The sequence below is a fragment of the Nycticebus coucang genome, chromosome 2 (genome assembly GCF_027406575.1).
Source record: "Nycticebus coucang isolate mNycCou1 chromosome 2, mNycCou1.pri, whole genome shotgun sequence".
Classification (NCBI taxonomy): Eukaryota; Metazoa; Chordata; class Mammalia; order Primates; family Lorisidae; genus Nycticebus; species Nycticebus coucang.
In genome coordinates, this window is record NC_069781.1 from 47,645,418 (window position 1) to 47,789,596 (window position 144,179).

A 144,179-nucleotide genomic window follows, 5' to 3' on the forward strand; every position below is an offset into this window, starting at 1 on the left:
GTAGAATAAACATGTAATTGAAATCATTGTGGAAATTTACTCTGCAATTATACTAAGGAAATTTAACCAGCCCGTGTTCATTTTCATTCTAAACATATAATTTAATAATTTTATAAAGTATAGCATGTCACCATAAAATAACTGAAATGCATTATTTGAATGTTATGAGTGAATAAAATTTGAAATAGGGTAACAATTAGGGAGCTAACATAGATTCCTTCTTACACACACTCAGGTGATGAATTTTTTTTTGTTGTTCATCTTTACTTACTGTATCTATGTTTTCTGGTCAATTTTTTTTAATTATGAAAATTATGTCAGATATTACTGTAGAATATATGAAGAAAAGAAGGTTTAACTAAATTTCATTTTAATCAAAGGAACAATTTTTGTTTAATAGAATTAAACTGGCATACTGTTCCATGTAGAGTTTTTTGCTTAAAATAAGGGGATTAATGTAAATTATGGAACCAGGGAATTTTAAAATAAATTTTTATTAAACTGTAAATGGTAACTTTGTATTAAATGCATTTTCATTATTCATTTTAATTATTTATCTTTATATTTTGTCTGAATGTAGGAAAAGCAAGAATAATACTCTCCATTAAGAAAAGTCAACATTAACCAACATTCATTCAAAGAAGGCGTAAACCCCAAAAAAGGAAGTCAAAGCAGTGGATTTCAGTTCTGTTTCTTTCTTTTTTTTTTTTTTCTATTCCTAATTGTACTTCTTATAATTTTGTTCTTGTTTATTTGCTTGCTTTTAAGTTTGCTAGTTATATTACGAATGATCTTTTTAAAAGTGGGCATCTATGGGGATTACACCTCTTCCATTCAAATTCTTTATTGACTATTTTAAGTTATCGGGATAACAACCTGTCTCCTTTATGATTCTCTCTGTCTTTACCAATCACTCATTGTTTCTGAGTTTATAGCCTTCTGCTATGACACCGCTGCTTCATTTCTCCATTTGCCAATGCCACCTCATCCTTCTGCCACACTTGCAAGCGCCTGCACCCTATTCACAGCCCTGTCGTACGCCGTGGCACTGTACTATGCAGTTAAAATATCTGGTTGCCTTTCAATCAGTAAGTGAGCAGCTCCAGTGCAAGAATGTGGCCAAATAGATCTATCTCTGCATTTATATCTTATCTATTACCATCTATCTGCATCTCTTTTAATTTCTCTATTTTGAAATTTATAAACATTATTTCTCTAAATATTCTTTCTGCTGATTTCTCTCTTTCTTCTTCTTTTTTCAATTCACATTATGTATATGATACTACACTTCAATCACGGTGTTCCATGAGGCTCCAAGTTTCTGTTTATCTTTATTAAACATTTTTTCTTTTTGTCATTTGGCTTTATTATCTCCATTATTTTATTTTCTAATATATATTTACGATTTGATATTATCTATTTGTTATGGCATTGTTGTCCTAGATTTCATTAATTCTTTATATACAGATTTTTTTTTTTGTTTTTTGGACGTATTTATAAATAGCTAGTTTAAATTAATTGTTTAGTAAGTGCAATATCTCACTTCTCAAGGACAGGTTCTCCCATGCAGGGAGTGCATGCATCCCTTTTGGACCGCACATACCTATTTCTTTGTAGGTACTCAATTCATTTTATTAGAGATGTAAATAATATAATGTGATATCTCTAGAATTCAGGTTTTCTTTGGTTGTTAGTGCTGCATTTTATTTTCATTGTTGTTGCTATTTGATTTTTGCTTATTAAATTTCTCTAACAAGTTCTTAAATTCTTGTAATGGAAAAGTCTTATACCCTTCGTGAGGTTTGTGTATAAGTTGGGGCACCAGAAATCCACAACTCTCACTCAGTCTTTACGCCCTGCTACACAATCTTAATGCTCTCTATAGGTGAGACAGGAGGATGTTCTTGTATTTTTTTGTGGACATACAACACTCTCTGCACGTGTGTGTTCCAACTATATCTGAACTTTTAAAAGTCCCAGTTGGACATCTCATTCCCTGGATATTTGTTTTCTTTTAATTTTTTAGCAGTCTCTTTTTTGGTTTTTATTTTCATGGCCTCCCCAGGCAACTGCAATGTTGAATAATTATTGCATATTATTTTCAATAAGCATCCCGGAGAAAGAGCCTCACTGGGGGGGTCACACTTTCAGTCAGGTCAAATAAAGACAAGCCTTGCAAATGGGGTTTTGGTAAGGGCTGCAGTAGACAGCCTAAATTGTGGTAATTATAGGAATAGGGTTTTAGAGTACTCCAAGTTCATCTTCACCTTCCATTTGCTGGCAGCCTTCAGATACTCACAGACACCATGGTTGTGAAGCTGCTGGCTGTTAAAGCGACTACAGAGTTGATGAGTGGAATGTGAGTTATGGCAAATTTAATTGCCATCAACCTCATTGTTCTTGCTGAAATTCTGTTATTTTTTCTTGAATAAATATTACTCAAATTGCTGCCAGATTTTGGTTAATTGTTCAAAAAAAAAATCCTTCGGACAATTCTTTTCCTGTGTGTGCATTGCTGATACTATCCTATCATGATAGTGATATCCTATCCTACCACTATCCTACCATGACAGTGACTTCCAGTATTTTTCATTTTACATAAAATAAATGGGTTGATCAGTCTTGAGCTGATGTTAAAATATCCCTCTCAATATTGCTGCATTAATAGCCTATCATACTAATAAAACGGTTTAATGTCTGGCCCCTAAATGTAATTCAAAGAATTCATTTCAAGAATATATAAGGCTGCATAGTATTCCATGGTATACATATACCACAATTTATTAATCCATTCGTGGATCGATGGGCACTTGGGCTTTTTCCATGACTTAGCTATTATGAATTGGGCTGCAATAAACATTCTGGTACAAATATCTTTGTTATGTTGTGATTTTTGGTCTTCTGGGTATATGCCCAGCAGAGGAATTACAGGATTGAATGGAAGAAAAAATACCCAATGTACACAGCCCTACTATGAAACTAATTTGGGACTCTCACATGAAAGCTATAACCCAGCTACAACTTAACAATAGGGGGAAGTGGGAAAGGGGTGGGTGGGTAAAGGGAGGGGAATCAGTGGGATCACACCTGTGGTGCATATTACAGGGGTATTTGCGAAACTTGGTAAATGTAGAATGTAAATGTTTTGGCACAGTAACTGAGATAACGCCGGAAAGGCTATGTTAACCACTGTGATAAAAATGTGTCAAATGGTTTATGAAGTGAGTGTATGATGCCCCATAATCATATCATTGTATACAGTTATGATTTAATAAAAAAATTAAAAAAATATATATAAAACAAAAAAAGTAAGAAATTGTGCCTTTTCCTTATAAAGCTTCTTAGAGCACGTGGGTAAGCTAGCTGGCTGTAAAAGCTCTGCTTCATGAGGAATGTGCAGAGGAAATAATGGGCATACTTTTAATCTTGCTAGCGTTTCTAAAACTTCAGGAGTCCTCAATATACCCTTCATCTCTACACTATAAGAGTAATTTTGAGCACTTACTGACCCATGTAGAACTTTTAGGTAAACATTATTCCTTCTATAATTATCTTCACTTATAATTCAATCATATGACAGAGGAAACAGATATAGTGTTTAGGAAAGGTTCTCCTAAATTATTTCTTCCATCATGTATTTAAGAAAATACATTCTCTTAAACAGAAGTTTCTTTGAAGGTTCTTTGAAGAAATTCATGCATTTACTAATTCAACAAACATTTATTTAGTTCTTCACATGACAGCCTTTAGACATTAGATGCTTAGAGCCATTTGAGATAAGATATTTGAAATCCCTCTCCTCATGAGTAGTCTATAGGGCCAAAATGCATTCAGAAATATTTTTTCAGCACAAATTATTATTTTTATTATAACTATACAATAAGATATAAAAAGAAGTACGAAGTGCTATGAGAGAACATACCAGTGGTAACTCACCCAGCTTGGAGAGTCAAGGACAGCTTCTTTGATGCTTGAAATTCAAATATGAAATACAAAATGTTGGTTAATTAGGCCAGTGAGGGAGGCAGGGGAGGGGACAGACTTCCAGAGGGAGAGCATGTGGCGAGAAGGCACTTGGGAAGGAGATGGCATCATGCATGAGTAACGCAGAGAGGGTGAGTGTGGATGGCTCCTCGACACTGCAGACCAGTGGCAGGGGCACGCAGGGCGGGGATGCAGGTAAGGGGCACATCTTGCAGCATCTGGACTTTATTAACAAAAAAACCCAATTCTGCTCTAATAAGCATAGATCAGAGAAAAAATGCTCACTAACCCATGGGCATGTTGAAGCCCCACCGGTTATAACACCACGTTCAAAACCTTCAATTATAAGGGAAGTGACAGATTTTGTGGTCAGATTGTCTTCTGTATGTTGCTGGCCAGAGGGAATGCCAGGAGAAAGTATTTAAAGGTGGCAGGAAGAGCCATTCCAGGCTTCTGTGCTGCTAACATGAAACAGCGAAGCTTTAGACATGATCCTGGGACCCAACTGGGGACTTGTGGATGCTAAATCAATGACAAAATTTTATTATAGGTATTGGAGGCCAAGAAAAGTGCAGAGGTGACCCTCCAGGTGCAGATGGTCTCATAAATTACAATACTGGAAAAGCATAGTGCCTCTTGTCTGTTTTGACTTTAACTAAAGGACTTTTTAAAGTAGTTGTAGAAGCTTTAAGAGCCATATGAAAATCAGATTGGTTTTGTATTTATTAGGGAGAAGATATATTATTACAGAATGACACATAGTATTGGCAGTCTGATCAATGAAGTTTGACTGTCAAAAGAATCCTTTGGCTGGACAAGACATATTGAACATACGGTGAGGGAGGTCAGTAACATTATGAACAGGGAGGTAAACAAGTACAGGTGGACAGCAGTGTGTTCAGAAAATTTTCATGTTTAGAAAATTTTGCAACAAGTAGCCTGGCATGATTGATCATGCCTGTAGACCTAGCACTGTTGGAGGCAGAGGAGGATGGATTGCTTGGGCTTAGGAGTTCAAGACCAGCCTGAGCAAGATCAAGTCCCCATCTCTACTAAAAATGGAAAAACTAGCTGGGCATCATAGCAGAAGCCTATAATCCCAGCTACTTGGGAGGCTAAAGCAGGAGGATCACCTGAGCTCTGAAGTTTGAGGTCACTGTGAGCTATGATGCTTCGGCACTCTACCCAGGGCACCAGGGTGACACCGTGAGACCCAGACTCAAAAAACAAACAAACCCCCCAAATTTTGTAATAAATAAACATATTTTGCAAATAACATGTTTGGAAAAAAATCAATCTGAATAAAGGGTCAATACTTATAGGATTAAGCTAGCAAATCGGACAACAGTATATATGGCATCACTTTGAATAAGAGAAATGCTTTGTTTTAGTTTTAAAGATGTCCATCTGCAGTTAGGCATAAAATAACCAAGTACCTACTGAGGAAGCTCCAGGCCTAGTTGGGAAAAGTTGACCAAAAAAATAGCTAAGTCATTGGATTAGTTACCTATTGCTGCATGACAGATTATCCCTGAAACTTAGACTTGCATTTCTGGCATTTTATGTAAAGCAGGAGTTCAAGGGCAGCTTGCCTGTCTGTGTATGTGGCTTACTCCCATCTTTCTATAAGTGGAAGTCCTCAGTTTGTTGTTGGGTGTTGACAGGAAGCTTTTGTTCCTTGCCATTTTGGTGGATCTATAGGGCTTCTTGAGACTCCCTGTAACACAGCAGCTGGCATTCCACTGAGTACGTGATCTAAAAGACAGTGATGAAGGCTACAACGTCTTCTTATGACCCTGTCTCTTAAACCAGAGTTTGTAATTTTTGCAATTATAATTATAATTTTGCAATTATATTTATTAGAAGTAAATCACTGAGTCTGACCACATGGAAGTGTTGCAAAATTAGGCTCCACTGAGTTGCCAAAGGACCATCAAATAATCTGAGTACAAATCTTTAATCCACCACGTATGTGTATTCATTAAAAACCTATTGTGAGGCGGTCACAATTCTGACCATCTAAGCACCTGTAGCTGTAATGACTCATTCAGTGTTCACAAAATCCTATTATTAGATGAAAAAACTATTTTAATTTTACATTGGGGAAATTAGCCTTTGAGGATATATCTGAATTGTCCACTGTCCAACAGCAAAACCAACATTCTGCAAACAATCTGGCACAGTAACTTATGAGGCCCGACAGTTAAGTTTGTGAACTTCTTCTAGAAAAAGTGCTACATAGATCATTGCTGAATATTGTTGTGGTCACCTTTGAAGTATTCCTCTTGGAAAGCTATGCACTCACAACAGTGCCTAGTCTGCTTTTCAAAGCAATTTTGGAAGTCTTTTTCTAGAATGGCCATTAGAGCTGTCATTGTATTACACTCGATGTCCTGAATGTCATCAAAATGTCTTCCTTTCAATATTCCCTTTATCTTCAGGTAAAGAAAAAAGTCATGGAGGCCAGATCAGGTGAGTAGGAAGGGTGTCCCAATTCAGTTATTTGTTAACTGGCAAAAATTCCCTCACAAAGGGCTGTGTGAGCTGATGCATTGTCACAATGCAAGAAGCATGAATTGTTGGCCAAAAGTTCAGGTTGTTTTCATCTAACTTTGGCACTCCAAGGAGTAAACTTGGTTAACTGTTTATCCAGTTGGTACAATGCACAATAAATAATTCCTCTGACAGCAAAAAATGTGAGCATTTTGATGCGTGATTTGGACTAATGGGAAATTTTTGCTCACGGAGAATTGACTGAATTCCACTGTGCCCTTTTGCACTTTGTTTCAGGGTTGCATTGGTGCACCTGTGTTTCATTACAAGTGATACCAGGGCCCAAAATTGTCCTGGGTCTGCAAAAAGTCTTGGCAAACTTTATCTCTTCTTTGCTTTTGTTCGTCTATGAGCTCCTTTGGGACCATATTTGCATACAGTTTTCTCATACCAAGATTTTCAGTTAAGATTTTCCTGTTTTCCTCTTGATGTTTATTTGGTCTGCTGTACTTACCACAGTCAGCCGATGATTTTAACATACAATTTGATGAATTTTCACAGTGTTTTTATTAGTTCTGCTTGTTACCAGCTGCCTTGACCTCTCTTGATCAGGGATGCTTTCTCTTCTCTCAGAAAAACATTCAATCCATTTGTACGCTGCCATTTCCTTCATGGCATTATCTCCATCAACTTAGACTAACATGTCCCTAATTTCATTTTCATTCTTGCCAAGTTTAAAAAGAAATCAAAGTTTGTTCATTGCACTAATTCAAGCTGCATTATTCTTGAGACTGCACACAAAAACATGCAACAACAATGATGAACGCCGCTCAGCCAGACACACAACACGAGCTCAGCTGTGAAACACTAATATACCAAGGTCATGATGCTTTACTGAGCTATGTGTACAGTGCTGCCAATGTAAGTGCACAGTGTCAAGTTCACAAACTTATTAGTCAGAACTCATAAGTCTTAACACAACACTATTCAAACTTCCAAAACAACATGACTAAGTCTGCCTTTCAAGGAAAGAAAACCATTAAGAATGTCTATACACAGGGCTTTTCTATGTACGGTGAGGTCTGGGATGTCAGAGAAAGCAAGGCAGCTGTATGTATATGCAGTTTCAGATGATCACCCAATATACTGGCTTCAAAGCCCAGAAAATTCAGTGTTTCATATTGGAATTAACAAGGATAGATCTCCTTATATTCAGAAAATTTTGATTTTTATTAGTCCATAATGACCCAGATCTGAATGCGACTGATTTTATGATTTTAGGACCTACATCTGAGTGAAACTGGAATTTGCATGGATTATCAATCATTCTCAATTTGCCATACATAACCAGAAACATTCCCAGTCATTTAAGCAGCAATGCAAGACAACAGTCATCTTCTCATTTGTAAATCAAAAAGTGTACAAGCCAAGGTCTTCGGAACAGTAAGAAATTTAAAGACATTATTTCTACAAAATAGATAATTGAATTTCAAAGCATACAAATCTGTGGTCAGAATACGAGCCTCTTAGAAATCTCTTTGTTTGTGGTTTGACTGTCAGCTCCAATTTGTTAAGCATTCTTTGATGACATGCTTTTCACTGAGAATTTTGCTGTTAATTTAAACTTTCTAGTTAAAGAATTGAAATGAGCCTCTATGATGAAAATGAAGTATTATAATTTTTAATCAGTATGAATCACCTCTGGGGCTGAGCTAATGAAAGACTATGAAAAGGACAGGAAGAATAGCAAAAAGCCATCATAAAAATCCAGATTATATTTTATGGGCTGCAGTTTAAACTTTGAATAGACACAAGTAACCTTTCTGACACTTGTCATTCCATATTCCAAAAGCATTTGGAAGAGAAGTCAAATTTGTGGCCTTGGCAGTTGTGATAATGACACATCAGTAACAAATTATTTTTACTTACAACTTTTGATTAGGCTTTCCAAAATTTACTATTGTGATAATAATAATAGTATCTTATTAATAATAAAACATTCCCATCTTCATTGCAAAGAAACATAAAGAACAATAAATTGTATACTAATTAGGAACATCTTTCATTCATCCTAAATAAAGAAAAATATTTCATTTTTACCAAAAAAGATAAAAGTAAGAAAATTAAAAAAAAAAAACAAAGAGTAGTATTAGTAACGTAAAGCGAGGACTTTGGAATCACATGGATGCATGATAAAGTCTCAGTTCCATAGCTAAGGACATTGTCTTTATTGTGGTCCCTTTTAGCAGATAACATAGTTAAGAAGTTCAGAGGGGTAATGAAAAAATATTTAGAGAAAAATAGCTCTATCTAAGAGAGAAATATATTATATTGACCTAATATATAATTACAAATTATGTGGATTCATGGTAGAATGGAAAAACCAGTGAAAGCAAATACAAAGCCTAGTTGGGCAACCATATTTAATTTTAATATGTAATTAATCTGACATTTTGAGTTAGAGAGGGAAATATGTACTATTCAACAAATGATACATGGATAAAAAAATTTCAACTAGATTAGATGTTTATTGATATAAAAAAATATTTCTAGACTTGGTATGATGGCTCACACCTATAATTCTAGCTCTCTGGGAGGCCGAGGTGGGAGGATCACTTGACCTTTGGAGCTGGTGGCCAGTCTGAGCAAGAGCGTGGCAGGTGCTTGTAGTCCTAGCTACTCAGGAGACTGAGGCAGGAGGATGGTTTGAGCCCAAGAGTTTGAGGTTGCTGTCAGCTATGATGATACCAGGGCACTCTAGCCTGAGCAGCAGAGTGTGACTGTGTTTCAAAAACATCAAATATATACATATATATATATATATATCCATGTGTATAGACAGATAGATATTTTCCAAATAAATCAATGATTTATATTAATCGAAGTCTATGTAGAGGTCAACTGTATAAGGTATTTATTATTACTATTAGAATGATTAACGACTTTCTAAGAAAGAGCACTGGAAACAAGAAACTACATTAATACACCTGACTACATAAAAATAAAAACAAATCTGAGGATTCTGCTTCTGGGAAGCTGAGATACTTTTCCAAATTCATCACATTGAATCCAAAAATCAGGCAAACATAAACACGCAGAATCTACTGCTAGCACAAAAACATGAAGAGCTCTGCAGATCTACTACTACAACCAATAAAAATGGTGATAACTGTCCTGGAACACCCTCCCTACTCACTGGATCTGGACCCAGTGACTTCTTTCTTTACCTGATGTTAAACTAAATATTGAAGGAAGACATTTTGATAACATTCAGGATATGGAGGGTAAGACAATGACAGCTCTGATGGCCATTTTAGAAAAAGAGTTGAAAATTTTCTTAAGAGCACATACCATTTTAATAAATATCTATTCAAGAAAATGTGTGAAAAGTAGTAGCAAAAATTGCCAAGCATAAATATAGGTCAATAGAACTTATGCAATTTAAACAACACAGAGAAAAATGAATAGAACTTTAGAGAAAAGTGGGACACTATTAAACACACCCACATAAACGTAATGAAAGTACCAGGAAAGGAGAAGGGAGAAAGAGAGCAGAAAAGTCATTCAAAGAAATAATGGCTGAAAACTTCACCAACTCAATGAAAAATGCATCCAGTAAGCTCAACAAAATCTCAGGTGAACAAATGTAAAAAAAGATTTACAATTAGATAGATCAAAGAAAAACGTGGAAAATCAAAGACGAGAAAAAATTTCGTTTTCACCAAGAAGAAAGCAATTCATCCCCTAAGGGATGCCAATAAGAGTAGGAGCTGGTTTTCAGTGGAAACACTGGAGATGAGAAGGCGACATACAGTACACAGGAGAAAAAACAGCCGCCTCAGAATTGAACCCAGAATTCACCTCGGCTACCATTTTTTTTTTTTTTTTTTTTTTTGGCCGGGGCTGGGTTTGAACCCACCACCTCCGGCATATGGGACCGGCGCCCTACTCCTTGAGCCACAGGCGCCGCCTCGGCTACCATTTAACATAAATGTGTTATTAAAGAATTTGTCAGAAAACAACAAAATGAGAGCATTTATTACAAAAAAAAATGAGTTGTTTTCTTAGCTATGCAGCCACATTTCAGCTTGATGTAACCAAGTTAGTTTATCCTTCTTTATTTTAGTTGCCTATACCTTTGAAGTTTTACTTTTTATCCAGACCAATGTCCTAGAGTGTTTCTCCAATGCTTTTTTCTTGTGGTTTCATAGTTTCTCATCTTTCATTTCATCTTCAATCCATTTTGATTTTATTTTTGTGTATGGTAAGAGATAGGGGCATAGTTTCATTCTTCCACATATGGTTATCCATATGGTGATAAAGATTCCAAATATATGATTGATCTTGAAAAATTATATAAATATCTGGGCACATGTACCCAGACACTATGTGCATCTGTTTCAGAGCCATTAGAAAAAGGGAGGATATAGCTTGATGTCAGGAGTTCAAGACAAGGTTCAAGTACCTGTCTCTACCAAAAACAGAAAAATTTACCTAGTTGCAGTAGCATGTGTCTATAGAGTCCCAGCTGTTTGGCAGGCTGAGGCAGGAGGATTTCTTGAACACAGTTCGAGGTTGCAGTGAGCTATGATGATGCCACTATACTCCATTCTGGGTGACAGAGTTAGTTTTTCTATTTTCAGTAGAGGTGGCATCTTGCTCTTGCTCAGACTGGATGCATCTCCTGAACTCAGGAGATGCACCTGCCTGGGGCTTCCCGAGTGCTAGGATTATAGGCCTGAGCCTCTGCACCCAGCTAAGAAATTTCATATTTGTATTTAAAATTAGCTCAAGAAAAAATTAAATCAGACAGATTTACTTTCTGTACCTATAAAAATTTTCTACATGAGGTTTAAGAACCTTAATTTGAAAAGTATGTCCATCTATTGATGCCTCTGTGGTAGAGTTTAAGATAAAAGCCAAGCCTGAGAAGTTGGGAAATAATAACTGATTCAGAAGAATAGGAGAAAAAAGTAAGTAACAGCTAGCTCATTTGAATTTTCTTTCATTTATTAGCATATCTTGTGGATTAGAAACAGAGTTTTGTTATAAATGAGAATTTGTGACAGAGGGTAAATATGATCTCATGAAAGCTGCACTGAAAGTCACTTTGAGGAAAAGAAAAGCCTTTATCTAATAATAAGGCATTTGACACAAAATATATAAGTAGAGCTGAAATCTCTAGTGTTGAATTTTACAGCTACCATACTACATTACTTTCTGGGCTTAACTGTTCCAGAAATAAATTATTTTAAATGCAGACTAGCTTATATCTAGATGGCTGGAATAGAAATAAAAATCAATAAATCTTTTCTAATAGTTTAAAATAAGTAATGATTCCAAAAATATTCTTTGAATACCCGGACACGTGAAAACAGTATGCAGTAAGTAACCTCGCTATTATTCCACGTGATGCACTCTGATGCAATGGTATGAGGCTCCTCCGTAAAATAGGAACACTAACAAAACAGCATATTTCAAAATCAGGTAACTCTCTCCCAAATATAAGACCTCAAAACAGGAAGAATTATTACAATTTCTTATCTGAGTAATACAAAATTCATCATATGAGAGGAATTTCCCAGTTTTAATTTCCACTATTTGTATCTTTTCCTTTTTCTGTCAGTGACAGAACTAAAGTGCCTTGTCCTATGCATTCTCTGTGATTCTTCTTAATGCCATGTGTATAATCTAATTTGACATATTAATAGCTGAGAGCCAATCATTCTTAAAATTTTAGCAGTTTTTCCCTCAATGAAGTCATAATCCATTGTTTTCTATTCAGTTACCTGCAAAAGATTTGAAGCATCAACTGTATATGCTAACTTTATTTTCTCATTTTTATATCCAGCTCAATAAATATCGGTTGATGAAAAATCTATTATCCAACTGCATGGAATATATAAAAATATTTTTAAATACTAATATATAACTTTATAATTATTCCTTTGAAGTGTATTTATTGTCCTTAAACATAAAGTAATCTGAAGACTAAAATGTGAGTAAATCAGAAAAAAACTGAAGTGATTAAGAATATGAGAAAAGAGACAAAGAAACCATCCTTAGGATAATTCTTAGACTGGCTTAAAATTACTTGTGTGCTAGGAACGGTCATTTGTGCTTAAAATTACTTGTTATTTGTCTTTTGTATGAATTACTATATATATTATATTATAGAGATACAAGAATGAGATGTAGTAGAAGTTAAATCAATTAAGAAATTATAATTTATCTTATTGATAGATAGTCAAATAGGCACAGGCATAAAAATATATTGATATTGGATATGTGAAAATAATTATTTACAGGTAGTAAAAAAATAAAAAGGTGGAAACATTTAAAAATATTTTTAGTTTTTGAGCAAAGCAAAAGTGACTGTGAAAATTTTAGCAAAGTTTTCTATTTACATGATTTAAAAAACAAATGTGTTGAGTACTATATTCCCAGAAAACCAAAAGGTGTTTATTCAGAGAGCCTTTTAAGAATATAGGGATGAGAAAACACTGTTCTTTGAATATCTTAAGCTTTCTTCTGGAAGGTCGTCTCCAAGATTTTGGAGCCTTCTCCCATCCACCCAAAGTCATGTTTGACCTGGCTGCCTACCCCATGATTGCCTCTCAGTCCTTAGACTTCCCAGACTGCAGGATCATAAGTCAAATAAATCTCCTTTCTTCCTAAATTACTCAGGCTCAGACATTGTTATAGAAATGCAAACAGACTACGACAATAATGATTTATAATTTTTTATACATTTTGGGGTTCTATTTGCTATTTTTACCTTGAGGATTTTTGCATCTGTACTCATGAAGGATATTGATATGTACTTTTTCTTTCTTGATCTCTCTCTCTCTGGTTTGAAATTAGGATCATTCTGGCTCATAGAATAAGTTAGGAAGTGTTTTCTCTGCCTCTATTGAGAGACCTTGTAGAGAATCGGAATAAATTCTTCCTTAACTGCTCGTTGGAATTCACCAGTGAGTTTTTCTTGGCCTAATGTTTTCTGGTTTTGAAGGTTATTATTAATAATTATTGATTGAATTTATTTAATACATATACGAATTTTGTTTTATATATCTTATGATTTATAAATTATAATAGTTATGTTGCATAAGGAATTGTCCATTTCACCTTGGTTTTCAAATTTGTAGGCCTGGAGTTGTTCATAACATTCCTTTATTATCCTTGTTATGCCCATGAAATCTGCTGAGGACTCCTCTTTCATTTATAAAACTAGCAATTTGTGTCTTTTCTATTTTTCATATAAAGATTAAGGGATTTATTTTTTCTCCTCGTTCTTGGTTCTCATTCGGTGCTGCTTTGAATTTCTTGTTATGTTGTGGTTTTATTTATTTTAAATGGCAGCAGTTGTGAAGTTTCATTATTGGATTTTTATTCCTATAAATATTCTTGAGGTATATTCTGTGATGAGATTAAGTTACTTGACAACAGTTTGATCTTTTGAAGTCTTGATTTTTAAACTTGATTAAGTGGGATCAGAACAGTGTTTAGTCTAGATATTAATTTTTCTCACTACTGAGAAATCTTTCAGATGCCTTATGAATTATGAGAGTTTTTTATTTTTTCTTCTCGTTCTGGCTTCTGGGAACAGGCCCTAATCCCTTCCCTGTGTGAGCACTGGTGATGTTATTTCTAATTGTTTCAGGTGCTTATTTCTTAGACTGCTTATGGTTTCCTTACACTGTTCATGCATCTACGCATACTCAGCTGAAGGGAAAAGGAGACATTTCTGTAGATTTCCGTAGCTGCCTCTACTGTACTGCTCTGCCCCTTCCAGGCACTGTAGCGCTTGTAGCCCCTGATCTGCCTGCGCATGACTCTGTCCTGATTTCTCCTCCTTATGTCTTGGCCTGGAAACTCTCTTTAGGCACTACTCTGGACAATCATAATGATCAACCTGATGTCTTAATTTAAAAACCTTTATTTCATAAATTTGTTCATAGGTGTATCTAGAGGGTGCCAAAAATATATATACACATTTTAAGAAAGGAAAATCTGTGTTAAAATAGTAATACTCAGTATATTTCAATAACAAAATATGAATACAAGTTACATTTGAGCACCTCTGTGATTGCGAAAGTCAAATGTGACTTGAGTATTATGATTTTAATGCAGTTTTCCCCTTCCTTAAAGTGCGTATGTGTTTTTTCTTTACCCTCTGCATTTAGTTATTTCATACTGGTGGATAAATCTGGTCTCATTTTCTCCTTGGCAGAGAACATATGTAAGTGATAATAATCTATTTCTATAGTTAACGTTGCATACAAGTGACAAAAAAATCACTAAAACACATTTACTGGATGAGAAGAATTAATTGATTCATGAAATACAAAAAAAGGATTTGAATATATAGCATCTACAGCATCAACTAAGAGTGAAAATTCTTCTGATACCTTGGGACACTTGAACTGTAAAAAGTCTCTCTCTATTTTCTCTAATTTCTGCTTAATTCTCTGTTTTAGTCTTATTCTCTCTCACTGTTTCAGAGACTCAAGTTATACAATTTTCAGACATAGACCATCTTAACCTTCAGAAAAGATTACCATGGACATCACAGCGTTTATGGTGTTGGTTTTTTCTTTATGATTCTTTACAGCAGCTTGCAAACTATCATTTCATTGCCTCTTCCAATATTTATCATCCACATGTATACAGTTTATTTCGACTTTGTTATTTCCTGAAGCACAGAAGTCCAAATAACACATACATGTATCATGAAAGAAAAATGGAAACTGTCTGGCTCTCCTCTGGAAATACTTAAAGATTACCTATATTGATGCAGACATAGGGACTGAGGATTTATTTCAAATAAAGAACAAACTTGAAAATCACAGCCAGGGTCGAAGGCATAGCATTGACTTTCATTAGTGTCATGTTTAGAATTCAGTGATATTTTTGTTCTGTATCTGATAAGGATACAGAGCTGACTGTATCAAGGAGAAGGTTTTCAAGGAAGGAAAGGTGAGAATTAATCACTTTTTCAAAATTTATAATCTACTATATCATTGGCTACATTTTATTCAATTATATGCCAGCAATTCAGCCGCCAAAAAGGTCTTGCTGGAAAACAGCAAATTTTAGTCTTACACTTAAAAAGAAATTTTGAAAAGTAAGATAATTGTGTACTTGTACTTCCTCTGATGTCCTTTCCCAGAAGTTAATTTTCTATTTGATCAAGTAAAGGGTACCTTAGGTGTAGTAAAAGATAAAGAGAAACAAAACGTAATAAAATTTACTTAATAAATTCACTTTAAAACTTGTTGTCATGCCAAATCAATTTTTACACAGCACTTTAGTTGGTCAGGGATATTTCTAATGGGTTCTTCCATGAAAGTTGACCTCATAACAAAATTAATTACTCAATTAATTTGTTCACATATGGAACATGTATTATGAGCATAGTAAGTGGTAGGCCAGACATTAGGTTTTTGAAATAACATTTTTGATAAAAAATGTTTGCAGTTTCTCAGGTGTTAGCACTCTCTAGACAGTACTATGCCTTTAAATAAATAAAGTTCGTGATTTGTGATATGTGACAGGAAGGAGACAAAGGAAGGAGCTCCAACCAGGATCTTTTCAGGAATCCCATTAGGGATCGTATCGTGAAGAGTGCAGGAGATTGCAAAGCACATGGAGACGGAAGAAGCTTAGATATTGCAAATAATAGTATGAGGAAGTGAAAGAAGAAGATATTACCGCATAATTACAACAAATTTAGTGTATACCAAATTTAGCATTCATGAGAGGACAGATAGATATATTGGTTGATGAGGTTAGAAAGCTAGGCTGGGACCAGGCAAAGAAAGACTTTTTAAATAACACTTAAGCCTTTGGGAATAATCTATGAATCAACTGAGGACTGCAGCATGATTTAAGGAGACAGGTAATATATTTTGTAGGGTTTTATTTTCTTCTAATTCAGGAAGCACTATTACTTAATGAAATAATTATTTTTGTCTTTCCAGAATAAACATATTTTTTCAAGTTGATGTCTCTCATGTTAAACATTACTGAGTCATTAACTCTCTCATTTCTTTATTTTTTAATCAAAGTCAGAGAAAATAAAGAAACTGCAAATGAGAATGGAGGTAAGAACTATTATATGCATTGTAACTTGTAAAAATTAAACTAAATCATTTTTAATTCTGCATGTTGCTGCAAATTAGCCCTGCAGCCACACTTCACTTACTTTGTCCTTAAACAATTCGAGGGGAATGCTTATGTTTGTTGTAATTTATTTAATCATTTGCTTATTGCCTTTTTAAGGGCACCCATTGAGTTTGATTAAACTTTTATGCAACTTCAATTCCGTTTCACCATATTTGGAGTCTAACTATCAAAAAGCCAGTTTTATGATTTTCATTTTCTTGTTATAAAAAGTTGAGCGAGATTGTGGCAGGGTCTTCTGAGTGTCTACTTACTGGCTAGCTTTGCAAATTCAATTTTGACAATTAAATTAAATTGTGGTTCTCACTGTTTGATAACCTCTGAATTGCAGTAGGCCAGATGCCGTTGCCTGATTAGATACTGAGATATTTTAATCACCAGCTGTAGCATTATAAACCTGCTCTTTTAATACTTCCCTTTAAGTTTTCCATCTGCTTTCAGCATCTGGTCAGTTTTGCCTATGTCGCCATTTTATTCGTTCTCTTCTTTGTTATCTCACAAATATCATGGAGTAAGTGGAACTTCTATTTTTTGCTTTATGATTAAAACAGTAAACCATTTATACTATTATCAATCATTTGAACACAAGCATTATTTAACTGATGACTGTAGTAATACTCATGTTTCTATAGAATTTTAATTCTCAATGTGTCTATCGTGCATATTATAGACCAATAATGGGTTATGTATTATAGAACAATATTCACTGGAAAACTAGTCTTTTTAAGATAGAAATCCAAATTGTCCCTTCAAAAAGACATCTCCATAAAATAATCTTGCCAAATAGTCTTTCACATTTTTAGTATACTATTGAATAAATCTACAGAATTGAATTAAAGAGATTTAATATTTGGAATAGAGAATCCTTAAAAATAATGGAAAAACATATTAAGTCACCAATATTGGAGGCTGGAACTGTAAAGACTCCATCAAAATGACATTATAGGCACGTCTCTCCTCCACTGCCACCCTTTCAACAAGGCTCTTTCCCATCCTCTTCTCCAAATCTAAGCTCAGCTCAAGTCTCACCTGCTTCATGGAAATGTTCGCATTTATACGAACCCACAAATGTTTCTATTTACCAAAATGCTAGTCCATTTAATTTACTAAAATATTAATTTTAACAATTTAATGTGTAGTTATGCCTATCCAATTAGGTGAAAAACCCACTTAGAGATTATATCTTACCTTTGTTTAGTTATACTTGTACTTTACAAAGCTAAAGATAGTTTTGTGGCTTTAGAGAACACAGAAAATATGAAAGACGGAGTAAGGGAAAATCCACAGTAAAAAGTAAGCAACCAGATCTGGTAGAGTTAATAGAGTTTAACAACAAGATTGCATTGAGAAAACAAGCATCAGACATTTTTCTTTTTTTTTTCCAGTTTTTGGCCTGGGCTGGGTTTGAACCCACCACCTCCGGCATATAGGGCCAGTGCCCTACTCTGTGAGCCACAGGCACTCCCCAGCATCAAAGTATTTTTAAGGAAGCAAAGCAGACTGAGTGGTATCTTTACAACCAAGCTCAGTTTACAAACATGGGATAAATGACTTCTTTTATTTATTTATTGTTATTAAATAATAAATGCATAGGTCATGTATACATCAATGCATTTGATTGCACCTATGCATTGTACCTATGGTGCACCTTGCATTATGCATCAAGGTGCACCATAGGTACACCCATTCGCCCTCCCTTGATCTGACCTCCTCCCTCTCCTCCTGCCCCCACTCCTCCCTCCTTCATCCTGGGCTATAGTTGTGATCTATTCTTCATATAAAAGTGTGAGTGATTGTAAATTGGTTTCATAATAGTACTGAGTACACTTGATAGGTGCACGGCCTATAGACACATGAAAAACTGCTCATCATGTTTAATCATCAGAGAAATGCATATCAAAACCACTTTGAGATTTCACCTAACTCCAGTAAGAGTGGCTCATATAGCAAAATCCCAAAACTACAGATGATGACAGGGATGTGGAAAAAAGGGAACCCTTCTGCACTGTTGGTGAGAGTGCAAGCTAATATGTCCCTTATGGAAAGAAGTATGGAGAATACTCAGGGATCTAAAAGTAGACCTGCCATGTGATCCTGCAATGCCTCTACTAGGTGTATATCCAAAAGACCAAAAACTACTTTATAACAAAGATATTTGCACCAGATTGTTCATTGCAGCTCAATTCATAATAGCCAAGTAAGTCATGAAAGAGCCCAAGTGCCCATCGACCCATGAATGGATTAATAAATTGTGGTATGTGTATACCATGGAATATTATGCAGTCTTAAAAAAGATAGAGACTTTACTTCTTTCACGTTTACATGGATGGAGCTGGAACATATCCCACCTAATAAAATATCTCAAGAATGGAAGGGTAAATGACTTCTAAATTCATTAATTAAAAAATATTTATTTTGTGTCCACTACGTGCCAGTTACTCTTCTATAGTATTGCAAATGCCAGGAAACAAAACAACCACACGTAGCGGCCTTCACCTAACTTATATGCAAATGGTTGATAAAAAATAACTTTTCCAAGCAGCACACCACCTAAAGATCATGCTATAAAACCTAGGATTTCTAAAGGTTGCTTCTCACAAAAGCAATAAAATAAAAGGGTTTCTAGCAGGTTATGAGTGGTAAGTGATGAGGATTACTTTCCTGTTTGAGGCTCTAGCTTTTGCTAGAGTTTGGGAGGAACAAAAAGAACAATAGGAACAAAACAGAAAAGTTTTTTAAAAGCATTAAAAATCTGGCTTTGGATGAGAACAATCACTAAAATTTGGATTTTTGGCCATATTGACTAAGCTGTAACCAATATTTTCAATTACAGGACCAGATCTGGACATAACCAGCATGTTGCCTTATCACATTGATAGCTGATGGCAAATGAAGTGAAAGCGACATTTGACAGAATTAAAAAATATTCCCTAGTCATCATTGTGTGATAGATGGTAGTCCAAAGGGATGTTTTAAAGGTCCCAGCCTACAGGACGCTATTGAAAATTTAGCTTTTATACACATTCCAAAAAGAGACTTATGAAACTTTTAACTCTGATAAGTGAACATCAAATTTACTACGTACGATATGTGTTGCAATTCTAGTAATAGCATATTTTAATGAGTATGTTTTCTCAGCTGAATTAAAGGCTTACTTTAGACATACTTTTATGGAAGTTGTATATTATATGGAATATCATGCTATAATTTATCCACTTCCTGACTTCTAATGTTCTGTGATTACAGAGTAACTGCATTGAGAAATCAGAGACTATAGTGTATGTAGAGCTTAAAAAAACAAAACAAACAAAAAAAACCCTTTCACCTTTTAAAGTAGCCCAGGATCCTATAAACTTTAGGAAGAAATACTGTCACATCTTCAAACAAGGCTCAATGTCATTGGTTGCTATTTTTAAGGAAAAAAGGACTGTTTAAGATCATGAAAATTACATGACCCTTGAAATGATCCCTGAATATCAAAAGTATGGGCATAAAGATTAAGAACAAATAAATTAAACTTTTCATTTGATTACTAGATAGTAGAATATGTCCATAAACCATACATACACACATATATACTTAAACACACGTATACACATTCTTTTAAAGCAAGTGTTTTTCAGTTAAACATTTAAGGAAAAAATATACAAACTCACACTTCATTATGTGTCTATTGTTTGATGTCTCACCAATTAAACAGTACAGATTATCTGCCATTAATTTTAAATGCAATGGGAGGGACTCTCCTTCTTCCATGAACATGAAGTAATCCATGATATAAATACAAATCTCCATGAGAAAAATGTTTAATTTGCACATTGATGTATTCCCTCCACAAACACATTTCCTGGCACTTGTATCAGAATAGTGTATAATCATTTTCCTTTGCAAAACATCCAACATTAGCATAATGATCGTTATTTCACAGAAAATAATGTGGCAGTCTAGAATAAAACCCACTATTTCTGGCAAATAGGAAATGTTGTTTTCTGAAAGCTAAAGTGCCTTTACTTGTAAGACAAAAGATGCTCGAATGGGGAAAAAAAGGATGCTGCATGAATTTCCCAAGTCTGAGACCTAAAAATCTGCATGCACTTCTTAGAAGGGGGTGGGGAGGCATGCAGAGGGCAGATTGACATATTGTGGTATTGATATCAATGGGCAGAATGACCTGGCCGGAATACTGTGGGGAAAACAAACAGCTGAGAGTTGAAAGTGTTAAAAAATATGTGGTATAGGGTGGCGCCTGTGGCTCAGTGGGTAGGGTGCCAGCCCCATATACCGAGGGTGGTGGGTTCTAACCCGGATCCAGCCAAACTGCAACAAAAAATGTCCGGGCGTTGTGGCGGGCGCCTGTAGTCCCAGCTACTCGGGAGGCTGAGGCAAGAGAATTCCTAAGCCCAGGAGTTGGAGGTTGCTGTGAGCTGTGATGCTACGGTACTCTACCAAGGGTGATAAAGTGAGACTCTGTCTCTAAAAAATAAGAAAAAAAAAATATGTGGTATATTGGGTGGGAGGCTGAGGCAAGAGCATCATTTGAGCCTAAGAGTTGGAGGTTGCTGTGAGCTATGACGCCAGAGCACTCTACTGAGGGTGACAAAGTGAGACTCTGTCTCAAAGAAAATGGTGTGGACTAAGACAGCATCAAAATCCTGAATGAGGTCTGTGTGGTAAGGTCGAGGGTTTACACCTCATGTCCAGATGGCCTAGAAGAGACCACAGTACAGACATAAGTGAGCAGTAAGTCAACCTGTCGTTGCCCAAGCCTAACAGAATGAAGTACCCCACAGTGGATGGTAGGACCAAGTGCTCAGAGAACAAGGGCCTGAACTTTACTCAGGAGAGCACTGTGAGGCTAAGGTTAAGCAAAGAAATCTTACGTCAGATACTACTTCTATGTTACTGCTTTTAATTAATTTTATTTGTTTTCTCATTCTTGACTGGGGTGATTGACTTTTAGACCTTGAGCTACCTACCATACAAAGAGACCAGAACGTTCAAGCTATCCCAGTAAACGGTAAGGATCTCCCACTACGTCGTCACGATGAACTGGTCACTGGTGCTGACCATTTCAGATGGTCCATCACATGGATGTCCATTTCAGATGGCAAGTTACATACAGCTTGTAGTCACATTTTCTGTAGGGAGCAGGTATTTTTCACATGAAGCACGGAGCAGCAAGGCCATAAAAAGTGCTTGCTTTCTGGCAAACACGGTTTTCTTTCAGCGCTGCGTGTACCGTGGTACAGTGTGACTTTTGGGTGCTTTACTGGTTCAGCCAGAACAGATGCTGCAGCCTCTCTCCACAGATGTCTTTATAACTGTTTTGGGTTTTATTTGTATCTACCCTTTTTTATACAAAAAGGAAAAAAAGTAGTATTGAGGCTATATTTCAAAAATACAAAACTGCAAAGAAACCAAAAATTCAGTGACTTATGCAATACTCTGATGCACTAAACTATTTCTTGCATTAATTCATCTGAGCTGTCTGTAACAAATCTCCCTTAGTCAATGGGTTCAGAACTACCAGAATTACTAAAAGCCAGACCCAGAAAGCCAAGACTGTACTGTTTTTCTTTCTTTCTTTTTCTTTTTTTGTATGTTAGTGGCAGCTTCCCCCAGTAATTTATGAAATAGGTAGCTTAGCTGGAATAAAATAAAACTTGTTTAACCAATGCTTTGTAAATAGAGTTGCTCACTTATTCATTCTACTCTTCTTCTCAGAATTATGTTTGAGCATAGATTCTCCCCCCAAAGTGGAATCTCATGTAAGTGTGAATATATGTAACCTTCCTTTGGACAGCCCCTGTCTTTAAAATTAAACTCTATGGACAGCTCTGCCCAATCTTCCAGTATCTTCTAAAGACACACAGAAAAGAAAATGTAATGTGTGAAGTAACTGGAAAGAGAGTATTTGAAAAACAACTCTGGTCTCCCACTGTTACTGTGTGGAAGATCCTTCCTGTCTTCTCTGCACTGCTTTGTGCCTGTGTGAGTTCAGAGTGAGTTCCTAGATGTATCCTACTCTGAGAGGCACAGACGCAAGAATTCTCAGTTACATGGATGAGAAGCTGATGCAGACACAGGCAGATTACAGTTGTAGGAAGCTGGTTGCTGCAGCATTGGTCCAAGTAAAAAGTAGGCCATGAGAAGTGTGAAGTGGAGCACAGGATGGGTGGGACACAGGTGGGGTGCAGCACACTACTGAAATTCCTTGTGGGATAAACCCAAACCAATTTCCTCTTCTCTGTAAAGCCTGAACATACTATTTTAACCCAAGGCTAAATAAAGATTAATTGAAATTTACTAAGACATTAAGACACAAGGAATTGTTTACTTAAAAAATAAAGCAAAATAAAATATATACAATGTGGCATGCATTTACACCCATGGCCCAGGGCTTAGTCTGAATGACACATCTTAACACTTGTTCTGACTTTTTTTGTTCAGCTGTGTTTGGTAGTTTAACACAAGTAAAGTGAATGTAAGTAATCCTCTGGATAACTAAGGCAAAGTATTATTAATTGCAGTCAAGTGATCAAAGAGAAATTATACAAGCGTCTTCTAATCACCTTGCTATTTTTCTTAATCCCACGGGGGCATGACCCTTGTAATTATCAGTGACTATTAGGATTGTGATGCATTTGATCCCAGAAACAGCCAGTTAAAAAAAAAAAAAAAAACCTCTTAAACAAATACTACTTTTTAAAAGAGGAGACATAATTCTTACATAGGAAGAAATGGAAATATTGAGGCCGACCTGAATTTGATTGATTGGGATCACTCAAGACAGAACCAAGATTCAGCCCATTGCCCTCACAAGCGGGTTTTCCATGAGTACTCCCTGCTTTCTATACTCCATTTCTTGAAATCAGAATTTCATCAGCCTCTTATCATATGCAGCGTCACTTTTAATTCCCACATTGTGTTCTGTTGTATACCTGGAGAGTCTCTGGTTTTGATATGTTTGTTTCTCTCTTTTTTTTAATTTTTAAAAATTTTTTATTATTTAATTTCATCAATCAGAAATGACAAAGACGAAATAACAATAGACTCCTCAGAAGTTAAAAAAATCCTTAATGAATATTATAAGAAACTTTATTCTCAGAAATATGAAAATCTGAAGGAAATTGACCAATACTTGGAAGTCACCTCCCAAGACTTAGCCAGAATAAAGTGGAAATGTTGAACAGGCCTATATCAAGTTCTGAAATAGCATCAACCATACAAAATCTCCCTAAAAAGATTGCATTAATGTTTCTCTCTTTTTGTCCAATAAGTTTCCAATTTTGCTATTACTCATTAAGACAGTTTCCTTCCCCATAATATCATTCACTTCACATGGTACCCCACATATCATTTTTTCAGCATGGAAGATTCATTCATATTTTTCTAGTTTTCCCTATACTCATTTAATTATTACAAATGCTTAATTTAAATTGCATAATTTTTAACTGAATATTGTTTAGTTCATGCTCACATTATAAGTTACCTTAATATTAATTAACTTTGGATATAAATGTTAGCTATAAATGGAAAAGCAAGACGTGTACCTGTGAGATGAAGCTTTTAGCTCACTATGCTAAGCATTACTTCAGCAACATCTGGAACAAACTACTAATTCCTTTGCCCTAGTTCATGACTGAAAGTTCATTCGAGTTTATGGGACAGATTTTTACCATGATCACTGTGGCTCTGTGTTAATTAGTGGTTAACATGTTCATTATTGGTTTATTTAAAAAAAAAATATGAATATCTAAATAGGTCACATCTAGGTATGGAAGCCAAGCATTTTTATACTTGATAGTAATAACCATCAAGTGGTTGTGTTTCTATGGTTAATGATTGTTCCGTTGCTACTCATTAATACCAAAAGCACAAATTCAGAGGATGAGACAGGAGGCTTTCAAAAAGCAAATATCGCTACTCAGGAGGCTGAGGCAAGAGAATCGCTTTAGCCCAAGAATTTGAAGTTGCTGTCAACTATGACACCACAGCACCCTACCAAAGGCTACAAAAATAAACAAATAAATAAATAAATACAAAAAATAAGTATCTATTACAAAATTCTTATTTTAAATTACCTTTTCCTGTGCTGTAGCATCTTAGATAGAAAAGGAAAAATTTCATTAGCAAACATTGTCTAGAAACCTTCCCAGCGAGATTGGGTTCATATGCATTAGATTTCATATGAAAGTGTTAATATACAATATTAAAAGATGAGAAATACAACTTTTTCTGGTGAGAAAATTTTTCATTTTACTCTAAAGAAAGTTTTCCACATAAGTATATTTCAGGATGAAATATAAATGAAGTTCACATTATTTAACATCAATAGCAATTAGTTATAATGAATTAATCAAAGTTAAATTATAGTAATTAATATTTAATTTGAGACTTTAATAATACCTTCCACTTTTACTCAATTAATAAATTATATAATTTTGATTCAGCTTTTCTAATTGTTTTAGGGGAAACAATTGAACTTTTTTTTTTTATATTTTATTTTATTTTTATTGTCTTTTGTACATAGATCATAGATACATTTATGCCATTTTCAGTGTGTTGACTATTTGTACAAATTGGAGTGCTTACATCATACTAATCAGCATAGCTTTCATCTCATTTACCCAATTATAGCATTAGGACATTTGTGTTCTACACACGATAGATCCAACTTGTACTTGCAATGTGCTCCACAGTTGTGGTTCCCCTACTAACCCTCCCACACTTCCCTTTCCTCTCCCTCCCCTTCTCTCCTTCATCCTAGTCTAAAGTTGTGTTTCACTTTCGTATGCAAGTGTGAGTTATTATAAATTGGTTTCCCAATAGTACTGAGTACACTGGATACTTTTTAAAAACATATTCTAAAAGTTCAATTGTTGTTGTTGGAACAATTGAACTTTTAGAATATGTTTTAATATCACTTTTTTAATTAAACACCAATATATTTGTCTTCTTGCAATTCCTGTTTTCTTTAAGAATAGAGCTTTGCATGAGTATATGGAATTATGAACATTTCAAATCTATCTCTCTACCTCAAATCCGTAATTTGGAAATTTTTAAAAGTACTTCTAACTCACAAGTCAAAACAAATTTAAAACATTGCATCTTAGTCACTTTAGCTTGTTATCACAAAGTATCATAGATGGTGTGACTTATGGATCACATAAACACATTGTTTTTATGGTTCTGTAGGCTAGGAGTCCCAGATCAGGGTGTCAATCTTGTTCAGGCCTGGTGAAAGCCCTCCTTCCTGGGGTAGACTGCTTTCTGCTTCTCGGATCCTCCCATGGCTGAAGGAAAACAGAGGAGCTAGCAAGTGTCCCTTTCATAAGCCCAGGGTGCCAATTCATGAGAACTCCATCTTTATTACTCAAATATGTCAAGTCCCCAACTGCTAATATGATCACATTGGGACAGTTAGAATTTCACCAGGGTAATATGGGGAGACACAAACATTCAGTTCATAGTAATATGCACAAGGGCTCACCAGAAAGTATCCAACCATGTATGTCTATTTTCACATTACATGGCTGGATATTTTCCAGATGGCCCCATATAGCTTATTAAATTTGTTAATTCTTTCAAATTAAGTCTTCTCACAGGATTTAATATGTTACTTAATATATTGATGCTCAAGGAAAAATATTGTCTATGCAAGATTACACAAATTTCTTTGATGAGGGCAATCTCATTTTAAAATTTTTTGTATTTTATTTATTATGGGTTCATAATAATGTATATATTTATGTGGTGCATATCTTGTTTTGATACAGGCAAACAATGTGTCTAATCAAATCAGGGTAATTGGGGTATATACCTCCCCAAGCATTTAGCACTTTTTGTGTTAGGAGCATTACAATTTCACTCTTTTAGTTATTTTCAAGTGTACCACAAGGTAAAATGGGATCACATCAAGCTAAAACCTTCTGCACAGCAAAGGAAATAACAGGTAAAGTGACAACCGACAGAACAGGAGAAAATATTTGCAAACTACCCATCTGACGAAAGGTTAATAACTGCAATAAATAAGGAGCTCCAACAACTCAATGAAGCACTCCCATTTCTGAGGAGGGGGTTATATATCTAATGTTCCTCAGAATAATAAATACTGGGTAATACTTCCCTGGAATAATAAATGACAAATAACCACTTAGATTTTCATCCCTTTAAATTCTATAAATCAGATATAAACAATAGGAATCTTGTATATATTTTTTTTATTTTTTTGCAGTTTTGGCCGGGGTCAGGCTTGAACCCACCACCCCTGGTATATGGGGCCAGCATCCTACTCCTTGAGCCACAGGCACTGCCCAGAAATCTTGTATATTCTTTGCATAATGGTTTGAGCACTCAGAGAATAAAATCTACCACAAAGTAAGAAATGAAAAATGATTTCTTATATTCTTATTACCAGGACAGCAATCTTAAATATTTTGTAATGACACCATCAAAAACTATATCCAAGTTCTATATTACCCAGAAAAATGCAAAGATTTACCAAGGTCTTCTACATTACATTCTATATTTACTTATGTTTATATAGCAGTGAGGACACATTTGGTTGTTAGTGCAGCAGAAAGATAACAGCAAGGGAAACTTCCACTTGAAACTGGTGAGAATGTAAAACACCACACCCAGCATCTCATCAATGGACACTTATGAGATCCTGGTCATTAGGAATATCAGGATGTTTTCTACATTTTCCTACCACCCAAATTCTCTATTAAATCAATACGTTCAGTGGGGAGAAATTGCTTAAATATTCCATTTGCAACATGCATTCCCAAAGTAATTTCTTTCTACATTTTTCCCTCCTCCCTTTCTTCCTTCCTTTCTTTATTTTTTAGTCAGTTTGAGGCTTCTAAATAGATTGTGGGTTTGTAGGTGAATAGAAATGCCAGGCTACCCTTAGGCTCTAATCTTATTGCCTGCCAAACCTCCTACCTACTAAAAGCTGTCTAAAGTAACTTTTGCCATAAGTGTGTAGAATTTGCCTTCTCCAACCTAGTAAGGCTACAGATTTTCAGAAATTTGGTCCCTGTTTATTGCAGCCCACAGGCAAAAGTGGCTTCATTTTAGTAAAGCTCTATTATTTTCATTGTCTGCTTTTAGATGAGCCAGCTTCAGAAAAGCTTGTGTGTTTCAGGACTTCACTGAAGCCTGCAGAATCAGCCGGCACAGACCATATGACATGTTCCTCCCTTCACTCTGATTTTGCAGTCACAGTGGACTTAAGATATGGGTCTCAAGGTATAGCAGATGACATATTCAGCTGTTTTACTAACACATTGCAGGATTGCCATCCTCAGTTTGCAAGGGTAGGGATGGGGCAGAGTTGGGAGTTGGGGCAGGGGTGTGAAAGAGAACTTACTACTCTCTGCCAATGTCTCTAGTTCAGTAAACTCAAATTTCCAGATCTGTTAATGTCAATCCCTGTTTCTCTATACCAAATTCTGAATCAGTTTATATACTTTCGTTTGCAAGTAATGAATGGCTTACATAGTGCCGGTGGACATGTGGGTACTCAAGGGAAGAGTCATATCTTGATGTGCTTCATTGCTAGAAATAAAGATTTAATAAGCTTAAAACCAATTTTCAATTGTTTACTGTAAGTATGTTAGGAATTGAATTAAGAAAATGATTGCAAATGATAAGCAAAAGGGAACAGAGACAGAAGAAAAGTGGATCTGAGAAACCCAAAATATGTTGCAAAGTGTGACAGCCTGAAGCCTGGCATTTTCAAGCAGACTGTCTTCCCCCAGCTTCACCACTTCCCCAGCACGACTGGGCTCAGAGGTCACTGAGCATGAGAGACAAGGCTTGCTGGGGGTGGGGATCTGCCCTCTGAGGGAGAGTGAGTGCTTTGGGGAGTTAACCAGGGAATGCTGAACATGCTAGAGACAGGACAGGCACCTGACCCTTGTTAAGAGATACGGTGTCTCAGGAAGACAGGAGGGAAATATCTCCTTTCTTCTGTCATCTCAATATTGGTAGTAGTGACAGCCAGTCTGTGCACGAGGCTTCCCCAGGACTAAATGGCCACTCCTGAGATTTGTGTGCATGGTCTGATTGGGGTCTGCTTGGACATCCTGCTCCTGGACATGATCCCTGCCCCATGCTCTGTGTTAAGATCATAAATAACTTAGAATAATAACAGGACAAGGTAAATCAGTTTAATTAACATAGTTAGTTAAAGAAATAGTTTGGTTAGAAAATACAAGCCCAGCAAGAACCATGACATAGGGGTTTAGCCTTCCCCGTGAGATTGATTATTAAAATAGTGATTTGTGTCGGGTGACGCCTGTGGCTCAGTGAGTAGGGCGCCGGCCCCATATGCTGAGGGTGGCGGGTTCAAACCCAGCCCCGGCCAAACTGCAACAAAAAAATAGCCGGGCGTTGTGGCAGGCGCCTGTAGTCCCAGCTGCTCGGGAGGCTGAGGCAGGAGAATCGCCTAAGCCCCGGAGTTGGAGGTTGCTGTGAGCCGTGTGAGGCCACGGCACTCTACCGAGGGCAATAAAGTGAAACTCTGTCTCTACAAAAAAAAAAAAAAATAGTGATTTGTGTGATAAAAACAGAGCTAGCCTGGAGCTAGAGGCTTTCTGCTGCTCCTCATGCTTAGAGGAGGAAAGTCTCCCAGCCAGCTTCTTAAAAAACTTTCTCCTTGCGCTTGACTCTTTGTTTTCCCTCACCCTCTCATCCGCCAGTCACTGGGAAAGAACTCACAGTGTAGTTTAAGGCTGTTCCCCAATAATATAGAGAGTTTTATTCAGATCTTAGAGTTCCTAAAAAGCCCTGCTTTTCATTCTGGTTGAATTGACAATATTCACATTTCCAAGCCTAAATAAATCACTGTGCCTAATTTACTGATAGATGTATCCAAATTCCAATGAACTAGAATTTGGAGTTTGAGTATAGTCAGTTTTCAAGTGAAGTTTCAACGAAACCTGACCACAGTTTCAGACGAGGGAAGGCAGCTTGGAAGTTGGAATTCAACTTATAGATAGATGTTACTGTTTCTAAACCACTATCAATCTTACACAAATTTTAAAATAATATTTACCTCTCTCAGGGAAAAATATAAATTCTACTTTATATCAGTCATCTTAAAGCTTAACTATGGAAATTAAAGAACAGTGAGTAACCCTAGTGTGAACAGTTTGTGAATATTGTACAGCTGCCATGACAAAATTATAAGAAAAAAAAGCCAGATTACCTAGAGGACATGGAAATTAAATCAGCAGTAAATTGGCTTTCTTCTTTCTTTGTGTAAAATCTTTGAACTATAAATTAGATGCAATAGTGACATCAACAAGGCAGAACATGAAGTCTTTGACTAAATGAGCGTAGAAAGTACCTAATCACCCAGTAGGGAGCGATCTGTAAACTGCAGTTATCCTTAAAGAGGTCACTAAATTGTCAGGATTGCAGCTATAAATCCCAACATGTTCCTAAGAAAAGACAAACTCTGAAATGAGAAGTCTGGGTTCAAAATCCTCAATCACTATTATACAATATGACAAGAAGCGTGGGTAAAAATGTATTAAATTATGCTGCTGTAGACAGTAATACGTGGCAAGCACAGTTGTGACGATTAAATGATAAAACATAAATGAATTTAGCTAGCAGCCTCAGACATGGCCGGTCTTCAATAGCCGAGAGTAATTACTTTACTTCTGTGAAATACTATTTTTAAAATTATGGTTAGAATTAGAAATAAAAACTAGCTAGAATAGAGGACTTAGAATGTTGCCAACAATAAGAAATGATAAATATTGAGGTAAGGGATATTCTATTCACCATGATTTGATCACTCTATGTTGTATATATGTATTGAAAAATCATACTGTACTTCATAAATATGTACAATTATAGCAATAACAAAATAAGTACAAATTCAAAGGGCTAGTGCAATTTAATCAGTTCACTGTCTTTCTTGCTTCTTCTTTGTGTTTTGCATGATTTGTATAAGGCTTCTTTGGTTGTCTCTGAATTCTCTTGGTTGTTGGTATTCGGACCAAACAAGTAAATTCCCGATGAAGTCTCATAGAAACATTCCCATTCGGGCCACCATGCATGATACTGCCATTATGATAACATTAAACACTCTACCTCACGGCACCAGGTTTTGATTAATGACTCAGTCATGACTCGAGTATTGCAGTGCATTCATGCAGTTTGTTTTATATCTCAGCATACGTTTTTTTCCCCAAGTGCTTAAAACACTTTTACATTTATAGTTCATACCCTAGGGGGAGCCAAAAGATAGTTCCTGATATCTCAGTCCAGAATGTTCCTTGTGTCACTCCATGTGCCCTAGAAAATCACTGAAAAGATGTATTTGCTTTGTCAAATAAGTCGTATTTACTTCTGCTTTCAAGCCCAGAAAACTACCCTTTAACAGGCTCGTTCTGGAAACCATAATTATGAGTAGGTCTGCAGATATAATGGGTGGATTCTTCAAAGTCACTTTTCTCCTCCTTCCTATTTATTTGAATTGTCCTATCTTTGCTTATTTACTCATTCAACACATTTTATTAAGTATCTATTATTTATCAGAGTAAAGGTTAAGTACTGGGAATATCCAGAAGAGAGGTGACAACTAGCATTACTGAATTTGCATATCTTAAATAATTTCCTGTGTTTTAATATTTTTATTATATAAATTTAAGGTCTACAACATGATATTTTGATATACATATACATACTGGAATGTTGCTATAGTCCATCAAATTAACATATATATCTTCTAATATAATTTTGTATGTTTGTGTGTGTGCGTGTTTGTGTGTGTGTGTGTGTGTGTGGTATGTGGGAAGAGCACCTAAAGTCTACTGTTTTAGCAAAAATCCTAAATACAATACAATATTAATATGTATAGTCCTCATGTTGTACAAACTAAATTTCCAGACGTATTTATCCTAAATTTTTGCAACTTTCTAATTATCTTCCATTTTCTCTTTTACCCTCTGCCTTTACTAATTGCCAGTCACTTCTGAGGGACTTTGCAGCTCCTACATTTGGCTTAATAGTCCTGAAATTTTTAGGGATTTAATATTCTTTTAATTCTTCATGGCATCGTAATGGAAGTTCTAAAATATTCACTTGTTTTTATTTGTGTAAATGTGACCAGTGACATAAATTTTAGTCTTGATTAACATGCACCTATTCAGTTATGTTTTCTTCTGATTCTCCATTGATCAGCCTGAAAGAAACTCTCTTCCAACTGACCTGACATCACCCCAAGTCCTCCCCCAAACGTCAACCATTTATTCTGGACATATTGAATGACTTAAGTTTGCAAACCTGGAAAACAAATTTCCTTCATGTTTTAAAAGTATGCAAACATGTGACGGGGTGTTACATAGGAAAGGAAAGTTCTGGACCTCCCATGAAGGAGATATTCACAGCAGCTGGGACAGCCACTGGAAGGCACTATATAAAATGCACATAAGGGGTGAAATGTTTTTTTTTGTTTGTTTCTTTTTCAGTATATTTATATGGTGACCTCAATAGGCAGGTACTCAAGTCATTAAATCTAGAAAGTGTTACCAAAATTTTGTTTGAAAAGCCAATGTGGTCATTTGCATTGCAGGAATAACTTAGTCAAGACCAGCAGCTATGTCAATGACACTTTAATATCCTCCAGGGTACCCTGCCTGAAAAAAGGAGAGCCCTGAAGGAAAAAAATCCATGTGTTAAAAAAAAAATACAGATTCAGACCTAGTTATTCTTGTTTTAAAATATAAAAGGCAGATTTGGGGTTTGGGATTATGGTTTGCCTTGGGAAAAATAAGATTAGTTAGAGGTCATAGAAAGGGGTCCTAATGGTTCAGATATGTACATACGTCGCTCTGTCTTTCTGTTAATCATTCAAGTTCTCACCCGTCTCAACTGTTCTAAGAACTTCTTTTTTCTTTGCTTTGCTTATTTAAAAAATGTATAATTTACACACTCTAATCCATTTACACAGTTGATTGGACATGAGGAGAGCCTATTTCTGACCCAAATTAAACCAATTATTTTTTTCTTGGTTTCTGTTTTTGTAATTGGCGTAATTCAGAAACTGCCAGTGACTGACTCTTTAGCTGTACAGTCTGGAAAAAATACATCGTGAAGCAGGAGGGAAGAATGCAGCAGACACCAGAGAGGGGCAGTCAGGAGGCGGCTTTGATTGGATTTGGAGTTTTATCTCAATCCCAGCTCTACGCATTCCTGCCCTTAATGTCTATAAAACATTTTTATATTTTCATAACAAATTTCTGATATTTCTTATTTTATTTATAGAGTATCTCTGTGTTACTTAAGCTTTTTAACTTTACATTCACATTATGGGGTGACTCCTTTCAAAGTAGATAGACGGCATTCTTTTTGTTGTTGTTGTTTTTGTTTTTGTTTTTGTAGTTTTTGGCCAGGGCTGGGTTTGAACCCACCACCTCCAGTATATGGGGCTGGTGCCCCACTCCTTGAGCCATAGGCATCACCCCTTCTTAACAGCCTTTAATGTCTGTCCTACATATATTCAGCTGATCAGAAAATTGTCATTTAATAGCACTTGTAGAACATAACTTATTTTAAATTTAGAGTTTATATCATGGTCCATCCGAAGACAGTTTTCTTTTACCTTATTAATATAATAGTTATTATATATAATATAACATTATATATATAATATTTCCATGTTAAATATTTTAAAATATAAACCTCTTAGATCCTAAAATAAAACGACCATAAAATTCAACATAATACTTTTATTGACAGTGGAAAGGACATTAAGAAATGCAGGAAAAAAATCTTTTAACCAAGGCCTTTGTTTAATTATTTGGTTGCCCTGATTGTTAACCAAGTCCCTTAGTAGATATTCCTTGAATGAGTCAACCCTCCAATGATTTCAGAATAATACACAGACAATTCTCAGATGTAAGGTATGTAGTAAAAGCAATCCTCAGAAAGCTCTCTGTTCAGTCACATAGGCTTCTAAAACATTTAGACAAAAGGTAATGGGTGTTTCATTTGTGAAGGGTCAGAAGTGGAGGTCAGAACTACAAAAACCTGTAGGAGGCACATTCAGCAATATTTCTTTTTCCTTTCCTTTTTAATGTTTAAATGCAAGCATAGAAGCCACCTACACCACAGACTTTGTTCACAGTTATTTGACTTGGATTCCTGCTATGAAGCAACACATTCACTAACTACATGCTGGGCAGAGAAATTGATCCTGAGGTTATGGACAGCTGTGGTTGGGCTTGGCCACGGAGACCCGTAAGAGGACACATATGTAGACGAGGAGAGGGATCCTGGGTAGATGAGAAGAGGGATCCTGGGTAGACGAGGAGAGGGATCTGGGTAGACAAGGAGAGGGATCGTGGATAGACAAGGAGAGGGATCTTGGGTAGAGATCCTTCAAGGACTGTCACCCTAACCTTAAGTGCAGTAATAGGTGAAGTGGTAAAAGATTTGTTTTCAGCTATTGCAGTATAAATAGGCTCTGTGTGTTGGCATGAGTCCACAGATGTTCTGAGCCAGTGGGTTGAGACCACCACACTCTGGGCACAGCTCCATGAGACCAAAGGGAAGATGGTTGCCTCTTTCAGCCACCTACATATGATATCTATTTGTAACCTTGTGCTGTTTATTGGCTTTAAGAGGATGCCAGCATAAAACAACTTACACCAAATCCAAATCATTACTCTTTGTTACACTTTATGAATGATGACTGTGATTTGCTAAAATGCAGGAAATCGATGTGATTTTTTTTTTTCTGTTACACATACCCCACCCCCCACCCCATATATATTCTCTTTGTAATGACTTTGGGAAAAGAAAGAGGAAAATATAACTATATATGCTGTGCCCATTTTTTAAATTACCTTCTATATGGGTAAAAATAAATACAGTAAGTGGGTTTCACTTGATGTCTCAGATGCATAACAAGGAGGATTCTGGGCCACTGGACTTTGCTCACGTGTCAATTCCCTGGTCTAGATGGTCAAAGAGTCTGCAGACCACAGAGGTTTCTCTCTCCCAGGTCTTAGGGTCAGCAAGAATTCTCATAGTTGACTCACAAGTAAAGATAAGAACAGGATAAAGGCCTTCTTTCCAAGGTAGTTCACTTGTTGATTTCTTTCTTTCTTTTCTTTAAAGAATGACTCCTATAAATGTCCAAAAAGTGCCTAGAAGTAATAGAGTTAACATTTACGGCATACTTAGCATCATGCAATTTTTAATTATTCATTTCTTTAGTTACATTTATCCCTAATTTACAAATGAGAAAATTATGGTACCAAAGAATATATTCCTCACCATAATCATAGATCAAGAAGTCATTACAGGCAAGGTTTTGACCTCAGAACTTATATTAGCTCAGAGAAGTAAAAGCTTGAACCAGAATTTGAACCAAGGTGTTTGTTTTCACGATATAAGGTCTTAACCAGTAGCTGACACTGCCATCAAATAACACATCTTGTTGAATTCCGCATTTTTGAGCAAGGTGGTTTGTTCCCATTTTATAGGTAAGGGGAGCTGAAGCCCAAGATACGTCATTGCCTCTTTGTAACTAAGTTAATAAATGGTACAACTGGAATATAATCGCAGGTTTGTCTGACACCAAAGAAAACAGCAGAGCATATAAAATCAATAGTTTGGCTAGACGATGTGACATATTTGGGTTTGTTCAATTATTATGATAACGTTGCATTTTTCTCAACTTCCTTTTCCTTCTTCTGGGGCATGTATGTCATAATGAACTGAAGAAAATGAGTCAGAAGGTACAATGAAAAGTCATTGTTAATACAAAAATCCCAGATATTTTGAATTTAATAATAATCATTTTGAATCACGATATTAATTATTTCATAAAAGAATTTTAGGCAATGAAAACAAAAGTGTTAAAGGAAATTTGCCTCAGTGGATAAAAACATAGATAGATGAAAGCTGTGTGGAATTGGGAAAAGATAGGAATATAGGATCAGTGTAGAAAAGAAAAAAAATAGTGTAGAATTGCAGAAGGAAAGCACACTACACATGCTCCTCTGATATCTAACAAGGCCAGCCAGCATTGAAATTAATGGAATCTCATATAATCTAGTAAGTGATAGGAATAGTTTACAGGAATAAATATAGCTAAACATATTAATGTTTCTATACTTACAATTAAATAAATATGAAACAAATTAGATATTTTCAAATCTCCCATGCACATATATTTATGTTTCCTAGTAACAATGAGGGTATGAGGAAGTGAAGAGGCACTTTTATATACTGTTAATTGGAGTGTGGATTGTTAAAATTATTTATGATAGGCAATTAGAAATCCTCTAAACTTAGAGATTTAGTTTTTCTTTGTCTACCAATTTCACTCCTAGAAATCTTAATATTCACATATGTCTGTAATAAATATAAAGAAAGATGAAAGAAGTTGTTAACTGCAGTATTCTGAATAGACTTTACTGGATAAAAAACTATCCGTAGATGAAATAATATACAACGAAATAAGATATTTGCACAATCTAATAATAGTTATTTTTGTAAAAGAAACATCAAACTTTGATGTGCTTATATATAGCAACATTTGGTGAATTCCTTACAGTAAACCTCTGACTTACAAACATCTGACTCAATCACAACTCACACTTACAAAGTAGGTTATTACAGATAATAGGTAAATGTACCCGCTCTGACTAACATACAAATTCAGTGTAAGAACAAAGTTACAGAACCTATCTTGTTTGTAACCTGAGGACTGCCTGTACAATAAAATTGTCAGCTCAAAATGAATAGACAGAAGAACTTGGACTAAATTCTCAGAGTCTCCTTCTTTCCAAGGCATGCAAGGTATCAAAAGAATCATATTCGTTGCATGTTGGAACTTGGAAGCTTTGAGATGTGAAGTTAGGAATAGCACTAATGGAGCAGGAGCAAAGTGATCCCAATTACAATGGTTGTAAGAAACAAGGATTAGGAGGGGCGTGCATTCCTGAGGAAAGCTGAGAAAAGAACTACAGAGAAGTCAACAGAATCTAAGATCTCTTTGGCTTGAGAGATCTGCAAAAAAACTGGAGCACAAGAAGATGAAGATAGCCTTAAATTTCACCTCGGCTTGACTAACTTCAGGGTCCCTTGTTACCGCAGAATGCCTGGAGCTTGTTGCTACCAACAGATCAAATGCTAAGTTCTGGCTTGCTACTTAGCCTTCCCTGATACTCCTCAGTGGAGAAGACGAAGTTGCCATGCCCAGATACAATCTGGCGATTGTGGAGGTCTGGATTTCCCTCTCTGCTTTTGCTGGCATGGTTGGCATGGGCCCACAGTTTTATCTGTTGTACTTGGTTAGAATAAAACACTTATTGTCTAAAATGGTTCTGTCTTTTCACACTGCCTTTTTTTGGCTATTGGCTGGAAGAGCAAAAATGTATTGTGTCCTTTTTTGTCTATGCCTCTGCGTGGTTCCAGATTGTTGTCTTTTTAGCAACATGATTGACATATATGAACCAAGAAAAATACTCAGGGAGCTCACCATTACATTGTTTCTTGGGTGCCAAGGTCCCAAGTCAGCCTATCGTCTTCTCTTTATGTTTCAGTTTTATACATAATATCAAAGGGGTGGGAGGTTAATCGTCCTTGCTGAGAACAGTAGGAAAAAAAGCATATGTACTCCATGTTCTTTGAAAGACAAATCTCTAGCAACCTCACAGCAACCTCCAGCTCTTGCCTCAGCCTCCCAGTTAGCTGGGACTACAGGCGCCCACAACACCAGGCTATCTTTTGTTGCGGTTTGGCCAGAGTTGGGTTCAAACCTGCCACCCTTGGTATATGGGGACGGCGCCCTACTCACTGAGCCACAGGCACTGCCCTCTGTTTTATATTTTTATAATATAAAATATGATATCATATTTAAAAAGAAATTATTTTAAATATCTAGTATAACAAAATATGTTAAGTAGTATTCTATTACTCCAAAATAATATTATATTTATTAATGCTTTTTAAAAATACCTACCCTGAGTCTCAATTTCACAGCAATTTTTAATGTTAATTATGTAATTCAATGCAATTTTTTATGGAACATGTTTATATTTTCTTTGGTTACCATTATAAGAACAGTAAACTACATGCATTATATACCAATTATAGCCAGTATTTCATATAGCAATTTCTGAAGTTCCTTTTCAAAGTCATAGTTTAATTTTTACAGAAGCCACAACAAAGCTATTAAATTATAATTTATTTCGATATCATCAACAATTAATTTGTCTAATATTAGTTATTCTTCCTTTATCTCTATTCTTAATAATAAATTGATACATTTCAGGACTATACCTAATGTCTCTTGTTAAACTAAGTCTTTATTAGGTGCTGTGGATGAGAATCTTCCACTTACTAAGCAAATCTTTGAAAAATACTAAGTTGAATTTCTTTTGATTTCAGGTCAGTTTCAAGAACACATTTTCAACCATTTCTATGTACATCACAAGGTCTACAGATTCATAGATTTGTAGACATAATTGCTGTTCTTGAAAGCCAATTATACAAGGCATATAGTTTATTTTGCACATCTCTCAAAATATTTAAGCTCATTACAAATATTTCCAACATCCAGAGTTTTTCTATGTCAGGTAAAGACCTCTTCCTTGACCTCCATTCTAAGCACTCTTCCTTGACCTCCATTCTAAGCATTCTTGAATGCTTAATAATAAAATTAAACCAAGGAAGTTTCTGGGGATCTATGATAAACAGAAGGGTTCTTTAGAATCAAACACGATTATTTCTACTGACATATGCACAAAAAAACCCTATAATAATAAAGCAGAGAGCATGAAATGAGGCATAAAACATACTCAGAGGGAATAAAGAAGAATTTGAAATGATTGCAATTGCAGTTATATAAATTTTCTGTTAATTCTATGGAAAGAAAAGGGCATTTGGGAAAAAAAGAACATTTGAATTAAAAGAAGAGGATAAGATTCTGTGAATTGGATTACTTACGTTCATTAATGTTATTAATATTTCCACATGATTGGTGGAACGATCAGGGTTAGTGATTAAATGTCTACATCTATTTTACAAATTTCCATATTATGTACAGGTCAGCTGTTATTCAATAGCTTTCGATATTTAGGAGTTTCTTCTTTTGTCCTGTGACTTTTCTAGAAAGAGAAAACTCTAAATAGAGCTTTTCAGGGATACGAAGTTATCAATAACTGGGTTTTATTTGAAATTAAAATTTTCCAGAAAATTCTTTTCAATAGGATTCAGAAATAAGATTGAACAAAAATGCAGTAAAATTCAAATTAAACAAAGAAATCTCAAAACTGAGCAATAAGAACAATTTAATAAAGGACAAAAGATCTGAACATACACCCTGCCAAGTAAGCCATACAGATGACAAACATAGAAATGATGGTCCACATTGTTTGTCATTAGGGAATGAAAAGTTAAAACAACAATGTGGTATCATTACATGTTATATCAGCAATTTTTTAAAAAAAGTACGACAAAGTTGTCCAGGTGCAATGAGGACATGCATGTAATTCCAACACTCTGGGAGTCCAACACAGGAGGATTCCCAGACCAGTCTGGACAACACAGCCAGGCCCTTATCTCTAGAAAAAAAATTAAAAATAGCTGAATATAATGGTCTGTGCCCGTAGCCCCAGCTACTTATGAGGCTGAGGCAGGAGGATCATTTGAGCCCTGGAGTATGAGGTGACAATGAGCTATGAACACTGTACCACTTTAGCTTGGGTGACAGAGTGAGACTGTAATTAAAAAAAAAAATAGGAACACTCATTTATCACTGGTAGGAATGCAAAATAGTACAGCCATTTCTAAAGGCAGCAAGCAGTTTCTTATAAAGCTGAAAGTATCCTTATTTATACAACCCAATAATTTTTCCATTATTTAATTCCTAACTACCCAGTTGATTTGCAAACTATAGCTACACAAAAACATACACACTGATGTTCAGAGCATATATTTTTATTTTAATTTTTTTTATAATTTTTTATTTTATTTTATTTTATTTTGTATTTTTATTGTTGGGGATTCATTGAGGGTACAATAAACCAGGTTACATTGATTGCAATTGTTAGGCAAAGTCCCTCTTGCAATCATGTCTTGCCCCCATAAAGTGTGACACACACCAAGGCCCCACCCCACTCCCTTCATCCCTCTTTCTGTTTTCCTCCCCCATAACCTTAATTGTCATTAATTGTCCTCAAATCAAAATTGAGTACATAGGATTCATGCTTCTCCATTCTTGTGATGCTTTACTAAGAATAATGTCTTCCACGTCCATCCAGGTTAATACGAAGGATGTAAAGTCTCCATTTTTTTTAATAGCTGAATAGTATTCCATGATATACCTATACCACAGTTTGTTAATCCATTCCTGGGTTGGTGGGCATTTAGGCTGTTTCCACATTTTGGCGATTGTAAATTGAGCTGCAATAAGCAGTCTAGTACAAGTGTCCTTATGATAAAAGGATTTTTTTCCTTCTGGGTAGATGCCCAGTAATGGGATTGCAGGATCAAATGGGAGATATAGCTTGAGTGCTTTGAGATTTCTCCATACTTCCAGAAAGGTTATACTAGTTTGCAGTCCCATCAGCAGTGTAAAAGTGTTATACTAGTTTGCAGTCCCACCAGCAGTGTAAAAGTGTTCCCTTCTCTCCATATCCATGCGAGCATCTGCAGTTCTGAGATTTTGTGATGTGGGCCATTCTCACTGGGGTTAGATGATATATCAGGGTTGTTTTGATTTGCATTTCTCTAATATATAGAGATGATGAACATTTTTTCATGTGTTTGTTAGCCATTCGTCTGTCATCTTTAGAGAAGGTTCTATTCATGTATCTTGGGTGGCACCTGTGGCTCAGTCGGTAGGGCGCCGGCCCCATATACCGAGGGTGGAGGGTTCAAACCCAGCCCCGGCCAAAGTGCAACCAAAAAATAGCCAGGAGTTGTAGCGGGCGCCTGTAGTCCCAGCTACTCGGGAGGCTGAGGCAAGAGAATTGCTTAAGCCCAGGAGTTGGAGGTTGCTGTAAGCTGTGTGAGGCCACGGCACTCTACTGAGGGCCAAAAAGTGAGACTCTGTCTCTACAAAAAAAAAAAAACAAAAAACTCCTTGTTTCATTAATTTTCTGAGTGATTCTTTTGTTTTCAATTTCATTGATCTCTGATTTGATTTTGGATATTTCTTTTCTTCTACTGAGTTTAGGCTTAGATTGTTCTCCTTTTTCCAATTCCATAAGATTTGTTGTGAGATTGTTGATGTGCTCTCTTTCTGTTTTTCAAATGTAGGCATCTAAAGCAATAAATTTTCCTCTCAAAACTTCTTTTGTAGTATCCCACAGGTTTTGGTAGCTTGTGTCTTCATTGTTGTTATGCTCAAGGAAGTTAATGATTTCATGTTTTATTTCTTCCTGCACCCATCTGTTATTCAACAGAAGATTGTTTAATTTCCATGCCTTTGTGTGGGGTCGAGCATTTTTGTTAGAGTTGAGTTCCACCTTTAGTGCCTTATGGTCTGAGAAGATACAAGGTAAAATTTCAATTCTTTCAATTCTGTTGATATTTGTTTTGTGTCCCAGGATATGATCAATTTTGGAGAATGTTCCATGGGGTGATGAGAAGAATGTATATTCTTTATCTTTGGGATGGAGTGTTTTATATGCATCTATCAAGCATAGTTGTTCTAGGGTCTCATTTAAATCTCTTACATCTTTGTTTAATTTCTGTTTAGAGGATCTGTCCAGCTCTGTAAGAGGAGTGTTAAAGTCCCCTGTTATGATGGTATTATCAGATATCATATTGCTCAGACTGAGTAAGGTCTGTTTTAAGAATCTGGGAACATTTAAATTGGGTGCATAAATATTTAGAATTAAAATGTCTTCTTGTTGTATTTTTCCCTTGACCAATATAAAGTGACCATCTTTGTCTTTTTTGACTTTAGTTGCTTTAAATCCACATGTATCTGAAAATCAGATTGCAACTCCTCTTTTCTTCTGAATTCCATTTGCCTGAAAAATTGTCTTCCAACCCTTGACTCGGAGCTTTAATTTGTCTTTTGAAGCCAGGTGTGTTTCTTGCAGACAGCAAATGGATGGCTTGTGTTTTTCAATCCAGTCAGCCAATCTATGTCTCTTCAGTGGGGAATTCAAGCCATTAACATTTATTGAGATAATTGATAAGTGTGGTATTATTCTATTCATCTTATTTTGTGAGAGTCCATTGCTTAGTTTTATCTTTTGCATCAGTGTGGAGGTTAGGTTCTGTCCTTTACTTTCTGAGTTCTTACTTTGCTGCTGATCCATTGTGGTGGTCAGTGTGCAGAACAGGTTGAAGTATTTCCTGTAGAGCTGGTCTTGTTGTGGCGAATTTCCCCAATGTTTGTATATCCGTAAATGGTTTGATTTCTCCTTCAATTTTTAAGCTTAGCTTAGCAGGGTACAGAATTCTGGGCTGGAAATTGTTCTGTTTAAGTAGATTAAAGGTAGATGACCATTGTCTTCTTGCTTGGAAAGTTTCATTAGAGAAGTCTGCGGTCACTCTGATGGATTTGCCCCTGTAGGTGAACTGGCGCTTACTCCTGGCAGCTTGCAGAATCTTTTCTTTTGTCTTGACTTTGGACAGGTTCATCACAATGTGTCTTGGAGAAGCTCGGTTAGAGTTGAGGCGACCTGGGGTCCGATATCCCTCTGAAAGCAGTGTGTCAGAATCTTTGGTGATATTTGGGAAATTTTCTTTTATAATATTCTCTAGTATGGCTTCCATTCCTCTGGGGCATTCTTCTTCCCCTTCTGGAATTCCTATAACTCGTATGTTGGAACGCTTCATAAAGTCCCATAATTCTGACAGTGAACATTCTGCTTTCTCTCTCTTCTTTTCTGCCTCTTTTACTATCTGAGTTATCTCAAAAACTTTGTCTTCTACCTCTGAAATTCTTTCTTCTGCATGGTCTATCCTGTTGCTGATACTTTCCATTGCATCTTTAAGTTCCCTGATTGACTGTTTCATTTCCTTCAGCTCTGCTATATCCTTTTTATATTCTTCATATCGTTCATCTCTGATTTGATTCTGTTTTTGGATTTCCTTTTGGTTATTTTCCACTTTATTAGCAGTTTCCTTCATTGTTTCCATCATTTCATTCATTGTTTTCAACATGTGTATTCTAAATTCCCTTTCTGTCATTCCTAACATTTCTGTATAGGTGGAATCCTCTGCAGTAGCTACCTCATGGTCCCTTGGCAGCGTTGTTCTGGACTGGTTCTTCATGTTGCCTGGAGTTTTCTGCTGATTCTTCCTCATGAGTGATTTCTTTTATCTGTTTCCTTGCCGTAATTTTCCTTTTACTTCCTCTTGCTCTTTAAGTCTTGTGCCTGTGGACTAAGGGTTAGATTAGTCCTTTTGGTACAGTACCAGAAAGGTGAGAAGGTTGAAGAGCAAGAAAGGGATGAAAGAAAGGGGAACCGAGTGAAAAAAAAAAAAAAATTGAGAAATGAGAGGGGATGGGTAAAAGGAATATTGACAAAAAGAAGAGAGGCACAGAAATAGGGAGACAGAGCAATATAGGTGTACAGTAGGGTACTTTGATACAACCTTAAAAAAAAAAAACACCTTCTGGGAGTGCCCAGTTGGGTGCGTCCCTTGAAGTCAGCAGCTCTTTGCTAACCTGATCAGACACGGTACCCCACTTCCACCAAGTAGAGAGGAAAGACAAAAATGGTATAAATCAAACCAAAACAACCAAACAGAAAACTTTACGGGATAAAATTGGGTGAAAAACCAAATAATAGTGGTAGAAACAGTAGCAAAAATGAAGTTCTAGTTATTAAAAAAGGCAGCAATGGGAAATTATAATTAAACTAGAAACATTGAGAAAGAAAAAAGATCCGTACTGAAAAGGTTGAAATTAAAAAACAAAACATCAACAACATCAAAATAAACAAAAAAACAACCAAACCAAAGCAAACAAACAAACACAACCAAAAACAAAGCAGTATGTATATGTTGTTGAATATTGTCTGGGCAACACATGGTCTTCTAGGGTATGAGATGTTAATCACAGTTCTGATACGACTGGAGGCTGCTGATTTCTCAAACCCCAGCAGGTAGACACCCTAAATCTCTCTTCAGCCCACTTAAAAGGCACTTTGAACTTGTAAACTTGCTGAGCAGAAGCCTTCCCAGGAAAGTACTTGTCACTGGAATCACTGCTGAAGTGGCTATCCACTTACCCAGTGTGCCAAAACCGGTCTCACTCTGCCCCTGAGGGTTAGGGCTGCAAGGCGGCTCAGACCCCACCCTTAGGCTATTGGGCGCTGGGTTACCAGCTCCCACCCTATTCTAGCTCTTCAACCCTGAGGGCGGAGCTTGCTGGGGCAGATGGCTCACAATGGCTCCCTGTGGCCCACAGCCAAACACTATTAGCTCCGTCTGGCTCAGCGGCTCATCCTGGGGCCCTAGACAATGGCCAAAGTTCTCCGCATTCCTGCTCAGGCTCTCCCCAAGGCAGCTCAACTGAGTGCCAAGTCCAAAGACACCAAAACAGTTCACAGGTAAGGATTTTCTGGTTTGCAGTCTCGCTGCTACTGAACTTACGGTTGCGGGCGGGTTTAGACCGATTGAACACACGCAACCACTTGCCGGTTTTCCAATGTTTTAGTCCTCCTCTTGGGGTCCCGAATTCTCTCGCTGACTCTCTGTATCCTTGCAGGGGTGATGATAGGCAGATCCCACCAGCCAGAGATGCCTGGAGTCCTATCTCCCCGGACTCACGGTGCCCAGATGCAAGGAAGCTGTTAGTCAGCCGCCATCTTTCTCTCCTGCACCTGTTCAAAGCATTTTTATTCTTCATCACCAAATACTGGAAGCAACCAAGTATCTTCTAATAGGCAAATGAATGAACAATCTGTAAAGTGATGAAATGGAATATTATTCTGCCATAAAAAGTGTTATTGAATGTTGTAAATATACAAATGAACTTTTAAGTGCATAATGAGAAGCAAAGTGCATTAATGTTAACCAACTGAACAGTATAGATAATAAATTATTACAATATATGGTGTTTTGGCACAAAGACAAAACAATACAAATAGTAAAAATATCAGTGATTGCCAGAGATTCAGAAAAGGAAGATGAGGGTTGAATAAGTAACATAGAGGAGTATTTTTAGGGTGATACAACTTTTTTATGACACCATAATTGTGGATTCATAATACTCATTTTTTTCTAGACTTATAATACTTCATACCACAAAAATTAATCCTTACATGCAAACTTTGTAAAAATCAGTTAAGTGCTTATGGAAATCATGGAATGGTGTACATAGTTTGATGAAACAATCTAACTAGTATTACAAATGTACAAAACACCTCAGGGAAATGATGTTGGTGTAATATCCTTGAAAATAAATAATGTCTGAAAAGTAAGGAATTATACATAAGCTGTACTCCAGTTAATGAAATCGGTTTCTGTAGTGGTGCCAGTTAGCAATTATGATACTGCTGTGCATTATACTGAAATTGAACAACTACATAAATGATGGTATTGTGGAATCAGTTTTCTCAGTATTTTAGTAAAATTTGACAGACAACGGAAGCAGACTAGGATGGTCTATGAATCAATGTAATGGATTATAATGAGACATGATCAGGCTGGTGGCTCATGCTTATAACCAAACAGCTCTTTGAGAGGTTGAGGCAGGAGGATCATTTGCACTCAGGAGTTCAAGATCAGACTGGGCAAAGACCTATCTCTACAAAAACTGTTTTAAGAGTTAGCCACCTGTGGTGATACACATCTGTATTCCTAGCTACTAAGGAGGCTCAGAAGGGAGGATTACTTGAGCTCCAGATGTTGAGGTTGTAGTGAGCTATGATTATGTCACTGTATTCCAACCTGAGTAACAGAGCAAAACTTTTACTCTAAAAATATAATAATAATAAAATCAGAGACATCAGTAGAAACTAATTTTTAAATAATGCATATGTATAATATATACATATACAATCTCAAGCACTCGGATAGTTTAACATGGAAAAATTTTTAAACATACACAGATTAGTGTAAGTGCATGCGTGATTCATATACACGTCTATACATCACAGATTAGTGTGTGTGCGTGCATGATCCACATACACGTCTATACGTCACAGATTAGTGTGTGTGTGTGCATGATCCACATACACGTCTATACGTCACAGATTAGTGTGTGTGCGTGCATGATCCACATACACATACACGTCTATACGTCACAGATCAGTGTGTGTGCGTGCATGATCCACATACACGTCTATACATCACAGATTAGTGTGTGTGCGTGCATGATCCACATACACGTCTATATGTCAGATTAATGTGTGTGCATGCATGATCCACATACACCTCTATACTTCACAGATTAGTGTGTGTGCATTTATGATTCATATTCTGGTATGTACATACACTTAGACATGTCTTTCTTTGTTCTGTCAACTAGAAGGGACCAAAAAATGACTTCCTGGTAGCAGTGAGCACACCTACTACACAGATCTTGATTCTACTACCATTCTAAAAAAAAAAAAGAAAAAGATCCATGGAGATGGAGAAATGGCTGATTTGGGATTGGGGCTAGAAATATACAAGAGAAGTCTGCAATACTGTGTAGTACATCAAATAAAGATAAGCTCAAAGGAAAAGAAAACCATGATGAGGGGAGTATACAGAGGAAGCTAGGTGCCAACTGAAAGCATTTCCAATGGTCAAAGTTGGAATAACTTGAACAACAACATAAGTAGTTTTGGATTTGAAGTCAAACTATAAAATATTTGAGTCTGTACTTACATAAATAAATGATTGAATAAATAAATGACACATGAAAAGAGACAAATATCTTATGCAGAAAAATGATAAGTTAGTGATGTAGACATGCCAGTTCCCAGGTTCGTACATGTAGCCTGTGCATAGTGACTTCCAAAGAGCACAGTACAGAAAAGGGAAGAGGGAAGAGTTACTTTCAGCTGGATAAATCGAATATACACTCCTCAGCCAGGTGACCAAGGTAAATATCAGTAATGACAAGTCATGTAATATCACAAACAAACACCTGGATCCTCAGGTCTGACTTAGCCAGGTATCACTAAACATAACACTTAAACATTTGGTTTTTGACAACTTTACTAACTATTCAATTTAGTTGCACTACTTTAGCATCTGCTGGGCTGCACCCTCATATCACCTTGCAGAAGCGAAGGAATTATTCCACAAGTTTCTGGATTGCTGTCAAGTGCAGCTTCATCCACCCGTTTGTTGGAAATTGTTGTTAGCTCAAATAGCCACTTTTCCTAGGGTTATGCCTTCTATTCACAGGTAGCCTTAACCAGTAATTAGTTATCTTGAGACCATACAAACCCAGCTCAGTGTCCCAATTTCAAACACTTCTAAAGGGTCACTCCTTGCTGGGATGGCAGATGCCTGTATAATCCAATGCATTATAACTCTCCACCTGCTCAATCTTATTTCCTTTTCTTCCCTACACAAGTGTTGATTTCATATTGCCAAAATCTCCACTTCAGAAGCTGTTTTCTAAGGAACACAACTGGCTCGGATAGTTCTTGGAGTGGTTCTAGAAAGATGCTGTGATGGGATTTTGGAACTAGATCATCAGCCAACCACTGGCAAAGCGAGTCTCATCACTGGTGTTAGGTTGTGGTAGATAGTAGTCCACATGTAGAAATTCAACTGTGCAGATTTTCACTGGTGGTGAAGTGAATGTGATACTTGTGCAATAAAGCTAGTAACTGTTTTGGAGATCGTGTCTGACTATGTCACCCTGAATAGAGTGCAGTGGCATCATCACAGCTCACTGCAACCTCAAACTCCTGGGCTCAAGAAAATTTCCTGCTTTGGCCTCCTGAATAGAGTAGCTGGGACTACAGGAACATGCCACCATGCCTGAAAAAATTTTATACTTTTTATAGACATGGGTTCTTGCTTTTGCTCAGGCTGGCTGCAAACTCCTGCAGATCTCAAGCAATCCTCCTGCCTTGGCCTCCCAAAAAGCTAGGATTAGAGATGTGGGCCGCTCTGTCCAGCCCACTGTTGTCCTGAGCGCAGAGGAAATGGGATATCAGAACTCTACTCAGGAGTCATGAGATCACTGCACTGCACTCTTGTTCATGCTGCGTTTGGGGTAAATGTTATGTAGCCTGAGACTTCTTACAATCTTTTATATCCCAAGTTTATTATTAATCTCAATTCTTCAAGTAATATTTGATCTAAGTACAGATTAACCATATCTCAATTCAGAAATAAGTGAGAAAACCTTTATCTTTTTTTCTGCCACCCAATTGCTTTAACAGTCATAAATTATTTTCATTAAAAATTTCAAATGGGTGGCGCCTGTGGCTCAAGGAGTAGGGCGCTAGTCCCATATGCCGGAGGTGGTGGGTTCGAACCTAGCCCTGGCCAAAAACCACAAAAAAAAAAAAAGAATAACAGATTCAAAATAAACTTTAAAAAAAAATTTAAAATGTACACCACTGTGTAAATTAATACCATTTCAATGTTATATATGGATGCCAAGTAAGAATTCTTGATTTCAGATAACTTAGTTGTGACTTAATATCACAAATTCTATACTTGATCTTCCAAAGCCTATTTATAGAGCATCAGAGATATATTCACGTAAACATATCAGTGATCAAGCTGATATCCTTTTGTTCTAATGAAGTACTTCAGCTGCACAGTTTATATCTATGTACTAGAGAGGAGATAATGTCATTGCATTACTATGAGAAAACAAGATCTAGGTAAATGGACAACATTAGAATACGATTAGTGTAATTTTGCATAAAGGTAGAAGTGTTCCATTTAAGGTCTGTGTCACACATTGTACTTTTATATTTAAACAGAGGTTAGTAAAGGATAGAATGAAAAAGAGATACAATAATTTTAGCAGTTTGTTAAAAAGTATTTGTCATAGTGAATTACTAGCTTATATTATTTTATTATTTAAGACTTCCCAGAAGTATTATAGTTCATTAAGTTGTACATTGAAAATACATTTATTGCAGTGAATGTTTTATTGTAAAGACATTGTATAATAGAACTTGACCCATGTCGTTATATTATGTCTTTTCTTAATAATTTAATAAATATTGACTTCCTTATGTGAAATGAGCCAATTAAAGTCATTTTAAAAATTCATAAGTTTCTCTAGGCTGCTATCAATTTTGAATAAGAGCAGTTCAGAATATACTTCAGCTTCTTTTTTTCTATTTAAAAATATAGTTAATCTCACCATAATTCTAGTTCTCTGTCACTTTTCCAATTGAATTGACATTTCAAGTCTTCTGTGATCTTTCTCCCTAACTTGATTTGCTAAAGAGATAAGAAGTCATGCTGAAGAATCTCATCTTCTAGTCAATTTGAAAAGCTCTGCATCAAATTTACTCCCGGCTTTTATTCTTTCTTCTTTTCTACTACAAAATTAGAGAAACATCAATAGCACTAGAACAAACATGCATCTTTAGTTTAATGAGCATTCTGTCCAAAGAAGAGTACAGCTTTAATATGTCTCGGAGACTGAAATTGAAGTAGGAAATAAAAACATCCTAAAGAAACTGGAAGAAAACATATCCAGAAGGAAAAGAGTCAGTTAATAAATCCGGATCAATAATCAAACCCTGCTCCTGAAAAAGACACAAGAGGTTTTAGTAGGTTGAAAATATGAAGACCATTTACTTTGAGAGCTTGCCTAAATCCTTAAATGCTGATGTGTTAAATTTCAAAAGCCTAAATGCCTAGTCTCTAATTGTATCATCCCTCCCACTGCTACTATGTTAGCGGAGTGACAGAGGGTGCTTGTTAGGATATCTCAGGCAGGCTCTTTTCTGGTCCTGCTTCTTGCCTAGAGCTGCTAGAAGTAAGGGACTCAGTCACCTAAACTATCTCAGGAGATAAGTTCAGCATAGCTTTTGGATTTGAATATTGGAAATTTGTCTATGGCACCCTGAACATGTCCGATGGCATCTGAATATTGGAAATTTTAGAGTCAAGTTAATACCCTGTTGTGTTTCTTTATATCAGCTTCTGCAAAAATTGCATAAAACAAATACAGTATTTTCCCAAAATTAGAAAGCTCATATGATTCATTTCTTTTCTTATTTATTTATTTATTTTTTTTGCAGGTTTTGGCCGGGGCTGGGCTTGAACCCACCACCTCTAGCATATAGGGACTGGCACCCTACTCCTTTGAGCCACAGGTGCCACCTATCTTTTCTAAAGACATAAGAAAGAGAAGATCAGTAGAAAGGCCCCAACCGGCAAATGGCCTCTGAGATACAGAAAGCAGGCTTTGTTACACTTGGTGTAGACCGGGTGCAATGGCTTTAGGAAGACCACCTGACACCTAATACTGCTTTACTTCATTGTTTAAGTCCCCATGAACTCATGTCTATGTCTTGAGAAACAACTGAGGCTGCAAGGATTTATTTTAAATAAATAAAGGACATGCAGTTTCTCCACTTTTGGATATTTAGCATTTCTGCTATTACTCTAAAATAGGACATAAAACAAAATTAAAACAGATGTTAGGGAAAGGCAGAGATATTTCTTCTCCTTCACTGTAATGCACAGCAGAGCCACAGAACTGCAAAGTTCACAGAAGAACATTAGTAGAGCTAAGTGCAAGCAGCGGCATAGCAAGAAACACGGCTGGTGGACGGGAGTGAGGGAGAGACTTCTGCTAAGGAAAGTGAGACATTAGTGGGTGAACCAAATCAAGGAGAAGTAGTCATGGTGTCCAGCAGAAGTATCTGTCTGTTCAAGAAGGGCAGGATTCAGTGGAAGTAACACAGGTGAACAGCAGCAGTGGTGATGGGAACGTGGTGGTATATGACAATCAGAACAAGCAAAGTTCAAGTGAAGAAGAAAATAAAAATGAGAAGTTCATACAAAAACAACACTCAAGAGCCTGTGGTATACTTTTCTAAACTTCATGAGAAGGTGAAAAATTTCCTATGGTAGTTTCCACAATATAAAGGATATCCCAAAGGTTGCCATACATAGGGAAAATGGGAAATTATAGCTAAATTTACCTTTACTTACAAAATATTCATTACAGAATTTCACCGAGACATGCCCGACATGTGGAGAATGTGTTGTAAGTGTTTGATCATGGCCGCTTCCTCACAATACAATTCCCTTTCCCAGGTGAATTTCTCTTAAATAAAATTAATATAATGACCTCATTATTATTTTTTTAGTCTACAAGGATTCATTGTAGACTGTGTACATATAACTGACTTTAGGTGTTTCTAAATATTTTAAAAGAAAATAAAAGAGTCAACAGGATGTTCTGCTTCGGGGTGTGACAATTTACTTCTGTGTATCTCACTGAAAATTATTCATTTCCAGTTTTTTAAAGTTAGTGTTTAGAGTTTCCTCATGATTAATTAGGGAACATAGTTTATAATAAAATCATGATGATCATTTGAATATAACATGCAAACTTATGTGGCAGTTTTTAATTTTCAGTATTTGACAAGGCTCTGCTAAATGATATAATAATGTTTTAACTATCATTGAATATCTAAATCATGAGAAAGGATCGAATTTCTATAAATTTTTAGCCAAAGTCTACTGATAATCATAGAATATATTTATATCCGTATTTCATATTTGAAAAAACAAACATTCAAAGCATTAAATTGAAAGCTAAAGAGATAACATGCGTACATGGGGTGCCAATAAAATGTATACACATTTTAAGAATAAATAAACTATTAAAATTATAATACTCAATATGTACTGATAACAAAATATGAATACAAGTCACATTGAGCCCCATTTGTAATTGCAGAAGTCAAATGTGACTTGAGGATTACAAATTTGATGCAGTGTTTTTCTATAATTATTTTTCTTTCTTAAAATATATATACATTTTTGGCACCTTCTGTATGTGATAATTTGATAATAAACACATTTTGTAGTATGAATATGCATATGTCTAAATTTGGAAATTTCTCATAATTACCTCAAATTTCTGCTTTGCTTTAATAGTGAAAATCTGGCTTAACTTAGTTTGCACATAGCCCTACCTTATCATGAACTCACCATTTCATCTGGACTTAGTGAAGCCATGTTAGCTGTCAGAAAGGAGTTATATGTGAATTACTCATTAGGGGTAGTGGGGAAAGATTCCAGTCCTGAAACAGTGCTTCTGTTACCTCATAGGGGATTTCATGTCAGCTGTCCACCTACACAGGCGTTTGTTTAATCAGGTCATAGCCAGTTTCATTAAAAAGCTTTTAAAGTTAACACTAGCCCACCATTTTACATATTAACATTTCCTTCATAATTAATCTATTGAGAAAATTGTCCTGAAATTCTATTACTTTACAGGACTTTCTACCAAATGATGTAGGGACAACAGTTTGCTTTAATTTTTCAGCATGAGATTGGATAGCGCATTTTCTAGTTAATGTGAGTCTGTCCCTGTGAAAAGAGTCATATGCCTCATGTAATATGCCCTTAGTTGCCTTGTCAGCTGTTCTAATTCAATAACTTCATTCACATTTATTTCATGTTTTCCTTTTGGAATACAGGCATACACATTAACTTTTGCATTTATTTAATTTTACAATTATTGGAATGTCTTTCCAAGGTCAGTAAACCATGCCCTTGATTCAAGACACATGTTCTTTACCTGGGTCACACTGAAAGAGTGTCACCATCTTGTGCTTAAAAATATCTGATTAAAAAGCCTATCATCCCACAGAATACTCTGGGCATCTCAAATCTTTACCTTGTCTTTTTTAAAATGCTGGCTTCATTACTGTAGAGTAGACTTGCTCGGCTTTAATACTATTAATATTTTCACTCGGATAATTCTTATTGTAATAGGCTGTCTGTGCATTGGAGACTATAAACAATATCCCTGGTCTCAGTTTTCTAGATACCAGTAACATTCATTTTCCTCCAAAGTTATAACAAGCATAAATGTCTCTAGAAATTGTCAGAAGTCCTCTAGCTGAGCAATCCTTCCCTGTGCCCTTGGCTGAGAACCACTATCCCAATGATATGGGTTATAAAGTATTTATCTGTTTTTCTAACTCAACAGATACATGTTTTTTTGTATCTGCATTCTTCTTTAATCTTTATTTTGAATCTAAAATCTAGCATTATGATTTAAAAATAAATACAATTCATTACATCATATTAATGTCATTATTATTTGCATTTTTCATTCTGAGGAATTACATCTTTAAATAGTATTCAATTAAAAACACTCAACAGGTTACTGGACTCTGTTTCAGAAAAGCTTTTTCAAGGAAAATGTGTACAGAAAAATGCATTGTTTTAATCACTATCCACGAAATAAATATTTGTTCAATTTCAACTCTGAAACAGATATCATGTTAGGTCCTATATTCGAAGAAAATACTAATGTGGTTTATGTCCTAATAAAGATTATTGAATGAGTAATTTTAAATATTAACATAGTAAAAATGCAGTGAGAAATGTGACCACATATTATTGCCACTTAACCTGAGGTTTAATAAAAATGAGAACCTAGCAGTCAAAGGGTGTGAATCTTCTCAGAAGAAAAAGTCAATTCCTGAAGATGTTGTTTATGAAGAAAACTAAAGTACATTGGTTACAGAATTTGTGCTGGGCAGTTTGCCGAGCACTTTCTCTGGCATTAGATCTCATTTGTACTTTCTAATTAATCTTCCTAATTATATTCAATTGTTCAACAACTCTCTGAAGTAACTTTTATTATTGTCATCTTAGAAATAAGCTAGTGTGGTATAGGGAGGTAAATTCTCTATATGGAATTTACCCTACAGGTAAATTCTCTGTATGGCAGAAGTCATACAGCTTAAGTTATTTAATTAGGTATGAATTCTAAGTCTGTCAGCCTTCTAAACCAGGGTCCCTAAAAAATATGACACTATATTATATTATTATTATATTGCTAATTATATCACTGTATAACAGAAATAAAAGAAAGTCATAAATTCTGGAGCAAAGATTACCAGGAGCGGAGAAGGCTTTATAAGATATTAGTTTTGAAATGTAATATAACTAGAGAGCAGATCATGAAAAGTCATGTTAGAGAACTTGGACATTGTCCTTAAAACAATGGAAAACTAACAATACATATTTCATTTATTTAACACAATTAGCTTAACATTTGTAATGCTCCACTTTGAAGAAAGGAAAACTTATTAGAGAGGAGTTGAAAGTTAAGGTGGAAAACATAACTCTAGGTAAGATATAAATGTAAGATATTTAGGTGAAGGAAATGCTTTTGGAGAAAATTGGACACAGCTGAAATTTAGCTGGGAGAAATTGAATTGGCAGATATTGCATATTGACTTTACCAGGAAGCCAATTTTAAGATGACAAGGAGCATTTAGAAAAGTAATTAGGAAACATTGTTGAGAATAAAAATCAGCAGTAGGTAAGAGAAAGAGGGATTGGGCAGAGGGTAAAGTTACTCTGTGTGGCCGCAACACTGCCTCAAGAAAGGATTTGCAACTGAGTTGGCCATTCAGAATTGTCCTCCGGTGGACTCAAAGTGCCTGGACTTTGCATCCCCACATGGATTAGACACTGGATGAAGGCTGGACCTAGAAAAGGAGATCAATCACTGAAGAGAGCTGACAGCTGATGACTATTAATAGGCAGCATTTGGAGTAGCCAGATCCTTCAGCCCTGAAGAGCTATTTGGATGGTGAATCACAATATTCAGAATGGAAGGACACTATGTATCTGCAAATGTCGCAAGGTGATGAAAGACGTTTCGAGGGTTATGCCCAGCTTAATGGATACAGCAATATATTTAATGGCCTTTCCAAATGCTTAGGTAGTGATCAAAACCAACAAGGTGTCTAGACAAAGATTATTAATTTAATTGTGGGCATGTTTGAAATTGAGGGACCTATAAGGGGAAAGATTTCATAAATACTAGGAAATATGTGCCTAAAGTTTAGGAAAAAATTATGATAAATATTTGAGATTCTTTAATATATAAATAAAACTGATTATATGGAATGAAGAAAATTACACCGGGAGAAGTGCTTTGAGAGAGAAAAAGGTGTCCAAAAATGCAAACCTAGTACAAATTACGTTTACTTTTAAAACATATTTACTTTTAAAACATATATTTAGGCTCCACCGCCCATAGCACAGTGGTTACAGTGCCAGCCACATGCACCAAGGCTGGCGGGTTCTAGCCTTGCCCTGGCCAGCTAAACTGCAATGACACCTGCAACAAGAAAATAGCCTGGTGTTGCAGCGGCTCCTGTTGTCCCAGCAACTTGAGAGCCGAGGCAAGAGAATCACTTAAGCCCAAAAGTTTGAGGTTGCTGTGAGCTGTGATGTCACAGCACTCTACTGAGGGCAACATAGTGAGACTCTGTATAAAAAACAAACAAACAAACAAAAAGCACAGATATATTTAAAGGATTTTTTCCCCTCACATTATATTCACGGTCTATTATAGCAATAAAGGCAATATCATGTCCTGAATATATCACTCAATTTGTAAGAAAGAATAGAACATAAATAAGTAAAAACACAAAATATAACCACGAAACAACTCTGAACAGTCTGGAAGGAGAAAGCCAGGTTATCCTGGCAGATCACCTGGAGGGATTTTGAGGGAACTAAGAAAACCTTGCAGCATATGCCTGCTTACTATATGCCTAGGTTTCAGACAGAATTTCTGTATTTTGGTTCTTAATTTCCATTTATTATCTGAACACTGATAAAATCCTAGGTGAATTTTCTGTTTTATGTGTGTCCTAAATCCTTGACTCATTTTTTCAAAAAATTTTTTAACCAATTCATTTTGAAATAGCACTGCATCAGAACAAAATATGGCAATCTCTAAAGCAGTTTGGGTTAAGAGGTGCTAATAGTGTACTTTTTTTTTTGCTCCTTTCTTTGCTATTAAGTGTTTTGTGTGCTTAATTTTTCTTTAATGTGTCTTCATAGACCTTTTGAGATTGAATCATCTGAATTAGGTGTTATAATTACTTCTGACTAATGTAGCATCCCATTAAGCTTATTAAGTTTGTTCATTTTCTTCTCACTAAAATTATTCAATTGTCAAAAAAATAGTGATAAGGTTAAGAGGTCTTTTGTTATTAAATTTTAAAGATCATTTTTCTAATATGTCAGCTGTTACATGCCAGAGATTGCTTTAAATGAAGGTTGCTATTTTTTTTAATTTACTCTTATCCTTGGACAATGTATGTTTCATATTTTAAATTAGAAATTTCCCAATATTTCGCAGAAAAAAATTTTTTTACAAAAACTTAGAGTCAAATTTGTATTGGTCCTAAATAGTTATACTTCATTTAAATCTTAGTAACTTTAAATATGGTCAGTAGTTGTCATAATTTAGAGAAAGGTTAATGTTGAAATTAAAAAGTGTCTTACCTGACTTGACCAAATTGTCATTATATACTTGTAGTGTGTATGAAATTTGATTGTTCAGTGATAATCCAAGAAGAAAATGCTGCCTATTAAGGGGACTGCTGGACAGGTTTTACAGGGAATTGATTCCATGTGAAAAGTACAGGTGGGAGCAAAATACTGTAAGTCAAATAAGAGCAACATGATTGAAATTATACTGTGAAATCAGGAGGGTTTTTTTTACTTTTTGTTTTTTTTAGAATTCATTCTGAAATATGTGGAAATTTAATTAGGTGAAAAAGGAAGAATAGAAATGATACCTAAAGGTAGATGTTATGAATCAGGAAATTTGACAGTTTTCCCATAAGTGTAAAATAATTTATAAGCCTGGAAGTTAGAAAATCGGAGGATTATTTTAGTCCCATTGCTTGTGTCTGAAGTCACAATTCCCCAGTCAGATAGGTCGAGGAGAGAAAAGCCAAAGTAAATTTAAACGGAGCAAGACAAATGATGTGGCACAAGGGGGTTCAGCCTCCAGGGCAGGTTCAGAGAGGCCTGGACAAGCGTCAGAAATGCGGAGACACAAAAGGCAATGTGAATGAGGGTCAATGTTTTTAAATTTGAATGAGTAAGTCCTAGAGTTAAAAAAAAGGATTCATAGCACTGATATTATTTAAAGTACCAGCTAAGACAACTGGCTCCACATTATTTTATTTATTTATTTATTTATTTATTTATTTATTTATTTATTTATTTACACAGAGTCTCACTTTGTTACCCCATGGTAGAGTGCTGTGGCTTCATAGCTCACAGCAAACTCAGACTCTTGGGCTCAAGTGATTCTCTTGCCTCACCCTCCCAAGTTGCTGGGACTATTGGCGCCCACCACAATGCCCAGCTATTTTTAGAGATGGGGGTCTCAGTCTTGCTCAGGCTGGTCTGGAACCTGTGAACTCAGGCAATTCACCAGCCTCGACCTCCCAGAGTGCTGGTATTACGGTGAGCCACCGTCCCCAGCCTTTAGAGTGTTTTTAAAAAATGTGTAATATCAATCTATGCAATAGGATATATGTAAATATATGTATATAACTTAACTAGCTAAGGATCCCCAATTCCACTACAAAATAGAATGTCCCAAAGCCATTGGGAAGAGCCATGTGCTCCACTTAGTCTGACTTTTGTTTATAATTCCACTCCTTTTGCTTCTCTATATATGCATATTTGTGTAGGCATACACTTTTGTGTAGGCATACACTTTTGTGTAATTAAGGCTAGTTTTAGTACCTTATTATTAGTTTTCTATTTGAAGTTTATGGAAACAATATCAGATACTATGTAGCATTTGAAACTTTCGTCTACATTATCAGACATATAAGAAAATGAAAACACTATTGTTTATGTTTCTGTTTGAACTTCATAAAAATTACATTCTATGTAATTCTCTTGATTACTGTGTTTTCTTCACTCACATCCATTTATTTATTTAAATCTTTTCTACTCCAATGGACATTTGAAATTTGATTTTATTTCTTAAAACTTTTTGTCAGGAGCCTTGTTGTTCAGTTTTACTAGAGAATTTCCATCTGTTTCCACTGCAATGTGGTGATATTAACCACCTTTCAGTCTTAGAAGCAAAATGTGAGTTTCATTTAATTTACATCAATTTTAAAATGTGATGTTGTCAGAGTTTTTCAATTGCTCTAGACAAATGGGAAGTAATCGGTCACTTGCTTTGATGTTCTTAATTTATATTTCCCTTAATACTCATGAAGTCTAATATCTCCTTATAAATGTTTTCATCATTTCAGGATTTTTTCATTTGTGAAGTTTATTTCCCTTATCAGTGTTTGTGTTTACCTTCCTGTAGCAATTTTTAGATATTCAGGGTTCTAATCTTTCAATTACGTAAATTTCAAATAAGTGCTGATAGTTTGCGACTTTGACCTATTAATGCCCTCAAGCTACAGACCGCCAGGTAGACATCAGTAGTTGGAACAAGTTCCCTTTGCCGTGGCTTGTTGTAGTGAAAGGTGGTGGATCCACACAGTGGAGAACCACTGGCATTTTAGAAAGAGACTATTCTTCTAAGTGTTATTATAAGACAGGGCTGTGTCAGGTGATTTGGAAATGGTTTGAGAAAGCAGGGCTTTCCTCTCCTTATGATTCTGTCAGGAAGTTAGGGGAGTATCTGTACCTATGTAACTCTATACATCTTGTCTAGGAGGAAAGGTGATGAGCAGTTTCTTACAAAACTACACCCACTCTTACCATACACTCCAACAAGTGTGTTTATTCCTTTAGGTTGACCCCAAAGCTGACCTAACATATAGAGTATTTTTAGCACCCTAGATGTCCACTGTGTTCTGCTGGTTAACCCACCCTCCTCCCAATCCATGGCAACCAATGGTCTTTATACTGTCTCCAAAATTTTGTCTTTTCCAGGATGTCACATAGCTGGAATCACACAGTATGCAGCCTTTCCAAATTAACTCTTTCTCCTAGTAATATCCATTTAAGTTTTCTCCATGTCTTTTTGTGGCTTCACAGCTCATTTCAGTTTGCACTGAATAACATCCTATTGTCTGAATATGTCACAGTTATTTATTCATTTGCCTGCTGAAGGACATTTAGATTACTTCCAAGTTTGGGCAATTATGAATGAAACTGCTGTAAATATCCTTGTGCGGGTTATTCTGTGACCACAGTTTTCAGCTCTCTGGTTGATAATAGTGGAAGCTACACCTGTGTGGGAACAGGGAGCACATGAGAAATCTCTGTATCATTCTCTTAATTTTTCTGTGAACCGAAAACTACTCTAAAAATAGTTTACTAATTAAAAAAAACTAAAATAGCCATGTATGCGATTTTAACTCATCCGTGAGTATAGCCATGGAGCATTCCATAATATGGAACTATTATGATCTACTCAAACATATACTTACTTCTGTCAATTGGCTCATTTTTTCCAGTTTAACTCTATAAAAACAATACTTTGATAATTTTTAAAAGAGTAAGACCAAGTGATGTGTGATGCTGATTATAATGGTAAAATAGGAGCCAATTGTTAAATTTTCAGATATTCAGTAAAAGTAAAAGATTTATGCAAACTGAAGGGAAAATGAAAGATTAACTTTTCAGAAATTTGGTAAGATTTTTTATGAACAAAATCATTATCTTTTTTCTTAATTGTTGAGGATTCATTGAGACACAAAGAACCAGGTTACATTCATTGCCTTTATTAGGTAAAGTCCCTCTTATAATTGTGTCCCACCCTCAAAAGGTGTGTCACACACCAGGGCCCTCCACCCGCTCTCCCTCCTTCCTTCTCTCTGTCCTCCCCTTCTCCTACCGGCCACCATGTACCAAGTCATTAGTTGTCCTCATATCAGAATTGAGCACATAGGATTCTTGCTTCTTCTTCCTTGTGATGCTTTAACTAAGAATAATGGGCTCCAATTCCATCCTGATTAATACAAAAGATGTAAAGTCACCATCTTTTTAATGGCTGAATAGTATTCCATGGTCTACATGTATCACAGCTTGTTAATCCATTCCTGGGTTGATGAGCATTTAGGCTGTTTCTACATTTTGGTGATTATAAATTGAGCTGTGATCAACAGTCTAGTGCAAGTGCCCTTTTGGTAAAAGGATTTTTTTTTTAACAAAATCATTATTCAAATTAAATTATAAAACAATTAAATTATGCTAAACAATAAAAGTAATAAACACACAAAACTCAGGCTTTCCTAATTATTTAACTACATTTTATCAATATGCATCTTCAAACTTATTTATATTTTTTTCCTTACAGTGGGAATGCTCTATGCTGTAGTTTACTATTGCCCATCTCTTCCCATTTCCGTTGTTCATGCTGAGAGTTTGATACTGCCCGTGGTGGGAGTATTTACACTATCAAAATCAAATTTGTTTTCACACACATAAACTCTGCAGTACTTGAAAATTAATCAAATGGTCACTCATGGATGAAGATGGCAGTAGGTCATTATATTTCATGTTTTTGTCTGTTTTGTTAATCCAAGTAAAAAATAACCACATCATAAAGTTCAACACTACTAGAAACTGAAACTATTGAAACACACAAAATATTTTCATGAAGAGAATAAATAGGTAGATAAATTAGATGAGTCTTCCAAATCTCTAAGTATTTTTTTTTCTGAGTAGAATATTGTTTTAGTGTTGGGAAAGAGAAATTTTATATAAATACTGTAATAATTGCTATAGACTTTGTGACAAATGAGATTAAGGTAACTTTCGTTTTGAAAATAGTGCCTACTGTAGTTGTTATTTTGACATATTTTAGGCTGTAAAAGTACTGAGCTTGTGAGGTCTGAACTTCGGTTGTCGACCAATGCAGCATTTTTTCACGTTTTGAACATCTCGTGTTACTTGACTTCAACTCACATTACCTCAGTTCTTCATATTTAGTAGGTCTGTAAACCACTATGCATTCCAGCTGTACACTAAGATTCCCGATAAAACCCTACTTCCAGTGTCATTTCTTTGAACAAAGTAAAATAGTTAATGCAAAATCAAGGTGCAAATCATGTACGTCTTCCAGTGAAATCAAATAGCTCTGTAGGGACTAGCTTGGCATCTTGTACTTACCACTGTCCTTTTCCTGTTCATTCATCTGCAATCTGATTTTCAAATGTTAATGTAAGTGAGGCAAATGAAAGCATCCCAAAACAACCTAGCAATTCCTCTTAACAGTAGATAAAGATACTTAGTAGAGAAAGTAGAAAATTCAACAGTGATTCAAGCAAAATTTGTTTCTGAAGCCCATTTGTATTTATCTATTTTATTTATTACTCAGGAAAGATACTGATGTGTAAAATAAGAATATCGTTGTAATTTTTTTAATCTTAATTCTAAGAATTAGAACATATAACACAATTTGCAGGTGTTGTTCAGATGTCAGCGATTTCAACAGCTTGCAGGGGTCTAATTAGAATTAATTTTCCGTTCTTTTAATTTCCCTGGCTGTACAAGCTTATTTTGGAGCCCCAGGGGACAGCTTATATTTTTCTTAAACTACACATCTAACACTTCGGAAGATCAAACTTCATTCCCATTTGAAGAAAAGATATTAGGACGCTTGACCAAAATCAGAAGATTAGAGAATAGATTAAAAGAGAAACTGTTGCAAGTTTTACTCTTCTCTAATTATATCTTGTTTTCAATTTATAGTTACATTAGAATCTCCTAGGGCAACATTTGCAGTTGCCGCAAGGCCCACGGTGTTAAGGTTTTCTTTCAACTTAATTTGTATGGATCTTATTTTTCTAGTAAGCTGTTCCTTTTTGGAGGACAAGTTAGTTCCATCTTTTTTTCTCAACATTAATTATGTTTAAACATTCACCTCAGTCTTGAAATTTAGAAAGCATTTTCATTCTTCCAACAAGTTAACATAATATTAATAGCATAATCAATATTTTTCCCAAATTTATCTATTACAGACTGCTAGAAACCTGTGAAACTGAGAAATAAATTTGCATCACCTTGTGAATCATTGTTACCCAAGATGCTCAGAAAAAAGCAGATCACTGCTTGTCACACAGCTGAGGTTCAGGGAATTGACTCACTCATTTAGGCAAACCCTCATAGGCGTATTAGCGTAACACTTGTGAATATAACAGTACACGATGAGGAAATTCTGATTTGTTATGAAATGAGACCCCTAAAAGTGTGTTCCGTATGGGGACTCGAGTCCTTGCAGTCTTCAGTAGTGTATGTTTTTTCACTCATGGCCTTCATACCATGGGTCTTGGAATTATCTAATTTTCTCATTATTTCTGATTATGAGTCATATTTCATGGCTTTAAAAAAAAATCCCTGACTGAGGTGTATACATCAGATTTCTGTATCTGCTGCCAGTCTTGGCGGCAGTATTCACTGCTTGTAAGAATGTTCGGATGAAAACTTTCCATTATGCTGTTTTAAGAACGTATCATATGCTTATTCTGCTAGCTCCTGTCTCATATGGACACTGTTTGGGAGACTGCTGTGGACAGTGTGTAAACCGTCCCAACACCACAGCAGAAGAAGCAGGACTCGTTGCAGAGCAAGGCCTCCCAGATCTTCCCTTGTGCACATCACACACAGCACCACGCACCTCAAACTCATCCCGAAGGCATGCAATTGCAAGGCATCTTGGAGGGTCTGTTGCATCCTCGCATCTTCATTGCGGTTGTACTTCCACAACATTCTCCAATTTCAGATACCGTTTTAAAAAGGACTTGCTCTCCTCAGCAACTGTGCTCCCATCATTTTCTTTGACTGTCTTGCCCATCGCATAGTGACACCACTACACTCATTTAATTAACTCCAGCTTCGAGTGAACGCCAGACTACTGTAATTCAATTCAACTTCAAAAAGGAATACATAAATAACGTCTCTTAAAATGTGTATACATTTTTGGTACCCCAGTACACACACATGCGTGCACACACACACACACACACACACCTTTCCTTGCATCAAATGCTAGGAAGGGCTACTGAAAAATATCAGTTCATAAGAGCTATTTGTTCAAATATGGAGTAACAATATGGTAACATTGAATCCATCTTCCTTGGAGAGAATATTTGTGTGCTACACCAAAATGAGCATTTTATTCCTCCATTATAGATATAAGAAACTACTGGTTATAATAGGAGATACACATTCATCCTTCACCACTTTTGTGTTTATTTAAGAATCGAGACTCGCTGTGGCTATTGGTATCCAAGATATCACTTATTAATTTATTTAATCCTAACTGCTTGCCCAATATTGATTCCTTTATTGTAAAATAATGATATAGACATTCTAACAAGGCACGATATCTTCAAGTAAATTTTCCAGTAAGAAGCAAATATTTAGGATTGCGAGACAAGATGGCGGACTGAAGCCAGCTTTCAACAAAGGCTCCCGTCCAGAAGAAGAGTTAAGGGACAGGAATTTAGTAAGTATCCTGGTGGACTTGAGCCTCACCAAGAGAGAAGGCTGAAGAACGCACATCAACACCGCTGAGGCAAGTTGTGATCACAAGGACGCAAACAAAAGGTACAAAATCCACCACCAAGCGGACGGGAGTCCCCCTCCCCCATGAGACCGGCTCTGGAGCCCCACAATTGAACAAGTGGGCAGAAATTAAAGCCCCTCCCACTACACTCCACGGGAGAGACCTTCTAAAAACTGGACCTACCTCCCCTACTGGGGTGCCGTGGCGTTCTCCTGCCGGACATAGGGCTGAATAAAACTTTGGGAATCCTTTGCCGGCAACCCTGAATCCCCGGCGCTCCCCTCCCGCCCACTGAGGTCTGGAGGCCTGTCCCCCAGGACTTCGGATCCTTGGGTGATTTCTCAAGGGGAGTGGACAGTCCCCGAGTTGCGACTGGGCAGCATTGACTCTGAGGCGCGCCGAGTGAGGAGAGGGCACCGGGCTGAGGGGGAGTCACGCCTCGCGGCACTTCCCTGCGGTGCAGTGCACTAACCCTCCCCGGGCATACGGGGCCCAAGACTGAATCAGACTCTGGCCTCCCCGCTGAGAGCTGAGAACCCCTACTCTCACTCGGGGTCTGAGGGCCTATCCCTCCGGAGTTCGGCTCCTTGGGTGATTTCTCGAGGGGAGTGCACAGTGCCTGAGCTGCGTCAGGTCAGCGCTGACTCTGGGATACGTGAGCGAGGAGAGGGCACTCTGCTGAGGGAAAATCAAGCCTTGGCGGCACTTCCCTGCGGTGCAGCGCAGGAGCCCTCCCCGGACCGTAGTATTGCGTGAAACTGAATGAAACTCTAGCTTCCCCCCGCCCCACTCCCAATCCGGGTCTGGGGGCCCATCCCCCAAGAGTTCTGATTCTTGGGGGATCTCTTAAGGGGTGTGGACCCAGCACAAACTGCGGCCGCTCAGTGCTGACTCTGGGGCGCGGGACAGAGGAGAAAAGGGTCGCCTGAGTGCCCACACCAGAGCAGCAGTTCCCTGGAGGTAGATCAACAGCCGTTTTTTCTTTAACGGCAGAACGCTCACTTCTGGATATTCTGAGGCCACACCCCCTGTCTCCCTGGGCAACCAGAGGAGGCCACCTGTGTCACGGCTCACAAACCCAGAAGCCTCCAGGGCGGGGCCGACCCAGAGAGGTGTTCAGACGCAATTCTCCAGCAGCAAAGACGTTTGAACTCAAAACAGCCCGTCTCCTGTAGGCGACGACAGGAACAGAGACAGAACCTCACAAAGTTGTCTGTTCTGTTCTGTTCTGTTAGCAGCATCCATCAGGGACGGGGCTAAGCCTGAGTGAACACCTCCTTCCCATCACCTGCATCAAACACTCAAAGATGTCAGGCCCCATCTCCTCCTGCTAGATAGCGGCAGTCTGTGGGGGCCTGGCAGACTTCCTCGCGATTCAGGCAGGTGCAAACCCCTGGAGTGTCTGTTCACTGCAGGCAACTGGGTTAGCCATCTGCAGAGATACCAGTGACTGGGTCCGACGGAGGGGCAAAGTGGGGAAGGAGACGTCAACCTTCCCAGACTGCTCTCTTTGCGGGGTGGCTCCTCCTGACTCCACGCTGCACTGGGGTGAGCTGTCTCAGAGGAGTCACCAGGCCCCTGTGATCCAGTTCCCAGAGACCTCTTGAACCCTTCCACCTGAGACAAGTGCCGATTGAGACAGTTGATTCGGACCTTTTGAACTGGGCTAATAGACTGAGGACTTTTCAGGTGGTGCCCTGGGTGTGCGATTGTAGGAAGGTTTGATTCTCCTTTTCCAACTGGGGCCAGAGGTGGGCAGGCGGGGTGACTTAATTGCTGATTTTTCCACACAGCTGAGACTTCAAGCCAGAGTAGAAGTTGCAATAGGATAGAACAGAAACCAGCTGAAAACAAGACAGAACCACTTTGCTCCACCACACCAGACAGGGCCCCAGTTTCTCAGGCCACAACACTGTACGGGCCCTCGATAAAACCCCAGGGGAAAAACCAAAGGGAGTAAACCATGGGGCGGAATCAGCGGAAAAACTCTGGTAACATGAATAACCAGAATAGATCAACCCCCCCAAGAAAAGATACGGCAGATGTGATTGAAGATCCCATTCATAAACAACTGGCTGAGATGTCAGAAGTCGAATTCAGAATTTGGTTTGCAGACAAGATTAATAAAATGGAATTAGGAATTCGAGGAGAAATTCAAAAACTGTCTCAAGAATTTAACGAATTTAAAGACAAAACCACCAAAGACTTAGACACACTGAAACAAGAACTTACAGCCCTCAAAGATATGAAAAATACAGTAGAATCCCTCAGTAACAGAATGGAGCAAGCAGAAGAAAGGATTTCTGACATTGAAGATAAAGTCTTCGAACGCTCCCAATCTCTCAAAGAGGAAGAGAAATGGAGAGCAAAAACGGATCACTCACTCAGAGAGCTCTCAGATAATTCGAAAAAACATAACATAAGGGTTATAGGAGTTTCGGAGGCTGATGACGTGGCAGCCAAGGGCACAGAGGCCCTTCTACATGAAATTATGAAAGAAAATTTTCCAGACATGCCTAGAGAATCTGAAATTCAGATAGCAGACAGCTTCAGAACCCCAGCACGATTCAACCCCAAAAAGCCATCTCCCAGACATATCATAATTAGCTTCACTAAAGTTAACATGAAAGAGAAGATTCTCAAAGCAGCCCGGCGAAAGAAAACTATAACGTACAAAGGTAAGAATATTAGAATAACTGCAGATCTCTCTGCTGAAACTTTTCAAGCAAGAAGAGGCTGGTCATCAACTTTTAATCTCCTAAAGCAAAAAAACTTTCAACCCAGGATCTTGTATCCAGCTAAACTGAGTTTCATCTATGATGGAGAAATTAAATACTTCAATGACATTCATATGTTGAAAAAATTTGCCATAAGTAAACCAGCTCTCCAGGATGTTCTCAGACCTATCCTCCACAATGACCAACCCAATCCTATACCACAAAAGTAAACTCACTCAGAAACTTCGGATCAAACTCCAACTTCCACACTGGCGAAAGGATTAAAAATGTCCACTGGACCTTTGAAAAACTCGATACCCAAAATTCCACCAGACTTATCCTTACTCTCCATCAATGTGAATGGCTTAAACTGTCCTCTAAAGAGGCATAGGTTAGCTGACTGGATACAAAAACTTAAGCCAGATATTTGTTGCATACAAGAGTCACATCTCAACTTAAAAGACAAATACAGACTCAGGGTGAAAGGATGGTCATCCATATTTCAGGCAAATGGTAATCAGAAAAAAGCAGGTGTTGCAATTTTATTTGCAGATACAGTAGGCTTTAAACCATCAAAAGTAAGGAAGGACAAGAATGGTCACTTCATATTTGTTAAGGGTAACACTCAATATGACGAGATCTCAATTATTAATATCTATGCACCCAACCAGAATGCACCTCAATTTATAAGAGAAACTCTAACAGACATGAGTAACTTGATTTCCTCCTGCTCCATAATCGTTGGAGATTTCAACACTCCCTTGGCAGTGTTGGATCGATCCTCCAGAAAGAAGCTGAGCAAAGAAATCTTAGATTTAAACCTAACCATCCAATATTTAGATTTAGCAGACATCTACAGAACATTTCATCCCAACAAAACTGAATACACATACTTCTCATCAGCCCACGGAACTTACTCCAAAATTGATCACATTTTAGGTCACAAGTCTAACCTCAGTAAATTTAAAGGAATAGAAATTATTCCGTGCATCTTCTCGGACCATCATGGAATAAAACTTGAATTGAGTAACAACAGGAATCTGCATACCCATACAAAAACATGGAAGTTAAATAACCTTATGCTGAATGATAGCTGGGTCAGAGATGAGATTAAGAAAGAAATCACCAATTTTTTGGAACAAAATGACAATGAAGACACAAGCTATCAGAACCTGTGGGACACTGCAAAGGCAGTTCTAAGAGGGAAATTTATAGCACTGCAAGCCTTCCTCAAGAGAACGGAAAGAGAGGAAGTTAACAACTTAATGGGACATCTCACGCAACTGGAAAAGGAAGAACATTCCAACCCCAAACCCAGTAGAAGAAAAGAAATAACCAAAATTAGAGCAGAATTAAATGAAATTGAAAACAAAAGAATAATACAACAGATCAATAAATCAAAAAGCTGGTTTTTTGAAAAGGTCAATAAAATAGATAAACCTCTGGCCAACCTAATCAGGAAAAAAAGAGTAAAATCTCTAATATCATCAATCAGAAACAACAAAGACAAAATAACCACAGACTCATCAGAAATCCAAAAAATCCTTAATGAATATTACAAGAAACTTTATTCTCAGAAATATGAAAATCTGAAGGAAATAGACCGATACTTGGAAGCACGCCACCTTCCAAGACTTAACCAGAATCAAGTGGAAATGTTGAACAGACCCATATCAAGTTCAGAAATAGCATCAACTATACAAAACCTCCCTAAAAAGAAAAGCCCGGGACCAGATGGTTTCACGTCAGAATTCTACCAAACCTTTAAAGAGGAATTAGTACCTATATTACTCAACCTGTTCCAAAATGTAGAAAAAGAAGGAAGACTACCCAACACGTTCTATGAAGCAAATATCACCCTGATCCCCAAACCAGGAAAAGACCCAACAAGAAAAGAAAATTATAGACCAATATCACTAATGAATATAGATGCAAAAATATTCAACAAGATCCTAACAAACAGAATCCAGCAACACATCAAACAAATTATACATCATGACCAAGTTGGTTTTATCCCAGGGTCTCAAGGCTGGTTCAATATACGTAAATCTATAAATGTAATTCAGCACATAAACAAATTAAAAAACAAAGACCATATGATTCTCTCAATTGATGCAGAAAAAGCTTTTGATAATATCCAGCATCCCTTCATGATCAGAACACTCAAGAAAATTGGTCTAGAAGGGACTTTTCTTAAACTGATAGAGGCTATCTACAGCAAACCCACAGCCAATATCATATTGAATGGAGTTAAATTGGAATCATTTCCACTCAGATCAGGAACCAGACAAGGCTGCCCATTGTCTCCATTGCTTTTCAACATTGTAATGGAAGTTTTAGCCACCGCAATTAGGGAAGAAAAGGCGATCAAGGGTATCCATATAGGGTCAGAAGAGATCAAACTCTCGCTCTTCGCAGATGATATGATTGTGTATCTGGAAAACACTAGGGACTCTACTACAAAACTCCTAGAAGTGATCAAGGAATACAGCAGCGTCTCAGGTTACAAAATCAACATTCATAAATCGGTAGCCTTTATATACACCAACAACAGTCAAATTGAAAAAGCAGTTAAGGACTCTATCCCATTCACAGTAGTGCCAAAGAAGATGAAATATTTGGGAATTTACCTAACAAAAGACGTGAAAGATCTCTATAAAGAGAACTATGAAACTCTAAGAAAAGAAATAGCTGAAAATGTTAACAAATGGAAAAACATACCATGCTCATGGCTAGGAAGAATCAACATTATCAAAATGTCCATACTACCCAAAGCAATATATACTTTCAACGCACTCCCTATTAAAGCTCCACTGTCATATCTTAAAGATCTTGAAAAAACATTACTTCGTTTTATATGGAATCAGAAAAAACCTCGAATAGCCAAGACATTACTCAGAAATAAAAACAAAACAGGAGGAATCACACTACCAGACCTCAGACTTTACTACAAATCGATAGTGATCAAAACAGCATGGTATTGGCACAAAAACAGAGAAGTAGATATCTGGAATAGAATAGAGAACCAAGAGATGAATCCAGCTACTTACCGCTATTTGATTTTTGACAAGCCAATTAAAAACATTCAGTGGGGAAAAGATTCCCTATTTAACAAATGGTGCTGGGTGAACTGGCTGGCAACCTGCAGAAGACTGAAATTAGACCCACACCTTTCACCATTAACTAAGATAGACTCTCATTGGATTAAAGATTTAAACTTAAGACATGAAACTATAAAAATACTAGAGGAGAATGCAGGGAAAACCCTTGAAGAAATTGGTCTGGGTGAGTATTTCATGAGGAGAACCCCCCGGGCAATTGAAGCAGCTTCAAAAATACACTACTGGGACTTGATCAAACTAAAAAGCTTCTGCACAGCTAAGAACACAGTAAGCAGAGCAAGCAGACAGCCCTCAGAATGGGAGAAGATATTTGCAGGGTATAACTCTGACAAAGGTTTAATAACCAGAATCCACAGAGAACTCAAACGCATCAGCAAGAAAAAAACAAGGGATCCCATCGCAGGCTGGGCAAGGGATTTGAAGAGAAACTTCTCTGAAGAAGACAGGCGCACGGCCTTCAGACATATGAAAAAATGCTCATCATCTTTAATCATCAGAGAAATGCAAATCAAAACTACTTTGAGGTATCATCTAACTCCAACGAGACTAGCCTATATCACAAAATCTCAAGACCAGAGATGTTGGCGTGGATGCGGAGAAAAGGGAACACTTCTGCACTGCTGGTGGGAATGCAAATTAATACATTCCTTTTGGAGGGATATATGGAGAACACTCAGAGATCTAAAAATAGATCTGCCATTCAATCCTGTAATTCCTCTGCTGGGCATATACCCAGAAGACCAAAAATCACAACATAACAAAGATATTTGTACCAGAATGTTTATTGCAGCCCAATTCATAATTGCTAAGTCATGGAAAAAGCCGAAGTGCCCATCGATCCACGAATGGATTAATAAATTGTGGTATATGTATACCATGGAATACTATGCAGCCTTAAAGAAAGATGGAGACTTTACCTCTTTCATGTTTACATGGATGGAGCTGGAACATATTCTTCTTAGTAAAGTATCCCAAGAATGGAAGAAAAAATATCCAATGTACACAGCCCTACTATGAAACTAATTTGGGACTCTCACATGAAAGCTATAACCCAGCTACAACTTAACAATAGGGGGAAGTGGGAAAGGGGGGGTGGGTAGAGGGAGGGGAATCGGTGGGATCACACCTGTGGTGCATATTACAGGGGTATTTGCGAAACTTGGTAAATGTAGAATATAAATGTTTTGGCACAGTAACTGAGATAACGCCGGAAAGGCTATGTTAACCACTGGGATAAAAATGTGTCAAATGGTTTATGAAGTGAGTGTATGATGCCCCATAATCATATCATTGTATACACTTATGATTTAATAAAAAAATTAAAAAAAAAAAAAAAAAAAAAAAAAAAGATCCTGGAGTCTTCAAGAGAAAATGATAAAAGTTTAGAGTATTTCAGAGTTAGAAGCTAATCAGGAGACAACAAAGATGTATCCCTAATTTACATAAATTTCCCTGAAGGCAGTATCTTGACCTGCACAATGTTAACTATGATGGCTGTAAGGATTAAAGGAGAATGGCTGTTAGGATTAAAGGAAATAAAAGTTGCTTACATTAAAAAAAAAAAAAAAAAGAAGCAAATATTTATAATCTCTTAAAGCATATACAGAACCCGTGTCCTGATACTTTATGTCTACAAGTCTATCCCTGGCGAATTGTCTTGCTGATGGCTAAGATAACATTTCAGATAACACTCCACTCTTCTCTAGGTATGTTTAAATGTAAACTTTGTATTTTGTCAAATCATTACCACTTCACAAATTTCTCATGGTCCTAAAGATGAGTAACTCCCTTGGCAAGAAAAAAAAAATTATTTCTATTTAGGAAAAGTCCAAGGGGTTGATCCCCATTATGGGGTGTGTGTCAGTGTTTATCCTCTGTGTATTCAGGCTAATTTATCATCTGTAAATCAGCCTCCTGAGGGAGCATTAAAGTATCTGAGTAGTTTAAAAGAAGATTGATTCATTATTTCTAAGAAAAAGCTATTTTCTCACCACGGAACTCTATGTAGGTTAGGTTAATGAACTCTTACTCTTAAGCACGTCTATGTAACAAGATCCGTGTAGCACCTGGGTTGCTGCAAAACAAAGAATAAAAATAACTGTCTCCATTTTAGAAAGAAGTTAAAATCCAGCAGGTATGGGAATGTTGGACATGTAAACATGTACCTTTAATCCAATGTGTTAATACATATGATTAATAGAATCAAATATATTAGCATGTGAGACATTTTTCTAATCCGATCTCTATGAAGACTTATAGACTTGAAGGATATGATTGCCCTCATGAAAGCTGCCTAGTAACAAAGATAAAAACATTTTCACACTTTTACAGAGAGAAAAACCTTTCACAAAAATTGTCAATGAATCCCTAACACTAAACACTTTTCCTCTTTTGGTCAATCTTCTTTATATTTAGTAGCAATGTTGAATTTCCTTAAAGTTGTCATGAGGACATTATTGAGTCGTATAAACATGATAATCTAATCTTGGACAGATTCAAGATTTGGCATTAAAAAGAAAGGAGTCCTGACTTAGACGTGGTAGTTCTAAGTGTGAATATTGTCTCCGAATGTCAGTTCATATCCTCTGAGTTACAGTTTTATTATTTATAAGTTTGGATATCTATATTTCAGAGATTTAATCTAAAATAACAAAATGAAATATGTGAAAGAGCATAACACATTGCATTTGCATAATTAATGCTGCTTAATTAGTCTTCATATTTCATATTTAAGTGTGAGTCACTTTACTTTGCTGCACAAGATATTTGACCTTTCTAGCTGTGTTACAATTTTTATTTCAAATTCTTTTTCTAATTTTCACTTAACCTATGAATTTTGTCCTTGAATAAAACTGGCATGAATATGTAACACAAAATATATTTGACTTAAAGATTAAACATTAATACTAATACTATATTTTTATGTTTCTTAATTATTATTTACTACATGGAGGTAGTGTGTAAAATGTCCTGACTTCAAAGCAAGATCAATTTTGTTTTATATTATGATAGAGGTACTTTGTGTGTTTGGCCCTATTTTGTGTGGTTAATATTTTTCTTGTTTGTTCGTTTTACATATTCCCATCTTTAGCTTCTTTTTCAATCTGTATCATGTGTCTAATGATACGTACATTATAGATCATTATGAGATTGAATATGATTATATTTACCCATCTCTTAGTAATAATAGGTATTCAAATATACCTTTTCATGACTTACCCTATTATTTAGAAAAACAAAAAGCAGGATGAAATCATAATAAGAAAGCAGGAATTTTGTCAAATGGTATATATATAAATAATATTAATTAGATGTTCTAAATGTAGTACAAGAGAGTAATAGTTCTATATAAAATATGTAAGAAAGATAGAAATGTTTAAAAAAAACAATTTATAATAAGAAAGAGTGAAGGTCAACCATTTTCACCTCATCCACATTGGATCCATTAAGCAATCATGTAAACAGCCATTTATTGGCAGGACCCCACATTTGAGATTATCACCGTAGACACGCTGATCCACAGAGATTGGTCGCAAAATATGCTGAAGGGTGTGAATGGTTTTGTCTGTGACAGTCCTTTTCTGAACTTGCTCCAGCGTTCTCTTTATAGTCTGTGCATCGCTTATCTCAACCGTTATACCTTGCCCAAGTCTGCGTGGCCAGTACTTATGCCTTCAATGATTTTGGAAAATGCTACCCAGAAAGCCACTCCATCCCTGAGAACAATCTGAGATGGGCTGAACAAAGGCAATCCATTGCACAGTCCCTTGGGGGCCACTAGATCAGACACAATGGACAGCCACATTTTCTTGGTAGTAAAGGCTGAGTTTCTCCCTCTGGTACTAGAAGTCTGCACTGGGAGTGTGTCCCTCATACTGGCGGCCACCACCAACATGAGGATTAGAGGACAGCAAGTGAGCAATTGAGAATGCCATGACACTTTTACCTCTATTTTTAACCCCATGTTCTCCTCTTTGTGTGTGTGTTTAATTCCAGAATTCTTTCAGATTTTACCAGGTCCTTAACTGGCTTCTGTGGAGGGGAAAAGTCCTGGTGTTCCCTACTCTATTTTTTTGGTGATGTCACTCTCAGGTTTTCTATTAAGTAACACACAAGAAGTAGCAAAAGAAATTAAAAGTCTTTCATGTCTTTTGTGCTCACACTTAGAAAAAAATTACACAAACTATTCTTGTGTCTTCACATTTGTAGAAAGTTTCATTGAATTGATGTGTGTGGCCCATGCCTGAGACTTTCCTCTTTATTTTTGCAAGAAGATTATCTCATTGGTATAAGGAGCGGGCTTTTGTCTGCCTGTTCTAGGCTCTGTTTGGTTGGAGTGCTTTTCTCCCCTTCACCCAGGATGAATACAAAATGCAGAAAATTTCCTTCTTTCCTGAGTCTACATGGTAAACTCATATTGTGAGGGTTGAGGTCTATGTCTTCAAATTTCTGATTTCTAGATCTTGGTGATCATAGGCAGTGACTTCAGTATAGATGGCTAGATAATTACATTATTCAGGTGATGTACTGAAATACCCCTCCACAAAGCATGGAAAAGTATTAAAAGACCCAATTGTGACCACAGATTCAATTCCTTTTTAGTAATTCAATTTTATTATCACATTGATTTACTGCTCTCTGAGTCTGTGTTGTGCATGGGTTTTCATCCAATAGCACTGTCAGTTTCAGTGGTGGAGAGGATTTTGTTAATTACTCACCACAAATTATATTTGTCCTTGTAAGCAATGAGAAATAGTGGAAAGGAACTTACTTTGGTTACCAGGGCAAACTGAGTTATGTATATTGAAATATAGATATAGATACAGATATATTAAATTATGTAGACTCAAGTGTATCTGTTAATGACAGAGACATTAGCAAGCTCAACCTGTACTTTAATAGGCTAAAGCTCCCATTCTACATCATTATGTGATTGTTCCCCATCAGTATATGTTTATTCTTTACTGATGTGATATTATGGGATTTTGGTATCTAACAACTTTTTGAGCCTTAGTTGTTGACGTTGACCTATCCAGGACTAGCACAGACTATACTACAGAGCTATCTTTTAATCCCAAATTGTTCTCTACGTTGTATTGTCATTTACCACATGGAGGAAAGATCAGGAATTAAACTAGGGAAAGCAGCCAACTTATATAAGGGACATAAATTATTAGTGTATGATATTTTTAGCTATTTCTAAAATTCTAGTGCTGCACATTGGTGAATGATGTAAGATTAATGGACTCAAATTCTTTTCCTCTTTATATTATTTTAAACTCTGTGTAGGGCCAGAAGGAATAGAGATCTTTTTCATGGAGGTAGAGTTAGGGAGGCTGTGTGTACTAAAGTCATTGATCACTAACTCATATGTAGTTAGCATGTAATGGGTTTGTTATACACGCATGTGGTCAGTTTTGAATTTTTATAACCCAATGTGAACCCAGAAAGAAAAAAATTGCAAAATTGCATTTTTAAAACTACAGGTATAGAATCACTAATATGAGCAGTTGGAGAATTAATCATTTCAATAAAATCTTTGTGAAGGGTAGAGAGAAAATTTAGAAAATATTCAAACAGTATTTGAGGTTTCAAAATAATATAGTTCTTATAGGAGTTGATACTGGTGTGAAAAGGATGGGGTGTTGTTGGGCTGTGCAGGCTACAAATGGCATACCGAGGCATTCTGTAGAGGACCGAGACACAATGTTAACACATTAAATCCAGACCTGCTGTGATCTGAAATCTGATGAGAAACCATTTCCTCACTGGAACTACCAAAAGCGGGAAAATTTAATATAATTGAACAACAGAAGATTTTGTTTAAACACTTTGCCTTCTAGAAAAGTGTTCTAAGAATAAAAATAAAAATTATTTTTATAAAATAAAATTATTTTTATAAAAATTATTCATAAAAGGAAAAAGATGACAGCATGCAATCCCTCAGATTCAATAAATGGTGCTAGCCGTGTACTTCATGAAAAAGAAAAGTGAAGGATGTTTATAAAATTAAGAATCTCGGGGGGTGCCTGTGGCTCAGTGAGTAGGGCACTGGCCCCATATACCAAGGGTGGCAGGTTCAAACCTGGCCCCAGCGAACTGCAACAAAAAAATAGCGGGTGTTGTGGCGGGCGCCTGTAGTCCCAGCTACCCGGGAGGCTGAGGAAGAGAATCGCCTAAGTCCAGGAGTTGGAGGTTGCTGTGAACTGTGATGCCACAGCACTCTACCAAGGACCATAAAGTGAGACTCTGTCTCTACAAAAAAAAAAAAAAAAAAAAAAGAATCTCAACTGAGCTATCTAGAAGAGGATAGAAGAGTGGAAAACGGAACCCAGGAAGACAATTTATTATGTGCTGGAAAATATTTCTGGTATCATTGAAGTTCACAGAATTTACTAAATTCTTGGAAAATTGAAGATCTGAACAAACCTTTTTATTTTAGTGGGAGTGGAAGGCATAGCTGTTGTATTTGTCGTCTCTATAACCCTACTAAAACCATCTTCAAAAATCCTAACAGCAGCTGTAGTTCAAGATTCCATGATGAGTATTTCCCACCAGAAAGAAATGTGGAAACTATACCTAAGACGTTTTGAGTTTTAAGACACTTTAACAAGAGGCAGGCATAACAAAAATGAATGTCACACAGCTCAAAAAGAGAAAATTAAAAATGCCTGCTTGTTGGAGAAAGAGGAAGAAATGGGCCTCACAGAAGAACAGATTTCAGGGAGCAGTGGGATGTCCAAAAGAAGCTCAAATAAGAAGAAGAAATCATGAGATTTTAAGTACATGGCCCAGGAAATATTATACTGATAATTAATTGACAAAGGTAGCCATCATTGCAATTTTCTAGAATTTTTCAAGAAGTCAGAAAAGTGATACATATTACTGTTGGTGACAGGAGACAGAGCAGGCAGATTTTCCTTTGGATAATGTTTCTTTTTTTTATTATTATTTTTTATTAAGTCTTTTGTACATAGATCACAAATACATTTATGCCATTTTCAATGTGTTGATTCTTTGTACAAATTGGAGTGCTTACATCATACTCATCAACATAGCTGTCACCTCACTTACCCAATTATAGCATTAGGACATTTGTGTTCTACACATGATAGATCCAACTTGTACTTGCAATGTGCTCCATAGGTGTGGTCCCCCTACTATCCCTCTCCCTCCCCTCCCCTCTTTTTCCCCTTCCCTCCTTCATCCTAGGCTAAAGTTGGGTTTCATTTTTCATATGCAAGTGTGAGTGATTATAAATTAGTTTCACAGTAGTACTGAGTACACGGAATACTTTTTTTCCATTCCTGAGATACTTTATTAAGAAGAATATTTTCCAGCTCCATTCATGTAAACATAAAAGAGGTAAAGTCTCCATTTTTTTCTTGCTGCATAGTATTCATGGTATACATATACCACAATTTATTAACCCATTCATGGACCAATGGGCACTTGGGCTTCTTCCATGACTTGGCAATTATGAATTGAGCTGCAATGAAAAATCTGGTGCAAATATCTTTATTGCCAAATGATTTTTGGTCCTTTGGATATACACCTAGAAGAGGAATTGCAGGATCAAACGGCAGGTCTACATTTAGATCCCTGAGTGTTCTCCAAACTTCCTTCCAAAAGGAACGGACCATCTTGCATTCCCACCAGCAGTGCAGAAGTGTTCCCTTTCTCCACATCCACGCCAACATCTGTTGTTTGGGGATTTTGTGATGTGGGCTACTCTTACTGGAGTTAGATGGTATCTCAGAGTAGTTTTGGTTTGCATTTCTCTGATGATTAAAGATGATGAGCATTTTTTTATGTGTCTGTAGGCCATGCGCCTGTCTTCTTCAGAGAAGCTTCTGACCAAGAGGTGAACCCAGACACTTCTCTTCATTTGATTTTTGATAAGCCTATTAAAATATAAATTGGGGAAAAGATTCCTTATTCAATAAATGGTGCTGGATGAATTGGCTGGCAACAAGTAGAAGACTGAAACTGGACCCATACTTTTTCCTCTAACAAAAATTGACTCTTACTAGTTAAAGGACTTAAGACATGAAACTATAAATATTCTTAGAGAGAGTGCAGAGAAAACACTTGAAAAAATTGGCCTGGGAGAATACTTCATGAGGAAGACACCCCAGGCAATTGAAGCAACATGAAAAATCCATTACTGGGATCTGATCAAATTAAAAAGCTTCTGCACTGCCAAGAACACAGTAAGTAAAGCAAATCGACAGCTCTCAGAATGGGAGATGATTTTTGCAACTTGTCCTTCTGACAAAGGTCTAATAACCAGAATCCACAGAGAACTCAAAATTATTACTAAGCAAAAAACAAGTGATCCCATTTCCTTGTGGGCAAGAGACATGAACAGAAGCTTCTCTGAAGAAGACAGACGCACGGCCTACAGATACATGAAGAAATGCTCATCATCTTTAATCATCAGATAATGTTTCACTCAGATATTGTAGTGCCACAATCAACCACTCAATGGGCCATTTCTCACAATTATACTTAAGTTCATCAAATTTTTACAATTGCAGCAGGCTAAATCCTTGGTGAGGCTGAATGTAAAAAAATATAATTTTTCTTCAAATTTCTCACTACTCCATACTATCTCTTAGAAACTTGGAGGGTTTCTTTTTCTATTTTTTAATAACAATAAGCAATGTGAGCTTGTATTATAATAAGTATTAAAGTATAAGAGCAGATTTCCCCCCTAGGGTAACTGTCATAAATCCTAAAAATGTTCTTCCACATTTATTAGTTACTTAATTATAGTAATAATATTTGCATTACTAACTCTTAGCTCTCATTAAATATTGAGACAAAGTAAAGATTCTGAATTAACTTATAAATATTGAGTCAAAAATAACACAATAAAAAAATAAATAACACAATAGCTGATTATTAACCCTGATTCTGGTAAGTATCTAATGAGCTCCTATGGCTGAAATTGATCATTTTTGTCTTGTTTTAACTCAAAATGAATAAAACCTAATTCTTATTTGATTTTAATGTCTTTCTAGATATTTGAATAGAAGGGGATTCTATTGACGTAATTCTATGGAGTTTATATCACTCATTTTGGGGGATTGCATAATATGTGGGTAGCTGTCTTGTACAATTTAGTTTAGTATAATCTTAAATGAGTAATAGAAGAAGAAATGAAGCTTCAGCCTGCAGGGAAGTTTGTCTTTAAAGTTAATTGAAGGCAAAGTATATTCTTAATAAATTAATCTATAATGGAAACCTTGTTTCAGTATCATAAGTGAAAAATCAGTCTCTTTTTTATTTGGCAGGTGATGTCTGTGCATTCTCTACAATCCCTTTCTATACTGAAGGAATTTGTCTCTGAGTTTTCATAGCACACACACACACACACACACAAATATGCCTTCTTCCATAGGAATTATTTTTCCTGTCTAACTCAAATATTACACCCTTTGATTAACAGCTCTCTTTTCTCTATCTGCCCTTCATACCATCAGCCTCTATTTTACTCTCTCCTTCTAAGGGTATGACATTTTTAGGTGAGATTATGTGACATTTGTCTTTCTGTGCCTGGATTTCACTTAGTATAATGTCCTCCAGGTTTATCCATGTGGTCACAAATGACAGAAGTTACTTCCTTTGCTAAGGCTGAAGAGTAGCCATGGTGTCTATGTAATATGTAGGTATCAGTTTTTATCGTCTCTCCTGCTTCATTTACAATGGGCATGCACATAATAGTCAAATGAGGATTTGTTTTTGCTTTTATTTTGGTGGGGCAAAGTATTTTTCCAAGATCAGGAAAAGTGTGAGCAAGGAGTTTAATGTGAAGAACAAAAGAATGGCCTGGTTGTCATAATTTCACCTACATAAGTAGTTTGCCTTCACATATAATGACCTGCTATATCATTTTTATATTTAGCCACTCTTTTCTAAGTATTAATTTGAATCATATAAAATTGTTGCTTTCCATGGCTCAAAATTATCTTATATTGAATAATGATACTTCTACTGATAATGCTTCAACTTATTACCATAGGCTAAGGAATACTCTAGTAATTTTAATGTTAGAAAATCCTCTGGATAAAAAAATCTAGTATCATTTGTAGGATTGTCTTTTGGACCAATGTTTTGGGAGAATCATATGCTTAAGGAATATTCAAGGTGACCATAAAGTTTGTGTTCAATTTAAAATAGTCTAAATTTATGGCCACCCTGTATATCTACATGAAACTCAATGATTATTTGACTAGAGTATTGAAAAACATATTATTGTAATAACAAATGGAGTTTTTTCCTGTTATCCTGGAATTGTGACTAAGAACCAAAAAAAAAAAAAAAAAGAAAAAAGAGAGAGAGAGAAACATATCCTCTTATTTTCAAGAAAATAATCAACCAGCTACTAGGATTTCACAAAGAGCTTTTACTACACTGTGTCTGATTCAACCTAACTACTGTACAAATCATTTCTATGTCCACAAAAACAAGCATGAACTGAAAGATAATTGAACTATTTTCTTTGCGGGGAAACGTTCTCCAAAGAAACTGAATGAAGAGTGAACCCCCTACACACACACACACATATATACACATCCTCCAACAAAAACCAAGTGAGATAAAGTTCTCACAAAATTAGAGGGAGCATTTCTTGGTTGGCATTTATTTTGGTTGGAATTTTTTTTTCCAGGGCTTGGAATCTAATTAGACATTAAATATGCTCATATGTTTGTTTAACTTGAACTGAAGAGGGAAAATTGCAGAGTAGTGAGTTCAGAGAAAAAGTAAAAACAGCCCAAGTTTTGTGTTTTGGCTTGTCAACAATTTGTGAAATTCTTGTAGATTTAGTGTTCACCTTGAAAGGTAGCTAGGCTTTAGTTTTTTCACAATACCTTTCAAAAAGAAATGCTGTGCAATGGACCATAAATCCTAAAGGAAGTGTGAGAGATCAATTTTGAGCTCGCCTTTCCATAGTAGAAACCTGTGCAATGAGGAAGCCATTCAGAGCACTCAGAAGAATCCATATACGAATGTTTCTCTACTTAAGACAGGATTACAAATTGATAAACCCATTGCAAGTTGAAAACATTGTAAGCCAAAAATGGATTTCATAGACTTAACCTACCAAATATGACAGCTTAGTTCAGGCTACCTCATATGACCTCAGAACACTTACCTGCTTCCCCGAAAATAAGACAGTGTCTTATATTAATTTTTGCTCCCAAAGCTGCGCTAGGTCTTATTTTCAGGGGATGTCTTATTTTTCCACGAAGAAGAATAGGGTACACATTGATTGTTAAATGAAAATAAAGGAAATTTATGGTAGTATGGTAGTCGTCAACACAAACCAAACTGTGAATCCTACCTTAACCTACAGTTGAGCAAAGTCATCTAACATAAAGCCTATTTTATCAGAAAGAATTGCATATCTCTTGCAATTTGTTGAATATTACACTGAAAGTGAAAATAAAGTGATTGCATGGATACTTAAGGTATGCTTTCTACTCGATGTATATCATTTTGCACCATCATAAGTCCAACCACCGTAATTCAGTAAGTGCACCAGAGATGGTTAGTACTTGACTACATGTGACATGGTTTCCCCAGCAATTCTAGGGCTAGGACCAATATAAAGGAAATGTACAAAGAAACCAAAACAGGCCGGCCGCATACACCGGGGCTAGCAGGTTCGAATGCAACTTGGGCCAGCTAAACTGGACCAAAGAATGCAACCAAAAAATGGCCAGGCATTGTGGCGGGCACCTGTAGTTCCAACTACTTGGGAGGCTGAGGCAAGAGAATCCCTTAAGCCCAAGAGCTTAAAGTTGCTGTGAGCTGTGACAGCACTAAACCAAGGGCGACATAATGAGACTGTCTAAAAAAAAAAAAAATTCACATATGAGCATGGTGTATATGGGAAGATAAAACCTAAGTTTGTTTTTAGTGAGGCATGCTGCATTGTCTTAAAGAGTCATTCGTTTTTCTAAAAGTAAGAAAGAATTATTAATAGCAATTGACTGTCTACTAAAGAGTTTCTAGAATTAATACTTTTTTTATCATTTAAGAAATGAAATTTCACCTCAGTGCCTTTAGCTCAGCGGTTAGGGAGCCAGCCACATACACAGGGGCTGGCGGGTTTGAACCTGGCCAGGGCCAAAACAACAATAACAACTACAACAACAACAAAAATAGCCAGACGTAGTGGCGGGCACCTGTAGTCCCAGCTACTTGGGAGGCTGAGGCAAGAGAATCACTTAAGCCCAAGAGTTTGAGGTTGCTGTGAGCTGTGATGCCACAGCACTCTACCGAGGGTGACACAGTGAGACTCTGTCTCCAAAAAAAAAAAAAAAGAAAAGAAAAGAAAGAAACCAAGACACAACAAGGCAAACAGAAAACGAGCTTCTTACTACTTCACCCAGTTCTTAAAGAGGCAAATGCCCTTTTCCCATGCAACACTGGAGATTCTTTATGGGCTAAAAGATGTGTTGTGTACATGGTGACACTGGGAATGAATGTCAGAGTAGGACACATCCTAGTGACTATTCCCAAGCCCTCATAAAATCCCAGGCTAAGGTAAAGGAAGATTTTGTATTGGCCTTGAAAAGAAAAATTAAAAGTTTGCTCAGTTTTAATAATTTGAAAAGACTATCAAAGTATGAGACCTGTATGAGTGTTGCTAAGAGATAGGAAAACAGCATACTTGACAGGCTGTTCAAAACAGTTATTGGAGATAATAAATCTATTATGAAATTTTGTACTTCAATATAGTAAGATGTCAGCAAAAAAAGTAAAAAATTAATAAATAATAGATTACTGAGTAATAATTAAGTGATTAGATTTATTATTTTCTTCATTAGATAGCAAAGCAATGGTAGAATGAAAAGTTTAAGAGCTGTTTTGAACTTGCATTTTGATTGGTTTACTGGAAGAGTAACTCTCTGTGGAGTTAATAGGCTAATAAACTCCTCAAGAGATCAAACAGATCTTCATGGTAAAAGGTGCCTTCAACTCACCAAAACCAAACTGGCCAAAATGACAAGGATTATAGAATAAATACTGGCTTCAAGACATACAAGATTCTGTCCTTGAAGAGCATGATTGAAAAAAATAAAAAAAAAAAAGGCAGAAGTTCAGTAACTTGCTTTGTCTTTGTACAAAATCTCACAAGAGAAGGTGGAATTCCTTATTATTTTTCTACATGATTCACTTAACACACAGTGACTTCTCTTATGGATTACGGCAACTATTAACTATTAATATAATGTGTATGTATGCGGGTGTTTCTGGAATAAAATGTTTTCATACAGTAATTTTTTTTAGCTTTTCATCTTAAAGACAGTATTTGTCTTTTGATTTTATATATTGGCTTGACTTGAACTCATAATGTATTTTATTATTTTACACAAAGAAAGCAACTCCTGGGCGGCGCCTGTGGCTCAGTCGGTAAGGCGCCGGCCCCATATGCCAAGGGTGGTGGGTTCAAGCCCGGCCCCGGCCAAACTGCAACCAAAAAATAGCCGGGCGTTGTGGCGGGTGCCTGTAGTCCCAGCTGCTCAGGAGGCTGAGGCAAGAGGATCGCTTAAGCCCAGGAGTTGGAGGTTGCTGTGAGCTGTGTGAGGCCACGGCACTCTACCGAGAGCCATAAAGTGAGACTCTGTCTCTACAAAAAAAAAAGAAAAAAAAAAGAAAGCAACTCCTTACAATGCTAATTAAAGTTAAAACAATTTTACATATTTTGACTTGTGGAATTTTCTAGATAGCAATGCATTCATAATGACAATAACTACCAGAAATAATTTAAAATATTATCCAGTACAGTTTTGTGTCTTTTGACATAGAGATGTCATAATATAAAAAGATAACGTGTGAAAAAGGTTATTAACACCTTTGTACCATGAGTCCAAAGTTTTAAGGATGTCACCTCAGTAATTCAATGTCCTTTATAAAAGCCTTCCTCCTCCAAATGCATCTTGTCAAATGTAATTTTCCATTGTATAATGCACATAATTTTTTTTCTATTTCACTTACTGACTTGCCCATTCATAGTAAGACCGAAGTTTGTATTTGGTGACTTTGCTTCCCAAGAAGAATAGCTGTTACCATTATTGATGAGGATCCTCTTTTTTTTATTTCAATAAAATACTAATATGTCAGTTAATTTAAAAATGTGTTTATCAAATTATATTGATGTATTTATCTATCTCCAAATAAAAATAGTAAATGTGAGCTTCGGAAGTAAACATGTATGAAGAATTGGTCTCTGGTATTTGGCTGACTATAATTTTTATTATATTGAATGTTAGTGTCTAGAAATATGCAAATTTACTTTCTTTTAGTAGCATTTAGTGCTGTTCTGTTCTTGATGGCCAGTACTTTCATTTTCACCATAATACCAAATAAGTCTATTGACATTTAAATGCCACAGTCACATCTACACATGGAAATTTAGAATATTTTTTAATTGGAGATTAACGAAATCCAGCTGTAATTAAGTAATTATGGTATCTTATTCAGTTCTGAACTGATTCTTTTGTTTCTTATAATTTATCATGTTTAACTCAGGTAGGTAAAGGTACTTTAACTCCTCAAATGTCACGGAAGATATTACAGGGATTTAAAGAATTCAATAAATTTTTCTAAAAAGATTTAAATTTAACCTTTAAAAAATGGTGTGGTATATATTTGCAAACATACCCTTAGGAATAGTTCATAATTGATTCTTCTCAATTGTTAATCAAACAATAATAAAAAAGAAATGACCATATACACAGAGAAAGATTCAGATTCTCTCTAAGTATATGTGTTTCTGTATGCAAATATATGTAAAATAAAACGTAGGCTTGCTTTCAGTACATCTTTTTTATCTTGTAATAGCTGCAATAACTCTCTTTCTCTAATCATTTTTTATCTGAATATATTACTTCACTCAAGTGCCTTGATTGTTTTTCAGGAACACATTATCTAGTCATCATTCTTGAACAGAATTATATTAGGAAGTTTAATTAACAAAGGATTTCATACATGAAAACTAAGTTGAAAATTCCCTTTCCTTGTAAAACCTCATTCAGTATTTAAATTGTTGCTCTTATTATGAAGAATCAAAGAAAAAGACACTTACTAATTTATAGGTTTATAACATATTCAGTGTTATTGTTAGTGGGTGGCCCACGTCTTCCCCTAAAATGTGATTTTTTAAAATATTTTTGAAAATGAAGCAATAAAAATACATATTTTAATTGGAAATTCTATTCAGAGAAAGATAAATACAGTAGAACTTCCATAGTTGACTACCTCCCTACATTGATCACCTCTTTATGTTGACCTAAATTTCATAGACTGGACATGCACTACATGCATGCAATGGAAGGATAACCTCCATATACTGACAACATCTGTAAGTTATATCTTGATCACTTAGTAGGTGACACAAGATATTAATTTACCCTCTGTAACTTGACCACTTTTGTTCACTGTACACCAAGGGTTAGTTGTACTTTATGCCCTATTTTTTATCAGGTGTTGCAGAAGATTTTTTCAACATGAAGTGCTGGTCTGAATTGTAGGTACATCCTACAATTACTAAAAGAGTTTACAATTAATTGAGACATCATGACCCAAAGGAAAGAACTTAAAGAGCTGATATTGAAGGAAAAGGTTGATCTACGTTTTCTGGAAAACAGTAGCCAAAGAACATTCTCGCTAGCAACATCCAAAAATGTAAATGTGAATATTTGGAGAGATATGGTAAGGAGAGCAGAGGTATATGGTCAAAAAGGAGGAGAATGGAAGACCCAGTAAGCTGATTCAAACAAATGAGGGCAGTTGACACCTAATATCTCTGGGCCAAGGATCCAAGAAGGTGCTTAAAATTCCACACAGGAATTCAGGGTGGCAGATTTCCAAGCATCAAGGGGTTGTCTTGATAAATTTAAACTGCAATGCAAGACCTTCCAGAAAGTCTCATGTGGTGCACACAATGAAGTTCCAGTAGAAGTCGTAGACAAGTTCATCAAAAAGTTCCTGGATTTCACCAGATGCTTTGAAAATGGCAATAAGTGTGGACTCTTTATCAAGGCAATGCCTGGTAGGAACCTCAGAAATGTAAGAGTGGAAGACTTTCCAAGGAATGTTTTGCAGTTGTGCTAGCTTAACCAAAGAGACATTAAAGCCTTGGTGATTGGTAAATCAGAAAAGCCATGCACCTTGAACAACCTAAAGCCCTAGGACCTCCCAGTCAATCGGAGGTCAAACAAATGGGCATCAATGATGGGTTCCCTATTTGAAGAGTGGGTAAGGGGTACCAATTGAGACATGAAGGAAAAACAGTCTACTGACAGTAGACAAGTGCCCTGACTATGCACAAATGAATCATCTCACAAACCTGACACTGCCTCCAAACAAGACCTCGGAAATCCAACTTCTCTACTAAGGCATCATCATCTGATGGGAGAAAAATCCTTCAATGTGTTACCTTTCATAATGAAGGAGTTAAAGACAAGAAAGCAAAAATCGGTTTCAAACTTCATATATATATATATATATATATCATGTCTGAACCCCAACAGTAAGAAACAGAGGAGATTAATGTACCTACTTTGACATTGGATTAAGAACTAAAAAACAGAAGTAACTATAAGGTTTAAGAAAAAATTAATGTATTAATTTGAATAGTAAATATTTAGGTGGAAAAAATATTTAGGCGGAAAGAAGAAATGGAAAATAATGCAATTTAAGGAAGAAAGTGACCGTGATGTGTGTGACTGAGTGAACATAAATGGCGACATGTAGCTCTAAAGAACACAAGAATAAGCAATAAGAAACAGTCAAGAATAGGAGGGGAAAGACTGTGATGACAGTCTTTACGTTATAGACAGACATATAATTAATGAGATTATAGTCTAGTGATTTACTTGTATAAGCTTTTGTTAGGGAATTGTCTTAAGTAGGCTTATTTCCCTAACTAGTCAATATGATAATCATTGGTGGTTTGAAAGAGATTCTAATCAGTAGTCCTTACCCATATTTCCATACTCCAATCATTCCAAAGAAACTTTGCCCTTTTTAGCTTTATATTTGTATTAGCTACTAATAAATGTTCCATTTATTTGCCTTTACTTCCTTAATTTTCCTGCTAGGATTCTTGATAGACCACTGACATAAATAATAAAAAATCTGCATTTTAATTTATGTTAATTTATATTTCTAGTCATATGATCCCAGAGATGAGTGATCATTGGAAATGGTTAAGTATTCAATCAATATGTATAATAGAGGCGCGACCTAAGTTACAGGCAAATATTGGCGATCAGTTACATAGCTGCAGTTTGGTATACTTGCAAAACTGTTTCTACCCTCCAAAGTTCTCCTTATTTTTTTCCAGTCTGACTGGGAAGTGCTGACAATTATCAATATTCTGTAAATATCCCTGTCCAGATGTACCCCATGTATACGTCCTTCTCTCCCTTGGTCTGCTATTTAACATTTTACAAGTATCCGTTCTGTCTTCTGCTATATCAGGGGATTTCCATTTACTCACCTCCCAAACCCACCAGTTACCTAAGTGATAGGCGTTTTGTACAAGGCTTTTCTTTCTAAGTTTATCTTCCTCCTGGGAGGTGGACTTTATTTTTTCCTTTGCTCTGACCAAAGTAATTTGAATTCCCATTCACATATCTCGTCAGAACTCTAGATCAGAAATTAACCCCATCCATTTAAGGATGACTATCAAGTCTCCTAGAAAGTCGTTAATAATGTTGGAAGTAACTGGCAAGCTGCAGGGATTCAGAAAATTGAAGGAAAACGAGGATTAACAGGATCACAGAGATATCAAGTCTTGGGAACAATGTAGTTCAGTGACAAAACATTCAGTTCCTGAAAAGTTGAATAGAAGATCAAATAGATATACAAGTTCCAAAGAATGAGACACATATTAGCTGTAAGAAGGAACCCAGGGAGATGGGCACAATGCTAAAACGGGAACTGGCACAGAGAAACAGATCAATGCCCCATTTACTTGGGACTTAGAGATCAGAGAGCAGGGCAACAATGGAATGCCAGTTTTGTTCTTTGGTCCCTGATGGGCGCTTAAGACGGAAATAATAGTCTTAGAAATTGTAAAGCAACATGCATATTGTTTTATAATATAGAACAGGAATACTGTTTTATTTTTTAAATGTATCATCATAAAAATCCCATTCTAATTTTATGTTTGAAATTCACACATAATTTTAACATGTATATACCAAGAACAAACTTGGGATGAGACCAATAGAAAGTTTTTTTTTTTTTTTTCTTTTGTCATGGGCAAGTCAGAGAGTTGGGAGTTTGGATTGTTTAAATCCTAATTGCTCCTTACTCTACCGGAAATGAGGAATTACACCATTCTAAGAAGCAATAATCTCCACTTCCCCGTTCTATTACTGCTCAGAGCACTGGATAACCTCCTGCCTCCTTGCATCACACCCACCTGCTCATATGTTCTTCCTTATGTCTCAACCTTGGAAGTATGGACCTTGCATTTCCCACAGGCCCTGACATCATGTGCCAACTTAGCCTTCTTTCTCCACAAAAACATCAAAAGAAGGACAGTGGCAGCTGTGATTTCTATGGTGGCAGAAGGTGTCTCAGAGTGCCAGGGAACACCTGACTGGCTTCCCTACAAGCTCTGCTCTCCCCAGACCCCACCAACCCAGTCTGGGCAAGCAGACTGTATCTAGACTTCCTCAAATGTCCCCTGGGAGAAAAATAACTGCTGGTTGGTTAGGAAGCACTACTTTAGACCACTGCCTTACATCACTGGATGCAGCCACTCCAGCTATATGGATGCATTTAACATAGAGCTAGATAGACGTTTTATATCTACATAGGCTGTGATACTTTATTTATTTTTTTTTTGGCTGGGGCAGGGTTTGAACCCGCCACCTCCGGCATATGGGACCGGCGCCCTACTGCTTGAGCCACAGGCTCCGCCCAGGCTGTGATACTTTAATTATGCAAAGAATATTGGCTGACATTGAATCTTCTATTTAGAAGATTCTCCAAGTTTTTAATGCCATCATTTTACTAGCATTTTATACAATGAGGATCAAAAAGAGAGAATCATTTGATGAAGAAAAAAGTAATGATAAATTTTAAAAGCTGGAGTTGCTTCATTAACTCCTGTGTTTTCTAGACTACAGCAATTATATAATGGTAACTATTAATCCAAATATGAGTCTGATAAATATCCAAACGTATTGCATACATCAATGTGATTTTCGGGACACTGTTCATGTGAATGAATTTTTCTTGCCTTTGATTATTTTTCAGGGTCAATCATTGAATTCATTCTTGAAAGTAGATACTCAGAAGCCAGTATCTCACCTTATGTGATCTTAAGTAATCCATTTAACAATTTTATACTTCAAGTTGTTTTATGAATTTCTAGGTATGGAATAAGGTTTCAATATTTGCTTTTCACCTTAGGGAAATATTTTGGGGACATTTAAAATGACTTAGAAATGGTTTACAATGTTCATGTCTGTAATACCTGACTACAACAGTGAGTCATACCCTAACAGACATCAAATATTTAATTTTAGGAAAACTGTGACTAAGGCAAAGTTGCTAGTAGCAAGCAATTACTTTGGAAAAGTATTAGGTCCCTAGCCTTTTGGCAAAACAGTCAGTACACTGAATCTGGTCTCAAATTTTTTCAATGTACACAAGACAACTTATAGTGGTACTTTCAAATTATTTTATTTCCAGTTCACATAGCCATGTATGTTTCATCAGATTTTAATTTCCATTGTCTCATCTCATATTTATAATATCACAATTGATGACATTTTGCATAAAAAAATTATAACATTCTTGTAGCTGGCAGTGTAATTTCCACACATTCATGAATTACTAGAATTCATTCTGTGGTTCAGTCATCCAGCATGCTTTTATTAAACCAATACACTGGAGAAAGATCTTTGAGGTGAAAAAATAGATTAAGACATGGATTATAACCTGAAATTAATAAACTCTTCACACTATTGAGAAATCTATGCATTTACATATGTTTCAATCACAATAACATGCATGTTAAATAATACTTGTGGAAAAAGTTAGACAAGTGGTACAATTTATGTTGACTTACCCCAGAGAACTCAGTTCTGGAACTTTCCTTCACTATTAATATGCTTAACATTCCATAAGAGATTTAAAAAGGTATTTCCTTTGAGGTCTGCTACCTACCTGTAAGGTTGTTTTTATATAACGAGACCTTCTTTGCTGACTAGGTAAGTCTCTTCCTTTCTCCCTCCCAAACATCTGTTTTATTGATTCCAAGCCCCATTCTTTAAAACTCTTTGTACCTCAATGAAGAGTTGAATCTTCATTTGCAAGCTTCCTGTTTATATACACATTAAATAATGTGCATTGTAAAATGTATAATGTGTATACAAAAAAAAGTATATATTTTCCTCCTATTAAAAATGTCATTTTAGGAAACTTTTCATTTTCTTGCTTTATGCATATATTTAAACTCTGCTTATTAACATTTCTTACCTAAGCCTTTTATATTGAAATGACTCTAATATTACCTAAACTATTATAGCTAAAATGTCACTCCAATTCCATTAATTTGGTTTCATAAATAAAATGTCTAGTATAAAAAGGTATTTGGACAATTTTTATTAAATGTTTACCAATTCTCATTTTATGAGAATTCATGTTTCCTCTGGAGTGGGATTACTGCAAAACTTTTTCTCCTTTAAGATGAAGCATAAGCCTGGCTCAGTGACTCACAGCTGTAATATTAGGTCTCTGGGAAGCCAAGGTGGTTGGATTGCTTGAGCTGAAGAGTTCCAGGCTAGCCTAAGCAAGAGCAAAATCCCTAACCTAATCTCTACTAGAAAAACTAGCCAGGGGTGGTGGGGCATGCCTATAGTCCCAGCTACTTGGGAGGGGAGGCTGAAGTAAGAGGGTTGCTTGAGTCCAGGTGTTTGAAGTTGCTATGAACTATGGTAACCTGGCATTCTAGTCTGGGTAACAGAGTGAGACTTTGCATTTACAAAAAAAAGGGCACAGGTTTGGGGGGTGGGTGAAGAAGCCAGGTATGGTGGCTCATGCCTATAATTCTAGCTCTCTGGAAGGCTGAGATGGGGGCATTCCTTGAGTTCAGGAATTCCAGACAAGCCTGAGCAAGAATAAGACCCTGTCTAAAAATAGAAAAACTAGCCAGGCCAGTGTTGTGGTCAACTGTAGTCCCAGTTACTCGGGAGGTTGAGGGAATAGGATCACTTGAGCCCAAGAGCTTGAGGTTGCTGTGAGCTGTGACACCACAATACTCTAGCCTGGGCAGTAGAGTGAGACTCTGCCTCTAAATAAAAATGAACGAATGAATGAATGAATAAATAAATACAATAAAAGACATCCATGAAAAAATAAAATAAATAATATGCTTTCCCCCCATAAATAGCTCCCTCCTCCCTTTCTCTTCCTCTCTCCCTCTTTCTTGTCCACACACGTCTGCTGATGTGAAGTACAATAAATCATAATAAGGAATCGCTAACCTTGACATAATGCAAGGAGCACACATGAATGCCACAGCATAAATATAAGGTGATTATAAGAATCAGAGAAAGCTAGAAAGGCCTAACATCTAAAATTATGATATATCATAAAAACAAGTCACATTAGAAATTAAAAAGGAGGCTATTAATAATTCCACTAGTACAATGATTAAAACCCTTTGAAAACATCACTCCTTTCTGCCATTGGCTAGTATGATTTAAAGTAGAATGCTTTTAAAACATTATGATTTGATAGAGTTTTAATTTTCTAAATAATCTATAGATTTAAGGCTTTTTTGTCCTATTATTTTCTGTTCATCATCTCTTCAGTTTAAGGTTGAATGTTTCCTACTGTTGTACAAATGGCTTCACAATATATTTTTAGACATCTGCTGGTTTAATTATGATGCTAATTAATATTCTGTCCTACACACACACACACACAATTTACATAACTCTAGGATCTTATTTCAAATACAAAAAAATAATATATTTATTTAACTTGGATCGGCTGTTTTTTCACTAGTAAAGTTGGTCCTCTATGGTAGAAGCTGTTCAATGAAGATTAGATTTAAAGCACAAATTTGCTCACAAACCCAGATATCTCTGGAGCTTACTATATTTCCAGAAAGAGGTAATTAGTTTTGAAAGTTACTAACTTTCCAATTAAAGTTGTGCAAATCCAGATATTAGTTTTTTGAACAAAAATATATTGCATAGTTTTAGGGAAAATTGCTCCCTGAACTTTAGTATAAAATTTCTACTTTTTGCTTTAAGACTTAAAGAGTGATGAGAATGGCATGTGAGCTGTATACGTGGAGGAGCTCACAAAACTGGCCTCTAAGCGAAAATGGATATGTGAGGTGTAGCGATATCAGGACTAGTGGTTATTGTAAAGATTCTCTAGATTCCAATGGTCTCTTGATGCTGGAGCCAGAGGTCTTATTTAAAGTCTCCGTTTTTCCAAAACAAATTGGAATCATCTTTCCTGGAACTTTCCATATTCCCCCTTTTTAGTGCTGATGTCTGATAAGTAACTTTTAACTACTTTTTCTTGCTTTATGATAATAAATACAAACCTGAGGTTTGCTCAAGAGGGCTCCTCCTTGAGTTCCTCAGTCCCCCGACACAGACTCTGTGTCAAGCCTCTTCATTCCTGGTGCCAGAACCCCTTCATGTATTACTTGATCTTTTTTAAAAAATGACATCCTGTTGATGTGGAAGATTTCCTTGTAAAAATGTCTCTAATGTGTCTTGTCTAGTTTCACCCTTCTTTCTCCTCCAAAATACTTTACCCACAGAATATATACTTTTGGATTACTGATAATCTTTAATCTCCTAATTGAACTTCTTTCCTGCAATCTCAGTCTTTTAATTTAGTCTTTACATTTTTAACCACAGTCATCCAGATAAAATACAAATTTAATCTTGCCATCCCCATACTAGTAATTGAAATATACTCGTTGTCTGGACAGGGGTGGGACAATAACTTCCTGGGTATTACACAAAACTCCTGCATGTCTGCCCATACCTCTTACATCTTTCTGTGACATGCCATTTCTTACCATCTCTCCTCTCCTGTGTGTCTCTTCCTTGTCCTTGCTCATGTGGTTCTTTCATACATAAGTGCTCTTCTCTTTTTTCCATCTGCAGTGTGTCTGATAATTTTGAAAATTAAGTTCAGGTTGACGTTTCCATATGACATTTTCTCATCCATTTCATCTCATTAAATTAAATCATCACTTCCTTTGTGATTCTCCAGTACTTTGTACAGACATCTACAATATATTACTTAGAGTCTTTTATTTCACACTGATATGTGAGAATAGGAATACATATTTTAATTTGCAAATTACCAATGTCTACTAAAGTACCTAATAAAAACTGAGAATTCAATAAATTCTATTTAACAAATTAATACAGAAGGTCTGAGTAGATTTGTGTTGCTGTAACAAAGCATCTGATACTGGGGAATTTATAAACAAAAAAAAATGTATTTCTCAGTCTTCTGGAGGCTAGGAATTCAAGATCAAGGCACTAGTAGGGTTGGTGTCAAAAGAGCCCAGTCTCCACTTAATGACTTTAACTTTGAACACTATGTCCCTCAGAGGGTGCAGGTGACTGTGTTTCACATGTTGGAAGAAATAAAAAAGCAAAAGAGGCCTAGATAGTTTTCTCTAGCCCCTTAATAAGGCACTAGGTCCATCCATAAAAGCAGAGCCCTCATGTCCTTATCACCTCCTGTAGGTCCCATGTCTTAATATTGTTGCATTGGAAATTGTTTCAACAAGAATCTCAGAAAGAACACAAACATTTATGTTGTAGCAATGAGTTGCCATACATGATTAACCAGGATTTTTCTAGTTCTAAAGATTCTACAAGTTTATATATTTGAACTCTAGAACCCTCCTTGATATGTATGTTAAATTAATTAATTCATCCTGTTCAGTTTTTACTCTCCCTCTTACTCACTTTAATAGGTTCTAGAATACTTAGGCCAGATAAGGAAGTGAAATTCTAAGTTGATGCCCTCAAGATACTTTGAGTTCTCTGTAGTATATTTGAAACCATTGGCTGCTCTTTACTCAACCTGGATGAATACTATTTCTTCTTGTACCAAATTGACTGAGCAAGCTAACAATGAAAAAAAGAATGTTAGAGTGAATCCATCAGATGAGGAGAGATGCATTGTTCTGTTCAAGCACTGGATTTGAGCTATCTATCAAAGTATCTCCAGGCCAAACTAGAGAGATTTAATATAAAAACTTGGGAATCACAGAACTCAGATAAGGGGACACCTGGAAGGATTGGTAGTTAATCAGAGGAGAATGAATGAAAATCCACTCTTCACATATTTAGTGAGCCCCCATTATATGCTTGCCACTAGAAATCTAGCCCCTGCTTTGCTACTCTCTCTATTCTTGCTTTTGTTTGCCATTTCTTCTCTTCAACTGTCCACCCCAGAAGGGAGAATCAGACACCACTGGAGAAAAGGAGACATTGAGTACAGCTGGAAGTGTGGCCTCCTGGGGAAACAGGAGGGGCCAGATTGCAAGGGGCTTGGGCTCTAGTCCAGGGCAGGACTCAATCCTTTGGACAAAATGGAGTTATTAGAGGTTTAAATTCCATTGTCTAACTATTTATATGCTAACCTTAAATCCAGCCACCTTGCTAAACTCACTTGTGAAATCTAATAATTTATCTGTAGATTCTTCTGGATGTTTTGTGACATTTTCCTGATACTTATAAATAATGATGACAGTTTTACTTCTTATTTATACATTTTAATTCTTTTTCTTACCTTATTGCATGGTCTAGGACCCATGAGAGGTTCTTAAATAGGAGAGCCACATGATTGTATTTGTGTTTTGAAATGATCATGCTGGCTGCAGAGTGGAAGGTAGAAGGTGGGATGGCAGGGGAGAGATGAAGGGGAGGAGATTCCAGGAGGCTGGGAACAGATGACTTCTGCTCTTGACTGGAGACACCCCAGCTCCCGTGGCTCAGCCCCCATAGGCCCTGCCTTTAAGGTGGGAACCCTGGATTGCAGGTGCAAATGTGGCTCTCTTCTCCCCTACCGCTCTGCAGACCGGGGACACTGCTCCATGGGTTAGTGTGTGTGTGAGCCTGGCTGGACAGGACCAAGCTGTGACTGTCCCCTCAGCAATGTCACCTGCATCCACGGTAATGAGGTAGGCCTGGGCATGGGACAGGCAGTACAGGGCAGCAGAAGAGGCGTGAGTCAGGACCACTGAACTCCTCAAAAAAGAATCCTATGGAGGGAGGAGATGGGAGGGGGAAGGCATGGGGCACAGCTTACTCTCTGGTACCCCTTTCTGCTCCTGGGCATCTGTAATGGGCGTGGCCACTGTGAATGTGGCCACTGTCACTGCAACCAGCAGTCTCTGTACACAGACACCACCTGTGAGATCAACTACTCAGTGGTGAGGCCAGGATTCCTGCGGTGTGGGCGTAGGAACCCAGCACTCAGGGCAGATGTTTGGGAGGGGCTGAGCCTTGCGCTATAGGAAAGCCAGCCAAGGCTGTGAGGTTGCTGGAACAGGGCCTGACAGAAGCTCATCCAGCTTAGTACTCCTCCCCTCACCCCTGAAGATCTGCCTGGGCCTCTGTGAGGACCTGCGCTCCTGTGTACAGTGCCAGGCCTGGGGCACCGGGGAGAAGAAGGGGCACACCTGTGAGGAGTGCAGCTTCAAGGTCAAGATGGTAGATGAGCTAAAGAAAGGTAGGGGGCAGGGGAGACTCTAGTCAGGGGCACCCAGCAGAGCAGGGACATTACCCATCTGGGCAGTGGCTCACAATCTGTGCTAAGGTCACAGCCTGGATAGGGGTCCCAAAGCCGGGAAGAGACACAGAACATAGACAAGGGACACCATGTAAGGAGCACAGAGCCAAGGCAGTGGGCACATAGTCTGGCCAGAGGGTACAAAGCTGAGGAGAAAACCAAGAGCCTAGGGAGATGGCATTTGGCTCAGCAGGGGCACATGTTCAGGCTGTGGGGTACACAGCTTCCCTTCCTCTGGGTTAGATGTGCTTTCCAGACACCAAGTTCCAGGCTGATGCCCACCCAGGTCAGGGAATGGGGGAGATGGCAGTCCCCACCTCACCCTATCCCTGTGCCATGGTAGGGCATAGCTTACTGGGAGCTTACTGGGTAGGTCCCAGAGTAGGGGGCACTTTACCAGACCTTGGGGTGGAAAATAAAATAAAATATCTTGAATGCTTAAAATGTTATGCATCACATTTTAAAAAGAGCTTTCTAAGATAAAGTAGTATATTTTTTATCTCTCTGAGATAACTGTTTTAATTAATTTTAACAGATAAGGATTAAAAAAATACAAAAATTTAAAGTTAATATCTCTATGTTTGTAAAGAATATATATCTAAATTGCTAATAGAAGTGTTGGCTTACCTTAAACAGGGTGCACATAAAGTTTGTGTGCAATTTAAAATAGTTTATCATAGTAAATTACAAATAAACTTCATGTCCGCCTATATATTCTTTTTTTTTTTTCTTTTTTTTTTTTATTAAATCATAACTGTATACAATGATATGATTATGGGGCATCATACACTCACTTCATAAGCCATTTGACACATTTTTATCACAGTGGTTAACATAGCCTTTCCGGCGTTATCTCAGTTACTGTGCCAAAACATTTACATTCTACATTGACCAAGTTTCGCAAATACCCCTGTAATATGCACCACAGGTGTGATCCCTCCGATTCCCCTCCCTCTACCCACCCACCCCCTTTCCCACTTCCCCCTATTGTTAAGTTGTAGCTGGGTTATAGTTTTCATGTGAGAGTCCCAAATTAGTTTCATAGTAGGGCTGTGTACATTGGGTATTTTTTCTTCCATTCTTGGGATACTTTACTAAGAAGAATATGTTCCAGCTCCATCCATGTAAACATGAAAGAGGTAAAGTCTCCATCTTTCTTTAAGGCTGCATAGTATTCCATGGTATACATACATTCTTTTTTATTTAAAGTTGAAATGATTAAATTTACAGCATGTGTAGCTCAGATCTTATTTTATGTGTATTCTCCCCTTCACCTATCCATAATGCCTTTTGTAATTATTTTTCTCGTTTTTTTAGTTGTCACTGTCCCTCACTTTTTCTTTTTCTGATTTTCTTTTCTCTTTCTACATTATTTGTTACCTTCTTTCTTCATTCTAGTTTTCATGACATTTTAATTCTTCATTTTCATTATCATCAGAGTAGATTATGTGAAATCTGATGATTAAATTATTTTATGCATAAACCTAAAGCAGCTTTTTTTTTTTTTTGTAGAGACAGGGTCTCATTTTATGGCCCTCGGTAGAGTGCCGTGGCCTCACATAGCTCACAGCAACCTCCAACTCCTGGGCTTAAGCGATTCTTTTGCCTCAGCCTCCCGAGTAGCTGGGACCACAGGTGCCCGCCACAACGCCCGGCTATTTTTTGGTTGCAGTTTGGCCGGGGCTGGGTTTGAACCCGTCACCCTCGGTATATGGGGCAGGCGCCTTACCGACTGAGCCACAGGCACCGCCCAAGCAGCTTTTTCTTTTTAAGCCACTTATACTTCCTGCAATTACTGACATACTGAGGTTAAATCTGCCATTTTGCATTTTGTTTTACATTTGTTCTACTTGTTCTATGTTTATGTTTTAAGGTTATTTTGATTACTCCTTTTTCTTCTCTCTCAGCTGCCTAACTATTCATTTTATATATTTTACTCTAGTTCTATACCAATTATAGCACGCATCATCAAACTAGTCTAACTTGTCTATTGTAAACTATTACTTTATGACTCCCTTAACATTTCAAATTTATACAAGGTCTCCTGCTTTGTAAGTTACTGTTTCTTTGTTTTAATTCTATTTGTTTTTGAATCACATCATCTGCTATTATTGTTGGTAGGTACATTCAATATCCACTTGGATCTTCTCCAGTACTTACTCTTTAGTCTTTTCTCTGCTCGTCACTTTTCATACATAGCCAGGCTTCCATCTTGGATCATTTTTTCTGCCTAAAAATTACTCTTTACCTTTCATGTAGTGTTGGTCTATAGGTAACATATTTTCTCAGTTTTTGTTTGTCTGAAATATGTTTGTTTTGCCTCTGTTTTTAGAGAATGTTTTCTCTTGGTATTGAATTATAAAATGACAATTGTTTTTCAGGTTTTTATGTCTTCTTTGTTGTTCTTCTAGATATATTTCCTGTTCTCTTAAGACAGATTTCACTTTGGGTCTGCACTAGTGGTGTCATTCATAGTTGTTAAAAACAGGGATCTAATATGTCAATATACATTGATTAGCACGAAGTAGACAACTGAGAAGCTGCTGTGCACTCTGACAGGATACTAACACATACATAAATTACATAGTTAGAGAGGAATTCAGCATACACGTGGGCTGTCTGAAAGTGTCCAGCACGTAGTATGAAAAATCAGGATGTACACAGCTGGATCCTTTCCAGACAGCCCTCATATAATAGCTATAGAGAATAGAATCATTAAACATGACTTAAGGCTGCCAGTAAGTTTCTTCATGTCTTAATGTCTACATGTTCTTCTCTCCATTCATTATTCATTAATCCACTCATTTCTTTTTTTTTTTATTGTTAAATCATAGCTGTGTACATTAGTGCAATCAAGGGGTACAATGTGCTGGGTCAGGTATGGATTATGTGTGAGCTTTTACATTACTGTTTTTTTGTACAGTTTTTGCAGGGAATTTTGTACCTATGTATGAATTCTATAATATATCCATTTTAATAGAGAAAAATTAATACATTTAATTATAGAAATGTTCACAATAAGTCCACTTTAAAATCTTTGTTTGCTTTTACTGTGTGATATATAAAATTTTTAAGTTAGAAAATATTTAAATAGTTGTCAACTTAAGAAAATAATTGGATAGAATTTTGGTAATGCTCAACTGTATGGTGGAAGTAAAGGTAAAAAAGTAAAAATGTTTTCTGGAAAAAAATGAGGATAGTGTAATCCAATGCATCACAATGTTAGCATTTAGGTCATAAATAATTTTTCATTTAATTCCCTTGCTACTTGGCTCAGACATCAGCAAGTCGGCCATACAGGGAATTACATATTTACATTTCTTTCAAAAGTAGGTTATGGGGAACAATCATGGAAGCAAGAGATGATAACAGAGACACAGATCAGATGTCAAGGGTGGAGTTGATAAGTTTTCTTTCACTAAATCTGTCTTTCTGCAAACAATATTAAGGTAATAAAAATAACTGATTTAGAGGGTAGCAGTTAGGATTAAATGCAACAATATACATAATGCATAAATATTTAAAATGGTGTGTGGATATAACAAAGCCACAATAAATTAAGTGCAGTACATGAGACTTAAAAAATACAGGGCAAATAGTTATTATTCTAAACAACTTATCATTGATAGAAGATTTATTCAGGTATCTGAGGTACTCTGTAGATTATTAGGAAAGGCAGGATTCTTTCCTGACTATAGAACAAAAGTAGATTTTGCAAAGCCACTGAGATAATAGAATTTTCATAATAGAATTTTATGTAACCAAGGGAAGACCTTCTGATTTGTGAAATGTATGATGCTGTCTCTTAAGGCCCCAGAGTGATTGAAATATCTATAGTTAAAAAAAAATTCTATACTGTTTTTGCCTTTTTTTTTTTGATGCTTTGCTTATGTGTGTATATTTGGACCACTGCTTGGAATATTTATAAATCTTCAGTTGTCCAAACTCTATATTCCTACTCTCAATAACTTGGAAGTTATACATTTTGTTTATAGAAATTGATTGCATTGATTCTCCTTAAATCAGAAAATGCTATTCTTTGAACATCTAGTCTCCATCTCTTTCTTTCCTGTAAACATCCTTACCTCTATTCTAAATCTGTTGAAAATAAAGTTTTAATCATTATATTATTATATCATAATATTTTTGAACATATTAAGGTGAAGAATTTGTATAACTTATGTTTATTCCTAGTTGGTTTAGTGTTTTCCTCCAATTAAACTCTAGGGAAAGTAGTCATGCATCTTGGAGTTTAGAAATAGGATTTTCAAAGTGCACAGTTAGCCACAGTCTCAAATAAACATTTTCATCCGCAAAGAACAATTTTTTATAAGTACAAAGAATAATTTTTATAAGTACAAAGAATAAATGCCTGGAATATTGGAGTATAAATGTTTTAAGTGATCCAAAGATTAGAAAATTGACACAATTCTGGTCCTCTGAAAAGGTATTAAACCTTCTTCAGAGATTATAAGGAGGGGCCTAGAAAGACACAAAATTCTTTTTATAGGATACTGATGATGTCCATGATGTCTGCTAAATTTCTTAGATGTTTATTTTTAATATGAAATTTAAATAACTCGTATAATAAATTAATCAATAAATAAACCTCAGCAGTAGGACAGGGGTTTAGTATAGAAGTTGACCAGCTGCTGACCAAGTGTCCACACTAGTGCTGTGTAGAAACGCTCTGATAGGAACAGGTATAGTGTATTCTGAGAGACTGATGCTGACGTCGCTTAACTACAGATACATACATACAGCTTAAAAAAAGATTAGATAGAAATAGAGATAAATTAGATGGTTGGATAGAGATAATCAGAGATAGAGTACTTAGATAATTGGATCATAATTTCTAATTTGTCCTTGGCAATTTTTTATTTTTTACAGTCTTAAGCCTTTCCTCCCCTCCCTTTCACTTCTGCTTGTTCCTTTTTTGTTATACATTTACATAATATTTTAATAGATCCTTGTCTGCTTCTGTTTTGTAATTATTTCTCATTTTCAAAAGTGTTTATCTAGATCTACTATTTGAAGGAGGTCTATATAATGGATGACCCAGTTCGTGCTCTCATAGAAACAGGATTTTTCCTTGTCACTTGGTTATTATGAATGCTTCTTTAGCTCTTATGGTTTCCCATCAGCTTAAAAGGGCAAGATCAGTAACATTTTAGTGACTTCTCACTACACTAGTACATAGATAGTTAGTCTGCTTTTTGCAAAAATGTCTTGTCTGGACATTTTCTTGTTCAATTCTATCTTACTTGCCTTTCCAGAGGTTTTAAGAATACTTGCCTAGTTTTCCAGTTAGAAACAATGAGTTGCCAGTTTGCCTCAGAGGATGCACTTTTCATGTTGGGAAATCTCTTCACTTTACGAAATCTTTAATCACGAACTCCTTTATCTGTCTCCACAAAATTTTTCAGGGTGATTTGAAACTTATTAAATGTAGAATATAAAAGTCTTAACACAATAACTAAGAAAATGCCAGGAAGGCTATGTTAACCAGTGTGATTAAAATATGTCAAATGGTCTATGAAACCAGTGTATGGTGCCCAATGATCGCATTAATGTACACGGCTATGATTTAATAACTAAAAAAATAAATAAAAATAATTTTTTTCATTCCTCCCTCATTTATTATATTTGGCCTTATGTATCTAACTTTATTTTAACTTCTGTATATAAGTTATGTATATAAGTTATGTATATAAATCTTATGTATATAACTTTATTGAAAATGGTGTTTGGTTTCAGTCACTGATTCTCTTTGATTTTGTCTGAAATACCAGGGGAAAGGAAACTAATCGTTTTCTTTATTCTATCATTGCTATTTGAAGACTGGAATGATGAGACTGAGTTTAAATGTGAACATGGCTGAATGCCTGACATGGAACTTATTTTTCCTTCCTGAAAATGGAAATGATATGTAATTGGTGTCCATCTGAAATAATTCTTGCTACATTTTACTATAATGTTGCTCTAAATATATTTTAGTTCCTATATAGTGATTAATAATATGTGTTCAATAAAAATGGTATGACTAAATGTGACCAAATTTCTGAGCAGCTTTCCTATCTAAGGAAAAATTTCTAAATGTTCTCTTAATCAAGGCTAATTGATTGTTTATATAAACTTCACATGTAAGACCTGATTTCTGCAGATGATTTAATTTAATATTAATTTTTGAGTGTTATAAACATCTAATGAATAACAAGATAGATATATCCACTCCTTTGGGGAAGTATCCACAGAAATCCTGGCTATTTATCTTTTTAGGACTTAAAATTCTCTTTCCCTAAAGAGTATTTTTTTCTTCTGTTTCCTTTACTTAATTATCAAAGTATTTCACTTTGATATGTCTCTTGTATCTTTAATTTAATTTAGATTTCCTGAGTTTTCTTTGGCATCCTCCATATGACACAGGTGCTCTAATTCTCTTCAAAAGAGGATGATCTGGTGGACCTGTGCTAGAATTAGTGACCTGCTTTGTGGTATATTAGTCATCTCTAAGGGTCTTTCCATAGGAAATGACATGTATTCTATTCAGATCATAGCTATTTTTCTTATTATAATCATATTTGGAGAAATACAAAAAAGCAAGTTTGAAAGGTAACATGGCCCCCAAGAAGGCAAAGCCAACACACTGCCATGATGGAGCTGAGCAGCAGCAAAGCTATTACAATGGTAATACCTCACATAGGAAAGCTCAGATTTGAGTAAGTGCACAGGCTGCCTGTACCCTTCCCAATGAGGTGATTGAGTGACATATCATTGTTCCTCCTGGTTGTCTGCAGGTGTCACAGTTTGCTAGTCCTTCCATGGCATGAGAGAACAGTGTTATTACATATTTCTTCTTCATTTCCATCCCTATATATTTCACTTTGTAATTACTTCCTATCATTTGACTAATTAGGTATTTATACAATTCATTTAATATTTCGTGGGCACCTATTCCATACTAGTCATAATGGAGTGAAAATAAAAGTTCTCCAGAAATTAATGATTTATTGGGAAGAAATATCTGTAAGTGAATAATAAGGACTTGGGTTTTATAAGTGTTCTAACAAATGCATACACATGTATTTTATAAAAATTCCAGAACAGGCTCAACACCTGTAGCACAGTGGTTACGGCAGCAGCCACATTCACCCAGGCTGGCAGATACCAGCCCTGCCTGGGCCTGCTAAACAACAATGGCAACTGCAACAACAACAACAACAACAAATAGACGAGTGTTGTGGTGGGTGCCTGCAGTCCCAGCTACTTGGGAGGCTGAAGCAAGAGAATCAATTAAGCTCAAGAGTTTGAGGTTGCTGTGAGTTGTGACTCCACCGTGCTCTACTGTGGGTGACATAGTAAGACTCTGTCTCAAAAAAAAAATGAATAAAAAATTCTTAGAACATTATAATCACCATGATGTCCATTGTTTCTGTGTAGGAATTTGAAGACTAACTGGAAATAGATAAGAACAGTTGGAGAAGGAACAAGGTCCGCCTGTTGTTGCTTTGAGGGTGAGATACTTTCCTTTCTTTATGATCAAAAGTGGCAACAAGCATTTTTTAACACCTGTCCAAACAATATAAGACTCAGCTTACCATTGTGTAAACAAGAACATATTAAGTATTGTGAAACTCCTACTACTTTATGAATGCTAAAGTTAAAAGCATTTTTTTCCAAATTAAAAAGATTAATAATGTAAAAGAGGTCACAAGAACTATTGTTAAAATTAAACACCAAATGGTATGTTGAGGGCACATATACTAAAAGGATCAACAATATAAATGCATAGAGTACTTTAAAAACAGAAGATAATTGGCACCTGAACTCTAATAAATATGCAAAAAGGCTGAAAATTTTCATAAACAATGAAATGCAAATGACCAATGAGATTTAATGGTAATTTAATGAATAACTTAAAATGCTAATTTTAAAGATGAGGTAAATTTTTCAAATATTAAGATTGTAAATATTTATTAAACCTGGACTGCTTGACAATTGAGAGAAACTTCTATATTCTATAACTGAGATTTAATATTGGTACAATAAAAAAAAATAATGTCACTTACAATACAGAAAACCTAAACACAATCTCAGTCTACAGTTGGGAATGATGATGATAATTGTTATAATGTGGTTCATTTGATAATTAACTGGGTCTCTTTTAAGTTATAAAATATGTTACTATTATTATCACATAGAAGCAATTACAGGGGTGGTGCCTGTGGCTCAAAGGGGTGGGGTGCCGGCCCCATATGCCAGAGGTGGCAGGTTAAAACCCAGCCCTGGCCAAAAACTACTAAAAAAAAAAATAAAGAAAGAAATATTCTATCTGTGATGACTGTGGTAAATATAAGAAATATGAAGCAAGAAGAGGCTATAGAATATATAATGATAACTAGGAAGACCTTAAATTAAAATTTCTTGGGAGGGGTGTGTGAATCAGTTCAATGTATGCATTTCACATTGTGAAATCCCATAAATGCATCAAGGTACACAGTTAGAATTTAATTTTAAAAAAGTCAAAAAAAATTATTGGCCTTTGAAGGAAGGGGAGAAGCAAGATGGCCAAACGCAAACCTCCAGTGATGGATTGTCCCTCTGCAGGAACATCTAGTTCAACAACTACCGATGCAAACAAGCACCATCAGAACAAAATCAGGTGAGCACACACACTACCCGATTTCTACATTATACCAAGAAAGAGGCACTGAGAAGGCAGGAAAAACCGTCTTGCATTACTTATGCCACCCTCCCCGTTCCCTGGCTGCTCTGGGACAGCCCTCTGAGTGGAGAGAAAATCTGTGTGGCTGTGGAAGGGAGATGAATTGATTGCATTCAAACTCAGAGCTGGCACAGGGGAACACAGCACAGGGGAACACTCTGCTGAGGGAGGGAGCATTTTGACCAGCACAGCCAGAGGGGAAACCTCTAACTTGAAGCCAGAATTCTTTTTTTTTTTTTTTTTGTAGAGACAGAGTCTCACTTTATGGCCCTCGGTAGAGTGCCGTGGCCTCACACAGCTCACAGCAACCTGCAACTCCTGGGCTTAAGCGATTCCCTTGCCTCAGCCTCCCAAGTAGCTGGGACTACAGGCGCCCGCCACAACGCCCGGCAAAGGCAGAATTCTTATAATCCCTATCACTAGCATGGGGCCTGAGCAAAATGTATAAGGCAGTCATGAGGCAAAAGCTGCAGTTCTTGGGCAAGTCCTGTGGCAGTGCTTGCTCGTGGCCAGAGGAATTTAGGTGTATATGACCTGGTGAGACGCCAGCGGCTGTGGCCACGCCAGTGCCAGTGTCAATCCCCCTTCAAGTTCAAGCAGCTTGACTGAGGGAGAGTCTTCTCCCACTGGAGGAAAGGAAAGAGAAGAGCTCAGAGGACTTTGTTTTGAGACTTGAGCACCAGGTCCGCCACAGCAAAACAAAGTGCCAAGCAGAATCCTGAGGCCCCTGAGTCGAAGCTTTAGCTCCTGCCTGGCAGTTTTAGACCCACCCTGGGCCTGAAGGAAACATGCTGCCTGAAGGTTAAACTCCAATCCTGCAGAATTCACCACCTGCTAACTTAAACAACCTTTGGCCTTTGAATAAACATCAGGGATTACCAGGCAATGGTCGCCACTCACTTTTAGTGAAATTGGCCTAGTAGAAGCCTGTTTCTACTTCAGAAGCTGAAGAATGGATACTTGCTGCACAAGAGCCCGACCTGTCTAAGGAGCTGAGTAAATGCCCGTTCAGTGTGCTGCCAGTAAGTGTGTTACACTTGCCTTAGTGATTGCAACCAATGTGAGATTTGAACATTTCTACCTTACAATTCAGATTCAGAAGCATCAGTAGTTAGTCAAAAAAATACATAAAGATGAATTGAATTATACGAAGGATTATCTTTCCCAATGTCAACAGGCGCACTAATCTTTTATAGATTATAGGTTATTGAAAGAAAACTTTGCAAGGTGTTGGACCTAGAAAAGATGTCCTTTGAAACTCAGAAAAAGAACCTTGCTACAGAAAATTAGCATTTAAGAATATCTCTGGAGAAAGAGGAAAAAGCCCTGTCTTTATTACAGGAAGAATTAAATAAACTAAGAGAACAGATTAGAATAATGGAAGATAGAGGGACAAGTACTGAATTCGTTAAAGAAAATCAGAAACTTAAGCAGCATTTGGAAGAGGAAAAACAGAAGAAACAGCTTCCTAATCAAAGGAAGACACTACCAGCTGAAGCTAAGCTCTCAAGCAAGAACTAGAGAGACAATGATTAATAACCATGACTTTAAGGGTGGAGCTCCCGCAATTAAGTGCTAGTAAGTCACGCAGCAACCCAGATTCTCCCAGAATATTAACTGAACAAAAGGAAATATCAATCTTATGGGAAAGACTCACTGAGCTGGAACAGAAGCTGAACTTTGAGTAGTAGTGCTCCAATTTGTGGGAAAGACTGTATGTTGAACTAAAGGAACAAAATGGAAAACAAGAAGCTGATGGGAAAAAGAAGGGGAGCAGAGGAAACCACACGGCTAAAAATGAGTCAAAGGAAACATGTTTAGGCTCAGTTAAGGAAACATTTTCTGATGCCATGAAGAATTCTCCTATAGAGTTTGTGAGGCATCATAAAGAAAAAATTAAATAAGCTGAAGATCTTAGCTGTGAAGGAAAATCTGAAAAACTTCTCAGATTCAGTTAAATCTTCTTTCAGACATTTTAAAGATACCACCAAGAACATCTTCAACAAAAAGGATAATAATAGATTTGGTGCTACAAAAGAAGCTGTAGCTGAAAAATCAAGAACAATTTTTTGTGACTATTTGCACCCACAGGACAAAGCACCCACACAGAAGCAGAATAGTGCAAAGAGACAGAAGGAAGGAAAAGCCAGTTCACTTTGAAGAATTCAGTGCTGATCATGACTGTAGGGGAAATTATCCTTTTAGAAAGGATTGTTCTGGCGTATTTGATGTGCACAACAAAAAGGCATGAGCCTTATTAATACAGTGATGAATCCTGTAAGGATAGATGAATTTAGACAGTTAATTCAAAGATACTTGTTGAAAGGAGCTGGACACTTTTCATCGTTGGTGAGTTCTTGATCAATTTATCAATAATTGTTTCCCAAATAGTGTCTTTATTAGAAGCCCTTCACTGACTTTGTTAATGATGTTAAAGATTATCTTAAAGACAGGAAAGAATGTGGAGTGGATAATGATGGAGTGTTTGAGAAGATGGGGACATAGAGAGAGACACTTATTTGGTCACACTTTTTCCCCTCCACATGGACCCAGGTCAGTTTACATAAACCCATGTTACTACAGTAGTTTCTAACATTTGTAGATTGGATAGCATTTTTATCATTTGACGAATTTCTTAAAAAGTCACTATTTGTAAGATATGCTTTATTGCCATTGAGAATTTAGAATAAATTGTAAGATGTAGTTTTAAAATTATAGTGGTTAGAAGCTAAAATTTTCATATCACATAATTATTTTGATTTGATTTCTATCTTAAAAATTAGTTGCGGATATATAAATCATACTTTTGATATTTTGTTCCTTTTCCATGTAATCACCTTAAGTGAAATTATATTTACTCACCTAAGGAAGATATGAGTGAACAACATAAATTCTGCTCTGAAATCAGAAAAGCTCAGATGTAACAATACTAATATCACATCTATTTTAATTTTTCCATTCAACATACCAACTTAATTATAATATTCAATATTTATTGCAGAATTATTGTCAATAAGGGTAGAGGCATGATCAACAAGGCAAATACAGCAAGCCAGAAATTCTAATTTGTTTGTTTCATAAGAGCTTTATATCCATTGTTTATCAGCTTTACATATTGTCACATGAAACTTGCCTAATCTTTAAGTGTTAGCTTCATTTGAAATATTAGCTTCACTATTTACCTTTGAGGTACTTATATCTTTCTGAATAAATGTAATGTGCCTATTTAAAAAAAGTCTCCCATCAACAACAACAACAACAACAAAAAAAAGAAAACCAGGACCCAATGCCTTCACTGCTGAATTCTACCGAATATTCAAGGAAAAAATTAATACCAATCTTGCTTAAACTATTCCAAAAATTCAAGGAGCAAGAAATAAGCTTAATCTTATTCTATGTGCCCTGCATCATTCTGATACCAAACTCAGAGAAAGACACAACAAAACTATATGCCAATATCTGTTATAAACAAAGATGCAAAAATCCTCAATGAATTACTAGCAAACCTAATTTAGTAACACATTAAAAACATTATTCATCATCATTGATATATAATATTTTTTTTCCAATGCTCATTCTTTTTTAACTAGTGTGATGAAAATGTGTTAAACTGTTTATAAAACCAGTGTATGGTGCCCCATGATTGCATTAATGTACAAAATCCGTATAATCTTTCAACTGATGCTATAGAAGCATGTCATAAAGTTCATCACCCTTCATGATAAAACTCTAAAACAACTGGGTATAGTAGAAACTTACCTCAACACAATAAAAGTTATATATGGCAGACCCACAGCTAGTATCATGCTGAATGGAGAAAACCGAAAGCCTTTCCTCTAATATCTGAAGCAAGACAAAGATGCCCTCTTTCACCTCTGTTATTCAACATGGTACTAAAAGTTCTAGCGAGAGCAATCAGGTCAGAGGAAGATTGTGCACACTGAAAAGGAAGAAGGCAAGTTATTCTAGTTTTCAGATGATTCTATATCTAGGGAAACATAAAGACTCCGCCCCAAAACTATTAGAACTTATAAAAAAAAATAAGTAAAGTTGCAGGATACAAAACCAATGTGCAAAAATCAGTAGAATGTCTATATGCCAACAGAAAACAATCTGAAAAAGAAACCAAGGAAATAATCCCATTTACAATAGCTGAAAATAAAATACCTAATAATAAACTCAGCAAAGAAGTGAAGGATTTCTACAATGAAAACTATAAAACATTGATGAAAGAAATTGAAAAGGAAATAAAAAAAAGTGGAAAGATACTTTGTGCTCATGGATCCAAAGAATCAATATTGTTAAAACATCTGTACTGCTTAAAGCAGTTTACAGATTCAGTGCAATACCCATCATAATGCTAATAACATTCTTTACAAAAATTGAAAAAACAATTCTACAATTTATATAGAACCACAAAATCCCTGTATAGGCAAGGCCATCCTGAAAAAAAAGAACAAAACTAGAGGAATTACATTTCCTGACTTAAAATTATACTACAGATCTGTGTTAACCAAAACAGTACGGTGCTGGCATAAAAACGAACACATAGACAAATGGAACAGAAGAGAGAATCCAGATAAATCCACACATCTTGAGGAAGGGACAGTCTTTTCAATAAATGGTGCTGAGGAAGCTGGATATCCATATACAGAATAACTATACTGTTTTCCCTAGCCATATACAAAATAAAAACAAAATGGATTAAAGACTTAAACAGAAGACCTGAAGTATGAAAATACTAAATGAAAGCTTTGGGGAAATGCTTCAGGATATTGGTCTGGGTAAGGAATTCTTGATTAATAACCAAAAGCACAGACAGCTAAAACAAAATTGTACAAATTAGATCACATCAAACTAAGAAGCTTCTGCACAGCAAAGGAAATAATCAACAAAATGAAAAGGCAACCCACGTAATGGGAGAAAGCATTTGCCAAATTCTCTTCTTACAAGGCATTAATAACTAAAATATATAAGTAGCTCCAAAAATAATAAGAAAGGATCAAATAATCTATTTAAAAATGAACAAAGGATATGAATAAACATTTCTCAAAAAAAGACATGAAAGTGGTCAAAAGATACATAAAAAAAATGCTCAATGCATTTTTTCAACTGTTAGCCATTTGTCTGTCTTTGTCAGAGTAGGTTCTGTTCATATCTCTTGCCCAGAGGTATATGGGATTGTTTACACTTTTTCTGTTGATTCATTTCCCTATAGATTCTAGTTATCAACCCTTTGTCTGATACCCTGCAAATATCTTTTCCCATTCTGAAGGTTGTCTTTTAGCTTTACTTGTTTTGTCCTTAGCTGTACAGAAGCTTTTCACCTTAAGTCCCATTTGTTCATTTTTGTTGCTGCAATGACTGCTGAAGTCTTCGTCATAAAATCTTTCCTCAGTTCAACATCATCACGAGTATTCCCCACACATTCTTCTAAGATTTTTATAATTTTGTGTCTTAGATTTAAGTCTCCTATCCATCATGAGTAAATTTTTGTAAGGGGTGAAAGGTGCAGGTTGAGTTTAATTATTTCCAATTTTTTGTTTGTTTGTTTTTCTTGGCTGGAGCAGGGTTTGAACTCGCCACCTCCAGTATATGGGGCCAGTGCCCTACACCTTGAGCCACAGGCACCGCCCTCAAGTTTAATTCTTTCACACATGGTTAATCAGTTCTCCCAGAACCATTTGTTGAATAGGGATTCGTTTCCCCACTGTATGCTTTGTTTGGTTTATCAAAGATCAGATGGCAAGTAGAGACTGGTTTCATCTCTTGATTTTCTTTTCTGTTCTGTATATCTAGGTCTCTATTTTTGTGCCAATACCATGCTGTCTTGATTACTGTGCACTTGTAATATAGCCTAAAGTCTGGTAGGGTGATGCCTCCAACTTTTTTTATTGCTAAGAATAGCCTTAGCTATATGGGTCTTTTCTGGTTCCATCCAAAATAAATTACCATTTTTTCCAATTCTTCAAAATATGATGTTGGTATTTTAATGGGGATTGTATTGAATATGTAGATTGCTTTGGGTAGAATAGACTTTTTTTTTTTAGAAATGGAGTCTCACTTTGTCACCCTTGGTAGAGTGCCATGGTGTCACAGCTCACAGCAACTTCAAGCTCTTGGGCTTAGGTGATTCTCTTGCCTCAGCCTCCCAAGTAGCTGGGACAACAGGCACCTGCAACAATGCCTGGTTATTTTTTTGTTGCAGTTTGGCTGGGGCCGGGTTTGAACCCACCACCCTCGGTATATGGGCTGGTGCCCTACTCACTGAGCCACAGGTACCACCCTAGAATAGACATTTTGACAATGTTGATTCTTCCAAGCCAAGAGTGTGATATGTTCTTCCATTTTTGGTGTCTTTTGAAATTTCTTTTCTTAGGATTTCATAATTCTCTTTGAAAAAAATATTCCTCATTCCTGGTCATCAGAGAAATGCAAATCAAAACCACCCTGAGATATTACCTAATCCCAGTGAGAATAGCCCACATCAACAAAGTCTCAAAACATCAGATGCTGGTGTGGATGTGGAGAGAAGGGAACATTTTTCACTGCTGGTGGGACTGCAAACTAATACAACCTTGTTGCAAGCAAGTATAGAGAATCCTCAAAGAAGTCCAACTAGACCTTCCCTTTGTTCCTGCAATCCCATTACCAGGCATGTACCCAGAAAGGAAAAAAAAATCTTTTTGTCATAAGGACATTAACACTAGACTGTTTATCACAGTTCAATTTACAATATCCAAAACGTGGAAATGGCCTAAATGCCCACCAATCCAGAAATGGATTAACAATCTGTAGTACATGTATACCATGGAATACTATTCAGCCATTTAGAAAGACACAGACTTTAAATCTTTTGTATTGTGGTACAAGTATCTTTGTTATAATGTGATTTTTGGTCTTCTGGGTATATACCTAGTAGAGGAATTATAGGATTAAATGGCAGGTCTATTTTTAGATCTCTAAGTGTTCTCCAAACATCTTTCCAAAAGGAATGCATTAATTTGCATTCTACAACCCAGTTATAACCTAAGAATATGGGGAAGGGGAAGAGGGAGGGGAGGGGGCAGGATGGGCAGAGGGAGGGTGATTAGTGGGATCACACCTACGGTGCATCTTACAAGGGTACATGTGAAACTTACTAAATATAGCATACAAATGTCTTAACGCAATAACTTAGAAAATGCCAGGAAGGCTATGTTAACCAGTGTGATGAAAATATGTCAAATGGTATATAAAACCAGTGTATGGTGCCCCATGATTACATTAATGTACACAGCTATGATTTAATAATAAATAAATAAATAAATATCTTTTGTATTAACCTGGATGGAGGTGGAACACATTATTCTTAGTAAAGCATCACAAGAATAGAGAAGCAAGAATACAGTGTACTCAATTCTAACATGAAGACAGTAGATAAGCTAATACAAGGGGCGGAGTAGGGGAATGAGGGATGTGAAGAGGGGAGATGGAAGATTACAGTGTATGACACACCTCTTGGTGGCAGGACACAATTACAAGAGGGACTTTACCTAACAACTGCAATCAGTGTAACCTAATTCTTTGTACCCTCAATGAATCCCAAACAATAAAAAAAGGATGATTTTTAATTATCCCCCCCAAAATACTCAATGCTCCTAATCATTAGCGGAGTACAAACTAAATCTATAATAAAATATCATCTCACCCAAGTTAAAGTGGCTTTTATTAAAAAGGTAATAATGAATGCTGGTGAGGATTTGGAAAAGGGGGAATCCTTACACACTTTTGGAGGGAAAGTAAATTAGTATCACCATTATGGAATAAAGTATGGAGTGTCCTCAGAAAACAAAAATATAACTATCATATGACTCTACAATCCCACTGTAAGTTGTGTATCCAAAAGAAAGTTACTTGGCATATGGAAAAGGTATCTGCACTCCCATGTTTATTGCAGCACTACCATATGACCAGCGATATCACTGCTGGGTGTTTATCTATAGCATTCAGGATAAATGAAAAGGTATCTGTACTCATATTTATTGCAGCAATATTCACAATAGCCCAGTTAAAGAATCAACCTTAGTGTCCATTAGCAGATGAATGGATAAAGAAATTGTGGTATATAAACGCAATGGAATATTATATGGCCACAAAAAGAATGAAATCTTTTTATTTGCTACATGAATGAAACAGAAGAACATTAAATTAAGTGAAATAAGATGAGCTCAGAAAAAGAGATCTCCAATCTTCTCACTTATATGTGGAAGCTAAATATTACAAACAATTGATTTCATCAATATGAAGAGTAGAATGATGGTTAGAGGCTGGGGAGGGTATTGGGGTAAGGGGAATAAAATAAGGATGGTTAATGGTATCAAAAATATAATTCAATAGAATGAGCAATATTTGATAGCACAACTAAGTGACTGTAATAACAATAAGTTAGGGTATACCTTAAAATACCTAAAAGAGTGGAATTGGAATGTTCCTAATACAAAAAAAAGTTAAATGCCCAAGGTAAGGAAATATCCCAATTACCCTGATTTTATTAATTTATATTATACATATGCTAGCATCAAAATATACCATGTACCCTATTAAGATGTGCAGCTACTATATACCCATAATAATTAAAAGTAAAAATTCAAAATACTTAACATTATTTATTAAAAGGCATTGTGATAAAACAGCCACAGTGGATTTTTGTGGCTATAAATTATCTGAGCAATGTCTTTTATGCATTTTACATTCATATTTTTATGCTAAAATGGATTTCAAAAAAATGACTTTGGTGCTAAGCCATTTTGGGGAGATGAGAAATTCAACTAATTAATACCAGACACTTCAGTGACTACAGGTGTGAATCTAAGTTACAGGGAAACTGACGGGATATTTAATGTAGATTGGCGTGGAATGCTACTGGCAAAGAGAAGAGGGGAGTCTAAGCCCAAATTTTCACAGTCACCTCAGGTTTTCCACTCCATACTAAGAAAACAAACTGCTCCTTAGCCTGAAGGTAAAAAGGTCAAGTTTGAAATTAAACTGGACAAGTGCTTACTCTCAATACTTGAGGCCATCTTAGTGACTTTGTTGAGCCAATTATTTTGTTAAATCCTCTCTGAAGCCCTAAAGAAAATGAAGTCTATAGCCAATGTTTTTCATGAATGATTCTTTTCCTTTCTGATTGCTGCTAATAGACTTTTCCCTGTTGATGGCATTAGCTCTTTTGCAATTCCATTCTGCTTCTCTCTACTTTATTCTTTTTTAGTAGTAAGCTGTTTTAAAGGTCAACAGAACTTTGAAATCTGAATTAAAAACCAACTAAAAATGAAAAAATGTTCATCATCTCTATATATTAGAGAAATGCAAATCAAAACAACCCTGAGATATCATCTAACCCCAGTGAGAATGGCCCACATCACAAAATCTCAAAACTGCAGATGCTGGCGTGGATGTGGAGAGAAGGGAACACTTTTACACTGCTGGTGGGACTGCAAACTAGTACAACCTTTCTGGAAGGAAGTATGGAGAAACCTCAAAGCACTCAAGCTAGACCTCCCATTTGATCCTGCAATCCCATTACTGGGCATCTACCCAGAAGGAAAGAAATCCTTTTATCATAAGGACACTTGTACTAGACTGTTTATTGCAGCTCAATTTACAATCGCCAAAATGTGGAAACAGCCTAAATGCCCACCAACCCAGGAATGGATTAACAAGCTGTGGTATATGTATACCATGGAATACTATCAGCCATTAAAAAAAATGGAGACTTTACATCCTTCGTATTAACCTGGATGGAAGTGGAAGACATTATTCTTAGTAAAGCATCACAAGAATGGAGAAGCATGAATCCTATGTACTCAATCTTGATATGAGGACAATTAATGACAATTAAGGTTATGGGGGGGGAAGCAGAAAGAGGGATGGAGGGAGGGGGTGGGGCCTTAGTGTGTGTCACACTTTATGGGGGCAAGACATGATTGCAAGAGGGACTTTACCTAACAATTGCAATCAGTGTAACTGGCTTATTGTACCCTCAATGAATCCCCAACAATAAAAAAAAAAAAAAAGGAAAAAAAGAACCAACTAAAAACTTTTCTGGCATATTATATGTAGTATTCAAACAAATAAAGACATATTTATAGGATTCTTATTTTGATGATGTTATTCAAACATGCTAAATTTTTAGATGGCTGTTTTTTATGAAGGTTAAATAATCTATATTTTTAGAAACTTATTTCCAATGACATCTATGTTTATTGTATTTCTCTGGCCCACCAACAAAGCCCAACATTTTTAGTTTCTGGGATATTTATCAAACAGAGGGTTGTTAGTGCCCTGTATCCTTAAAGCACATCTGGCTCACAGGTCATCAGTTATATCTTTATTAAAACACAGCAGCACAATTTGAGGGAGGATTTTACTGTTTATTTTCTCCAAATGAAATTGCTTTTTCTGAGAGAACCATGTCCTTGAAAAAAAAAATTGTACTTTTATCACATGGACAACATTCATCATTTTGATGAAATCACTTGGTCCTGCATTATAAAAAGACAAAACCAAAAAACCTCTAACTAGCTTTGTTTGCTTTCTAAAAGCAAATATAGAACTTGTGCTGCTAAAGCTCCAGTAAATACCCTCGCTATGAGGTGCGTCCTTCATTCATTGCTCTTCTGTACTGTCTGCCAGATCCTTGTCATGCCGCATATTAGGAAGGCTTTCACGCTTACATTTTCTTTTACAGCTTAAGAGAAAGGATGCAAAAATCATAACACACCATGAGAAAGATGATTTTAATATCCCTGCAAATTCCTTCTGAAATGATCTCGAAATACCTCTTCCCTGATATTTTCAGTGGCATTTCTGAGCTTGGGCCATGTGCATATAATCTTAGGGGAATGGGAGCCTCAAAAAGAAAACTGAAATAGCTCCCAGCTAGGGAGCTATAAGCATCTGCTTGAGGAGCTAAAAGAATGATAGATTTGGGCTTTGGTTTTGACCTCTCTTTCAAGGCTTCTCTGTATTTACATAGCTGAAGTGAACACAGAGAGAGGCTGTGCTGTCAGAGAGAGGCTGTGCTGTCAGACAGAGTTTCTTTTATGCAACTATGAAAAGAAAGAAAAGACAACTATACCTAATAGCTAGAATCAGGGCCTAAAGGAGAAGGTGCATTCTTGGTTTGCTTCCCCTTTGCTTCCTGTGACTTAAGAGACACTGAATGAATCAGCATAGTTTCTGTATTCATCAAAGGTATTCTGTAAACGCCCATTAATCACCGGATATCGTGCAATTTTAGGCATTTAGAAAGCACTGTTGGATATAAGTCAAAAGGGCTAATTATATTATTCGAAAAACAGATAATTATTCAAACTGGAAGACAGTACAATGACACAACTTTTTCTTTTTTAATAGGGGAATTTTCTGATTCATTCTTGACAGGAATATGGAGTTTGTTTATCCCCATGATGATGAACCAATTCTACCTCTAAATTACGGAACAGAACATCCTTTAGAAAGAAAATCTGCCAACTTCTGGGTACAAAAAAAGGAAAAAGAAAGAGAGAAGGAAAAAGAAAGGTGATTGTTTACATCACGATAAAAGACAAGTTAGCATACAACGTAAGATGTACGATATAGAAGGAACTAAAAGGCCAATTGATCTGACTCCTCATTATGAGGGCAAATAAACAGAATATGTAAGTATTTTGCTCAAGACCATGGAAAGACTTGGGATATTTGCAATACCAAGAATCTTCTATTTATAGGATTCTAGACTAGGTTCCTTAACTTTTCCTTACACGTACACATTTTTTAGCCACTAAATCTATACTAAGGCCATACAATATATCATGCATTATACACCCTCTGGGAAAATTCAGTTTTCATCCTTGATTCCAAGCTCAGTTTGTACAGTGGAAGAATGCTGGAAGAACCCCTTAGAGAACAAAGCCATTCTGTTGGAGGTTATACTACAGTAATATCAGAAGAAGGAAACTATGGGGCTTAGATGAAAGTTTCCTTAATGAGCCTAAACTTCTTTATTCCACATTATATATTTTACTATTTACTTGAATACATGGACATCGTAACCCATATCTAAAACCTGTCCCTGGATTCCTTTCTTTTGTACTGCAGTGGTTCCATATAGTTATATAAACATGCACACAACTAGATACTAAAGCACTGTTGAAAGATAATGTTGCACTTTTAATTTCATATACTTAAATTTGAAATATACTATAGAGAACTAAAGTAGCACTCTAGTCAGTATAGGTATTTTGATATGAAAAATGAAAGTGAACAGAGATTATCATTTAATAGTTAAATGAGTACCTAATTATGGTTTCTTAATGGCTGCTTTAGAGTGCAATTACTGCCTCATTTTATATTAACATCTATATTCAAACGATTTCAACAGAGGTACAATGATCTTTTTTGGCCCAAAGAAGCATTTTCTTATACATGTATTCTGTAGATGACTGAAATGATAGAAAATGATAGCCTTATGGGGAGTTCTACTCATGAAGTGATAGATGAATGTCTATGATATTGGCTTTAAACTAAAAACAAACAAAAAAAGAGTTTCATCTTTTGAAGTTATGATATAAATTTATTTCATTTCCTAATATTTTTGTACCTATAAGATTTTAGGATTTGGAAAATGTTAATATTAAAATAACCGTTGGAAAGTCTATCCATGGATTCTTCATATTGTCAAATGATCTTGTTCTGTTAACTAACCATCAGCCAGTGTTTCCAAGTCTGGGTTTGTGGATTCTTAGGCTACTCAGAAGAAACAGGGAGCAGTTGGGGAGATACAAGTGAGGTCTTCTCTTGAAAATAGACTGCCGGGCAGAGTGCTTTTACCAGCAAAAAAACCTGCTGTGACTAGGTAAAGAATAAAATCATCTTAGTAGAAATGATTTCTACTTACTATGAGAGCAAAAGATAAATTTAGGTAATGCCACACGTGCTGCTATGCAAATGCTTGTGTTATATATTTAAATAACTATGAAAATGAGTGACTTATTGCTTAGTAAACATAGATTAGTAGCATAATTTTTCAAAATGTGGACCCCAATGAGGAGAAACATGAAAGAACGTTTGCTGGTGGGTCAGCAATAAATGCTCTGAAACCTTTTCTTTTTCTAACACTTAACCCCTGGACTGCTTTCACATCTGTCACAATACTGTCAAATGGGAAAATAAGTAAATGCGTGATGCATTTTACACTTGCTCTTAAGGTTGATACATGGTTGACAAGAGAATGTGGCTCAGCTACAACTACTATTTGTGTGTGCATTGTGAGGTCTTACAAAGACCTCAAAGCAAAACCTCGTACATAATTCAAGCTTTCCCATATACAAAAATTAGATTATCATGATGAGATAATATATTGTCTTTTGCAATAACTTACATTGTCAAATTTGACCACCTCTCTGTTTCTTCTTGTCATATTCATGTGCCTACTCTCCACTGCCAACTGCATAATTTAACTTGTCTATGTTGGGGAAATGAACTTCTCAATCTAAGAGTCATGTAGCAGTCACTTCCTACACGTTGGTTGATTCGCTCATTTGCTAAACACAAAGGGAGAACTCAAGCCCAGTAAATACAGACAGCTTGTTTCCTAAGGAGTTCACAGTCTAATAAACCACATGACTAAGGGTTGCAGGTGAATCAGTTGTGGGTACCTAAAGTAAAACTGATAAATAAAGGTCCCATCAAGAGCTGATGATGCCAGAATTTTCCCACTGGGTCTTTGGTCTTAAGAATCAAAGAATAATTCATGGTCCATGAGGAAGTACAAGCAAAATATTTTATTACAGATAAAAGAAAGGAAAGAGGAAAGCCTCAGGTCCAGGGGGGTGGGGAGGGTCCCTGGTGGGTTGCTGCTTTGGGCTCTGTGTCTAAAGTTTATGTATTTTCCCCATACGTTCCCTTTTCTGACTGGCTCTTTCTATATATAAAGTAAGAATTGTGCATCTTATCCACTGCACTTGCTCCTGACACACATGCTACAGGAATGTAGTTTCCAGTTGACCTTGTACCCACTTCTATGGTGTCGCAAAGTCTGTGGTGCAAGGTTCCATCCCCTCTCTCAGGGACTTGGGTGTGTTAACTGCACAAGCTGCCAGGCTGTGGCCTTTCTGCTGTTCTACCCCATCAGGGACCATTTCCCTGCCCGACATAGGGCCCACATCAATGACACAGCAGAAATTTCTAAAGCCACCAATAATTTATTTTAAACTATCTGTAAAATCCTTCAGCACATTTTGGTTGCAATATGTAAATATTAACCATTATATGATAAGCCTTATATTTTCACCCCAGTGAGGTGACCCCAGGGAGGTGGAGCCTCTAGATTTCAGGGAATGCGCAGAGAGAAGATGTGACAGGCGTGGTGTGATACAGCCGTACAACGGAAGGGCCTGGGGGTCAGACACTGTCAGCCTGTGGCAGTGCGACCCTTAGTCCAGGCTCTGATGGATATTTATTGAGATTCAAACAAAGAAGAGAACAGAAAATGATACAGGGAAAAAGTTACCAAACCTATTGCAGCGTGTAGCAGGACGTGCCGGAAGTGCAGACGTAGCGGCTTCCCTGCCTCCATGTACCTAGTATGAGAAACGCGTGCTTGGACATCTACCCACGGCTTACCATCTGACTGCGAGCTGCCTGAGCTGTTTCTGCCTAGCTAAGTGATTCATTAGTTGTGCATCTGGTTGCAACTTCTGCTGCTGACATGTTCTGTGTCTTATTACTTCCTGTATGTGGCTGCAACTTTTTACAGTCACGTGCCTAGTTTTGTGCCATAAGTCAGTAACTTTTGCCACTGGCCCAGACATTCTATTCCTTAAGCCTATGTTGAGATGTCTTCGTTACCAGTTTCCCACACATACAGTTTGCTTTATCTCAGTCACAGTCACGTAGCAAGCAATGAGGTTTCAAGTTAAGCATAATGAGAATTTGTAGTGATTTCATATTTCTTCACAATCAGTGAATAACATTAAAAGGAACAGCAAAAATCATTTTGTGAAAGACAATTGGAATTTGTTCTCTCACATCCCTGGTTATTTAAATGCTTTGTAAAAAGTTGACAAACCAAAGAAGGGTCTGGGTTGAGGGCAGATGGGAGATTGTACTGTTTTTGTTTTGTTTTGTTTGTTTTGTTTGCATTCTCTAGCTTGTCTGTCATGTCTGGAAACAGAGATTAGTTGAAAACACCATGGACTTTGGAATCAGAGAGCCTGGGGTCTGAACCCTGAATGCGCCCCTTATTTCCCAGTGATACTGGCATGACTGTTCCACACCGGGCTGCTGCCGTCTATCTTAGACGATCGCTTCGCATACGTGAAGTGTACCAGTTTGGCTCTTTGTCCTTAATTCTTCCATCTTCTCAAGCTCTTCCAACAAACAAGAATTTTATTTCTCCTCAGAAATAAGGTTGCTCAAGAAAAAAAAAATGTTCAAGCTTAACACTCAAGAGGTAAGAGATTCATAGATATGAATCCTGAAGGAAAGAAGCACCTTCTTTTAGCAGCAAGAAACGGGGTCAGCAATAGTAAAACAGAAACATTTAAGCCTCGGAAAATAGTGTTCCAGTTAAAATAATTGTAATAATAATAAACAGAGTAAATAGACAACCTACAGGATGGGAGGAAATATTCCCAAACTGTACATCTAACACAGGACTAATATCCAAAATCTGTAAGAGACTCAATCAAATCAGCAAGAAAAAAAAAAGCATTAAACATTGGGCAAAAGACACAAACAGAAGTTTTTCAGAAGACATAAATGGACAACACATGAAAAAATGCTCGATGTCACTAATCAACAGTCAAATGCAAAGTAAGACCACAATGAGATGTTACCTTACCCCAGCTAGAATGGCTTTTGTCAACGGCAAACTCCTGGTGCCCTGCTTCCTAATAGGCTCACCCTTCCACTCTTAGCTTGGGTTCCATCCCCTCTGGACTCCTCCGGGACAGTCCTCGAGCCACTGTCCCTGTCCCTTTTCAACACTGGAAAGGATCAATTGTGATCCAATGTGCTTTGCTATTTCCCATTTAAACAAAAAAACCCACCTACCAAAAATGTAGCCAAGCATTCTAGTATCTTTTGTGACAACCTGGATGGACTGGAAAACATTCTTCTAAGTGAAGCATCACAAGAAAGGAGAAGCAAACATGTGTACTCAGTACCAAATTAGAACTAATGGATTGACACTATATGCACATATGGAAGTAAATTTCGATGAAAATCAGGTTGGGGAGGAGGAGGGGATGGGTAAATCTATTGGGTACAGTGCACGCTATATGAGTCATTGGCACACTTAATGACCTTGACTCAATTTGTACAAAATTCTAAGTATATAAACAAAACATGTATCCCCCAATATTCAGAAATAAAAAGTATTTTAAAATAAAAAAAGTTGACAAACCAAAATTAAGTAGGATTGCTGCCAAAAATAATAAATGATCTCTAAGAAGTGTTTAAAATTCTAATTTTATAGCATTTTAGGATTGATTTCTATGTCCTATGTAGAGCCTGATAGAACTCTTTGCATACATTACAGATTTTTCTTTTCCAAGAAACGGTATCATCAGGATATTTCCGGTGCTAAAGGTAAACAAAAAGTCCTGTAAAGTAACATTTCTTCATTATTTTCTACCTCCCTTCCCCAAACCTCTGCTAACAGCAGAGTTCAGGAGAGAATGTCCTGAAATGCTTTCATATTTTGACACCCAATTGTCATACTCATAAATGTCTGAAAATCAATCTTTTATTCCTTTTCTGCTTCAATAAGGCTAAACAGTTTTCCCCCTTGAATGTTCCTGAATTCCTTGTGGAAAATTTTAGTCTACTTTTAATATCCATTGGACAAGTTAAATGTCCACATTGATATGATTACATGCCAGACAGTGACTTGAAAGACCATTTGGAGCAGATATCTGCCTAGAGGCAGAACTTTCCATTCTCCTAATCACTCATTCTCTTTTTTATTCCGGTCTTTATTTTAAAGAAGAATTTATGTAGGTGTACGCATGGGTTTATGTGCGTGAATGTGTACAATGGTCTGCTAACCTTTTGCCTCACATCCGTTAAATCTACCTTTGTTCCTTCTGGTACCAATAGAATTGAAGTCTCCACTGCAACATTCTCTCATCAGACTTCTTAAAGTGAAAGCAAGTGAAGGAAAGGAAGGACACCACATTCCTTCACGGAATATGTCTGTTTACCTCAGTTAGCTCATTTTCCCCTCACGTCTCTTTCGAGAAAGTATTAATATAATACTAGCATTTCCTAAGGTTTAAAATAAGCTACATAATTATACAAAACTACACAGTAAATGAGAGACTAGATTTGAAGACATTTCTGGAATGACTAAGTGCATTTTCTCATATGCAATGCTATTATCCTTGAAAAACTTTCCAGTAAAATAACTGTTGTGACCCCTGATTCACACGTGATTCAATTACAATTTTTAAACTTGATAATTGGAAGAAAAAGAGAAAGATGTATTTTCCACATGATCATTATCTTCCTAAACACTGCATCACTATTTCACTTTTCATTCAATGACTGCTCTGCTAGTCAGGGTTCCCCAGAGAAACAGCGATTCTATATGTATAAATAAATATGCACAGATATGTACATATATATATACACACACGAATATACCTATGTATGTTATTTATAATAAGGAGTTGGCTCAAATGATTATGAAGGCTGCCATAATCTGCTGTCCACAAGCTGAAGTCCCAGGAAAGCTGGTGGTGTAGTTCAAAGGCCTGAGTAAGAGGAGTGAGGAAGGCAGGTAAAGATCAATGTCCCAGCCCAAATTCAACCTTTTATTGCCTTTTCCTTCAATTCCGGCACTCACCGAGTTGGATCATGCCCACCCACATTGGGAGGCCAACTGCTTTACTCAGTCCAAATTCAAATACTAATCTCTTCCAGAAACACCCTCACAAATACACCCAGAAAAAAACGTTGTGCCCAGAGCTCACATAATTACCTTTTGCATGCTGTATGCCGGTCTCTGCCTGCTAGGCCCCAACCCCTGCTCCCCAGCCCACCACCACCCCTCCCTTTGTGGTGGCGCTCACGCAGAGTCCACTGTGGTGGAACCTTCCAGACTCTTCACAGCCTCTCCTTTTGTGCTTCTCAGTTTTCTTTCCCCAGATGCGTTTGTTCTTCATAACGTGCTGCCTTATTGATGATGTACCCATAGACTATGCCTACTTCGTCTAAACTTCACAGTGAAGAAAACAATAATTGATACTATTCTAAGACCGATTCATGCGCAGAACACAGGCAAAACAGTGAAACCAAGGCAGGTTGGTACCTGGGAATCCCTCAGTGTGATGCAAGCAAGAGTGAAGCTTATCCACAATGAGTCTCAATTTAGCTCTTCAGAAAGTTTACCAGAGAGAAACGTATAAGTATCAATTCTAACTATAGGGAACTAGATACATTTTCTAAAAATAAATTATACGTTCATGCTCTTCTTTCTTTTGTAATGCGTATGTATTTTATATTGTCCGATTCGTAGCTGACATGGAGTTTAATGAATGATCATATTGAGCAGAGAATACTACATTCTACTTTGTAAAAATAATTCCTTTTATCTGTCCTTTGCTTCATAATGTGTAACACAATTTCACAAACAGTATCTCACTTTATCCTCACAGCATCTCCTAGAGAACAAAAACGAGGAAAAAAAAAAAAAAACAAAGGATGAACTTTATAAACTTGCTTTCCCTCCCTGCTTAGTGTAATCATCTTCTCCACAAAATATTTCATATTTTGGTAAATTACAATCACAAAAATTTTACAGAAATCGATTTTTTATCCATGTTATTTTATTTTAGCCCACAAGTAAGATGAAAAAGACAAGATCTTCAAGTGTTTCAGCTTGTTAAGGAAACTCCTCTACTCTACCTGAGTCAATCTCCATCATGCTATTTAATACAAAAATCCTCTAATGTTGTTTACACAGCTCCAACTGGAGCTTTGCAGTAAACTGAATAGCTATCTTGTTTGAACGTATCTGTATAAATCATAACAAAAGAACACTGCAATTCTGTGGCAGATGATATATGGCTTAACGTTCATTAATGGGAAAATTTAGGACAAACAAAGAGACAGGGTAGCATGTAGCAGGGATTGCTGGGGAAACAGCAGTCTGCTGCATATTGCTTTGCTACAGATCATATTTGAGTGGCTGAGATTTCACTGCCCTGAAGCAGGTTATATCGCAGTCCATTTATTTGTCAGGGTAGGATTTTATTAGCAACCAGTTGCAGGCCTTGCATGAGAATGAATCTTCTCACAGCCTAAGCATAAAAGACTAATGTCAAAATCAACACTGCACTTGAAAGCTTTAGCCCAGGCTCAGTGAGGTGAGGAGGTTGAAGTTAATGTTCCATTCTGCTTCTCTCAGAGGAAGCTGACAATAAATACTACACGTGTGCATGTGTTTTTATCTCAGTATGTTCAGTGTTAGCGCTCTCTTTTAGCTTATCCACAGGTTTCTGTTGATGGTAAATCAAAGCTGCAGCACAGACATGAATAGCAAATTATGACATAGCCATTTTAGAAAAGGAAAAAAAATGATGGGGTTGGGCATTTGTTATAAAATAGCAGAATTGCACAAAGACATTTGCAGCTAACTCAAACACTCAGAGCCCCTGAAGGGTCAGCTGACCAAGAAAAAAAAAAAGTTCACATAAACTGTGATCAAATTACTCAGTGGGAGCACTCTATATTTGTATACTAATATTTTAATGATATCCTATTTTATCGGAGTAGTTTAAACTTGCTAAATTAAAAAAATAAAAGTTATTCTAGGTTGAACATTTTTTCAGCTTAAGTAATAAAAATTTATTGAAAATTCCTGGGTTGGGGACTATCTTCTTCCAACTGTGAGGGAGGAAACAATGTTGTAAGGAATCACTGAGAAATCACACACCATCCTGGTACCCAGAGCCAAGGAGGAGGAGGAAAGTCATTCCACAGAAATGGGATGGTCTTTGGTCTTCTTTAATCCCAGAGGGTTTGGGAGGCTGGTATGGGTGCAGGGGCCCATCACATCATAGTAGGGGTGGGGTGGGGTGTCCTGGACCCCTAGCTGGCCCCTCAAATACTGGCAGAGAACCAGATGCACCTGTTCCCTGGGGGTGGAATTCTTGATTCCCAGGCTTATTTCTTAACCCTGACAAGGTTGTCACTTCTCAGAGTGACACTTTCATCCCGTAGATTCAGCACAAGGTTGTCGCAATTGTCTTGAGGATGTTCTTCTTCAGGCATCTTGGAGCCCTCAGCCTCCCCTCCAGCCTGTACAACCTTCTGCTGCTGCTGCTGCACGCTTTCCACCAAGAACTGGGCCCCTTAAATCTGTTGCTGGACCATTTGTTTGAACAAAGTAGAACTTTTAAACAATTTACAGAATTTTCTCTCTCCCCTTGACATAATCTTCTTTTCCATACGGGTCTTTACTCATTTAAAAAAGACTATCTACATAAGATTACTTGTAGCAGGAAAAAGAATCCTGCATAACCCTCACAGATGTTTAAAGATGTTAAAACAGTTGCCTTACCCACATATTTTGATTTTTATATAGGCTCCAAAATCCCAAAGGTGGAGAACTTGAATCTCTATCAAATATAATCTAATGTACCTGACAGACTAAGTGTTAAATTTTATCCTAGGGTGGCATGGTGGAGGGCATTGTTTAGGGAGGAGCAAAGAAGAATGGAAAGACCATGGTGAAATATGGTGCAGACAGAATCAACGGGTTCAGCAGCAGCTCTGAGAATTGAGTGAAGTATGGGTGCTAATACAGGACTGCATGTAAACATGTCCTAACATGGCTGTACACAAACTATCACCGCAGAGCCCTGCTTGTTCTGAAGAGGAGAGGACGATGCCATCTAAAACAAAAGCATGTAGCCAGGTGTTGTGGCAGGCGCCTGTAGTCCCAGCTACTTGGGAGGCTGAGGCAAGAGAATTGCTTAAGCCCAAGAGTTTGCGGTTGCTGTGAGCAGTGACACCACATTGCTCTACTGAGGGCAACATAGTGAGACTCTGTCTCAATAAAAATAAATACATAAATAACAAAAAACGTGAAATGACTATTGCTAACCATTTTAGTACTTTGGCTGCTGCAGCCTGCCTTTCCTCAGCACCTTAAAAAAGCTGTACTCTAAGAAACAGAAGGGTTTTCCTGCAGGACAGAAAAAGCAATGAAATACCAAGCATCTCCACTCAAGAAGAATAAAAATGTGGGCAGCAATAACAGGAAAGCAGTAGCAAAGCTTACTGCATTTTTGGCTGAGATGAGTTTAGATGACATTTTCAAAACTCAGTAGACTTGTAGGTAGCCAAGAGGGAGAGACACTCACCAAATATAAGAGATAGCGATTCAGGAGAGGTGGCGCCCAAGCCAGATGGGCTCAGCTTAGGGGAGGACCTGCAGCCTCTGCCCTGTCGGTGCTGGTGCTGCCACAGCAGGCAGTGGGGTGGAGGGTGGGGCTAGGGGGGACAGCAGGAGGCTCCAGTAGCCAAAGGGCCAGACAACTGCTGAAGAGACACCAGAGCCTTGATGTCTCTCCCCTCGCACTTGTGGCTGAACAGGGAACCACCCATTTCCTAGGCATGCTCAATTTCATGTAAGTTTCCTAGGCCTGGGAATCAACCCCATGAACGCACTTACTTATCTCGCCCCAGTGGAAAGGACTGTAGACATTCATTTGTTACCCAGTCCTGGTCTAATGTAACTACAAAGAATCCTGTGACTACACACACCCCTAGACAAAGAACCCAGAGAGAGAGAGCTTTTTTCCCCTGACTTGGGTTGTTTCTGTCAGGAGCTTTGGTGTTTTTGTATTCTTTTCTGTAAAATAAATCCTGTCTTACCACTGATCTGTCATCCGTAGATTCATTCTTTGAATCACTGAGACCAAGAACCTACCAAAGATGAAATTATGGTATCAGTAGCTGAGTGGCCCTCACAAGTAACAGATACAGAACACAAACCACTATCCCACCTTGAAGATTCCTGAAGAAAAGCCAATGGGTGAGATGTAAGGTCCATCTCTTGGCAAGTTAGACTTCTCAATATAATACAGATGACCCATGTCCATCCTGTGAAAGTGATCTTCCTTCAGACCCCAGACCAGTGTGCCTCAATCCTTACAGATGGCACTTCAGTCTGTACAGCCAGCTATTCTCTTGCTCGTTCATTGTAATGACAGATCCTCCCAGAAACCGTCTTCATCTTGAAGAAACATGACCTGAGATATTCAATCCTTTTGATAAACCAAACTGGTTCAGAAGTCTACACACCAGGGAACTTTTCATATAAAGAATAACGTACTTTTTAATATAATCTGGAAAAATAACATTTTCATCATATTCTCAAAACTCTATTTCAACTTTCCCCCTGAATGTTTGTCCTTTCCTTACCATAGTAAAATGTAGTTCTTCACTAAAGATTTGCTGGTCCTCTTGACTTCTCCCAAAGAAGCAGGAGACTTCTTTAGAAGAACGACTAGGTATTCATAGTCCTGAAACTCAGAGTCAGAAGATGGAGCTGGTTTTAATCATCTTCAAACACACATCATTTCTCTGACTTTTAAAATGTTAAATGTTGGGTCCTTTGAACATTTTCTACCCTTTTTTATCCTGCCATCTCTGATATTTCTCTTGTTTTAGCAAAGGTTTTGGCAACTGGCTTATATTATTTCTTTATAAAAAAAACAAAAACCTGGCATCATGTGAATGATTAATGCATACTTATTTTAATATCTGTCAACAGACATTTTTTACTTATCTCCATTTTTACTTATCTTTTGACCCTTGGTCTCACCTACTTACTCATTTGACAATATCTGATACATTGTATTTCCACATTTCTAATTCATCTCTAAAAATCGTCTGTCATGCCTTACATTCTGCTATTATAACCTCTTAAACATTTCTACAGCTTGCTTGTCCAATTATCCCCACTTCAAACTTTTATAGCTTCATTGAAATTTCCAGTTTAACATTACTCTACCCTCTGCAGACACTATTGTCAACCCTATTTTGTGTCCCATCTTAATCTATTTTACCCGTTGTCATATTATGTTCTCGGCCATTTTGGGAAATACAGCACATCATTAAGACTATGAGCTCTGCAGCCTCACCTGAGTTCACATACTATCCGTGGAACTTCCTAGATGGTGAACTTTTCTTAGAATTTTCTTCCTTAGTTTTCTCAATTACAGTACATATTAAATAGGGTAATTGTCTTTATCTGAAATTACAAATTTTTGACGGAGCCATAATCTCTCTTTACTGTATTTTTTATCTCATCTCTGTGGCAAAAGGTGAAACACAACTGGAATTGACGATTCCTTTGAAGTACACACCCGTATCCGAGTAGTTTATACCGGACTAGAGAAACATGTGTTTGGTACCACTACAAATTTCAGTTACCAAATTCAGGCCCTTATTAATCTTGGGGCATTCTATTATCCTATCATGTATGATTTCATTCTGTTATTCATATCATCCTACTTTTACCCTCTCTACCACAACTGATTAATTTTTTGCTTTCCCCAAATTCCTGCCCTTTAAAATTTTCCTCCACATCTAATTAAGTGACATCATCATCTTCCCATAAAACACTTACAGGGCATTTCCCATTAGGCATGAGTTCTCTCAATGCTTCTATATTAAACACATTTGTAATTGCACTTTTGACTCTTCCTTCAACCATACTAATAATTAACACTTCTTTGTTACCTTTTGTAATACAAGGGATGTTCTTAAATCTCTAAGATCAGTATTGTCACTATGTTTCAATTCATCTCATCTACAAGCTCAGGAGAGGACACTGTGTGTGTGTTTATTAACTGGTTCCTTTCATTGCTACTAAGAAGTTTCACGTGCCTTTCTACACCCCCATCCCTGACCCACAGACACCAATTTCTGTGCCTTCTTTTTTTTTTTTTTAATTTATTTATTTTTATTGTTAAGTCATAGCTGTGTACATTAGTGCAACCAAGGGGTACAATGTGCAGGTTTCATATACAATCTGAAATATTCTCATTAAACTGTTCAACGTAGCCTTCATGGCATTTTCTTAGTTACTGTATGTAGGCATTTGTATTCTGCATTTAGTAAGTTTGGCCTGTACCCATTCTAAGATCACCGTAGATATGTGCCTTTCTTATCCTCCTCAAGAAAATCTCTGGGAAGAATTGCTTCTCCTTACTCTTTATATCACCACTCCTCATGTACTGCTCACTTTACTTTAGTGTGAGTTTCGACAAATGATCCTTTCACTAAGGTTATGATCTATATATTTTTTCTTTTTCTTTGACTCCTACACAGAATTCACTGATTTTCTCCTCTTCTCAGAATAATCAATTCACTTAATTTTAGTGATGCTGCGCTTCTGTGGCATCCTCACACTTCTCTAGCTATTATTTCTCTTTCCGTCTTACAGGATCATTCCCATTTATCCAATTCTTAAATGTTGGGATTTTTAAATATTTAGTCACAGACTCTTTTCTCAAACTATGGTTTCTCTTCAAAATTGCATCTTATTTACTATTGAACTGATACTTAAAATTCAAATGATGAATTTTTTTTTTTATATCTTCATCTTATGTCTCCTCTGAAGTCTGGACCCTCATATTCACTTGAAATCTATGAAAGCTACAGGGTCACTTAATACTCAACGTGGGAAAAATTAAACTCATGATCATTCCCTCTAGATTTCCTTCTGTATCCCTTTTCTATATGAAAAGCAATACAGATTACAAATTAATACAACCTCACAAAGAGCTAAAAATCGACCTTCCAATTCATCTTGCAATCCCATTACTAGGTATCTGCCCAGAAGAAGAAAAAATCATTTTACCACTAGGCCATTTGCACTAGAATATTTATTGCAGCTCAGTTCACAATTGCCAAGATATGGAAGCAATCCAAGTGCCATCAACCTCTGAATGGATTAAAAAACTGTGGTATATGTATACCATAGAGTACTATACAACCATAAGAAAGAAAGGAGACTTCATTTCTTTTGTTTTTGCCTGGCTGGAGCTGAAATACATTCTTCTTAGTAAAGTATCTCAAGAATGGAAACGAATAAGTATCCAATGCACTCAGTTCTAATATGAATCCAATATATAAACAATTACACACCCACACAAAAGGAAAAACAGAAGGATAGCCTAGTAAGGGGGAAGGGAGGGAGAAGGGGAAGAGAAAAAAGGGGAGGAGTGAGGACGATTGGTGGGATCTCACCTAATGTGCCCAAGGTGAGGGTGCTCAGCACGTCCCCTCCATGAAGGGCTCAACTTCAACTTCAACTTTACCTTAGAATCGCAAATAATGTAACCTAAACATTTGTACCCTCATATTAATCTGGAATAAGAAAAAACAAAACAAAACAAAAACAAGGATATATAATGTCCCCACCAAAAAAAAAAAAAAAAAATCAGAAAAAAGAAAAAGAAAAGCAACACAATTCATCTAGTTCTGCATGTTAAAATCTAAGTGTCTGTTTGGATGACTTTCCACCCTCATTTCCATGTATAATTAATCTCCCTTTTCTTAAATCATCTACTCATATATCTTGATTATGTGTCCTTCTTTCTCTATTTATCAGCTCTTGTTCCAGGGCCACCTCATCCCTCTCTTATACTGTTTATAAACCTCCAAACATGCTTCTCCACATCAGCTCTTGCTCCTGTTCAGGCAGTGCTCCTTAATGCAGTGATCATTTGTCTTTTTTTTTTTTTTTTTTTAAACACACTTTCTTAGGTCACTCCATTTTCTCCCTTGCTTAAAATGTTTTGATGGTTTCCAAGTATCCTTAAAATAAAGGTCCAGATTCTTAACATGGATTAGAATTGAAAGCATGATCCTATTGGTGTTGCAAAACTTCCCAATATTATTTCAAAGGATGCCTCAAATTCTTCTCTTAGCTCTTATCAGTGTGGTTTTGGCGAACGTGTCCTCTCCCATGTTAATATTGGATTGATACAGGGCGGTGGTGCCCCTCAGCCTGAGCAGATGGGAGGAACTCCCTCCCCTTCTATGTCTCCGCCCAGGGTGCAGCAACCAGAACAGGAAGGACTGGGTTGGAGGGGAGGCAGAGGGGCGAGACAACTGTCAGAGACACCTCCAGGTTGCCAGCTCCCAGAGTGCCATAGCGCCTCCCCCATACACCCGCATCCTCTCCCAACCCCGTCTCCGTCTCCTTGCATTTGCAGCTAAACAGAGAAACCCTCACCCCCACCCCCAATTTCCCAGGCCCGGTCAATTTCATGTACGTTTCCTGGGCCTGGGAAGCACTGATATTTTACCCCTAGGAAGGGACCGTATCCTTTCATTTGTTAGGCTATACATACAGCCCTAGACTAAGGACCCAGGAGGAGATTTTTGGACTTGGGTTTTTCCGCATTCTTTTCTGTAAAATAAATTCTGTCTTTCCACTGATCTGTGGTCCCTGGATTAATTCTTGGAATCTCCAAGAGCAAGGACCTACTGAAGAAGAAATTCTGGTAACAGAATAACAGGTGAGATTTTTGCCTCTGCCTGAAACATTCTTTTCTCCCATTTTCACATAGAAAATGCAAGCATATTCTTCAAATTTTATTTTTTCATTGCTACCAACTGAATGAAGCCTTTTTTAATCCCATTAAACTATTTCAGGTCCTCTGCCTTATGATCTTATTGTCCCAGGTAGCCTTACTTAACAGCATTTATTACAATAATAATTTTACATAAATTGGCATGAAATCAATATCAGTCTCCTTACTTGAATAAGAGGCTTCTGGGGGCAGATAAAATACCTGTTTATGCTCACTGCTATAATCACAGAGCCCAGATTTTTTCTTCCTCTACAATGATTCTTCACTTTTATCAACATTTTCAGTGTGTGAACATTTTTCTATCCCTGTATATCAGAATTGGTCACAATGAACTTCATTCCCTCAATAGTCTCAAGTTTAATCTTCGTTGAGGGTTCTCAGAGTGCTCCAGTAAATGGAACCTATATTTTTCCCACCTACACCATCAATATTTATAAAAATTCGTGCATAAAGCAACAGCACAGATGACTGGGCCAGTAAAAAATCACCTTGATTTCACTGATATTATCAGAAATATAATCATGGCTTTTGGACATTTACAAAATATTCCTTCTAATGCTGATCCTGCAAACTAATCTTACCCACCTAGTCACACAGCCATGTATGGGGCAGACATCTCAGGAAGAGCCTTGGGAACAGTTGACTAATATCCCTGAAGGTCACTCTTACCTAAGAAGAAAGAAAGAGGACAGAGCTAAGCCAAATATTATCCTATTATAATTATCAAGTAAATAATTCAGTCTACCTCCCTTGCACAGCGGTTGTGAATAGAACAACCGAGAGAGAACCCAAGTATGTGTTTTGAAACAAACAGCGAGAACCCAAGTATGTGTTTTGAAACAAATAAATGAAGAAAGTAAAACAAAACCACTCTTCTCATGGAAAATATGAGGAATAGAAATAAGTAATCTCCAGCACCATGGACAACCCTGCTCTGGAATGATAATTCTGAACTGGGAAATAAATAATTTTATTGAACAAATTTCCTATAAGCTGTTTAAAATGCTGTGTGGAAAAGGTTGAATAGACAATATATAAATTTGATGTCCATTAAGTGCTCAGTGACAAGTTAATACCCTTGGTTAACTGTCTCATTCTCCTTAAAGCTTGAGACACTCTTCATTTATTTAATCCTAGAAAGGTTTCCTAGTTTCTGAAATCCCTGAGATATTCTTCCTGTGAGCCATGAAATTCTCAATATTCTTTCCCACTACTTTCCAATATGTGTACATATTTCAGCACTTTCACTCTATGCTGAGAGGTAGAAACGCTGTGCTGTTAATACCTCTCCCCTTCTTTCCCCTTGTCCATCCATCGTCCTCTTCTTATTACATTAGCAATCTTTTCTGAATCAGTTTCTTTGCTTTTGCCAAAAATTAGGCTTAAACCACTCTCTAATCCTTAACTAAACACTTTTAACTTCTTTAAACACCACCCTAAATGTGCTGCATCTATTTCTTCATGTCTGGCAGTAATACGATTCCTCCCTGAAGAATTTATTTATTGGAAGAAATAAGCTACTTTTTATCATGTTGTCATGCTATTATCAATGAATAATAAATAAAAAACTGTATTTTACATCATATCTGAATGTGCTTACATGCAATATTAAACCAATTAAAAGGAATAATGAATTTACACATTGTGATCTCCTCTCTCTGATGTTCTTGAAGACAATTAGTTATTCTTAAAGTAATTCTGGAATACCCAATTTGTGCCATACTGAAGTAGGGCATCCCAAGGAAATCTTATCTAACAACTATTAACTAATTCTGATATCAACATATAATTCATTTGTAAAGAAATTTTTCTAGCCAGGGGTTGCGGTGGGCCCCTGTCCTCCCAGCTACTCAGAAGGCTGAGGCAAGAGGATCTCTTCAGCCCAAGAGTTTGAGATTGCTATGAGCTATAACGCCACGGCACTCTGCCTCCAAAAAAAAAGGAAGATTTTTTTAATAGTATCCTCTGTGTTCATGAACATCTTTATAAATCAGTTATTTTGAATGGAATTACCAACTGTCATTCTGTTCCTGGTAGATCACTGGAGACTACAACAGTATCATTCTGGAGAAACACTTTTTTTGGAATCATATGCTGGAAAACATTCTTCCATCCCCTTCAAATCTGCTCCAAATATCCTTCAGCTAATATTCATATTTTAGGGCAAAAATTCTAGATGTCTTTGATATTTAAACATCCTTTTGAAGTCAGAGGATCATTGACAACATTTACTTTTCTGCTTCCTTCTTAACAATGACATACACTGATATAATGCATTCCCATTGGTATCATTGTAATAAGTGTTATTTTATTTTCTCTTGCAGTTTTGCTCTCAGTATCTATACAAATTTGACAGTATCAATGAATAGAAATGCTAACTATAACATTGGATACATGGAAATATTATTGGCCATATTATTTCCTTTGGCCATGCAAGTTGCCCGACTTTCACAGCTGGTCAGAGATGTTCGATCGGGAAAGAGCATTTGTCAGATGGTGTGCTATTGCTTTTTTTTCCCGTGCTAGTGCCCATATTTGCTTTGGCCAAGAGACCACAGCATTGAAAAAAAAAAAAGAGCTTATTAAGCAGTGCACATTAGTATACTATGCGTGGATATGTGCAAGTGCATATAAGAAATAATTTCAGAGGGAAATACATTTCTTATGACAATAACGTTTCTTATGACAATAACAACTACGTGTAGGTGGCATTTAGAAAATTAGAAGCATGTCCAATATGAACACAGAAGAGGGTAACTTACATAAATAAATTGTGAGATCACCATGTGTTGATAGGAATACTGAGAAATTAAATTACTAATACTTTGCTGGTTGAATGTAAAAAATGCATAGCCCCTCTCAAAGTATGGTAGGCTCCTTTTTAAAAATATAAATATGATGTTATAATATTGCCCAGAAATTATTGCTCTTGGCAGTTATATCATTGAAATATTTTTTATACAACAACTATACACAAATATTTGTAAGCAGTTTTATTATAATAGCCCCCAAATGGAAACTGCCCAAACCTCCTTCAGTGGGTGAATCTATTTCTTCATGTCTGGCAGTAATTGGTTCCTCGTTTCCACAATATACTACTCAGTAATGAAAGTAGCAACTATGCAAGGTATAAAGAAACAGCCTATAAGAAATTCCAGAAATGTATGCTGAGTGAAAAAAGCTAATTGCAATACCACACCTTTCCATTTATATAACATTATGGAAGTGATAACATTATAAAAGTGGAGAACAGATTAATGTGTGCCTGAGATCACCAAAAAGCGAGTCTGGGCTAGGAGTGGGTGTAATGATCATAGTGAAAAGTAAGAAATCCTTATGGTGATGGAAATTAATATCTATGTGTTGGTTGTGATATGCTAAAGTTTTGCAAAATGTTACCATTGGGTAAAGAGTATACCAGATCTTCCATATTATTTCTTACAATTATGTGTAAATCTACAATTGACTCAAAATTAAAAGTTTAACTTAAGAAAACATAAAGAAAAATAGATTTTCAGCTATTTAGGTTAAAAGAAAACAGGATGGATATTCATGTTATTACACAGGCCAAGATTCTTTTCCTTTTTAAGACTGAATAATATCTCATTGTGCCTACATACCACTCTTTATGCTATTGTCTTTTGATGGATACTTACATTATTTCCAAATTTGGTGGTTGTTAATAATGCTATAATAAATATGGGAATCCAGGTATCTCTTAAATATCCTGATTTTGATTCTTTTGAATATATATGCTGAGAAGTAGGATTATATGATTATTCTAATTTTAATTTACTGAGAAAATTAATATTTTTTCATAGCTGCTGCACCATTTTCTTTTCCCAGCAACAGTGTAGCAGCGTTCCAATTTTTCCACAACCACGCCAGTATTTGCTACTTTTGTTTCATTATTTTATGTATTTTGTGGGTTTTTTTATTTAATAATCATTCTAAGAAATCTGAGATGACATCTCGTTGTGGAACTGCTTTGCATTTTCCTGATGGTTTGTGATGGTGAGCACAGTTTCATACACCTGCTGGCTGTTTGTTAGATCTTCTTTGGAGAAATATCTGTTCCAGTACTTTGCCCAATTTTTAATTGGGTTACTTGCTGCTGTTGTTGTTTTTCTTTTAAGTTGTAGGAGTTTCTTACCTTTTGGAAATAAACTCATTACACTTTGCAAATATTTCCCCCCATTCTACAGGTTTCCTTATCATTCTGTCGATTATTTCCTTTGCCATGGAGAAGCTTTTCAATTGGATATATTCCCACTCATGTACACGTGGCTGCAGTTGCTTGTGCGCTTGGTGTCACATCCAAAACATTCTTGTGAAGGCCCGTATCAGGATACTTTTCTTCTACATTTTCTTCTAGGAATATTAAAGTCTCAGGGATTACCTTTAATCCTTAGCCGTTCTGAGTTGATTTTGATTTAATGTGTAAGGCAGGATTAAGTGAAATAAGCCAGGCACAGAAGGACAAATACTTTTTGATTGCTCTTATGTAGGATGTAGATAGTAGTAAACACCCACAGAGGCCGGCAGAGAACACATTCATGATTTCCAGGTGCTGCAGGTAGAGAGGGATGAAAAGTTTGATGGGCATAAAACTTCATTTATATTAAATAAATAGATTCTAGAGATATACTCTATAATATAACATCTGCAATTAACAATATGCTATTGTGCACTTTAAAATTTAAGTGAGTAGATCTGTGTGCTGCTAAAAATACACGCAACAAAAATTATAAAGGCACAAAAGGAAAACTTTGAGAGCCATTGGATATGTCTATTACCTTGACTGTGGTTATGTAACAAGGTGTTTGCATGTGTCTAAACTTCTTGTATACATTACATCTGTGCATTTCTTGGGCACCATATATCTGATAGAACTCTGGTTTCCTTATCTGTGTGGAGGGATATAATAGCCCCTCACAAGGGCATGATAAGGGTTATGCTAGTGACAACTGAGCATTAAGCATACCCATGACCACTGAGTCTTAGACTGAATAATCATCATTCAGCCCCATGTGATTTCTGCCTTGCTAGGACAGCACACGGTGCACAATGATCACGTAACAAACACCAGTCCATGCTGTGGCTGTTCAAGTAAAACCGATTTTATAACTCAGTTGTTAGGCAGTGAGGAAGAGATGTCTGTGAAGGCTGACCATAGCTGATTTGATCAAGAAGAGAGCAGAGGTCCCTATTTGACCTAAACCTAGTCAACTTTTAAAATACAGAAGATATCAAATACAAATTGAAGATTTCTTGACACCCCATATTATTTTCAGATTTGTAGTGAGAATGATAAACTCAAATGATGTTAAACCAAATGCAAAACTGGTTTCCAAGTTGCATGACTATAACTAACTCACCAGCTGGTCACATTGGATTTATCGACATGAAAGCAAGATTGGTAGCACATAAGGAATGTTGCTCACGTTCAAGACCATGATTCTGTGCACTGCAGAACTAGGCTTACTGAAGACCTTCAGTCTGAACTATGGTCAGATTTGCTCAGCAAGAATCTTTCACTACATATGTATGTGCGATTTTTCTTTTTTACTCACATTTTGTTCATTAACTTACTTTTTCCTCTGTCATTTGGGGAAATAGGACTGTTCATGGTGTTATAGTTTTGTTATTTTAAATCTTATCATGTAATTTTTTATTTATAATTTAATTTGAGGTGTGAAATAGCTTCATAATAGCCAGAAATTTAAAAGTTTTGAACCCAAACAGTAATACATTTACTAGAAATGGACGTTTAGATCTTTGTTGGAACTTCTAGCCAATTCTTCACCTTAATCAATTCTTGCTTAAAGAACCTTCTCGAGCTGAGAAGACTGGCCTCTTTGACAGACGAAACTTAAACATTTAGGAATGAAGAGGGTAAACACTTAGTAACAACGTGATAGATGACAAAGCGTCTTTAGCAGCACAACCATTTATAAATTTTATAGTTTTGTCAATATAATTCAACTAGTAAACTAAACATTCCCTTAACAATTAAAATAGTCCTTCCTCTGCTTTATTCTAAAATTAGTACCCATTGCATAGAATTGTTGGAAGTCCTAAATGTAATTATATGTGTAACAATTTTTACATGATGCCTCTTGCATTGTAGAGGGTTTATAAATATAAATCCCCTTAATGCTGAGGCGGCTGTAAGAGAACTTCTATTTGTTTTTACAATGTGCCCCCAGAAGTTCATAACTGTGTCACAGTTGAAAAAATATTGGGCAATGCTGCCCAGAGCAAAGGGAGGAATCAAAGACATTCTGCAGCAGCGTGTCACACAGCAGGCAATTTAAGATTCTGGGTTCTGAAATCCATCTCTGGAAATAGTTCTTAGAATAGATATAGGACATTTATTTTAAGAAATTCAAAACCAATCTTTTACCCTATCTCACTTATTCTTACCACACATTCATGTGAAATGGGAAGGTCAAAAACAAAAAAAATCTAGATTTTGATGTGTAGATCTGACAGTAAGTGATTTGTTCACAAACATGATGTCTAGTTCCCAAGTCTCTTCAGTGCTTCTTGAATTAATGAAATAACTAATTTCTTTGCAAAGAGTGCACTTATTGCTTTCTGTTTTTATGGCTTTTCTTGATGCAGCAATTTGGAAACTTGGCCCTTTATTTTCAATGGTTTCACAATCGTGGTAACCTAGGGACTTTTTGGGATTTCAGTTCATATAAACTACACAGACTCCTGAGCTGAGCATTAACATTGCCAGAATTCAATCACTTTTTCTGTACAGGAGTTATGTGGATTAAAAATTCCAACTTTATTATGCTAGTGGAGGACATTTGTGAAATTTCCTTTTTTATAAATTTGGTATGAGCAACATCGCTGTGATTGCAAAGAAACCTAGCTCTAAATAATGAATGAAAAATTGTTTGAAAGTTGTTTTTTGAAAGAAAATAAAAGATTGCATTGTTTGGAAAGATCAAGTTTGCTTACTGTCATTAGAATGGCATTCTTTGTCTATATATATAAAAAAAAAAACCTATCAAGAATCCTTGCTGACCTTTTTTAAACTACTGTATTACTAATAAACTCCTTCAGGTGACTGGAAACAGTTTGAAATGAAAGCAAATGAGGAAGTTAACAGCAGTATGAGGACAGATAGCTGTCTACAAACAGAAATGTTAACTACCTAATCAAATTCAAAAGTGAGTATATAATATGCAAAAATCAATATGGCATAACACTTAGTAGAATAGACTTAGAAAATATGTTTTGTTTTTTAATTTTTATTTCAAAATATTAGGGGGTGTAACTATTCTTGTTTACAGAGATGAACTGTATAATGCTGAAGTCAGGGCTTTTAGCGTGCCTGTGACTACAATACTGTACATTGTATTTAATAGGTAAGTTTTTATCCCTCACCCCTCTGGATACTTCCCTTCTTAATTTCTAATGGCCTTTACACCATCATTAGCCCCCACTTATTAGTGACAACATGTTTGTTTTTTATTCCTGAGATACTCCATGTAGGATAATGGTCTCTAGTTCCATCCAAGTTGTTGCAAAAGACATTATTTCATTCCTTTCACGGTTGAGGAGTACTCTATGGTGGATAGGTTTGTGTGTGTGCCTGTCTCTATCCACATCTCTGTCTCTATCACAGTTTCTTTATCCACTCATGAATTTGGGGGGGACTTAGGTTTATTCTACTTCTTTGCGATCTGACTTGTGTTGCAATGAACATTTGGGTATAGGTGACTGTTTGACATAATGACTTCTTTTTCTTTAGGTAGATACGCAGTAGTGGGATTGCTGGATATAATGGCAGGTCTCCTTTCAGTTGTTCAAGGAATCTCCATACTGTTTACTGTAGAGTCTATAATACTGATTTGAAGTCCCACCAACAGTGTGTAAGTGTTCTTTTCTCACTGCATCCATGTTTTTTGATTTTTTTTTAGTAATGGTCATTCTGATAGGAGAAAGGTGGTGATAATTTATTGTGTTTTAATTTTCCTTTCCTTGTTATTAATATATTTTAATTTTTTGAGGAAGCTCCATACTCTTTTCCATAATGGACATACCAATGTACATTCCCACCAGCAGTATACAGGGTTCCCTTTTCTCTGAAAGTTTGGACAACACTTGCTGTCTCGTTTTTTCACAGTAGCCATTCTACCAATGTGAGCTGGTGATAACTCACTATAGTTTTGCTTTGTATTTCCATGATTAGTGATTTTGAACAGCTTTTTGTGTCTCTCAGCTATTTTCACGCTCTCTTTGGAGAAATGTCTATTCAAGTCCTTTCCTTATTATTTTATTGAGTTATTTAATATTTTCCTGTGAGTTGTGTGAGTTATGTAGGCATTATAAATATTAATCCCTTAGCAGATATATGATTTGCAAACATTTTCTACCATTCTATAGGTTGCATTTTTACTTTGTCGATTATTTCCTTTTCTGTGGAGGAGCTCTTAATTGGATGTAGTCCGACTCATCTATTTTTGCTTTTGTTACTGGTGCTTTTGGGGTCAGATCCAAGAAATTTTCCACAAGGAAAATCAATAGCAAGGATCTTTATGTCTATGTTATAGGAATTTTATGGTCTCCTATCTTTCATGTCAGGCTTTAATCCATTTTGAGCTAGTTTTTGTATATTGTACAAATAAAGGATCCAATTTCATTCTTTGGAGAATATCTAGTTTTCCCTTCTCCATTTATTGAAGAGCTTATCCTTTCTCTATTGTGTATTCTTGGGGCTCTTTTCTAAGATTATTTGGCCATATATGCATAGATTTATCTCTGTGTTCTCTATTCTGTTCCAGTGGTTTGGATGTCTGTTTTTATGTTAATAATACACTGTTATTATTACTTTGGCTTTGTGATGTAGTTTAAAATCACGGAGTGTAATGGCTGAAGCATTTTTTTTCTTGTTCAAGGTTGCTTTGGTTGTATATCTTTCCCCTTGTATTTGCCAGAATATCTTTTTATTTATTTGTGTCTTCTTAAATTTCTTTTAAGACCTGTGTCTTATAGTTTTATGTGTACAGATCTTTCACGTTTAGTTAAATTTGCTTTTAAGTATGTTAATCATTTGTGAAAGGGAATTGTTCTTAATTTCTTTTTTAAATCATTTGTTGTTATTGAATAGAAATGACACTGATGTTTGCATGTTAATTTTGTACCCTAATGAATAAGTAGTCCTTAGAACAAGTCACTTAAAATATTAAATTAAGGCTCGGCACCTGTAGCTTAGCGACCAAGATGCCAGCCACATATACCGTAGTTGGTGGGTTCTAATCCAGCCTGGGTCTGCCAAACAACAAAGACAACTGCAAAAAATAGCTGGGTGTTGTGGGCGCTTGTAGTCTCAGGTACTTGGGAGGCTGAGGCAAGAGAATTGCTTAAGCCCAAGACCTTAAGGTTGCTGTGAGCTGTGATACCATAGCACTCTCCTGAGGGCAACAGCGACATACTAAACTCTGTGTATGTATATATAAAATTAACTCTTTTGAGGTTCAAAATTTTGAATAATTTGAATTAAAAATGCCAATTTTAATAATATCCTGAATTAATTATTGTGAGGGTTAAATAAAGTGATTTGTATGAAAGTAGTTAAAATATGTGAAAGTTATAACCCAGTTATAACCTAAGAATATGGAGAAGGGGGAGGGGGGAAGAGATGAAGGAAGATTGGCGGAGGGAGGGTGATTGGTGGGATCACACCTACGGTGCATCTTACAAGGGTACATGTGAAACTTAGTAAATGTAGAATATAAATGTCTTAACACAATAACTAAGAAAATATCAGGAAGGCTATGTGAACCAGTGTGATGAAAATATGTCAAATGGTCTATAAAACCAGTGTATGGTGCCCCATGATCGCATTAATTTACACAGCTATGATTTAATTAAAAAAGTGAAAAATATATAGTGCTCACCAAATTGTGGCTGTTGGTGCTCTCCTGGTATTATTGTTATTAATAGTGTTAGTAGTATTATGTGCTGAAATAAGTTTTTTATTCTATTAGCTCACTTGTTATCATAAAAACTATGTATTCTAATTTCCAGTTTAACATATGATTAATTCAATCATTCTAATTTATAATTTCCAGTTTTACATATGATTAATTCAATGTTGAAAAAGTAAGCATCTCAGATGAAGTCTCAGAGATTTAAATGGTAGAGTCGATGCCTCTTCAAAACCCATGCTGTTACTGCTCTCTAGCATGTCTCCTCAAATCAAAGGGTGACAAACACTGAGGTTCCACTCGTCATACACTGGTGGTCAGAGCCTGCGTGAACAAAGAGGAGGCAGGCACAGAGTCAGGGCAGATGTGTGTTGTCCTGAGAACAACAGGTCAACAGTTTAGAATGCGGTCTGTGTTCCAGGTCTCCCTGTATGATCGTTTCATATATCAACTCATTTAATCATTACAACAAACCAAGATGACATAGACCACCAGCATTTTACAGGGAATGTGAGAAGCAGCATCTTTTGCAAGATCACAGATCTAACATGCATGAAAGCTAGTAACTGAAGCCAGTGTGATTTCCAGGTCTGTGGAATTAAGCACATGCATTACCCTCTCTGGTTTGCTGTGCTTAAGAACTCTAGCTTCTGTGTCAAACTAACCTGGATTTTTTTATGGTAATGATGTGAACATTTGATTTCATTGTTTGAGTGGTTTCCTATTTTGCTGTTTTTGTTTTGTTTTTACTTTGTTTTTTTTTTGTTTGTTTTTAAATAGATACTAAATCTCTGTTTGCTCCCTAGACCAGTGGTTGCTAGTGTCTTTTGACTGCTCATAGGCTATGAGAACAACTATGAAGAAACCACAAAAGAAATGTTTTATGTAGCAGGGAAAATCTGTCAGGGAGAGAGCCATATAGATATTCCCTGAAAGAATAGAAATGAGGATGGTCTATAAGGAGCTGGAGAAGTGGGAACTATTTCCCAGATTCTTGATGCTGCTGAAAGCAGATGGTCACACCTGGGCGGTAATGACTGTGTGTAAGCAAAGAGGTGAAATCTACAGCCTCATAAAAAGATTCCCAAAGTTCAAGCTCATCAAAGAAGTAGTAGTGTATGGGTTATGATTATAAATCACACACAACACAGAATAAACAATAATATTCTCTCACGAGTGTGTGTGAAAGACATAACAACTATAGAAGGTAGAGCACAGTGCCTTAGGGTTTCAACTGTTCAATAAATTGAGCTATCATCCTTGATATGTCCACCATATATTCTTATTTTTTGGAATAAATCATTATTAATGGTCAATGACCCTCTAATCTTCAATCTTTACACACAGATGATTATATTACTTATATTCTGATGTATCTTACAAGGTTGGACAATTGAGATAACAAAAATGCCACGTACTTGATTGCTGAAGATCACTACAGCCACCTTTGAGGTACTCCAATTGGGAAGCTATGCACCAATCCCAGTGCCTAGTCCACCCTTCAAAGCAATTTTTAAACTTTTTCTTTTTTGAATGGCCATCAGAGCTATCATGATATGAGGTTCGACAATTAAATTTACAAAATCAACCAAGAAAAAGTACTACATACCTCATTTCTGACTATCACTATGGTCATCTTTGAAGTATTCTCCTTGGCCACTCGTGATCATAGTAATATTCAACAATGAGGTATGTACCACTTTTTCTAGAATGAGTTTGCGAATTTATTTGTCAAGCCACTTATATTTATTTTTCATTAATATCTCTCCATATTTTCTTTCCTTCCCCTCCCAATACTCTTTGTAAACTAGTATTATAAATTTAAATATAACAAATTTTGCAAGACAAGTTTGCTTCTAAGTCAATACTAAGGCAAAACTTTTAGGTACATTGTAAAAAGTAAATTTTAATTTATTGTCAATGCTTTGTGTTGAATGGGGGTATATATACATGTAGGTGGTATCAGCACACTTTCTGTTTTAGTAATACAATTTCTTCCAGTTAAAATATGCTGATAAGCTATATTCAAGTTACATATAAATAAAATCATATATACTGATCTTTCATTTGTACACTTATAGCAGATGAAACTAATAGAAGTAAAATCAATGAGAAATAGTGTGACGAAATAGTATGACTGTAGTTAACTACAGAGAGCCCATATTTCTTCTCTTACTGTTAAAGGCTTCATGCTATTCAACCATTATTTACTGATCCTGCTGACAAGGATAGCAAAGCAAAGATACTTTACATCTCAAAATAAAATAATTAAATAAAAAAATCCCTTTCCTGATAGATTGTGTACATCTAGTGCCAAGTATTCCATTTTCATATTTCCCTGCTTCTTGGTTTCCTAATCTGTCCAGAATTAACAGACCTAGAAAGGATATTTATGCATGTGAGCATAATCTTAGTTTTTAAATTGATGGCATCTTGTATTTTTTTATCAACAATACTAGTCCTGGAAAAGAGGAACATCTAGAAAGCCAAATATCAGGTTTAAAAGATAATAAGTGCTTACTTTTATCTTTTGATATCAATTTGCTAAGTTTTGTTTAAGAAGATGAAACTCTTAAAAGAAAAAATAGGATTGTGGTCATGATTAAAATGATCTGTTCACCTCTCTTTTTTTTTTTTTAATTTTTGTTTATTTTCTTTTTCCTCTTCATGTTCTACATTTACCACTGTGAGATCTATAAAACAACAGCAAACATCCATGTTAACCAACTCTCTATCAGTTTTGAAAGGGGTAAATTTATTTTAAAAATTTAGCAATCATGTCTTATGGTTTGAAATAAAAGCATTAAATGTGCATTATTGTAGGTACTGGTTTTTCTTGGCCTGTTCTGTTGTTATTTTGTTGTCGTTTTTAGTATTCTCTGGTATGCTTTTGTACTATGGTAAAGCTTGGTAGTGCTGGAATTGCAGAGTTTCCCAGATCTTTTTGCTGAGATCCAATTTTTTTCTTCTGTGCAATGTGATTTTCATCCAACCCACTGATGATTTCATGACTTTTGTCAAGAATCCTGGTCCTTTATGGTGTATGGCACACCTCGTGGGGGAAAGACACAGTTATAAGAGGGACTTTACCTAACAAATGCAAACAGTGTAACCTAGTTCTTTGTACCCTCAAAGAACCTGAAACAACAACAACAATAATAATAAATGCTTTGATGTTGCATTTATGTAAACTTGCCAAGCAGGTTGTCACGGGAAATTCCCTTTGTAAACTAGAATGAGAGTGTTAAGCTGGTTGTCTGAGTAAGTAGTGAAGGCCTATGGCTGTTTTGTGGACATGCTGATACTGTGTTTATTAGAACAAGTGCAACTCAACCAGGAGTTTCAATGCCAATGGAAGGAGCATTGATATCTGAGATCAGCAAATTTGAACATTGTCAGATTTGTGTATGGAGTTTGCAAACATGGGGTTCTTGTGAATTATTTTACACTGAAGAAGTCTTGCACATTTCTGAATATTGGGGAGGTGTGTGTAATTATTTATCATGATGCAGGCACTAATCTGTGATTTGTCTACCTCGGTTTAGTCATTGGCTTTCTCCACAAGGTCTACAAATACAAGTTAGCATTCAACTCTTCAGACCGGCATAGATGATAGAGGTGCAGGAGTAAACACCTACTTGGAGAGAATCAAGATCGACACTTACCTAAGGTTTTGAAGTTTAGAAGTAGTAGAGAGGTGACAGTTAATTGTCTTCCTCTTATTCTTATCTTTCTTGTTCTATGTGTGGACTTGAATAAACAAGGAAATATTTTATCTATTGTTTGTCAAAGTCTTCTTTTTGTTTGTTTCACGACAGGGCTGGCGTGCAGTGGCATCATGATAGCCCACGTCCATCTCAAACTCCCAGGCTCAAGTGAGTCTCCTCCCACAGCCTCCTGAGTGGCTGGGATTATAAGTGCCCACCATCATGCCTGGATAATTTTTCTTTCATTATTTTTTGTAGAGATAGAGGTCTCACTATGTTGTCCAGGCTTGTCTAGAACTTCTGGCCTCAAGCAATTCTCCTGCCTTGGCCTCTCAAAATATTGTGATTACAGACATAAGCCACTATGCGTGGTTCCATCA

At 36.5% G+C, this 144,179-nt stretch overlaps 1 pseudogene; it reads left to right on the plus strand.

The window, feature by feature from the left end:
* The first annotated feature begins 4,097 nt into the window (after positions 1-4,097).
* Positions 4,098-106,087, plus strand: LOC128596495 (cell cycle progression protein 1-like; annotated as a pseudogene).
* Positions 106,088-144,179: the final 38,092 nt, after the last annotated feature.